Source organism: Nipponia nippon, unplaced genomic scaffold (assembly GCF_047370975.1).
Source record: "Nipponia nippon isolate SJK-2023a ecotype South Korea unplaced genomic scaffold, ASM4737097v1 scaffold_10, whole genome shotgun sequence".
Lineage (NCBI taxonomy): Eukaryota > Metazoa > Chordata > Aves > Pelecaniformes > Threskiornithidae > Nipponia > Nipponia nippon.
Window position 1 is genome coordinate 25,716,851 of NW_028262291.1, and position 142,693 is coordinate 25,859,543.

At 45.8% G+C, this 142,693-nt stretch overlaps 2 protein-coding genes and 1 long non-coding RNA gene across 5 annotated transcripts; 2 read left to right on the forward strand and 1 right to left on the reverse strand.

The window, feature by feature from the left end:
- The first annotated feature begins 1,930 nt into the window (after positions 1 to 1,930).
- On the forward strand, positions 1,931 to 81,572 carry EXT2 (exostosin glycosyltransferase 2). Of its 3 annotated transcripts, none has more exons than XM_087746014.1 (14): positions 1,931 to 1,947; positions 4,261 to 4,820; positions 4,996 to 5,085; positions 10,131 to 10,247; positions 13,773 to 13,968; positions 17,345 to 17,484; positions 18,365 to 18,458; positions 40,059 to 40,190; positions 51,882 to 52,071; positions 65,397 to 65,563; positions 72,728 to 72,871; positions 73,417 to 73,545; positions 74,749 to 74,831; positions 81,126 to 81,572. In XM_087746014.1, the coding sequence occupies exons 2-14, from the start codon at positions 4,285 to 4,287 to the stop codon at positions 81,262 to 81,264; spliced, it is 2,157 nt and encodes a 718-aa protein (XP_087602140.1). In that variant the 5' UTR covers positions 1,931 to 1,947; positions 4,261 to 4,284; the 3' UTR covers positions 81,265 to 81,572. The 3 variants fall into 3 exon arrangements, 2 of the variants coding, with proteins under 2 accessions (XP_087602140.1, XP_087602141.1); XM_087746015.1 differs by lacking the exon at positions 1,931 to 1,947 and adding an exon at positions 2,299 to 2,450; XR_015701900.1 differs by lacking the exons at positions 1,931 to 1,947; positions 73,417 to 73,545; positions 74,749 to 74,831; positions 81,126 to 81,572 and adding exons at positions 2,317 to 2,450; positions 68,660 to 68,908 and having other exon boundaries at positions 72,728 to 72,864.
- Positions 81,573 to 82,712: 1,140 nt separating this feature from the next.
- Positions 82,713 to 134,168, reverse strand: ALX4 (ALX homeobox 4). Its single transcript, XM_087746016.1, has 4 exons — positions 133,772 to 134,168; positions 104,950 to 105,260; positions 96,879 to 97,007; positions 82,713 to 94,805 (listed from the first exon to the last, which is right to left on the reverse strand). The coding sequence occupies exons 1-4, from the start codon at positions 134,166 to 134,168 to the stop codon at positions 94,482 to 94,484; spliced, it is 1,161 nt and encodes a 386-aa protein (XP_087602142.1). The 3' UTR covers positions 82,713 to 94,481.
- Positions 94,580 to 120,264, forward strand: LOC148057131 (uncharacterized). Its single transcript, XR_015701901.1, has 3 exons — positions 94,580 to 94,700; positions 97,659 to 101,530; positions 116,980 to 120,264. It is a non-coding gene; the product is annotated as an uncharacterized LOC148057131 (long non-coding RNA).
- Positions 134,169 to 142,693: the final 8,525 nt, after the last annotated feature.

Below are 142,693 nucleotides of genomic sequence, written 5' to 3' on the forward strand. Positions count from 1 at the left end.
CACCGCGTGGGCTGGCGCACGCTGTGCTCGGTGGCCCCCAGCCCCCCCGGCCGCACGTGGACCAGCCAGTGTCCCTGTCACGCGACAGGGCTGTGGACACCCCCTCCGGCTCAGTCACATCCAGGCACGGCTCACGCTGATGAGTCCCACAGCTGCAGAGATCCAGCGCTCGTCCCAGCAGCCCCAGCACATGACTGGTGCCCCTTCCAATTCACAAAATCGGACATAGTCCATTCACCTTCCAGAAGGAGAGTTCCTGCCTCTGGTTTACAAATGCGGCAGCTCGCAGCAATTTCAAGCTGATGGGTTAAAACCAGAAACATTATGTGCTCTAACCAATCCTCGTAACTTGCACTAGGGAGGAGGAAAAAGCCGGTACCAGCGCTCAGAAAGGATGCTTTAAGATCTGTGAGTCCTTTCTGTTGTTGGCTTTGAATGTCATGGACAGGATGAAGGAGGTAGCAGTGAGTCTGAGGAGAATGCTGCATCACCTGCTATTGCAACATGTGTGAGAAGAGGTTGAGAGAAAGATGAGAAAGCGCTGCAGTGGCAGCGTTCCTCCTTTTCTGCGGGAGTACCGAGCTGCCTCTCTGCGTGCATGTGGACGGCTTTGCATGAAAGTGGTTTTCCCAAGGGCAGGCGAAGTGAAAGAGAACTAACCCATTGCTGAGAGTCAAGACTGCTTAAGGACACTGTACTGAGAGAGAGGGGGAGGGAGGGAGAGAGACAGAGAGACTCAGTTTAGAGGTTTAGAACAGGGACAGGTACAACCCCCCATCCTTTCACAGACGCGCATTGTAGCATAGTACACCATCAGCTCACCATTGTACATAAGATACAAATATATAAAAATGGATACAAGAAGAACTGAAGAGGGGAATAATACATTTCAGGCCAGCAAAAGCTGACACTGTGAGATACACGTGCTAAGAGTCTTTTAAACAACCAAGGATTACAGGACAGGACCAGAGCTGGCCTGCCTTGTATCCCAGGCAGCAGAGAGCAGGTAGCAGACTGGAGATGCTTCTGGCCCAGAAATCAGGCGACTGAAGGGGCCGCAGCAGAAGTTAGCATGGCAGGACATTGCTGAGCTCCGGTAGCTCCCTGGAGACCTGTGGCTTTACAAAACAGAGGACTTGCTCCTCAAACAGCCCATACCTGTCCTCGGATTGGCAGGAGAGGAGAGCCAGTATACAGGTGAGAACCGTTTGCAGGCGGGAGATGTAACGTTACCCTTGCTTCCACTTCAGTGGCACTGAACGTAGCCAGGGTCTGCTGGTATCAGCCCGGAGAGCAAAGGTAAGGAACACGGGTGCCACGTGCAGGGACACTGCACGGCACTGCCGAAACGTCTCCGCTGCACCGTTGCAGTGCGTGTGGTTCAGCTGCACCATCTTACCTGCCTTTTTCTTTTTTTTTTTTTTTTTTTTTTGCAAAGGATCAGTTTGCCTCCAGACCAAGTCAGCTCCCGTTTTTGGGAATGAAACCAGTGTCTGTGATTCCCGCACAGCTGGGGTTTTGTGCAACAGATTTGTCCTGCTCTGTCTTCTGTCAGGAGAGGGGGTGGTTCAAGTTACTCCTGAGAAGGGTTTGGGAAAGGCGTGGGTTTGGTTTTTTCCCCACTTGAGCAGTGTGACACACGACCCAAGAGTGCTCGGTCAATAAGAACGCCCAAAATAGTTTTGGGAAAGCGCACAGACCTGGCAGAACGGGAGCCCGGAGCGCAAGCGCCCGGAGGGGCCGGGCAGCGGCGGCCCACCGGCGGGAGCCCCGCACCCCCAGGCGAGCGCCAGCGCCGCCCCGGCACCGCTTCTGGCCGGAGAGGGGTCCCTCCGGCGGGGACAGGCCCTCCCGAACCCTGCGGCGGGCTTCGGCCACCGGGATGGGGCGAAACCCGCCGCCGTGCTGGGAAGAAAGCCACCCGCTGTCAAGGAAACTCCCCACAACGTAAGGCGGCCTTCGGCGGGGCCGGGGCCGGGGCCGGGGCCGGCAGCCCGCCCGCCGGGGTGGGGCTGCGGCGGCTGTCGAGGCAGGGACGTGAGGCAGGGGAGGAGGAGCGGGCACGGCCTTCGCCTGCAAATGGCTGCGGTGTGACAGTGCCGCTTTCGTCCCCTCCGAGGCGGCTGCCCCGCAGCCCGGCTCGGCACGGTGCCAAACCCCCGCCCCCGCCGGCCGCGCAGCGCCGCAGCCCCCGCGGCCGTCACCGCCCCCGCCGCTCCGCCCTCCCGCCGCGGGGGGGCGCCCTGCGCGGCGGCGCGGCCGGATCGCGGCGCTCTTCGGCCGCGGCTTGTGCGGCGCGCGTGCGCACGCCGCCCCTGCCAGGCCGGGAGGCGGCGGGCACCGGGCACCGGCACCGGGCACCGGCGGCGGCCGCCGGGCGAGCCCCGCTCCGTGGGGCCGCCAGCGAGCTGGCGGCGCGGGCAGTGGGGCCCGAGCGACTGCGGGCGGAGGTGAGTCTGGGCGGCGGGGGGTGCGGCCCGCCCTGGCCCGGCGCCGCGCGGGGAGGCCGGGCCGGGTTGGGCTGTCGCGGGCGTCGCCGGCGGCCCCGGCCGTGCCGCCGCTCCGGCGGGCCGTGTCTGCTGCCCCTTGCCCGCGGCGGTTCCGCAAGGAAAGCAGGAGGCGGGGGAGCCGCGGCGGCGGGGGCCTGGCTGCTGCCGGCGGTGTGCCGGGCAGCGCGGCGGCCGGCCGGCCTGGGCCCTCCGGGCTGCGGCGTCCCTCGGAGGGCGGCTGCTGCCGCGTCTGATACGCCCCGTCGGTTTTTTGCCACCTCTTTGCTGCGGTGTCGTATTCCTGTTGCTAAACGATTCCATGGATGGAGAGTTACGTTTCATTGCGGTTTTTCCCCCCGAGGCTTAGGTCTGGACAGCTTGGCTGAGTGACTCAAATGCGTTCTGCAAATGGGTAATCTCTGTCATAACGCAACGGTTCTGGCCCTGTGTCAGGAAGGAGGAATAACATGGTTGACAGTCAGAAGCGTATGGGAAGGCTTGAGTTATAAAACTTAAGAGTAACGTAGCGTTCTGGCATCTGCCCTGATAACAGCGTCACGCGGGTATTGTACAGCAGGTTTTACAGGCTGTCTACAGACTCGGAATGTGAACATAAATCGATGAGAGCAACTGTTAAAAGTGGAATATTTATTAGCGTCTGACATCATGCTGTTGTGTGTCTGTGCAGTCACTTCGTGTGTTAGCCGCCCCGTCCTGACAGTCTTTTGTTAAGGACTGCCAAATAAACATAACCCAATTTATTATAAAGACCATTTAATGTCTTATTCATACTTATTTTATTCATATTTGTTGTCTACTGTACAGTTGACTGTCAGGCTTTCTTGTTCACAAAGCAAGAAAACATCTCATTTGTCCAAAGGGAAAACACATAATTATACCATCCACATTCTTCTTCAGGAAAAACATGCTTACTACATTTAAAAACCTCCCACTGTGGAGAGCTCAGGTTGGATTTATTTATTATGGAAGCTCCAGTTGAAAACCGAAACAGGTTTTTGTATGCAACAAGTAGCTGATTCTTCAGCTGATTCTCTTTGTGATACTTTATATTACATCATGTTTTTCACTACAAGTGTTATTCAGAATACAGTGAACAATTATTTAAATGCTTTTCTTAATGTGGCTGCAGCGGCAGCTCATAGACCACTTTTTTGCCCCAAAAGGCATATTGACAAAGATGACAAATTAATTTCTTTTTCTTGCCAGAAGTAGTTTAGCATCATTCTAGTCGGATATGGTGGGGCTCCTGTAAAATGCAGTTTGAAAGCACCTTTACATTAAAAGCAGTATCATGATGGCCCATTATAAGCCCTTTGCAGGGTATCCGGGTTGTTTCTCTTCACTTGTAGATGAGCATTTTATTTTTTTATTAGTATTCACTATGAATACACTTAGACGTAGATGGAGTGGCACCTGCAAGGACTCACTGCTTCTGTGGTGTCTGAGATTTTTTTCCCCCCCTTGCTGCCCAAGCTGTGTCCTTTTCTGACTTGTAGTTGTTAACTGGCTGACATCATGCCATTACAACCAGGCCCAGCAGATGAGCCTCACGTTGTCCTTGCCAAGTGGCAGTCTCAGTTGCCATCTTACGTTTTGGTGGGACATGTGAGCACCTGCAGAAATTTTACCGTAATTGGCCGAGGCAAAGACAGCCTATCTTGAAGGGGTTAGCTGAATGTTTGTCTGCGTTGTGGTAACTATGTGCCTTTTCCAGAGTTCATCCTAAAACCTCTCTCTTTCTACTTTATAGAGACAAGAGATAATTGATTCCATTATGTGTGCGTCGGCCAAATATAACACCCGGGGTCCAGCCCTCATCCCAAGGATGAAAACCAAGCATCGCATCTACTACATCACTCTCTTTTCCATAGTTCTGCTTGGCCTAATTGCTACAGGAATGTTCCAGTTCTGGCCTCACTCCATTGAGTCATCCAGCGACTGGACCGTTGAAAAACGCAGTGTCCATGATGTGCCTGTGGTCAAGCTTCCTGCTGATAGCCCCATTCCGGAGCGGGGAGACCTGAGCTGCAGGATGCACACTTGCTTCGATGTCTATCGATGTGGCTTCAATCCCAAAAACAAAATCAAGGTATACATCTACTCACTGAAAAAGTATGTGGATGAATATGGGACGTCAGTGAGCAACACCATTTCCAGGGAATATAATGAGCTGCTAACTGCCATCTCTGACAGTGAATTCTACACTGACGATGTCAACCGGGCCTGCATTTTTGTGCCATCCATAGATGTCCTCAATCAGAACGCGCTCCGTATCAAGGAGACAGCTCAGGCTTTGGCACAGTTATCCAGGTACTTACTGAAACTTCAGTGTGTGAATTTAAAGAACACAAAGTGGAAAAAACTAAGGTTAATGCAGGAGGGGAGGATGCAGTGAGTCAATGCCAGAGTTAGGCTCTGACAGAACTTCTCATCCCTATGTAGAGAACACCTTTCTAATTGTTGTCTGTTTCTTCTTTTGCCTTAGGTGGGATCGAGGCACAAATCACTTGCTCTTCAATATGCTGCCTGGAGGGCCACCAGATTATAACACTGCCCTAGATGTTCCTAGAGATAGGTATGTGTTTTGCTGTGTTTGAAAGCACAGATCTGGGTTTAAATGCCATTGAAGAAGCAACAAGCTCAGAAGTGCAGCTGATAGCAAAGGACATGCTCCTTAACCTTTACAAAGCTGGAATATGATTTCCTTTCTTCTCAAAAAAAGGAAGTAGAGAAGTCCCTGTCTTTTATAGGACAAGTGTTTGCTCCTGAAATCTGACAGTTTAGCCCCATCCTTAATTTTATACGGGATGTGGCTGACAGCATTTGCTCTTAACTGTACGTCTTGCTGTAAGGATGGAGAATCTTGAGGTTAGACCTGTATCTTGTGTGTTACTGAACCTGAATGCTTTACAGAATGTCCCTTGATGCAAATTAGAAGTTCAAAAATGATTGTAGCTGCAGCTTTCTGATAGAAGTCAGGTGCTTCAAGGGCATTTTAAAGCAGCTGCTCTACTTGACAAAACTATGGTGAATTTCAATAGTTTTTGTTATCTTAACAATTACACTGTATTAGTAATTGGTCAAATGCTCTTAGTTATTCTCTGTCAAGTGCGTTTTGAAAATATTTGCCAGAAACTTAAAAGGTGTGAATCCTGAGCTCAATTTTCACTTGCAGAATAGTTTACTTTTGGAAGAGGAAAGGAGGTTGTAAGGCAAAGAAAATTAGAATAAGAGTAAGACAAACCTATTTAGCTTAGATATTGTTATTGAATGTGTTTCTACTAGATTAGGCTGTATGAGCTTGGTTCTGCTGAGTTAGGTCCCATGTAAGCAATCCCTCTCTTGAAGGTCAGGGTTAACTTTCTTCTGCGGAATGTCAGCAAAATCTTGCCTGAGATGTGGGATCTTTGCTAAGATGATTGTGTATGGAATGTATCTTGATTTCTTTGCACCAAAGATGATTTAAAACACCCTTCAATGCCAGAACAGAACATGTTTTTTCTGGACATGTTCAAAGAGTAAGTTTACATCACGGATTGTGAAGTAAGGCTTTAGTTTTTTACTTCTCTGTATGAAATATGTTACACGCATGTGGGTTAGCCTGAAGAGGGCAGTCAAGCATCATTTTTACGTAACCAAGCCTGTTAATCTGTTAGTAAATACTTGTATTTGTTATCTTAAGATTTATACGTCTTAAGGGGAATTTACAGTTGAGAATGCTCTGTTTAATTGAATGGACTGTTCTGGGACTGTGTGTTTGTGGATGCGTGTGTATGTCAACGTAGATTTATTAATTGAATGCAGTAGATTTCTTACACTCTTACACTGCAGAACTACAACTTTTTCTTTTTTTTTACTTTTTTTGTGTCAAATGTACATTTATATTTGGCCTTATGTCTCTTGGCTGAGTATGCAGGAAATGTATTATTTTGGTAGGTGTTTGTTCTAAGTGTTTGTCACGCTAACATGGAAAGCCGAGTAATTTCAGTTAAAAAATCCTATCTTTTTTGGCATACAGCTGTTGTCATAGCTTGCCAAACTGACTCACCCTGCAGCTGTACGATCACTAGCTGTAATATATAAGAGAGGCAATAACAGCGCTTGGGACGGAGAAAAGGTGGAAACTCCTTTTTGTAGGCAGCCAACAATTAGACTGTATTCAGTGTAGTACAGAACCTGTACTACAGGTCACAGGTGTGAAGGCAAGGGATCTGTGAAAAAGTCAGTAGTGTGGACCTTGTCCTGGAAGGGCCCGAGTGGTGCAGTACGAGGTTACAGTATGATTTGGAGACCTGGAGATCTTAGTTAATGTCTTAACAGAACAAGCGACCTGGGTGTGTTTTCTTAATTTGAGAATGTCCACACGTGTTACAGAATGGGTAGTTAAAAAGTGTGAAGGACAGTTGTTGGTAGCATCACAGGGTGAGAGGCTGCAGGCCAAAATAAAGGTACGTTGGCAGAGTTCAATTGGTTTTGAATGACTGGTCTGAAGAAAGCATGGATTTATGGGATTTTGGGGATCGCTTGTGAAATACACAGGTAATATTTGTGAAGTTTGCACAGGGAGTGTGGCCTGCCTTCTCTATTCGGCACATATCGGAGATCATACGCTGTTGAACGGTAGTGGGTGATGAGGTTTGATAGAGTTGTGTTCTGTTGATTTGCTGCAGAATATTAATCCAAGTACAATAAGACCTTGTACACAAAGGGAAATTCAGTTATATGATATTTTTACATCTGGAAAAGTCTTTAGCTAAGTTACCTCACTAAGGGTTTGTTTGTTAAATCTTTAAATCCAATTTCCGAAGATAGTGTAAAAGCGCTTTATTCCATAATTTCAAAGGTGGAAGTCTGCCTTGTGGGCATGGAGGCTATGTTGCTGGTATTAGCTGCCATAACATATGTAATCTCCTGCCATAAAACTTAAAAAATAAGTTCTTTATTATTTGTTAATAAGTGCTATTGAATTTGGTACAGTAATGAGGATGAAAGGATTTCTTTTGCAAAGCTACTCTGTAGCTGTAGAATTGAACATATGAACCAAGATACTTTTTCATTCTGCTTCAGTTGACGAATTGGGTTTCAGTGACTTGTGAAGTTTGGCAGAAAGCTGATGATGATGGCAGCTGGGCAGAAGCATTTAGGGTACAGACCAGTTGGGGCATTTCCTGAAGAGAAAGAAGGATCAATATCTGAAAAGTGGTGAAGAGTTGCTCAGGAACCGGCTCATTCCTCACTGATCAGTGCAATTTAAAGATTCTTTGTCTTGAGTGCATTAAGAGTTAATATCTCTACTCCCTTACTGCACCCTACAATGAAAATCCGAGTGGAGTTATTTAACTGGTGTTGGTTCCCCGTGGGTTTATTTAGGTAAAAGTCTGCATGACACACACCTGCTTTCTCAAGGCTGATGAGGTGCTGTCATGTTTTCACCGGATCCAATTAAAACAATCTGGTTGTAGTTTCCCAATTAGGGGGGGTTAACAAAAGAGGAGCGGGATATGAAGTGCGAGAACAGCAACACCCAAGCCAATTTTTTCTCCCTGCTTGTAACTGAGTTAATATGGATAAGACACGGAACATGCAGCTTCAAGGGTGAGACCTAGTCATAGCAGCATTGTATGCGTCACCAAAGGCGGGGGGGGCATTGGAAAGGAATCCAAAATAATCACTTGATTTGGAACATAAATTCTCACTCAGCACATACTTGATTTATCATCCTGTTCTCTAGTTGATTTCTGCTCCTGCCATAGTTTGTGTTCTGAGTGAAGAGTAGTAAAGGGCAAGTTGTTTTGATTTTGTAATTGTCATCAAGCTGAAATGCGTCTCTAATCCAGAGCCTGGAATTTTTAAAGAGCTTCCTGAATGACACTTAGGACTGCTTGCTTGACTACTTGGGTGAAGTCACGTTTATGGCAAAGTGTGATCGTGGTGTTTGAACACTGAACAACTGTGCTGCAGGTCAGAGCAGGAGGTGAAGTATCCCGTGGGACGTCTGATGGGGGGTTAGACCAGGCAGAAAGTACAGACACATCTGGGGTGCCATGTTCTGATGGGAAAAAATGATAGTTCTTGGGTGATAATTAGGTATAATGATAATCTGTTGTATAACAGCTGTGGAAAAACTGCTTCTCCAAACGCTATACTAAGGATTTCATTCAGTGATATCTGAAAACAAGAATATCAGATAATGGACTGTCAGTGCCTCTTCCAGTCTCACCTCGACTTTTTGTTCTGATGTATCTGTTCTGATTATGGATGAGACATGTGCCTGCTCCCAGCTGAACTGTGGCAGTATGCAAGCTTGCGATAATGATTGGCTGTAATCATAGCTGCTACAATGGGTACAGATCCTCAAGATCCTTTCTGTAGTGCCTAGCATAGTGGTGTATTTGTGTTCTGCTTCTTTCCACAGAGAAAGAGAGAAGCTGGAATTGGAGAAATATTTTTCTCCAAACTGCTTTGTATGGTACCTTAAGCAGACCCAGTATCCCTGGGGCAATTTAAAGTATAGCACACCCTGCTGTTTGATGACAAAGGACTGAAAGTTTGATCAGCTGTTTGAGAAGTCTCAATAAAGAAGCTGAATCTGAGCTTCTTTTGGAAATAGGATGATGTGTTCATGGTGCCACCTGGTCACTGGAGATGAAATGGCAGCTGAAAAGGCGATGTACTCTACTAGCATATTTCAAAGAAGCCTGATTTGGGACAGGAGACAGTGACAAGCCTGGTTTTTTTGGCATTGTGAATGATGCATTGCCTTCTTCTGTGCACATTGTTCTTTTCTGTTTCTTAAAGCTCCTCTGTGTGGCAAAAGGTTGTCCCATCTAGGAAAAGCCACAGACAATCAGGGTCATCCTGTTGGGAAGTTGAATTACACCTTAATTTATCAATCTTTGATGATTCCCATGCTCTGTAGCACTTAGCGTCCCAAGCAGCCTCTACCATTGGAAGTTAGCTTCGGAACATACAGAATTCTTGTTGACATGTTTTCTGTTTATAACATTCTTTGTGTAATATAAAAATGAAATAAATTTCCCTAGTTTGTATGATCGCTTTGAAAATACAGTTGCAAATAACGCCATTTTATTTTCCAGCCTGAGAAGTCCAGAGTCACTGTAAGCTGCGAAAATACTATGTTATTGTACCTGGACTTGTATCTAAAATATAGCTTGTCTCTAATACCTCAAGAGCTGCGCTATACCCTATTTTAGTGCAGGCATCAAGGAATATGTTAACTAGTGTAAATAATTAAGAATGTATTTCTTTAAATTAAAATTGACTTAGGACATGTAAGCTTGCAAAAATGCAAAATTATCATAATGACTGCAATAGATTAAATTTCCCTATATTAATGCAAAAATGGTCCATTCCTCAGTGATCATACAGAATCATAAGCATTCTGTTGATGACTAGATCCAATCTGGCAGTAAGCCCAGTTCACGAAAATTAAAGTGAACCAAAAAGCTGCATAAAAAATGCCACTGACAAAATCTGAGGGAAAAACTTACCTCAGAGCATGCATCTTCTTGATGTTCTGGTAATGACAATCAGTAAATCGCACTCCGAGTGTGAATAGTATACATACTCTGTTTCAAGTTGCTTTCTTGTATTTTTCAGAGCTCTGCTGGCTGGTGGAGGCTTCTCCACATGGACTTACCGGCAAGGCTACGATGTCAGTATTCCTGTTTACAGCCCGTTGTCGGCAGAAGTGGATCTGCCAGAAAGAGGACCGGGGTAAAGCAATTCCCATGAATTGGTGAAAGTATATTCAATATCATCTTTAATATTGATGCTGATAAAATATAAATATAGCTACTAACTTGTTGGTGGGCTTGGGCTATTTTGTAAGAATTGCTTTTAATTACTCTTGCTCTTAAAATATGTGATGGTTCCAGTGCTAATGGCCTTTGCTCATCTGCCAATGTGTGGTTTAGCTATGAACTGAGGATTTTTTTTTTGGAGTGATTTTTTTTTTTTTCCACTGCAGAAACTGAACTGTGAAATATGACAGCATGACAGTGCTGATGATAGTAGAATGAGATTAAATACTTCCAGTGAGCTGGCAAGGTATTTTGGATATAAATAAAATAATTGTTAATATGTTTGGTTTCTTTAAAGTGTAAGTAAAGCAGGGCAGTACTTCAAAGCAATATAGATTCCCTAATAAATGATCACTTCAGACAATTGATTTTAGGATACTTAAAAGCAAAGTAATGGCAAAAGATCACTATTGCAGTGATAAAAGAAGCGTGCTATACCTCCATTGTGACTTTAAAGAGATAGAAGGGATCACGGGGATCAACACAAGTGCCTCAGGTAGTACCAGCCAGTGCAAACTTTGAATGAGTAACAGGAGAATAGGAGCGAGGATGTGATCTTTACCTCTATATGTCTTACAGATGATACATTCTTCACAAATCAGTTTAGATGTGTTTTTGGTTCTGAAGTCCTTTCAAAATGGCATTGAGAGTTTGGAACAGGAGAAGCCTGTAAATACAGCTCTGAAGGGAAGAAGTTCTTGCAGAATGAATCTTAAGGAGATTAGTGTGGTCAGCTCATGAAAAAGAAGAAGGAGAGCTTATTTGGTTACGGGAATAGTTAACATCCAGAGCTCAGAATACTGATTTAAATTTTTTCTTTTTTGAAGTAATGGAGTAAGACAAACACAAACAGCCCCCCTGACCTTGTAGTCAGAAGTAAAGCAAGACAAGTGGGAAATAAAGCACTAATTTTAACAGGGAATGTAATGAGCCATTAAAATGAGCTACCTTGGAAAGTGGTGGTTTCTCTAATCCATTCATGTCTTCAGAACAAGAGTAGCTAGAAGTCTGGAAGGCATGTTTTCATTGATTATGGAAGACCGCTCTTTTAATATTTCATAAGCCTCTTAATTATACAGCTGAAAATGTTTCACTGTGGCGAGGTCTTACCTCTGTTATGGTTTAAAAGATGGGCAGACTGAGGCAATGGGGGTAAATGACATGTCTACTGATTGTGAAGATCAAGTTTAGAAATGCAGAAGCTTTAGGTCCTTTTTTCTGACAGCATCCTGTAGAAAATATGAACTATTGAAGTTGAAAACTGTGATTGAAAGGGTGCTGCCACTATCAGACACAAAAAGTTACTGTACTTCAGCTTCTATTGTCTTCTCCTCCGGTAAGGGCAATGCTCTTGCTGTTGCTCTGGGCTGCTCCACGTAAGATACTGCAGTCAATTACAGGACAAACTTGTGCAGCAGTGGTTTGCTTTGCTCACACCCTTTATGTTCCTGCTTGCGATGCTCCTGGACCAGGCCAGCGTAGGGGATCTGGTTGCGTCCTAATTGATTCTTCGTAGATCTCAAGCATTATTATAGTCCGACACAGAGTGAAAGCATGCTTTGTATTTCTGTCTGGAAAGCATGAATGTGATGATAGGCTTCATCACGTATAGAACCAATTGTAAAGGGATGCAGTCATATTGTTCATGTCTATGTAGTCAGCTAAATGCTGCATCTGCTTTTAGGTCAGATAAGAGAAACTGTTATGTGGGAGCCGATGCAATGTATGAGTCCATGTTCAGGGAAGGGGTTGGAGCTTCCATGTTCTCAAAGATTTTTTTTTTTTTTTTTTTTTTTTTTTGGTGAGAAAGAGATTGTAGTCTCCGGAGTACCATCTAGTGGCCAGTTAGCATTGCTAATTGAAACGCATTCACAGGTTCGATTGCTTTATGCAGGAGTGTGAAAGGGAACGATGCTCAGAATTCAGGCTTGCTTGGGATAAATTATTACATTCCACTACACTAGCGTGTTATTTCCTGGGGGCTGGGACATACTTTCTTTTGTAGCAAGATTTGATAGCTAGATTTTGAGTGTCATAGGATGGTGACAGTTTCAAAGCAAAATTTGGTTTTAAACATATACACAAACAAACCTGCATAATTTTTAGCTGGTTATAGGCATTTATTATCACTCATTTGCAGTGGTATTTCCTTTTTGTAAGGCATATAATTTTTTATTCCTCTTGCAGAGATGAACTGAGGGGTTTTGATTTACTCTCCTTTTTAGCTGGATTGTTTAAAATATTTTAAATCCACCTCTGCCAGAAATATATATTCTGTAGAGCCGCTGGTAGCAAGTTGGTAGCAGCTGGAGTCTTGGGAAAAAGAATGTTTAGAAAAAAATCTATGTGAGTCTCATCTGTTAATTGGAGCAACTAGAGTGACCAGCATGAAAATGAGTAGAAGAGGTGAGAAGAGCAGCAGGAGAGGTCTGACTTTATAAAGTGTGTGTTTGTATGTGTTTTCAGAGCTGTAAATTAAAGATAGCATCACGTGGAGTAGAACTGGAATCTGAAGTGCAGGCCTCGTGTTTCCTGTGTTCTTTTGGCAGCGCGAGGGCAGACACTCGCTGTGTGTTCCTTTCAATGGGGAGTGGTGGAGCAGTCTGACTTAGCTGACCCGTTTAAAAGGCAAACCAAAGTAGATGAGAATGAGCATAACAATTATATGATGTGCTATTTTCCAACACTAACATAACTTTTTAAAGCAGTGAGCACCTAATCTGAGACTGTCTTCCTGTGTGTTTTACCTCCAGTGTTAATCAGCGTCTTGAAACACGTCAGTATTAAGGCATATTTTAAATATTCATGTTTTTGGAACATGGTAGGAGTTGAGAGTGAATGGGATAATGGGCCTTCAACTTTGTCCTGGAAATGTTGCCTTTATGTTGCCCAAAAGGGACAGAACGGAACCACAGTTAATGAGATGAGCGTGTCCTGTTGCTGTTGTCACCGTATCAAGACTAAGCATAGAAGTCAGTTCAGCATCTTCTTTTCGATTAAAAGTGATGAGAAAAATATATGGGAGGAGGAACTAGCAGCAGCATTCAGTGTCCTATCTACTTTGTTACAGTACACAAGCACCAAACAAAAGAACAAACAATCCTGGCATCAGTAGCAAGCTGTTTTAATATGTAGCTAAATAATGTTTATTTCAGTTTATAATAAAGGTTATAATGCAAGTGCCTATTCTAATGTAATAAGCACTCTTTCCAAGTACAAATTTATTCAAAGTTGTAAATAATGCTGAGCCACTTACTATCCAAGATTTAATTATATTGCATCATTACCCTTTCCAACCTTGTCTGAAAATAAGGTCTTGGCAACGTGTCCACAGTTAGTTAATCTTGCTCTGCTTTTTCAGGATGGAAGGAAATGTGTTCTAGAGCTACTTGGAAGTAAACTCACAGTGCTGTCAGGTAAACTTGCTGTGGTTTTTCAGTCCTCGCAGGTATTTCATTCTGTCATCTCAAATGGCTCTGCACCCAGAATACCGGTCTGAGTTGGAAGCTCTTCAAGCTGAGAATGGGGAATCAGTGTTGATCCTAGACAAATGTACAAATCTGTCAGATGGAGTCCCTGCTGTTCGCAAACGTTGTCACAAGAATCAAGTCTTTGATTATCCTCAAGTGCTTCAGGTAAGGCTGTCTCTCTTGCAAACTTCTCTTCCCCTTGGTGACTGTCTTAGCTGTGGAGCTGTTCCTGTTTAGCGCTGGTAGGGTACTTCCTTGTGTTTAGTTAACTTGCTGGCTATGTTTTGAAACTGCATAATTTGTTATGTTAGCTTGGATATTACCTCCTAACTTTATTCTTATTTTTAAGAGGGCCAAGAACTATGTACTCAAACTGATATGCAGACTGCTGCAATTTGAAAACACTGCTTATGTATAACAACTTCATGACATTGGTCATGGCGGTCTTCTAGTAACACATGACAATGTAATGTAAACTTAAAAAATGATACACAGATACTGCCAAATCCAGCAGCAATGGGAGGAGAAACTTTTGGAGGCCAGACAAAATTGCTCACTTGAGAACTGGGGAAGAACGTTGGAATCTACACCCTCTAGAATAACTGGCAAAAGGACCTTCAGCAGGCATGGATTTGGAATTGATTTCTCATATGTGACAGTCCAGGCCTTGCTAGATGAAGCTTGGAACAGAGGATGGCTTTGTCAATTGGAGGGAAGATTAAAATGAACTTTAAAGAGCTTATGCATGGATTTATTTGGGGGCAAAAAAGAGTGCTACATTTAAGGAGAGTTGGTCAGTTTATATTTTTTGTATGCAGCTTAGTAGTTAAACCCTACAAAATTATCTGCGTAGATACGACAGACTGAGCTAGAAGACTTGTCAGCATGCAGCTATGAAAACATCTAGGTGAAATGTGTTTCATGGCCTTGGCCCAACTTCCAGAGGCCTTTTGATGTGTCAGTGAAGATAAAACTAGATAGCGTTCTCAGACCCCTGTGTCTCTTGGCAGTTCACTAACAGAGAGGTGCTTTGGCATGCGGTGTGGTGAAGTGAGTTATGCCACAGGCCACTGTGCTCTGTCTGTGGCCACCAGCACATAATCTGTCTTTGAACTTCAGCAAATGATGATAAAATAACAAACAAGCTGAGGAAAAGCAAAGTTTCCACCCCTTCTGTTATGTTCTGTAGGAAATATGTTTGAAATTCCTTGTGGAGGAGGGGGAGAGGAAGGAGAGGGTCACCCTGGGTCCTAAACTTTCAGCCAAAAGGGAAAAAAAAATATTTGTTTGCTTTCTTTAAATACAGACTGGATTGCTGAAGGATAGCAAGTCAGGGAATCTATATCTATATCTTGCTATATATGATTTTATAACTCAAAGAGAGCTGGCACATGCAGAGATTGTTAAAATACTTTCCTTTGCAGAGCCCTGCGTCTCCCTTTGGAATGTCTGGCTGATAACAGTGGTGATGCGAGGAGATGTATTTATAGTAACCTTTGTCTAGACAGGAAAAATGGTTATCTGAGCAGATGAGCATGTGTGTCCACATCTGGGCTGCTTGTTTTTTCTCTCCCAGACCTTACTAGAGTCTCTTCCACCTGCTGCTGTGTGATCTAGTGAGTCAATGGTTAAAATGTGTGTTCATTCTCTCCACTCCTTCCATTCCCCGCACCCTTCTTTTCCCTCTCTTCCTGTCTGAGGGGGGGAAGGGGAACTGCCATCACAGTTCATCCTTTCCAGAGCTGCCTGTACAGACTTCCTACTAGACAGGCTCTTGAGCTGCTGGGTTGCTAATGCTTCCCGTTTGCAGTCTTCTCTTGGATGAGGCTTTCAAGGCTTTTAGTACTCTGTGGGTATGAACACAGGTCTTACGATTGCACTAGGAAACAAGTGAAGAGCCAGCAAACCCCCTTGTATTTCCTAGTTCCATTTTGATGTTTTGCTGCCCTGCTGAGCCTCCTGGCTTCTTTTCCTCAGGTCACAGAACGCAAGCGGGAAAGATGTTTTCATATCGGTGGGAGCCCCTGTATCAACTTTACAATTTTTCTTTCTTAGACTTAGAGATAATACTGACTTGGGCTTTTTCCTTGTTTGTGTAGCTGAACTCTGCAAGCATTTATTTTGCAGTTTTGAATCTGTAGCAAGATTCCTCAGTGGCAGTGAGAACTAAAGTCCCTATTTACAGGGTGAGTGCAGCATAGTCAAGAAGTCTTCTCTGCTGCAGTTTAAACTCATGGCTTTTTGTCTTGTGTGTTGTGGACGTGAATAGGTGGATTATATTCTTCCTTTTTTGCAACAACTTTTTATATCTTTGAAGCTCCCTTTAGCCATCTTCCTCCTGCCCTTACCCCTTCAGAATAAGTAGTATTGATACAGACAGTCTTTCCTTGTAGATCTTACTTTCAAGGTAAGTAATCAGCCTTTTTTTTTACCCCTGGAAGTGCATTGCCCAAGGCTGAACACGCTGCTCTGTCTGAGGTCTTTTATTACTGAGAAGAGTGAGTGATTCCTTCAGGTCTCTTAGATCATACTTTTTGCATTCTAATACAACCTGTGGGTGGAGTGGTTTGTTTTTTTCAATAGCACAACATTGCTGACACATGACTACCCTTTCTTTTCCTGTCCTTTTGTGGGAAATGTCCTCTTCTGTAAAGTGCGAAACCTAGCCAGTTACTTCATGCTTTATATTTGTGCAGTTGGTTATTTTTATCTAAGTGCTGGACCCTATATGTGTCCGTATTTTTTAATCAATTTATGCATATAATGTCAAACTCTAATTCCCTTATCCATTATGCTTGCTGATCCTACAAAATCATGGGTATTGTCTAGTAAGTATGGTCTTAATTCTGCTATTCGGTTAACTAAGGGACATATTGAATACTGTTGCACCTAGGAAAGATTATTTGGTCCATCACTGTTTTACCTGTGAGCCACTGCGAACTGCTTTATGCTTAGAGTTCTGTAACCATAATTTATGTAACTATAAAGCCTATGAGGGCTTTATCTAGCCCATGATTTCTTAATTTGCCTATGAAAATTATATCAAAGATGTCAAATGCCTTTTAAAGTTGAGATATGAAATGTATTACTTCTCTGCTATCCATAGAACTGAATTGCCCTATAATGCAAGAAAATAAGGTTGGCTTCATACAGTTTGTACTCAATAAGTTCAAGCTGATTGTTGCTCATCTTGTTATGCCAAACTTTCAAAATGTTTAACTTATTTTTTCCCTTGAATTTTCTCAATTAGAATTCTGAAGTTTGGCGATTAAAATAAAGCATAGAATAATCCCATTAGCTGACTTCTCATCTCTCCACTTACATTTTTGAGCCTCTGGAAAATCAAGTTGTGTAATTATTTTGAATTAGCTAATAATTCAGAATACATTGTGCACGGAGCAAGCCCATTTTCCTTGACTTGTTTACAAGGGGGAGGGCAGGAAAGCATAATGCATATATACATACATATACACACACATAATACAAATCTTAACATTTCTTTTTTGTCCTCATCTGTGTGTTGGATACCATTTGTTGACAGGAGTCTACGTTCTGTGTCGTTCTACGTGGAGCCCGTCTGGGACAGGCTGTGCTAAGTGATGTTCTTCAAGCTGGCTGTGTCCCAGTCATCATTGCTGACTCCTACATTTTACCTTTCTCTGAGGTTCTGGACTGGAAAAGGTCTGTACCCTCACTATTGTACATCGAACCACTGCATAAGAGACTTCATTACATTCAGTCATTTGAATGAAATCTGTGTGATAAGTCAAATGTACTGGGGGTTACAGGGAATAGAATACAGAGTAAGATACATGCAGTCTTTGCCCTTGATGTATTATGCATCAAAAATAGGAGAGGAAAGCGAATGAGGCCGATATGACGGAGCATTTGGTTGTCCTCTAGGCGATCATATTTTTTCTAAAACAGACTTGCTGTATTATCTTCTGCTTGAATTCAGTGAGGACTGGTGTGCATTCAGGCTCTTTTAAGGAAAGTATATGCTACAACTTGCATCATGTGAATGCTAAATCTCTATATTGTATTATGATTCCTAAGTTCATCTGAGACTAAAAGGTGTAATTATTTTGTAGCTGAGTACACTGTGTTAAGAGCTTAGATTATTTTTCCATACATGCACTATGCCCAGTTACGTGATCTTAGGATAATAGGTACAAAAATTACTAGTTTGTATACATAGCACTGTATATGCTCTTACTGTTTGGTCACTCCAAAAATCTCATCTGACAGCAAGTCAGTGGCAATCCAGAGATGAGAATTTAGGATTTCTGGGTCTCTGTCCCTTCTGTATTTATTAGATTGTCTGTACAGATCAGGCCACAGACTTGTGGCATTATCTGTGGGCAGACTGGCTGGTGTTGTGAAGGAACTGCTACAAAATAATTAATTACATTGAGAGAAGACTGCTTTTTTCTGCTAATATTTTCTGAATGTGTCTTATTAGAATAGGACAATATTCTGGGTTGGAAAAGCTGTCGGTGTCTTCTAACATAGAACTTCTTTCTTCTCGTCTTACTGTTTGTTTTCTGTTTTTTGCTTATAGAGCCTCTGTTGTCATCCCTGAAGAAAAGATGCCTGAAATGTACAGTATTCTGCAAAGTGTCCCCCAGCGACAGATAGAAGAGATGCAAAGACAGGTAAAATAATGCACTGTGTTTAAATTATTTTCCTTTATTTACGGTTGGAGTGTAGGTTCATACGCTTGCCTTACTATGAAATCTGTTGGAATGCAGAAGCATCCATTGTACTCTCATGTTAATATTTTGATTATTTGCCCCTCTTTCTTTATGCTAAACATATGCATTCACCATTACTTCTCAATATTGTGTCTCTATCCGTCACTGGTGCAGCCAAATGTGTTGAACAGCAGCTGTTGATCAGTACTACATTACCCATCAGGTCAGGAAGTTAAGAATATTGCATATAATTGCGATTGCAGAACACTTCAGTAGGCAGACTTCAGTTACTCAGAGTGGATTTTCTCCAACCTACTATGTTAATGCACATGCTGTTGTGAAATACATTATAGCATCTTTAGCATCCACAGTGATCAATGCCTCCCCATCCTGGATTGCAGCCAATTTCCTGAAATGTGAAATTGAGGTTTTGACTATCTGCTTTCTCACATAAAGATCATGTGGTATTTGCCATGAGTGGAGACTGCCGGTTCCTACCAATGTAGTCAAACTCCACTTTCATTAATTTCACTTTTTCTGTGTCCCCTCTGCTTTCTTAATGCACCCTGGGATGGAAGCTTTCCCTGAATGCAGGTGTACTGTCTTCTCTCATATATTCCCGTATATCTGATGAAATCACAGTGTATATTTGTTTCTTTTTTCTACATGGTATTTAAATTGTATTAAAGAAGTTGTTCGAGAGTCTGTCTTTATCTCAAGAGAAGCTTTGGTTTGTAGATAAATTTTAATTGCTCAAAATGTGAGGGAAGCATTAAGTCCAAAATGTTTTAAATATTTTAACTAAGTTGACAATTCCTCTGAGAGGGGAAGTTTTGCTTATTTGGTGACTGGAAGAGCTGAGATCATGAACTGTCCAAACTCATGAATGAAGTCTGTGTCGGCTGCGTATATAGTCAAAAAGAAATGTCTTCTAGTTTACTCCAGTTGATGCCGATTCCTGTTTATTAGCTTTGCTGTTACGTACACTGTCATCATCAGTTGCTTTAATTCTAGAGCTCACACATAAAATGCAAGCTCAAGAGATGAGGCCTGTTAGCTGTGTGAGGATTTTCACAGAGAGTGAAGAGTTTTGTTGTCAGATTAGGGGATTCAACCATGTTGTTCTTTTGGTGGTTGGAATATATAGGTTACATCTTTGGGCCAGTGAAGATGTAAGATGTTAACATATATTGTAAACTTGTATTTAGGATCTTTCATCCTTGTCACCTTATTGTACCTGAGCATATATTGTTGTAAGGTAGGGAGATACTGTTACCATTGTTTTTCCTGACGAGGAACTGAGGCATAGAGAAAGTGAGAGCCAGGTATGTAGGGAAAAAATAAACTATCTGATCTCAGGGGACTTTTAAAGACGCATGGGATTTCTGTAGTCAAATTTCTGCAAGAATTGTGAAGACATGTATCTGAAATTCCCTTGCCCAACCTTAGTGACAAAGTCAGCTTTTGTGTGGTCCCTTTAAAAAAGTGACCCAAGGCATGGTTTTTCAGGGTGTAGCCTACAACACTAGTTATTTCTACCTAGACAGTGCTAAAAGCTGCACAGCGTATATTAATTCTGAATATGTGTGGAGAAAATAAACTCTCAAATTTAGTGGTAAATATCTTTTCACACCTGAATTCTGTTGCCAGCTTCACTTCATTCTCTGTACAGAGAGTCTGCAAATATCACAGCAGCCATCAGGGGTCTCCTTTCTCTTTAGTCCCTTCACACAAATGAGCCGTTTTGGTGGGACCCACGAGCAGCACCAAGTTGTCACCAGGGATGGCAGGTGAAAAAGTAGCTTTGCTGTTATAGCTCCTGGAAACGTGATTCTGCTTTATTTTCTTTTTTTCCTCTTGACATGAACTTAGAGATGTTAACACTAGGGAGTTTTGCCTAATAAAGCTTTAAAACTGACATTAATATTCTGTTAAAGTGTACATTGATTTTCTTGTCCATTTTACTAATATCATAAAATAATCATTTCAGGATAGTGTTCTCCTGCTACAGAGGATGTACTTGACATTATGGACAGCTTAAACAGTAATTTTAAAGTATGAAATCAGGAAACAACACTAGTTTGCTAAAAAAAAAAAAAAAGAAAAACAAACAAACAAAACCTACCAACAAAAACCCCAAAACAAACAGAAAAACCCCAGCCCCCGAAACCAAACCAAAACCAACCAACCAAAAAAAAACCCAACAAACCCTAAACATTCACAACGAAACAAACCAACAAAACCCCCTTAATTCACATGATCTATGTTATCTGTAACTCCATAAAATTAAGTTAAAGTAGAAGATATTTTAATACCCAGAATGCAGTTCCAGTCTGTCTGGAGTGAATTTTGTTGGATTATAGGTGGTTTGCAGTAGTTATTGTCATTGGGTCCAAAGCATCGCTGAACATATTGGAAGCTGTGATTCTATTGACTGAAGGTGGGAAGTATGTTTTTCTAAAGCTTCCTCTTGCACCTTGATGCTTTTGTTGGGGATATAGCCGTGTGTTTTGGTAGTAAGAGTATCAGGATGAAATCACAAGGTCTGGTCTGTCTTGTCTTTGTGAATTTATTAATGCCTGCATATTGAGGATACTTAAACACATTATCCATACATTTCATGTCCTGTCAGCCTTATTTACGAGGTAAAGTCCCAGTATAAGCATCTGTGAAAGTCCCTTGCTGATACATGGTTCTGTGTTCTAGCTATCTGATAGGGTGAAAAAGTACTTAGTGACTGATATTGTGTGGACTACCAGTAACCTGATTGCTTTTCCTCATTGATAAATACGTGTGCTACAGATTTTTGTTTCCTTCCTCATCAGTCTCACAGTAGGGAGCAGTTGCACACTTTACTTGCTGTCATTCTATTTAAATCGTTTGGGAAAGTATCTTAGGACTTTCTGGCTAGACGAAATGTCTTTCCAGTTTTTTTCAGTGACAGTGACAATGTACAAGAATTAATGAGTGAAGATTCACAAAATAAGGCTAAAGTGACGATAAGAGAAGAGAGAATTTGAAGTTGGAATGAATCTTTTGAGGAGGCTGGTGCTAACGGTAGTCCAGAAGCAAAGTGAATTTGTCATAAGTGCTCTCTTGTTTCTCAGGCAAGGAATTACTAAAATGAAACTCAGCTAATACCCATGTATAGAATGAATCTGCAAATGAACTGGAATGATTTATACATGTTTTCAGATGTGATCTATAGCAGTTGTTTATTCTGCTTAGCCATGGAAGGGCAACAAAAGCTTCAAAATACTCTGGTTTTGCAAGTAGCTCATATTTCTCAATAATATTTAAACTGCCTTCTTTTGCTGCTTCAACTTCAAGGGCTAATAACAGTTGATATACAATATTTTGAAGCTTGTTTTTTATCAAGTGGAAGAGGACTGACTGAAGCTGGTCTTGCGGTATGTTTGGTTTTTTCCAGTCCGTTCTAGTTTTCACTGAGCATTGCTCTTATTGAGATGGAAACAAAGATAGTTAGATCACAATGATCATGTTCTTTCTTGGTTTTACATTGTGAAACACTTGGAGTCTGATATGACAGTTACAAAAAGATTGGTCCACAACTGATTTAAAATGAGGAAAAAGTGATCTTGCAAAGAGCTTTTATTGAAATCGGAATGAAAATTGTTTTACAACATCTCACTGTTTCCTTTGCAGTTAGGATGCGTTTAGGTTTTATTTCAAAAACTGGTTTTGTTGCGCATAAAATCCCACTAGGGGAGACAATAAGTTTTTGATAGATTTGTGAAACGTGCTTTGCCAGTACCTGCCAATTAATGTACTTTTTCAGTAAATTAAGAAAACAGTTGACATGTTCTGACATGAGTATGGTGGAGATCATCCTCTTTTTAGACAAACAGAACAAATCCTTGCTCTAAATTTCTCCTGGTTTTTAGTAGGATGAAGCATGTACTCATCATACCTATCAGACTTTCTGGGTCTGATAACCTTTGTGGGATTGGAGCCTTGCTGTGCAACTACTTTCGTTTCAGTGGTTGTCTTGATTATGATGTAATTGTTATCCTCAGTTGGAAAACCACATAATGAAAACAAATTTTATTGTAAATGTTAGCTTGCCAGTTTTTTTGTTGATTAGGCACTCTTTTTGCAGTATTTTATTGTAGTTGATTCTTTGAAGATCATACATCAAGTTTAAAATATACATATACACGCACATACATATGTATATGTAATTTTTTTTAAAAGTTGAAATAGATTGTCTACTTTTAATGAGTAAAATTTTCTCTGTGCTTAATTTTTGTTTTGTTTCTGGAAGTACTTCTAGCCGTACATCTGCTGGAGAAGAGAGGAAGGCTCTTAAAGAGAAGTCATTACATTTAAAACATATAAGAACCTGAATTTGAAAATATTTTCTTAGAATTTGTACACTGATCATGAGCATCACACAATGCTGTCACGAAGAGGATGAAATAGAGGTGCTTTAGCTTTGGAGTCATCATCTGCTAGGACCTATGGCTGGTATGACCTGGGCTGTGATTTCCTATAATAGAAGTTTATTTTGCTCAGTTGTTTTGTCAGATGGTACATGGTATAAACGAGGAAAGAGGGTTATTGGTTTGAGCAGAGCTGGAGTGTGGGAAATCAGAATTAATTTCTACTGCACTCCATTATACCTGATTGTGCTGAGATCTCTGGAGATTAGCCTTATTAACTTATGCTTTTATTGTTCAAACTTGCAGAACATTTTGCCCTCAACAATTCCTGGTTCAGTTTCCTGTCTTACCTCACAAAAGGGAATAGTTTCTGTGCTCATAGCCTAGTCTACACCTTTGTGAAAAATTGTTACATATTTTCAATACTACATGTACAGCCTATGTCCATGAGAACTGGAGACTAGCATATGATAGCTATTATAAACTCCAACATATTGACCATCAAAAAGAGCCTCTGCTAGTTGAGCTGCTAAAATTAATAGCGGTCTGGATGAAACTTATGCATCTCTGGGATTGCTGTCTTGTCTGTTTTCTACAGTAATGTTGTCATTCTCATTTTCTTTGAAGCTTCCTTGAACCATCCCCCTCTCACAAATAGTTCCATATGGAGTCTGAAACACTGGCAGAAGTGCCCAGAGGCAAGTCGATAAGCAGCTCAGCTGCGCAGCTACTGATCCAGCAGACTTGATGCTGCATCCTTATGCTTTCATTTTCTCTGCACCACAAACCAGCACCCAGGTAATAGCAAAGTTCTAGAAGTGGAGGGGCAAGAAAGAGAAGTAAATGTGATAGACCTACATGACAGAGAGTGAAATTTGAGATTTTGTCTTGCTCCTGAATAAGAGTGAAATAGGTAAAGGAAAAAAGCAAAACAAAACTTTTCTGGTATCTGCCTATCCCATGCTTTGTACAGTTTCCCCCTCAACAGAGTTTTTCTAATGTTTTGCTTTGAAAGCCTGTTAATCTCTAGAAACATATTTCACCACTGTGGTTGATACATAAATGTCTTTAACTTGTATGAAAGTTTTCCTCAACTTATATCTGAGCCTCTGTGCCTTTTTTTGTGAGATGAATGTGTCTATCTGTAAATTTTGTAATGTAAATGTTTTTCCCTACTAAATATCAACATACTTGGAAGTCTTTTAACACAGATAGGCTTATTAAGGCATAGGATCAGAATATGAAAGTACTGTGCAATGGGAATAGAAGAGTTATTCCTCTGTTTATTTAGGCATTCTTTCTCACTGAACGGATCTTAGGTAAGGAGTTTATTTTCAAAAGAAGGCTTTGTGTGCCTGTTCCTTTTGACTTTATAACGCTCCCCACGTCCCAAAAATAAAACTTTTGAATTAATATCTAGTCTGGAAGACTGGGTGACTTTGTATGCTCTAATGGTACAAGAATGAAGAGCTGGTGTTCCTGAGTGCAGGAATTCTTTTTGTCCTGGTTTCCTAGGGAAACAAGGGTATGATCACATACAATGTACATGCTGATTTCTCTTCTGATTCCTGCTACTGTCCAATTTCAACCAAACGTACAGAGTGGTGGAGATGTTGGAGATAAGAAATACCATAACATTAGGTAGCTGTGTAGAAGGTAAGCACCCCAGAACAGCACGGCTTTTTAAGGGAAAATTTGCAGGTCAAGCTAACAGTAATAGAAAAACCCCTTGCATTTACCCCTTTGGAATGATTCTGCTTTGGGAAAGATTTGAATTGCAACTGGCACATCTTAGGCCGAAGAAATTCAGGTACAGCATGACCAAATGATAAAGTGATATGAAATTCAGTATACAAAGAAAGGGGTATATGTAGAATTTAAAACAGCCTTCTCATAGGCAGTGATGGCGTCTCAGCTAGCTGCAGTCACTTGGAAAAGAGCTCTTAGAACTGTAGTAAGTAGTTATGTGAAAATATTAATTTTATGGTCAGTTATGGTCAAAAAAAGTAGTACAAACAATTTTTAGAGAAGAGGTAGAGAACAAAATACTGTGCCGCTGTGTAAATCTGTTGTATGTCTGCACCCTGAATACGGTCCATAGTTACGGTTCTGCCATCTTGAAAAGGGTATAATAGAACAAGGGTGATCAAAAGTTTCAAGAGAAGAGTGATTAAATAGCTTAGCACTCTTTGTCTTGAAAATCAATGATTGGGGATAAGATGAGAAGCAAGCATATAATACAAACTATAAAAGAAGGTGTTGTGGTTTAACCCCAGCCGGCAACTAAGCACCACACAGCCGCTTGCTCACTCCCCCCCGGTGGGATGGGGGAGAGAATCAGAAGAGTAAAAGTGAGAAAATTCATGGGTTGAGATAAAGACAGTTTAATAGCTAAAGCAAAAGCCGCGCGTGCAAGCAAAGCAAAACAAGGAATTCATTCACTACTTCCCATCGGCAGGCAGGTGTTCAGCCATCTCCAGGAAAGCAGGGCTCCATCACGTGTAACAGTTACTTGGGAAGACAAACGCCATCACGCCCAATGTCCCCCCTTTCCTTCTTCTTCCCCCAGCTTATATACTGAGCATGATGTCATATGGTATGGAATAGCCCTTTGGCCAGTCTGGGTCAGCTGTCCTGGCTGTGCTCCCTCCCAGCTTCTTGTGCCCCTGGCAGAGCATGGGAAGCTGAAAAGTCCTTGACTAGTGTAAATTCTACTCAGCAAGAACCAAAACATCAGTGTGTTATCAACATTATGCTCATCCTAAATCCAAAACACAGCGCTCTACCAGCTACTAAGAAGAAAATTAACTCTATCCCAGCTGAAACCAAGACAGAAGGTCAGGAAGAAAGTGAATGGATATGACTGTACGTTGTTTGATACAATTTCATTTGATGTTTCCTAGGACTTGTATTATTAGGAATCTGGTCTAAAGAAACAGAAAAGGAGATGATCTTTTCCCAGAACTAGTAGGTAGTCTGTGGGACTCACTGCTTCAGTGTTTTGTGTGAGTGAAGGGTTTTTATTGTCATAAAGGGTGAATAAAGAAATCCAGAGAAGGAAAATCTGTCAGAGATGAATGCAAAGATATACCCTCTGGCTTAGAAGTTCCTGAGTTGCAGACTTCTGGAAGCTGGAGAATACTTTGGGGAAGTGGTAGCTTATGTCTGCTGAGTTTGTGTGTGGGGGCTCCTCAGGTACCTGCTGTGGACCGTTGTCAGAGACGGAATACAGGAGCAGAAGGCCATTTGGTCAGACCCACTGCGGTTGTGGTGATGCAACTTCAGGACTCAGGTTTGCAGGAGACCTTGGTATTATAATGCCTTGTGGAATAACCTTGTCAGATCATTGGTGGTTTTTTAAATGCATCTGAACTTCACTGGCTGTCAAACACTTCAGTGAAACAATATTGACCATGATGTATAGTTCTCTCCTTTGTATGAATGGATAATTCCCTTTCCTGAATCCCCACAAGATACTCTTTCAAGTAGTGGCCATGCAGCATTCTTGATTTTTATTAATTAAAGTTTTAGATAATCACAATCTCTTGTCTTTTCAGCCCATGTGGACATTAAAAGCTAAAAAGGGATGTGAATTCGGTTTAAAAAAATGTGGGTAGAAAACATGTAGCTTGCAGTGTTTGTTCCCACAGTCGGAATACCTGGACGAGCTATTGCGGTTTTTCTAGTGCACGTCCCATGTGCCTCAGCCCTGACCTGAAGAAAAGTTCAGACTCTGGGTCAAACAGAGCTGAAGACACATGCATAAATCAATGACTTGTTTTAGTGCCACGTTAAAACAACATGAGTGGCTGGCTTTTCTGACCCCTCCTCCCTTTCATTTAATGTGCTGCTTTGGCTCTTCTTTAAAGAGGGCTCTGTAGAGTAATTTCAACTCTTATCAGCTTGCTGACAGCTATATGAGCCTTTCTGCTGGCTCCAGGCAATCACTGCTGGCGTGTGAAACATCCCATTCTTACAGGGAAACGGTCCTGGATAGAGTTAAAGCAAATGGGTGGTGGAGTTTTCCTGTGGGTGGTGCAGCTCACATAAAAGAGATGGGATTTAGTTCTTGTTAGCCAATTAAACAGAACTTCATTTCAATGTCTGGACACTGGAAGCTCTTGGAGCATAGTTAGATTTTTACAAGTCCTTTTAATGAGAATATTCAACTCCCAGCTGCAGTTCTTTCCCTGACAGGGGACAGCTTCTGTCTCGGGGTTCTTTAGACTCATCATTATCAAATTTAAACGAACTTTCATCTGTCTGCCATTTGTAGCATTTTAAGGAGTGTGACTGGAGAGGCTAACCGTGCTTTAATCCTCCCAGAGTGCTCCAGTGGAGCTCCAGGTCCTCCATAAATGTCAGGCCTGGACAATTTGCCATCTTATCAGATGCAGCGAAGTTAGTTCCAGCCCTCTCACCCCTCCCCCGGAGGAAAGATTTGTTGCTGCAAACAGCAAAGGAAAGAGAAAACTTTTTCCTGGCTTACTGCCAGGATCACCAGGGGAGTTGTAGAATCCTTGGCATTTATATATGAGACTTTCATTGCTCCCCCCTCCCCTCTTCATTTGTTGCAGGGTATCCTTGTCCTAGATTTTTTTTCCTGTTATCTGTCTTGCCCTGTTGCTTTCCAGAATGAAAACTGTTTTCATGCTTGTATTACAGAGCGGTCTTCGTGGCATCTCTGAGAAAGAGCTCAGAAATTTGAGAGCAATCGACAGCTTCAATGAATAATTTTTATAGGATGCAGTTGTGCCGCCTTTGTATCTAGGCTTGCAGCCTCTAAACAACAAAAGGTTAAACTTCAGCTGTAAGAGGGAAATTATGCTATTTTAAGACAATATTATTTTTTGTTTTTTAAGATTAGATTTTAAGAGACTGCATTTTAAGAGTCTGTATGTTGTTATGAAATGGACTTTTGGTACTTAGCCTTTTCAGATTGCTATGCACAGCTTGGATAGACTACAGATAAACCCAGATGATCCAAAAATTGAAAAAAGGCATGTACTTCTTTTGGAAAGAATATTTGAAAACATTCTGTGTCATGCACATAAAGCAGTTAGCTGCAGATAAATGGATGTTTAAGCATCTCTCCTGGTGTTCCACTCGTTCTTTGTTACTCCGTGCTCTCCCTCTGCTGCTGCTTAGTCTGTACCACATCACATTTCTTGATTAAATTCACTTGCTCCACTTACCCCTTCATTATTGAAAGTGTTACAACTTTAGCATTTACCTATATAGTATAAATACACTGCATTGCTGCAGTAATTTGCATGTGAGTATATTAAATAGTAGTAGTAAATACACCTTGTATCCATTTTACTGATGAGTGGATAGAGGCATAAATAACTTGTACAAGGTCAAATCATAATATTAGCAACGGAATTTAGAAGTCCTGGTCCTGTTTTAATGACTAAATCAAATGTATCTTACAACACAGTAGGAACGTTTGGCTTTTAAGTTACAAAGGTTTTACATGTTCTGTAGAAACAATCTGCTGCCAGATAATCTTTAGATGGCTTCTCATTTAATCTTTGTCTGTAAATTGTGCAGGTGTATCTAACAGTTTCTTAGATGCCTGTATATAGGAAAATTATGTATCTTTGTTACAAATGGAAGTGGGCTGTGCTTGGAATATACTGTAATGCCCTTTGGCTTGCAAATGGTGTAACATGTATCTGGGGGTTGGCTCCTTCCTTTCCCCTCTGCTCCTCTTTTTTTTTTTTTTTTTTTTTGTTGTCCTTTTCCATTAGCTGACAATTTTGAATGCTCTTTAGACATGAAATGGCATTAGTCGTCTCTGAATACATATTCTATCCCAGTGGCTTAAATCTGTACGGATCCTCTGGAGAGGAGGATTATAGAGGGCGTGCATATTCCAGGATACTAATAATGGAGTAGGGAATCATGGATAGAAGTTGTTAGATTACGGTTAAGAAATACAGTTTCCTGCAAACGGACTCAGCTGGTAATGGAATTCTGGTCCCAGGGGCTCCACAGAATACTTCACCTTGGCTCCCCTACACCGCACAGTCTACCGCAAAATGCTTCCCAACACTGTAGCGAACAAAAGCAAAAAACAACAGTGGTGCCTGTTGAGGCATTGGGAACAACTTTCCTGATCCTGAATCTGGTGATCAGGTTAAACCTGAGCACGAATGCAACACCCATTAACCAACCGCCTGAAATGCTTCAGGAAGCTACCAGTGCCAAGCCCAGGCTCTGCGCTCTTCTTCTCACCACTCCTTTTGTTTCTGATCTGTTGCTACCTGTGTTTAGTAGCCAGTGCTTCAGGGAATCTCCCGAGACGTGAGTCCCATCTATTGCCATGTTATGTATGTATTGAGGGGAGAGGGAAAACAACTCCTTCCTCACATTTTTAATTGTTCAGGTGAAGCAAAAGATTAATAGAGAATAAATATGCAAACGCTGGCCAGTGGTGTACTTTCCATCTTTTTTTGGGGTAGCAAGGACTTCTGTAATAAGCTTTAATGTTTATCTTTGAGATTACTTCTCTTTTTTACAAATTTGGCTTCATGCAGTAAGGAATATTCCTCTTTAGCATGCTATTTCAGATGTTTGCCAAGAAGAAATAAATAACTCTTGTTGATGTCTGTCAATTATTTTGTCCATGTAAAATTATTTTCCATCCTGTTCCGTTGCGGTGTGATCACCACATAGTATTATCACAACCAGCTATTATTAATCACCTTACCTATTTCATCTGATAGCCACACAGCCATGCACAGTTTAAGTCATGAAGGATGAGGTATTTTTACAAAGCTTGAGCTAAGATCAGTTATTTTTTAAGGTGTGGAGGAAAAATCAGCACCATGTCCTAAAATGAATTTTTCCTGCAGATACAGAAAAAACCCATGACTGCCAGTTCTTCAGCTTTTATCCTTATCGAAGTCAGTAAGATATATCTGTATTCAAGCAATGCTGGCAATAATGTCTGTGGTTAAAGTTGTCCAGTGTTGAGAACTGGGGGTGGTGGTGGTATGTGTATGTTTATGCTTATATAAAATAGAACTATATAGCTTACAGGAAACTGAGCAAAACATGTCTTCATCAAAAGGGCAAGCTCTTCCTGGTATAGAGCTTAAGCTCTGAAATTGAGGTATGTGCTGTTTTTTGACGGCTATAATATGGTGGTAACCCTACCTAGATTTTTTTTTTTTTCCTTGCTTCAAAAAGCTGTCCTTTCATGTGTGTGATTGGCACCGGGCTTGCTTTGTGTTTAGCTTCTCTAATCAAGGGAATTTAAGCTTGTATTCTCCCAGCATTAGTACAGCAGTCATGGGAAATCTCAAACAAGACAGATCTTGTTGCAGCAGTTGACACAAATAAAAGCAGTTGTGCTTTTATTTATTTATTTTTGATGCTGGATGCTGATTAAAAGTTTCCAAGCATCCTTTAGCCATGTTATAAAGCCAACCAGCAGAGAGCAGGGCAGCTGCTGAGGTGGGGAGATGCTGGTGGACATAGGACAAGATCACAGTGGGAAGCATCAGTGTGTGTAACTCAGAAAGCTGGGAAAGGTGTAAACAGATCCCCAATTTATCTGTAGAGTGGGCTCTCCAAACACTGTTTTATTGGCCAGTGGCTCCTGCTTTACTAACCTCTAACCTCTGCAGTGCTCAGAGGTGCTGCCCACCAGCCAGCCTTGTCTTTGAACCACCCTTGGCTCCTGCCACCTCAAAGGCTTGCAGTCAGATTCCTGTGTTTTGCTTGGGACCTCAGCTCTCAGCAGGATGCCTGCAGCAGGGAAAACTGATCTACCCTGAGAACATAGACATATTTGAAGGCAGTACCCCTGGGACCAGAAACCTATTGCTTTCAGTTTCAGGAGCTGTCCATCATTTGTCAAAAAATGTGGCTAAAACTTGTGCTCATATAGTAGTTGAATGTTCCCTGCAATTACATACACATATTTGTTTTCTATTATTTTCTGGACTGCTGTTGAATCAATGATAGCATAAGTCTAGGTAGGTCTGGTTTCATGTGGTGAACGAGGAGGGTGCAAAGGACAAATGTGTCATAAAAACGATGATACAGATCCAAGTAATTTTGACTGCTCTTCATGTTAGGTGTGCCTGCCCCTTCATAGTAACAGCCTGGTGAAATTGGAGTAATTAGGGAGCCCTACAAACTCCTGGAAACTGGAGGGAAAGAGAGCGGGCTATTTTTTTGTGTCTTTACATCATTATCAATGATGATTATGTAGATATGACTATCTGGAACCCAGAGTAGGATCTATATTACTCTCTTACAGCTGTGTTATTTCTGTGGTGTCAACATCTGTCATTTGCCTATAAATAGGAAGAAAGAACTGAAAGCTCTTTGGGAGCAAAGGGAATTCAGTAAATGGTAGCCATTTTTACATTACATGTTTTTAAAGCTCTAAGTGCTTTATGAAGCTTTGCTTTTTTCTCATCCTGCTCCTTTCTTTGCTGGCTCTGTCTCCGTGCTTTGCAACAGTATTCCCAGCCACAACTGAGAACGGGGTGGTTCCTTGCTGCTTGTAGTGCTGATACCTATTTGTTGGCTCCATAACTGAAATGTATTTTGGCAGTGGATTTGTAGGGTGCCAGGGCAGTAAGCCATGTTTCCTGGCTGGTGCAATGTTGCCTTCTGCAACAGAGTTGTGAAGCTGACATACTCATTAATCAAAGAAGCAAGTTTGAGGTGCAGAAATATATGGAGGGAGGGGAGAATGCCAGTGCTAAGTGGTATTTTTATCTGTTCAAGTCTTGTGTTCTTGTTATTTTTAAAACTAAGTTACTATCACTAGGACGAGAAATAGTGGAAATCTGTGTTTTAGGGGTCAAGCTAATGCAGGATTTCAAAACCATATAAAATGTTACCATTTCATGAGTGAGAATGAGAACTATTCTTTTAAAAATAGCTTCTTCTGTGTTATATATTTGAGCCAGATTTTAAGCAGAAAAAGGTTCTTAACCAAAGATAAAAACCTTAAAAAACAAACAAAAAAAACCCAAAACCCAACAAAACCCACCCCAAAACAAACAAAAAGCCAAAACCCCCACAGATTATCTGAAAGTATGGAAGCAAGACTCAAAATGTTAACTTTAACAGATACGTTTCAAAGAACTGTTCTCATACGTGCATAGAATGGGCTGTTGTAGGTATGGATTACTATAATTGATATCAGTGATTCCTTTCAAAGCACCGAAGAGGAGAGTCTGAGGAAGACTGTAGTGCAAGAGGTTTAAGATTAATATCTGAGCTTGCACTAACATTTTCCTTTATCCTTAGCTCTTATGAGTCAGCATTTGTCAAGTAGTTCACAGCAATAAAACTGAGAGCCAGTAGAAGTGAGCTACTCCCAAGCAGCTGGTATCTGAAGAGTAAGACTAGCATTTTGAACTCTGACCTCTGTCCCCTTATGAATCAGCAGCTTCAAAAAGAAAAAGAAAGAAAAAGAAATTTGGATAGTGGAAAGATTAATTTTCACTCTCCGTTGTATCTGAAGTAAGCAAATATGCTTGCTTCATGGTTGAGATTACTACAGTGGAGAATATTGAGCCAGGTGATTAAATCCACCTACTGCTTTACTTTTGAAGAGATATTTTTTGAGACTGAATTACAATAAAAACCAGCACTACAAAATGTGTATCTAGAATCTCTTTCTTAAAATGTAAGACTGTAATGATACAAATTATTGTTTTGCTTGCTCATCCTGCAGAGGTGTCTTGTAATTAAGGAATATTTCTCTATAGGCCACTCATACAAGTTGTGTAAGTTAAATACATTAATATTTTCAGGGCTTTACTTGGGAATCATGCATAGCTCAGAAACGAGTTGAAAGATGGAATGAAAATTCAGAAACAATATTAAAAGAACGTTGTTGTGTTCCATTAGAAGCAAACCTTAGCTAAACTGGAAACAACTGTATGTGCCCTGCATTGTTCTACTGCTCATTCCTCTTTTTCCCTCCTGGAGAAACTTCTGGTTTGAGCTTTGGGAAAACCCAATGTTGAATTATGGATTAGTCTTTGTCTGAAGTGATCAGACACCCCCAAAAGTGCAATACCTTGCTACCCCCATTTTTTAACCTTAAAAGTGGCATGCTGATGTTATGAACGCTCTTTATACATTGCCTACACTACTGCTTTTCTTGGATAGGTCCTTGTTGACAAACAGGCACAACACAACCAGCTTAAGTCAAATTTGAAAGGTGCTTTTAATCTGATCTTCTATAAAACATGAAAATAATTCAGAAAGCTTTTCTGTTTGAGGCAAATTAGCATGATTTTACCAGTATTGCATTGATTTAATGGATTAACTCTTAAAATTCCTACATAGTAGCCTGTGTATTGCGATTTCTAAAGAGGTTACCTCCTGTTTTGGGTAATTGTACTGGCACTCCAAAAGTGAGCCAACTTTCCAGAGCATGGCTTTTACATTTTTCCATAGCCTGAAACACATGAATTATTTTTGAAAAGTGTACCCTACATTCTTGTTTGTTCTCATTTCAAATCTTTGTGCCTCTCTGGGAAAATGAGAGGGCCCTGAGATAATTTTTGAAGATAGGGCTTTAAGGGAAAGAAGGATCATGGCCCACAGCTGATCACTTACTCTGTCCTCTCATGCTCCCTTAATAAGAGGAGAATGGATTGTTCAGGAGGTGTTTTAAGGTACCAGAGCTCTAAATTTCTCTCTGAATGGCCCTATTTCCCCCCCCCCCCCCCCGCCCCCGATTACAGAGAGAAGATGGAGCTAGCCAGCTTTAGGTGTATTGAACTTGATTGTGTGATATTGCTAAGGGTCCTAAACCAAATAAGCACTTTTTTTTTAAACCCAAATTCTTATCACTTTCTAGAAACAACAAATCACTGTCTAATTCTTAAGAGTATGAAGTCTTCTGAGGGTTTCTTGTAAGCCTGTCTAAAGAAACAAAGATAGTACTGGTTTTAACTGACCCAGCTAGTATCATCTTTGCTGAAGAATTATGTACTAAAAGTGATACATGTGGTCAGCAAGGAAGTTGTTGGAAGAGGGAACCAGCTGTAGAAACAGCTGGGTTTCTTTGTTATGATTACATGGTCCAGAAAGAGGAGGCAGATTACAATTCATAGGCAGAAAAATGTGGGAAATTGGGGTTATAGGGTCTTCAGTCTGAACCCAAAATTTGTCTTGGGAAACATTTTATAAAATGCTTATTCCTCCCAAAGAGGAACTTATGCTCTCTCTTCAGTTCCATTTTACCTTGAGTTGGGGGGGGAGTAGGGGGCTTGAGAGCTCAAGCTTACTATCTGATTATTATATATCATCAGCTATCCTCCTATGCATCTTTAGTATGTGGCAAATACATAATGATTCAGTTTATCTTGAACCTCAGTAGCCTATCTAATCCTGCTGCACAATGGAAAGAGGTTATGGGGGGGGGGGGTTGCCTGTGACCAATTATAGTAGCTTGCTTGATGGGCAATAACTTGTTAGTTCTCAGTAACTTAAAAACATTTGGTTATATTATGGTATCACATGTAATTTAAGAGCCTGAAGGTCTTAGTAGACAAACTTCCATGCCCAGAGCTGTTAGATGCACAGCAGAGCTGTAGGTATTACTTGTAATATCTTTTGTATCTCTGCTGAAGGTACCCATTTTAGCAAAGGGTTGCCACAGTGAGTTACTTTGGTGGCATCGGTTAGCTAAATATTAGTTTTATTAGTTTAAGGTTTCTTTTTACAAATAATAAGAGAGGATAAAGTTAATTTTTTTTCTGTTCTTCTACCCACCCCAAAATTTGAAAGGTCTAGAATGGTTGAGTCTCACAACATCTCTGTGAGGTGAATATTACACATACGGCTGAGAGGCTGAAGTAGAAGCAAGAAATCAAATGAATGTCCAGCATTTATCTGTAAATAAGTAACCGAACCAGGATTAAAAGTAAGATCACCAAGCTTCCAGGCCAGTGCTGCTGCAGCAGCTAGGCCACATGCTTTTCTTTGGCCAGACTTCCCTAACCCAGCTTGTCAGGGAGTAAAAACCAGGAGCACCAAGAGTCATTGAGAAGGGAAAGCATTTAAGTAGAGTCACCCCAGCCAGTGTGAAAATGGTTATATTTGAAGGCCTCGTAAACCTTTTCAAGGCATTTTGGAAACACTGAACTCCTGCAGTGGGGCAAAATCTTACAGCGTCATGGCGCCTGACCTAAAAGCTGAGAGAAGTGGTGGTTTATGGGCAGTTAACTTTTACTACTCTTTTGCGAATCTTGTTTTTTCCCTTTTTGCTAACTTTACCAACTCCCACCAAATCATGGGCTGTGAAAAGACAGGAGGCTAGAAAGTTCCTTTCATGGACTGTTTTCCCCTTGATCTAAATGTTACAGAAAGTGTTCTTTTCCTTGCCTCATGCTCAGTGTTTTTCTTTTCACAAACTAATCAAAAGATTTACATTGATCTGTCTTGCACTCTACACCAGAGCACCATTAGTGGCATTAACACTAGAACTTATAAACATGATATGAATGGGCTTTGTAACCTGATGCTATGCTGGCTTGTAAAGAGCTTATAAAGAGATGCTAGGCCCCCAAGTGTGTTTATTTCTAAGGAAAATAACACCTTACCTAAATAAATGTTACTTTCTGTGAGTAGGCTACCCTATTGCTGTGTGCTGCTGCATGTTGTTTCCTATGAAAATAACTGCAAATGCTTCCCTCCCAAGCTTTTGCCTGTACCAGTATGTGCTAAATATTGTCAGTTTAGTTTCTTCATAGTCCACCTGAACAAAATCCTGGAACTGAAAACAAGTAGAATTGAACTTTTGGTTTGGATGCTTGCTTACTTGGTTGAAGGAATGCAAAACTTTCCATATCATCTACAGTTTCAAGGAAGAAAACTACACAAAGTTTCTAAACTTTTTCTTCTGTCTTACAGATATTGCTAGTGTTCCTCAAAGTGTGCATGTGTATTTGTAGAGATAAATTAATACCTCTACATTATATTAAGCAATTTTAGCCTTTACAGAAAGTAGAAGGTTTTCATGGCTGATCTAATGCAGCAGTTGAAACTGTGGTGTGGAGGAAGAAAGAGAAACAACTTAGAGCTACCTACTGGTATGCCCATGTTTGTGACCTTGGTCTGCAGAGCTCACCTCTTGGAGAGAGGGAGGGTTTGATCTCGGATTCCTTCAGTCTTTGGCTTTCATGGTGAGGCTGTCTTGGGTTTGTAAGATTTTCTGCAGAAATTTAATTCAGGCAAATTAGTTTGATGGGGAATCTATTGTATTATAAGAGATTCCAGTCACTTCCAACCCACTGGGCAACCCAATAATATCATGTATTTCTCATTCTCAGTCACGTCACTCAGTACTCTACATTTGACTCTTCCACACATTGGTAAAACTGTTATAGAAAGTAATGCTTTTATGTCTTTCATCTTGGATCTATCCTAGATTTTCTACTTATCTAGAAATTTAGAGGGGGAAGAGAAGCTGTATTTCTTAAAAACCTGCTTGCAATTCCTGGTAAGCCATACACCCAGGACAAGATCTCATAGGTTAACATATGTTCATCTGTGTCATTTTGACAGTTGTACAATGTACACATCTGATCTCTATTTACAGTTTAGATTGCCCATGTCCTAAGCAATATTTAGGTGTATACAAAGTTAGCATTCTCTACAAGTCTGTGGTCCACATAGTGTGTTTGTTTAGAAAATTCTGAAACCTTGTCAAGCAGACTACTAGAGTACTAGAAGTTGATTTCAGTTCAAGTTGAAAGGAGTGGTACCTTGACCATATCATAGTTGTAGACTGTGTATAATCAATGCTTTGTGGAAGACAAGATCTGTAATTATGGATCATTCATTTAAAGATCCTGAAAGGCTTGCCAGTAGCTCTTAGTATGTTACAATTGCAATACCTTACAAACATTACCCAGTGTATTAAAGCTACTCTCGAGTATATAACCATTAGTCTTCTGAATTCATATGTATGGAAAAGAGAAAAGGACAGCTCAGAAAAACTATATAAGAATGCTAAGAAAGTTGGCATAGGAGTCAGGAACAGATCTCTCTCCTTTTTTTTTTTTTTTTTTTTTTTTTAAATTGTTGTTGTTTCTCACTCCTGTATCCCAAATGTGTTCATGGGATTTTTATCCCTCCTAGGTACTTGTTACATTCCAACATAATCTTTTCAACGACACCAAGTAGAGCAGAAAATACATTTCAAATGGAATCAACATACATCTTCCCAATAGAAAACTTTCCCAAAATGTTTAGTAACTAAGCATGCTGAGCAGCAGACACTAGCAAGCCATGTTAATCAGTTCTGCTTTATAAAAGCAAACAAGGTGGGGAGGAAGTAATGAGACCCTGAAACATCTGTTTGGAGACTTCCAATCCCCTTAGAAGGTTTTGAGTTCTGCCTTAAAGAAACACAACTCTGAAAAATTACAACCAACTGTGGGAACATTTTCTAGCTCTTTACAAAAAATTAATTACATAAATATTAGTCTATAAAAGGTAAATTCCCTCTGCCCTCTTCTCCAGTTTTGCTTCTGGTATAAAGGTGTAATCTTGCCTTACATTGCAAACATTCTTTTAGCAAAGACGAGCTAGATCAGATATCCATCCTAGTTTTGCCAAAGGAGGAAAAACAGCTTTGATTGTTACGAAGCTAGATAATCATAGATAATACAGTATTAATAAACAATCTTAGAGTTAGAACAGTATAGGAATGCTGCCATTTAGTAACAATGAAATACACAGTCCTCTGTCTATTTCACACAATTAATAGCTACTTAATTTCTTTATAAAGTTATATGTTAAAAGGCTACACAAAATAATTTCTCCTTCCTACTTGGTGCTGCTTGCAGCAGTGGTTCTAAACTGTTATCTAACATGAGAATAAAATTTGAAATCTGTGTTCTTACTCTTGTTTGTTTAGGATACTTTAATAGAGAGGTTGACTGTTCTGGTCAATTTTAATTCTTAATCTACTTCTGGTTTTCTTTTTAAATCAGTTGCTGCTGAGTTCTGGATAATACATTTTTCTTAAGAAATGGGGCATAGGGAAAGGAATACTTAAGTCTTTGCTTAGCGTGTGGTGTTTGCCTTTTTGGTATTTTAGGAAGGCAGACATTTATCCTTACCTGTTTATATAATTCTTCTGTTTTTACAGTTGGACATAATATTCATTTTTGTTCTATGTTATTGGTAATCGGCATGTTATCCAGCTGTTAAGTCCTACCAGGGAGATAAATAAGGAGAGGGAAGTGATTCCATTCTGGAGTGAAATTGCTTTGCACTCTCTCTGGATGACAAGCTCTAGAGAAGTGTAATTTTTGGACATACTCATCGATCTCCTTAATAAAACTTTGAAATGCTCTGAAGTAGTAAGGCTTGTGGTTGTTAATGTTTTCTTACAATAACAGTAGCGCTCCAGAGAGCACTTGTCTCTTTCCTCGTTTGCTTTTTTAATTGTAACATGGATTTTTTTTAATCTTAAATATGTAACAGAACTATTCTGAAGAACCTGTTTTACAAACTACCCACAGAGCAGTGTTTTAGGGCCAGCGTTTTGGCAACAGGACTTTAGTTCTGAATCCCATTGCTTACACTCAGAGTAAAGTACAGGGTAGCATATGCATGAATATGTGCAAGTTTGCTTGTGAATTTGCATGTTCCCTACTTGTCATCTTTCCTGTACGCTGTTACTTAGCCTAGGAATGCTCCAGCATAAAGTGTACATGCAATAATCACTCTTTCTCTTCTATTAAAAAGTAGTGACCTGCAGAGTGAGACACACTAGCAACTTGTTAACAACAGCTAAACGAGAGTTATTTTGGGTTCATCTTAAAGTCTGTACCTCCAAAAGCTTGGTATTCCTTCAGTAACTTAATAGTCTAAATGATAATATTCAATATTCTCACAGCACATGATTAAAACCAGCCTGTCTTGTAGGGCCTTTTTGTCATTTAAAGGAATCCATAGCAAGAGTAAAATAGCACTTGCCCAAATTTGTATGTTGTCTTCAGTTGTATTCTAGCTCTGAAAGCTTCTTAAGCTTCCAATTATCGAAAAAATGTTTTTTGTTTTAATTGTTCTACAACCTAGATGCAAACGCATACTCTTATAGTTGATACTGAACCATACATAGGGAGACTGCAAATTAAATTACCTTCTGGACACTTCAAGGTGCTGGAGTTCCCCGAAGAAAATTTAGGTTGAAAAAATTCACATCTCTTGGGCCAAAACGCTTGAACTACATTTCTTGGCAAAGCGCGTTTCCTTCTGCGTTGAATGGGGTCCTACAGGATCGTTTGATGGTTCTAGGCATTTAAAAAGTATATTTATGTCTCTAACAGAGAATCAGCTAAGCCAACATTTTCATTTCCAAACCCCTGCTTTTCTTCCAGCATTTCTGTCTTACATAGAAAATGAGACAAGATTAAAACTTGCCATCCAGGACCATCTTGAAAAGAACTCATCTGTGAAATTCAGTGCATCTGTGTATAAGAAAATCACATGCTTTGTTTCAGCAGTTTTACACTGCCTGTGTTATAAATTAGCCTAGATTAACGATTGTAACAAATTGGCATATGCATGTACTTTCATGTAAAAATATTAATATTTACTTGTATAAATAATATTTGGTTTTTGGAAGACTTGGGAAGGTATTAGTTTGGTAGGGTTCATGAGTATTGAGATTCTCTAGCTGATGAGCTGTCTCTAATATTGATGTTAAAAGGTGGCTTTTAAGTTCCACCTTTTAGGCTGTATGTTTTTATTTGGCTATTTAGCTGCACTGTGGATTATTCTGCCTTGGAAAAACTGAGTATAACAGCAATTTCTTCTGTTCGATGGTCAAACTGCTTTTGACATTTTTCAAGAGGAAACCTTTATGATAAAAGTGTGAAAGTAACTGATTCCTTCAAGCATTCTCATTCTATTTAATCACTTGCGAAGTAATGCTGCTGCTTCTTTTTATTGGCCTAAATCCTGTTTTTTTGGCGGGTGGGGTTGAGCCTTTAGGCTCTGTGGAAATTTCCTAGCTACAGAAAACATGCCTCCTAATTTAATTTCCACCTGACTTGTAGACTGCATGGAACAGATTGTGCATGGCAAGCCAAAATTGATTATTAAGCACTGGATCTGTGCAGTGTAAAAGTGAACTTTATTCTTTTTACAGGCAAGGTGGTTCTGGGAAGCATATTTTCAATCAATGAAAGCAATTGCTCTTGCTACTCTTCAGATTATCAATGATAGAATTTATCCATATGCTGCCATTTCTTATGAAGAATGGAATGATCCCCCAGCTGTGGTAAGTAAATTCGTTTGATTCACCCATAAAACAAATTGTGGGTTTGTTTTTTTTCTCGTATAAAAGGTATGTGCTATGAAACTTGGTAATAATTCTGTGTATGTGTGTTTGTGTGTGCATGTGTTGTGTTGGTAACTTGCACAGATGAAGCTAATATATTTTATGACAACTGACAAAATAACTAGCAGTTCGGTTTATGTCCTGACAGTGAAATGTGAACTTTTAACTTCTGCTGTTGCACACACTAAATTGCTTGCTTGTTTATATATTTATTTATTTTTCATGCATGCATACAAACTTCTTTATTTCTGTTGAATTTATTGTGAGTTTAGTGCTCTTTGAAGTGAATAACTGCAGTGGAAATAGTAGGTGGAAATATTGATGATCTTAAACAATCTGCAAGGCTTTTTCATGTAATTCTGATGAAATAGCTAATTATTCCTATGCCTACAATTTTCTCCATGTTATTTCTACATAATTTCTCTTATACAGAAACTGATGATCAAAGTTTTGCCATGGTATTTTTTTTCTTAAAAAAAAAAATAAAAAAAAAAGAACCCACCTCTGTTAAGAAGAAACACTGGAGTATTAATTAACCTTCTGCACCAAGCAGCTGGTTGTGATTTTTTACTATATAAAAGCCTGCGGATGATTTTCACTCATAATCAGTTAATTTTCTCTGTGTCAAAATATAAAAAAATAGTTTTGTTTTACTAATAAAATCAAAGTTGTTAACTGTCTCACTTTATGATGGTTTAGAGAGAGTTTCTCTGAAAGCTGGGTAGGAGTGCTCAGGAGCAGAGTGTGGTTTACTTTAAACTCTTCAGGCTGATAGAGTGTGAACAGTTGCTGACAGAGTTAGAAGCTCATTGCTGGGTTTCAGAAAATGATTTTCCATTGCCTAGCCAAAGGCATTAGTAATCTTCTGTGATCATTGCCTAGAGAGCAAACGTGACACTTGTCAATATTTAAGGAAGAAATCAAGCTGCACAAGAAGTACGTACGTACTCCGCAAGAAGGGGATCAGAATATCTTAACGCCTTCGGATTGTGCTAGCAGAACAAGCACCTTGAAACACCTAGTAAAATGAAGAAAATGACTTTATGATTGCTCAGTCTTTAAAGGGGACATGCAAACGTCTTCTCCTGGGTACTCTCCTATACTGGAAACCCATCCATTTCTGGGGAAGCTAATCTTGTTCTGAGTAACAAGCAGGCTCCTTTTTTTTTTCTTTTTTTTTTTTTTTTTAATATATGCTTGGAAAAAAATATTTATATTAGTCATTGAACCTAGAGGTTCTTAAGCAGAAGGTTTATGACCACAGACATGGCAACATACAGAACAGAACTCTGAAACTGTGGAAGAACACGTAACAGCAATGCTGTGCTAGGGCAGTACAAGGAGTAGGCAGGAATATTGTGTCAGTGTGCAGTTGCAAAGAAAAGTTAGAAGGCTGACTGCAATTAGACAGGCTGGAATTTGTCCAGGACGTTGGAGCTAACACCTCGTATCGCGCCGCTCTCATGCCACGAATGGTCAGTTCCTTGGTGGTTTTATGTCTCAGTTGAAAGAATTTGATGTTTATCCTAGTCTATGAAAATTGCTTAATATGTGCATGAATTCATTTCTTGCTTCAATATAAAACAGAAACATCATTAAAAGTTCCTTTATGGGCTGTGTAAGCTCCATATTAGCCAGCAACACAGAGCGCTTGTGACCCTTTCTTAGAGGGTCAGTTAAAGAAAACAGAATTCAGATCAGGAATTGTTCAAGAGCAGTTAAATTTGTAGAACAGCAGTACACAATCCTGTGATATCTTTAACTGGGGATTTTGATAGCTACTCTGAGCATGTATGAGAATTTCCTTCCATGGGGCTCTCTCTTCTTTTTTTTTTTCTTTTTTTAAGCCAGCTAATACTGTTTGGTTTTAACCCTTGCTCTTTCATTTGAAACAAATAACTGGAGCCTTCTCCAATTGATCTTTGATTTTTTGTTTTTTTTTTGTGAATATATTTTATCTCTTTGAGGTGAGAGCATATTACAGTTGCAGTCTATGGGGGAGCATATTTTTCAGGACTCAGCTAATTTCTAACTTCAGACAATTTAGAAGGTGATGATATATACAATATCTGCTAGTAAATTTAGTAAGTCAATAAATTTATTAATAATTATTTTAAAGTGTTTTGTTGGTTTGTTTTGTTGGTTTGTTTTGTTTTGTTTTTAAAATAATTGTGCTAGTCGGAATTCCACAGTTGGTGTCTGCTTGTCAGGGGAATAATGACCCACTTCAGCCTGAGTATGTTTCTCATCTAAGCTGGTGCCTCATGTCCGCTCATAGCACTGTTACTGTAAGCCTGGATGAAACATTATAGTTGGAAAGCAGGTACATATGTACATTTGAGGTAGCAGAAGATGGCAACTGTATCCTCTAACTCTGATACGAAGACAAAATAACTAAGGATGACTTGAATGTGTTCCTCATTTACAAGAAAATTGCCATATTCTTCTCTAAATAAACTCCAAGACCGAAGCATTTAAAGCAAATTATTTCAGGTTGGCCCCAGGGCCAGGATATAGGTAACTGTTAAAATGAAGCACCTGCAAGTTAACATTAATACCACAGTGAAATGTGCAAGTAACTGGGTGTCACAAATTCTGATGTTACTGGCCAGAGCTGTACCTCCAGAACTTGCCATGTGTATTCTGCCTTCAAACTCGGCTGGCTCAGCACCCAGTTCTTCTAGCTCTGCTTGTTGTTCCTTGTGATGATGTGGTCAGTAAGGATTAAATACAGTGCTCTTCTGTACGCTCTTGTTCCCGACACGTGGTTTAGATAGGACTGCGGAGTTGTGGAAAGAGTATGTAGAAGCTGTAGGCAGGTTAACAGAAGGTGCAGAGGTGCAATCACCATTTTAAGGCAAGGGGCTTAATGCAATTAGCCAGCAATTTCTTTAACCAGTACAAGGCTGTTAATAGAGCTCAGATCCCTGTGCTCTGAATAGTGAGATTTTGAAAATGAGAGCATGGATTTGCCTATGGTATATTTATACAGAAAAAGCCAGCTTTAATGGGTTTATGAGCTTGCTTGCTAGGACAAATACACCTTTCTAACAGAAAGAAGAGCTTGCTGTCTGTGCAAATCATCATGCAGAGGAGAATCCTTAGCTAGAGAGAATCCTTGGCCATGGTTGCTTACCTGCCTGTCTCTTTGGCTTAAGGTTTCTTTTTCTTTGTGTGCTTATAGGGGTTAATTTTGCTTAGTATGTCACTAGGAGCCTGAGAAGTAACAGAAAAATAGAGCTCGCTAAGGTGTCCTGGTTGTTAATTGTTTTGCTGCTCAACTCTTGCAACTGCTTCAAGTGTAAAATAAAGCAGTAACAACATTATTTCTACTTTGACAATTAGGGTAGCTCATAACTCTCCACAGTGCACGTTTTAATCTGCATTTTGTTGATCTATTGCAGCCTCATGAGTTTGCATCCAGTTCTAAGATTCATTGTCTAATTTCAGTCTATTTCCTATGATTTCATGTCGTACTGCCTTTTATTATTTTGATTATAGTACAGTAGAATTGAATCTATTCTGAGTTAGCAAACCTTTAACAGATTACAGCCTGTAAGTATGCTAGATAAAATATTTTTAGGAGCCTCAAATATTCAATTAAGTTGGTAACACCTATGAAGAGAAAGCTGCATCTTTCACAAAAGGCTGCCTTAAGTTTGATGTCACGTGCAAAGTAGGACCATCAGGGACTTATGGCTATTTTCTGAAGATGTTCGCTTTGCTTTATTTTGAACTCTGATACTTCAGATTAGGAATTAGGACATATCTGCAAACATAATAATGATTATTCTCTTTTCGGCAAAATTACATTGATGTTTCTATCTGAGGGGATGGCTATTATCTTGGACAGTCAGCATGAAAGTGATATTCACGCATTTAAAATCAGTGAGGCATGCTCATGGCTAGATCTGCATATAGATAAGCTTTATTCCTGTTCCCCAGATATGCCTCAAGTCTCAACACAAAGAAACACCTTGTGTTGAGTCTGTAGTTTCCCTGAACATTTTAAACCACTGTAAGCAGGTACTGTTGCCAAAAGAAGCAGTCCTGCGCTCTTCTGCAGTTGGATGACGATTTCTCTATGTGCTACCTTCTTTTTGAATTTTCTAATTCGCTTATGAATTAACTGAAATAATTTTCCTCATGTAAAACTTACCCAGCAAAAGGAAAAAAAAAAAAGGGGGGTGGGGGGGAGCAAGGGAAGGACAGGGTGGCTGGAAGGCTGCTTTTTTTGGCGTTAGTTTGGCTTATATTGGCTCAAAATATTAGTGAGACTGTTGCCTGAGTATCTTCCCTGCAGTGTGGATGCAGCAGCAGTGCAGGAGGGTGTTTTTTCCAGCAGGAGGGACTATAAGGTACACAGAAGATAAATGCATATGCAGTTAAATCCATTCTTAGTACATTACATTGAGGAAGTGATCCAAGAGTTTTATGTGTTTGTATGGGTTGACTGAAGACTGTTGGCCTTTTCTAAAGAAAAAAAATACATTATAAAGTGGATTATTTTCCTACTCGTCCACTATCCTGTTGAGGAAGTGGAAGACTAGTAGCATATAACATGATAATATGTTATGGAATAGTACTTTCAATAAAAATGCACTGCAAGACTCCTTTTAATGAAGAGGGGCAAATGATGTTTTCGGGGCCTGAGATTCATTCCTGGACCACTTGAGTCCTTTATGTCTCAGTCTTTTGCTGCAAGCATGGGAGTTTAATGCCTTTTGTATTTCTTGGCCCAGCCATTATCCATGAGGCAGGAGCAATCAGTTACGTTCAAGCAAGCCAGAAAATGACTGCTTCTACAGTGTGCATTCTGATGGTTACTGGTTTGGGCTGGATTAGCCCTAGTGACCTGGGTTTGAGATGTGATCTGTTATCTTCAATTGAGTACTTTGTTATGCTCTAATAGAGGTAAATTACTTTCTCACTTGTGCTTCTTTGTAGATGATTCAAATTCTCCTCTTTCTTTGCCTCATACCTTGCTAACATATATGGGTTTCTGAAAAATGAGTAAGATACGGTTTTTCCAGATTTATTTAGTTGCTTTTGTTGAAATTCCTTCAAGCCTGTTTATAATGTAGACCTATAAAACATTAGAGGTTGTTTTTTTTTTTCTGTCAGGGGCTGCTTTTGAGCTTTGACCTTGGATGATACAGACCATAGTTTAGTAATCACTTGAGAATATCACTATGCCGAACAATAAACATACCAGATTTCATTTCTCCCAGTGAGGCAGAAAACAGCACCATCATTTGGTTTAAACTAAAATAGCCAAATTAACTTAGTGCAAAAAAATCCATTCATTTAGCAAAGGCTAAGTAGGATGTTCATTTACAGAACACTTTGTGGGCTTCTGCCAATTACCAGGCAGTTGACGCTTGTTAAACAATGAAACTATTTCTAAGCTCTTTGACTAGTTACAGCCTTCAGCCACCAGGTAATGCCACTGTTATAACTGCACTTCCATCCTAGTACCCTTCCTCATCTTCAAAGCATTAAGCAAATATTAAAATTAGCTTTTTTTTTATTTACCTGTAAATGAGAACAAGCTAGCGCATTTCTAGGCAATGCACATCTGGTATTTTTTCCATTGAACAATATTAGTTTCTGTTCCTGCTGTATTTCCAGCTACCTTGTGTGATGGTTTCAATCAGCTGGGGGAAATCTTGCTTTATTTACCATGTTAGAAGATAGATATTCTTTCTTATACTAAATAGATTTCAATTTATTGATATGTTTTTCCAGTGTTGATATTATGGACAAGTTGAGTATACCACATGTATTCAGCTATAAATATTGATATTCTTCTGTGTGTGAAACATTATTTAACAGTTGGTTATTTAACTTACCTGCCCAGAGATTAGGATTCTTCTCTTACACAGTGACAGATAACATCCAGTTATCCTATGTTGTGTGGCTAGTATCGAGTGTGTAGGTTTATTTCCATGGTAAATCATATCCTTTGAGGCATGAACAACAAATTTTTATTTGGTTGATAGAATCAGAAACTGGATTTCATATATTTCACTTGAGTGACATTTTAGTTCTTAGGACTACACCTAACCATTTAATGCTGTTGGGTTTTATTTTCTCTAAGAGATTTTTGCTTTGTCTTTAGCTTAGAAGTAGACACCTAAACATAGAAGTGAGAGACATTTTTAATCTTAGCAAAGCTGGTTCTGAGATGCATCCAAAGAAACTGTACATTTTTGCAGGCCAAAGGAGAGGGTCTCATCGTTGTTGTTCTTATGTTGTTTGTTGCACTGCCCGGTGCCTCCTGTGGCTTCATAATGGTGCAGCTTTATTTTGTGTAATGAGAGTCATTAACTTTTTTAAAAAAAAAAAAAAAGGGGGACTTTGTTGCTTTGGATTCCACAAGTCATCTTTTCAGTAGTCCCTGTCTTTTCTGGCTTTGGGAGCATGAAAGGTATATTAAGCTCCATTTTCTCAATTCAGATTATGTCATACCCTGTTTTTTTGGGGTCAGGAACTGCTACATTGACTTACAATGGGGGGGGGGGAACCCACAGAGAAACATGAATCCTTTTCCTGTTTCTCTTTCCAATTGTTTGAATATTCTTATTAAGATTATAATGTTACAATATTCTTATTATTCTTATTTTAACAAAAGAACGGCAATAGAATTGATGGAAGGATTCCAAGAAGCATAAGTATTATGGCAACTGTAAATATTAACTCAGTTCTTGATAAATCTCCCCTTCTCACTGCAAATCTATTCCTCTGACACGTTATTGAAATTAAGGAGTTGAAGAGATGAGCCTGAAGCTGAGTTTTTGTATCAAAGAATGTGTTCAGCCAGTAGATTCTGTCAGAAGGGCTCAGACAGCTGATTAGATTTAAGCGGCTAAACAAAAAAAAGATGCCGAATAACTTAGTGTTATAGTTACGTGATGTATTTTGGCAATTAAAATTCATTATTCATGACAGTATCAGATTTCATCACTCAGGAAGGAATAGGTAGAAACTCCTGTGTGTCTTATGGCTAAAGTGTTTTTGAGGAGGGTTTATAATCTTCATCAAAATACGAGATGGCTGGCCACTGCAACTTGGCTTGTGATTCTGCAGAGTGTAAGCACTGTGGTTGTCTCTGGAGAAGCAGAGAGGGTTAATTCCTTTGGTTTTGCCCTATGACCACTTGAGGATGGGAAGCATGATGAAATACTTTCTCAAAGTATTCAATAGAAACTTATCATGAATAATTGGAGCAAAATAGAATAAATCAAGGCGCTTTTTTGGTCTGGTAATTCATAATTGAAACCACATTGAGGTTTGATATTCAGAATAGCCCAGCTGAAAAAGCCTTACGCACAGAGGCAGGGGATATATATCGCTGCTTTGCTTACATGTGTAGGAGAACTGCTTAGCTACTGTTTAAGTTCAACATGCTGTTGTCCTTACTCTGGGCTTATAAAAGTCAGTGAGCTGCTGCTGTTGTTCAAATTGTGTGGTTTCACTAATGTGTTGGTTAAAACAAGCACTGAGTCTAGTTGTTGAAAGTAAAATACGCAGGGAGGAAAGCCCACACTCTCGTTCATGGGAGCAGTGAAATTTTATTCTTCTAAAGTGCTGTTGCTGGGTTTTCCCACTAAATGATAGCTGGGAAGTTCTTGACTCTCTTCTATAATATGTGACATCTTACACAGCCTTGTTTTCCTAGAGACGATTCTGTGATGCAGTTTGTAATGTGTCTGCTGTGTCTTTCTTCAAGTCTCTTTCAATGGTACTCAGTGTACACCCAAAAAAGAAGTTTTGGGGTAGGACCCTGTCTTAGTTATGTCGGGTGTTTTGCCAATACCTTTGAGGCTCTGTAGCATTTATAATGATTGGCCATTTCTCAGTCCAGGTGTGTTCATTGATGTCCTGAAGCTCCCACCTATCTCACTTCTGTATCCTGCTAAGAACGGTCTGTTTAAAACTTCTCTGCTAACTTGAACCTGAAGAGTCCACATCGAGTCCAACCTTAAGCATCCCACATAATGAGAATTCAACTCCCTTGATACTTTTTCCTTAATGTATTAACTTTTCCTAAAATAGAAGTAAGCAGTTTATAATAACCAAAAGGGAGAACAATATTTGATGTATCTGTAGTAAAGGAAGGTGCCTTATTTCTAAGGCATTATTACACATGCACGCTTGTGGAAAGCATGCACAGGACAGCTGCAGCAGTCTGAGTCCTTCCCTGTATACGTACCCATTCCTGAATTCTCCTCTCTCCCCAGCTTCAGGCTAATCCCTAAGTTCTCACTGTCATTCAGGTCCCACTACTTTGGCTTTTCTTTTGAACTGCAAAGAGCTGTCAGACAACTGAGACTGCGAGACTTAAGTGACAAGAGATTACTCTTAGGAAACTGTCATTTGAACTTGATCCTTTTTGCCCATAAAAATGATTCACAGCAAAGAACCTATTAATCTTAGATTAATTATCCCGGCTCCTCAAATGATATTAGCTGGGATGGCAAGAGTGAAGGGTTGTCTTACCCATAGCTGAGTGTCAGCACTTTGTCAAAGAAAGGTGATGGTTGATCAATCCACTGTTGCTGTTTGCTCTTCTCTCTGAGAGTGAAAGTTCCTCTGAATTTCTGTCAAGAATGTTAATAAAGATGGGACTGGAGCAAATGTTCCTTCACCACTTGGTTTCTTGAGCAGTGACTGGAGAACCCATCCCTATGTCGTTATCCATTTCATGCTTTGCTGCCATAATGGAGATTTAATTAGGTTGCTGTTGAATTAATTGCCTGTATGGTTTGCTTTTCCCAAGCAGAAATCTGAAAGACTTCAGCTAATTATGGAGGCTTGAATTTGCCCGATTTCCTGCAGAAAGTGGGGTCAATAGGTCTCAGACTGTAGACACACTCTTCAGGCAGTCAGCAGGGGGTTGGCTTTTAATGGCACTTGGGAGATGCTTAATTGCCTTTTTGAAATGTTTTTCTCAAATGAGAGACTTGGTTCGTCCATCCATTAGTGAGTGTCTACAGGTTTTTCCCTCCCTCCATCATCCTTTAGTAGATGCATGAGCAAAAACACCTCAAAAGTTGCCTTATTTTTCCCAAGTTATAACCAGCAGAGGAGACTTTTCATGCCTTTCTGAAAGTAGTAAAAGTTGGAATTTAAGTCACGTACCTAAAACTTAGGTTTTTAAGAGAAGTCATGGTGATTTTTTAGTCACGTATGCATGTGCTCGCACACGTACATCTGTGGGTTTTTTTTTCTGTAAATACCTAAAATAGTCTTAGGTGACAGAAAAGGAATAATCCTTTTCCAAGGATATTATAGCAAGTAATTTGTTAGGAAGTGCTGTGGCCAGAGAGAAAAGGTTGCTAGATAAACTTCAAGTGGGAGCCATTAATTTAGGTGGCAATACTCACCCGTAAGTAATAAATACGGCATTGTCTGTAGATTACTACTTATTTCTTCTTGTAGGACAGAAATGTAAGATTTTCTTGGCCTCTACTGAGTATGATGTTAAACCTCTGCTTCAAGTATTAATGAAAAGAGGTTTCTGAAAGTTGTTTTAAGAAGCTGCTCAACATTACAAGGGTCATTTGGGTAATAGCAGTCTTGGGGTGGGGGTTGTGTGGAAACGAGTCTGTAAAGCTTTAATGAGATGGATTATGCTCTGGTAACATTTAGATTGTGATTTGCTGTAGGAATTATTGAAGCTGGAGCAAAATCAGAGGGCTGTCCCCATCTGCCACCAGTCGTCTTGTAAAATTAGCAAAAGTATGTATAAAGGCTTTAGTTTTAGAAAATGTAATAATCTGAAAGCAGATTTGTTCCTTCACTTATCAGTTGCTAAAGTTACGGATATATATTTTTCTGAATTACTGAGCATAGTCCTCTGCGATCACAGGTAGCCACAGCCCTTCCCTGAACCGAAGTTCCATATTATGCTGTTACTATTTCTGCATTATCCTATTACTCCTGTTGGGTAAAAACTAGAACTTCATTCTTTCCATTAGGAACCTCACAAACAGTTTATGTTGAATGCTACTTGTAACCAGACTTGATAAAGTATGTGTAGCTGAACACTAGTCCGTCTTTCCAACTATTTCAGGAAGTCTACTAATGGCTATTACTCCTATTGACAGATCCCTGCCTGGAACATACCCTTAGACCATCCTAGGTAAAACAGTGTGCCAGTGCTGTGCTTAACTTTAAGTGTCTCTCTCTCATCTCACATATTTATACCTCCTTCAGTGTTGATGTGTTCATAGAAGGAAATCATATTCACATCGTATTTTTTTTCTCCTTTGCCAAGATGGTCAAAATGTTATGATCTCTTTTAGTAAATAGGCTCTCTATTCTCCTTGTCCTTGAAGTTATTCTAATTAGAGGTGTCTAACCACTAAACGTGAGGAGGGTGATTGTTGGGTGTATAAAGTAATCCAAAGACTAAATAAGGAAACAGAAAATTGCGAAGTTTATTTCCTGCGAATATGAGCTGATAACTCTGAGTCTGTAAAACTTGCTTTCCTCCTGATACAAGCAGGCTTATGGTATGAGTTTAGGTGGAGATTCTCACAGTATTTCTAAACTGCTGGCAGTTACTAACCTCTTATGAGTGTTCATAGTTTTTACAGGCTAGGATTCAAGACTTCCCTGCAAAACAGCATAATTCGGTTTCTGCTTTCCCAACTCCCCTTTTCACCTCGTCCCAAAATGTCTTGTTTTTCCCTTTGCTTCTCTGTCCTACCCCTGCTTGGAACATCAGCTGGAATGGAGAAGTTGAGACTGAAATGCCAGCGCTTTCATTTCTGTCGAATGGTCCCTTCACTGTTTCCTCCCCCACGCTGTCAGCTCCAAAGGAGTTTGGCGCATTCAGTGAGAATTTAGTTGTCTGTCTTGTCTTCTGCCAGCTGAGCTGGCTTCCTTATGCTGGCAGTGTATTGAAGTAAGACCTTTAAAGTCTTAAAAGGGGTGCCCTCATTAAAATTCACGAGGAGTAGATAACTCTCTGAAATTCATGAGATGCAAAGATGAATTTCAGAGAGTTGGTTTTTTTTTTTAAAAATGCAACAGGTGTGTTTTACATGATTGAACAAACACAGTTTTGTGGAAGCTAGTACATTATTCCTCTTAGTGCCTGCTTCTGCCTTTTTTGCTTGGGTACACATTTTATGCCAGGTTTATGTTTTTGCTGCTTTGGTTTTGTTGTTATTAACTCTTTTTCGCTTCTGAAATTGTAGTGCTCATTAAGTTTCTCTTCGTTTATTGAGTCCTGACTATAAATATAAATGTCTTCAAATAGTGATTAGTAAATGAGAATTCAGTCATGCTAGATGGATTGAAAATTCACCTTGGTTTTCCTGCTCCACAAATCTATCTGCCTCTTCCACTTTTTTTACTTAAAAGCCCCTCTTGTTTGCAATGTTACAGCTAAGCAAAAATGAAAATTGAATTAAGAAAGAGATTGGAATAAAGGTTTTGAGAAATCACTGAAGTCCACTGTTGCCAGAACTGGAAAGTCAGCCTGCTGATCTGAGCAAATTCCAAATCTGACAGTTAGGTCCTGGCTGTGGGAATTACTCCCTACTGTAATAATTGCTCCCTACTGTGGTAAGTCACTTCAATCAATTTGTTTTCCTGTTTTCTTGTTTTCTTTCACAGAAATGGAGCAGTGTGAGCAACCCACTCTTCCTTCCACTGATCCCACCTCAGTCCCAAGGTTTCACAGCCATAGTTCTGACCTATGACCGGGTGGAGAGCCTTTTCCGAGTCATCACAGAGGTGTCTAAAGTGCCTAGTCTATCCAAATTGTTAGTTGTCTGGAACAACCAGAATAAGAATCCACCAGAAGGTAAGACCCCATGGTAGGTGTGGTGGAGGAGAGTGAAACTGAGGGTAGCATGCCTACTTGTGCCTGTTACAGAATGGCCTCTCCGCTGTGTCATTAATATGTCTTCGAAAAGTATTTCATGGTTACTTTCAAAATAATAAATTTGGATTCTTTTGTGGCAATATTTTTGAAAGTGACATGAGAAAAGCCAAAGTAGATTAAAAGAAAAAAGGATACCAGTGGTTGTGCTGCTAACTTCTGAATCACAGGTAACAGATGCAATAGTTACAGAAACATTTCTGTCCTTAACTCTTTTGGGGGGAGTGGTAAGGAGAGACCCATCTTTCATTTGTCAATGCTTGGTTTTATTTCTCTGTAGATACTCTCTAATTGCAGTGAATACTACTTCTGCTAGACTACTTTCTAGGGCAAATGTGGTTCAAAGCAGCAAAGTAGTTTGAATGCTTGGAGCTATAAAATAAGTTAATATTTTGACTGATGAAATGAAAATTTGGGATATTTTGGATGTCTAAAAAGAAGTTTCCACACCACCAGAATATCTTGTGAAAATGCTACAGCTTGCCCAGTAAGACAAGACATATGTGCCTTTTTTTAAATGTTTCTAATGCATATGATACTGTATTGCTCTTTATAGTCTTTATGAGTGAGTCTGGTGAAGTCTGCCTGATATTTTAATTTTTTTTTTAAATTCATGGTTATTGTAAAACGAGGGCACATTCACAGACCTTTTCCCAAATGATTTAAATGTGTAGAATTTTGGAAGAAGATTTGGTTTCAAAAGTATATTGACTCCAGTGTGAACTCAGTGCTGTAAATATCTGATTTAATTTGTTTAATTTTCAGTAGCTGAGGTGTGCTTTGCTGACATGGGTATCTGCTGGCCTGGCATGCTGCTGTACTGTATCCCCTTGTGCCAGGACCGCAGCCTCAGGCTGCCCAGTCCTCACAGCTTGCTGCCTACATTTTCAAACCCAAGATCCTAATCCCATGTTTCTCTGTCTCCTTCCATGTAACACCAGTGCACGGGCCGTGACTGCTCTGTTGCCCACCAGCTCCCTTTTTTCCCAGCCCTGGGCTGTCTGCTTCACAAGACCATGCTGCTCTTACTCTTCTTCCAGGTCCTCAGCTGGAAGCATAGGTCCTGACATTGGTGAATTCCTCTATGAAATCACCATGGAGTAAATGGGAGAGGCAGGAGGCATTGCCCCATGTAAAGGAAGGTAGCTAAGCTTAGCCTGCGGTAATCTTCTCCAGTGCCAGACAGCCATTCCAACGCTGCTCATTTTATTTCCATGCTTATTGTTTCCTGGGATGAGCTTCTTCCAAGTTCCAAACACTAATACTAAAATCCTGAGCATTGTTCTGGGCAATTAAAGCCTCCTCTTCTCATTCTTGATTAAATACTGTAGATATAGTAGCTGTAAATGAGTTTGTTTCCCATATGCTGTACATATGAATCTGTCATTCTCATCTGAAAATGTGGTGATTTTGTGGGAGAAAAAATGGTGCCTTCTAGGAATATGTGTTCAAAAAAATGCCAGATTTGATGGTACAGAACCTTGTGGATTCTTCTGTCTTCCGTAGTGAATGAAGCATGTCGTTAGGACTCCTTGCTTTATAATTCTTTTCAGAGGCTTCAGCTGCTGCTGTTTTCCACTCTTCAAAGTTAGCTATTCTGCATCATGGCAAAATACAATGTAAAAATTAATCCCTGACCACTTGTCTCAATTTACCATCTTCCAACAGCTTCTCAGAGCCCAGCTATTGCTACCATTCACTTGGCTCATTTACCATTTTGGCAGCTTGCTCCAGTTTAAAGCAGAATAGCTTTATTGTTTGCTTTAAAAAGTGTTCTGTAATAATACTGTACTAAACACCTCAAGTTTAGTGGTTTATTAAATGTTTTGCAGTCCTTTAGAGTGAGAAGTGTTGCATATAAATTGATGATAACTGGAATTTTTGCAGTAAGAAGCTTTTTTTCTAAAAGCAAAAATGCTTAGTGTTACCTTCAGTTATGTGCGCACTGAATGCAGGTGGATTTAACCCAAATGGATTGTTTCCACATTTCCCTTGAGTGAGTCTGAGATACAGGAGAGTCAAAGCAAATAAATCATTATAGTGATGTTTTTTGTTAAATCATTCTATTAATCTTGCATTTAGAAATTCTTGAAAATTAAAGTGTGTTTAATTTTTTTCTGCCTTGATTACCACTAAGTCATAAACTAGTTAAAAAAAAAATAAAAAAAAAGCCTTTGCCTGTAGAGCTTAAAATTGTGGATTTGAGAGCACAGTTGAAAGCGTAGGCAGTTTTGTCCTTACATTAGCCTAAGAATTGCATTGAAGCAAATAACTGTTTGTTTCTAGTGTCCCTTGTCCCTTTATTGCTCTTATAACCATTGTAATCTCTTGGCTTATGGCTAGAGAGAGGTCAGTTTGATTAAATTAACTTGTTTTATTCCAGATCCATGCAGGGCATTCCACTTGGCTCTTCAGCCAGTCTCTCGTTCAGTCTGTCTATTAGTGATCCTAATCCTTGGACTTCAAAGCTTCTGCTGTTTATAGCCTGTTAAAGCCAGGAATTTTCTGATGGATTAGAGCAAGGAATGAGTTTGAAGTTTGTAATGTGCACCACTGTCACTGATAAAGTCTGGTTTATTACCCCACGGTAGTATCTGCACTTTTATGGCTATTCGCTTTTAATTGGTTATAGTAAAGCTGAGGCACTTAACCTCCTAGAGCATCAAGTGCTGTATTTCCTGGCCCTTTCCATGTAAGGGACACATTTCAGTACAGAAGCAAATCTTGGCTTTTGTTGTTGCCACCCTTTGTGTGTTTGTTTTGTTTTGCATGTATAAGTGGGAGGGCTGGGTGAAGGACATCAAGTTGTCTTCCTTAGTGATTATGTGTGGTAAATTGAGAATTGGATTTAGGTCTCCTGAGATGTAGCTGGCATCGTGCCACACAAATACAACATGTGGCTGCTCCTTTCTTTCCTGTCAAGACCAGAAAAAAATGATAATTGAAAATGACATTGTTATTGAAGCAGTATGTATAGGAAATAGAGGGAATCTGTCCCTAGGATGGAACGTTTTGAAGTACATGCAAATTCTAAAATTAATGTTGGGTTTTGGGTTTTGGTTTTGTTTTTGTTTTGTTTTTTTTTAAATGAATGCTTATGTAGTTGTAATAATGCCTTTATGTAATGAAACCCAGCAAACTCAGGACTTAACAGGAAAACAGAATAAAAATGAAATATTCTATTCTAAATATTACATAAAATCTAAGATGCTGCACCTCTCAACAAATGCAACATTCCATAAGATAAAAATCCTCTTTTGCTTGTCCTCAGCATTTTGTAAAGTTTGAGTGAAAAGGTGTATTTGTTAGCATGACCTGAAAATGAACTAACGGTGATTTTTGCCAGACGAATGACGAGACTGAATTGTGATTGCTCTGCCATTAGTACTGCTGAGCATCCCTCAGTGCAGGTAAGAGGCTGGAGCTGATCTCAGCTGCTGTGCTGTGGAATGGTAACAGGTGTGGGGAGCGTGCAAGGTGTATGGAAAACAAGCTCGAGGCAGATCTAGCCCTGGCGAGGCAGGTGCAGCTCTGATATGACTGACAAATTTTTTGTCCCATTGGCTGGTAGTAAGTAAAGTAAACAGCTAAGAGGGCAACTGATTAAATGATCACCTGACTGGAAAGTTTTCACCCAAATAATGTACAAAAGTATAAAGTTGGAGAAAAAGTAGCTACATGTATATGGGCTAGAAATCTAGCAATTTAAAGACTTTTTTTCCCTTTGTCCTATGAGTTTGCAAGGACCACTCTTGTAACTTAAAATATTTGAGAGCTACTTGTGCAAGTCTGAGCTCATCATTCTGCATTTCCTTTAGAATCGGTGAAAAGAACCAAGCACCTCCATCTATCCTGCATTAAGTGTTTATTTCAGGGTGAATCATCCCTTCAGAAGTACCCTTTTTTCCTCCACTGAGTATGAAGGAAACACAAGGTGACTAATACAAGCGTAAATGACTGATCTTTAGTCATCTAACTGTCTGCTCTGAGTTCCTACTTGTTTTGCCATACTGGTACCTGAACACAGCGAAGGACGCATAGGCTATCTCACAGGGTTCTTGAGAAAACAAAAATTAATGAGCACTAAAAAAACCCAACGTTTCAATTATTTTTCTTGGGCAGGTAGTTCTTATAGCTGGGGCACTGACCAGACACAACTCCTGCCTGCTGAATGGGAGCAACTCATTTCTTACTGTGCTGCAGTTTCCTTGTCTATAAGATTAATACAACAATATTGTCTTAGATAAAATGCTTTGAGACCTATAGTTTAAAACTGCTATGTAAGTAGCATTATTCATAGCATTATTATTAGGTAGATGCCAAGATTTCTAATTAGAAAGTTAATGTCTACTTTGAAATCAAAGTAAAATATAAATATATTAAAATATAAATAATAAAGGAAACTGCTTTTTACAGGTTTAATTTAATCTGAGTACCCTCAAAACACTTACAAATATGTATGTATCCTGGCTATATAACCAGTAGATTAACTGGTTATTCCCATTTTACAGCTTTAGAAACCGGGGTGCATAGAGGTGAAGTCTTCATCATAGGAACACTGTGCTTTGGGTGAGACTGGAAACCAAGGGTCTAATCTTTTGGTTTTGAATTCAAAACATGAACAGTGTCTTAGGGGAAAAAAATACAACTATAACAGATGAATCTATGAGCAACACAGATGCCTTGTGCAAACATTTTGAAGTTTTCAGAGTGCTTATGATGATAAAAATGTCAGAAAAATGTAGAAAAGAGAAAATATCACATACGATGATGATTTTAATCTGGAACCTTAAAGCTTTATAGAATCATCTTGCTGATCTTAAGTGCTCTCTGGATTTAGGGGATGTGATCTCTGCTCTGTCTTTGGCTGAGTTTTGCATATATTCTCAACCATACAAGGTATACAGGAAGCCTGTCAACCCAGCAGTAGTGTCAGCAGGCCCACAACTGCATGTATAATATTAATGAAAAGATTAAAAGCTTTGAAATATTATAGAAAAAACTGATTCTTTTCCTCACTCACTCTACATCCATTAAAATTAACATCGTGGTCCAAGTGTCTGCTGCTGGGAATATTTGTGCAGACAGGATGTTTTTTTATTTTCTCCATCAACCAAATACTGTTCCCCTTTCATTTGTATTTGTCTAAACTGCTAGTTCTGAAATTAAAGAAAATAGTTTGTGATAGACATTTCCACTGACATTTCATCACATTTGTTTCAGACAATTGAAGAAAGCATTTTGTCTACCCCATAAATGGTATAAAAATGTATAAATGCATTACTGTTAGTAAATATGCACCAAGCTACAAATCGTGTGTGGTAGCTTGATTCCTTTTTAGGTTCAGTTTTATAGGAAGGAAAAGTGTATTTTAAAGAACGTGTACTTTCTTTGTAGTTGTATTGGTAGTGATTCCTGCAGCTAAGTTGCATCGTGGAATCGATACAGACGTAATGTAGAACGTAGAACATGCATCGTGGAATAAGACACAGACTATAAGGCTTATGGGTATTACTGCAAGAATCATCTTTGTATTTCAATTTGATGCTATTAATGGACAACATTGATATAAAACACTGGGGATAAGGAACCTGAGTATCCTATGGATAACTGTATCTCAAGAAAGTGTTAACTTTAAAAAAATAATAAAAAAATCTTCAGTAGCAGGTTTTTTTACATACTGTGGCTTTAATAGTCAGCACTGGTAGGAATGTTTTTTTGAACTTCTCTTTAGGTTTTGAATTAATTTAGCTTCTTGACGATGGACTTAATGCCATTTTCCTTGATTAGCTAGAGAACTAATTTATGATGGTTTTAGTCTTCCATGAATCATCTTATGAACATTTTGCAATGTTATTTCCCAAGGAAGTCTAGAAATTTAACTTAATAAACCCGTCTTAACAAAACCAGGCTCTAAATAATGTCCTAGAAACCAACATGCTATTTTGTTATATGTAAGAGGAATTCTGTGCATTACTGTAGACCAGTAGAAACATTTTAACGTAAGTAGAAAGCACCTGTTTTGAACAGATAATTCTAAGTTAAAGTAGTTGAAATGCCTGGACAGACTTTTTCAGTCAGCCATTATTGAAGGAATTCTGGTAATAAATAGATGTAACATGCTTGATGATGTTGTTTCTGACAGTTTTCTGAAACTTCAGATTCCAGCTAAGTTCTGCCATTCAGTCTTTGAGACTGAAAAAGTACTTGTTAGGCTTCCATCATCCATGTTCAATTAGTTGAATTCATACAGACTACTGTAGACCAATTACAATGACCATCAAATAAAGGATTTTGTAGAAGATCAGGTATGAGAGTTGAGTGCGGTGTATGGGATTCTGTGCAACTGCAGGTACGTAGAGAGGAGCATGTTTAGAGACGTTTTCTGTGAGTTTTTTATTGATCTTAGTCTACCTTGCACAACTTCTGGGAAGGTTTTTCCTTTTTACAGTTCCAAGTGGGCTCCACAGAAGTTGTGGGAAGTCTGAGCTTAATATGAATTAATACTCTGGAGCCAGGTTATCAGTAGTCATGAGATATTCCTAGCTGTTGTTACTGAGGAAGTAAAACAGGAAAAGCACGTTTGTATGAGCGTCTTTGTGTGAGTCATCAAAATGCCATTATTTTAGCCAATAAGTGGATCTTTTTTTAGTTTTAATTTGCCATATTGCTCTTAATACTGGCAAGCATTCAGTTCTTGCCATCAAGAGTCCACACTGTATTTCCAGCTCCTCCTCATTATCCTTACTTGCTGCTTCCAATTGCAAATGCAACAAACCATCTGCATTCAAGTATCACTTGCTATTTTTGAACTTGATACTACTTAGAATGGCTGTCCCAAGAATATTGGTTAGCTCTGTACAGCAGCTGTATTGATTCTCACTTTCTCTAGGTAGAATGTTGAAACTGGAAATGGATGATTAATAATTAGAGCAAGTAATTTCCTATGTAAATACACTTCTGTCTGCTGACTAGATAGATGATGATAATGCATCTGGTGCTAAAGGACCCCTTCAGATGCTATTAACTTCCCAGGCTCTCAGAAGCAAGGATACAGGGAATGATGCTATTTAACGATGTGATGGTGCCATTTCTCTTTGAAAAGGGATAATACACTCCATAGAAATATTACTCTCTATTTTTAATGGTACCTCTTTTATGTATGATGTAACAGTTCATTTAGAGCTGAGAAGCAGGGCTGGATTTCAGACTGAGAATTCTTTTTTATATATAAGCATTTTGCAAGCTTATGTTACTTACATTTTTGTTACGAACATCTGACAGCAAGCCTAGGGAGGTGTGGAAAGTGAAAGGGTTTTTTGGCCTGAGAGGGTATTCCTTTAGGTTATAATGAAGTTGCCTCTCATGATTGTCCTCCCTTCTCTTCCTTATATCTTTCATGTAATTCACTGGGAGTTGTGGCTGAGAAATGGATATTTGGAGGATGGTTTTTTTGCTGCTCTTCTGTATATGAGTCTTTTAAATCGGGATGTAATTATGCCACTTTTGATCCTGCAGTTTGTGGAAATCATGTTGAAATCATGCTTGAAAAATCTGCTGTGAGATGTGAACTTGCAGGACTTAATGGTGAGATTGTGGGCTGGCCAGAAATACAGCCATATATGTGGTTGTTAGGGGCTGTAAGCACATTAAAAGTGGAAGCTGCATTTGGAAGAGTTGGGAAACTGCTGGTTTTGTGTTTAGAAGACCACATGCTGTTTTCTGTGGGCAGCTCCTGCAATCAGTGCATCAGTAGTCCTAAACAGCACAAAGTGCCAAGAATGCCCTGAATCTTGTTGCCAAAGAGCAAGTGTGTTACTCAAAAACTCTTCTCTCGTAATCATTTCAGTACGATGTGCAATAGGAGGTGCCTGTCATTCTCTTCAGACTCCATATATACATAGATTTTTATACACTCCAGAGAGCTTTATTTTCATATTTTACCTCTGTTTGCTGCTGCATCACAGAAAGTCCTCACTGATTTTAAAAGATGTAAGAATAATTCCTAGTCCAAACATGCATTTTTACTTTTGTATGCTTCAAGGTTCTCATGCTGTCTTGTAAGACTTCATCTGCCTTCTTGTCATGGGCTTCTTTTATCTTTGTCATACTCCGTTAAATGATGCAGTGCCCTCTTACTATAAGATTAAAGCATGTGCTTTTACCTTGGTTCTAATAAAGTCTACTAAACTGAGAATTTCCCCTGTATGTGTTTTGCTAGTGCTGAAGTTTCTCATAATTTTCCAAGCAGTATCTGAAAATTTAGAGCATGGTATTACAGAAGTGGCAGACCCTGTCTCTGACTTCTCTTTAAGCCACATTCCTCCTATGTGTAAAAAAGAAAAGTACAAATACTCTTCTTCTGTGATCTTTTAAAATAGACAGTTTTAACCTTCCTGATGGATTCTAAAACTTTGACTTCTGAAGTAGCTGTTGTCTTTTTTTGTTGACTACGTATTTCTTTTGGAGTTCCTGCAGCAGGGCTAATTTTGAATACTTGGCTCTCTGAGTGGAGCCTGCTGTTCTTTGTGATAGTCATTTTTGCCCAGGCTGCCAAAGTGGCTACTCAGGTGTCGTTGTGTCGTGGCATCTCCCGTGCACTTCCATCTCTGTGGGTGCAGCAGCCTTCGGTGTCAGATCAGTCTCTAGACAGCAGGTAGTCTTACGTTTTCTTTCATTTTGCTTGCTGCAGAGTAACAGGTACCCTAATGTCTTATTCAAAGTTTCTCCAAAATGGTAATATTTTCCGTTCATTAATTAAAGTCCAAATTCAGAAACTTTGTATTATGTTTCTCAAAGCACAAATATTTCACAGTAGCTTACCTCTTTTTGAGAACTAGTCATTTTGAGAGACTTTCCAAGACCTTAGTAAATCATGTGGATTTAACAGGATTTACTGACATCTGAGATGCATGCTGGATATAATGAGATCACACCTTCATTTTTCATACACTTTTCATTATTTTTTCTTTTGTTACCATACTTTTATGCAACTGGCATGTCTGTTATTAAGCTATCAAACAGTTGATTTTCCAAAGAGGTCAAAGTTTAAAGTGTCTATGCTTGCTTGCTTTTCTGAATTATTATTTTTCAATCCTAGTGACTTTTCAGTTTCAGTTTTTGTTTCAGTGTATTCCTGCACTGAAATAAGATCTTTGTTGTAATTTGGTTGTCTTTTTCTTTTTTTTTTTTGTGTGTGTGTAGCAGATCTTAAAGGAAGAAAAGCCTGAATAAAAGAGTACTTAACATGTATAAAATGTAAACTCTGTTGATACAAATTTACAAATGCATATGTACCTATGGCAATTCTGATTGCTACTGAAGCACTTGTGACAGTGGAGTCTTTCGGGGATCTAGCAGGCTGCTTAAAATTATTTGATACAGATATGGGGATTATAATTGGATAATTACAGGCAATTAGCCGAAGGTCTTTAAGTAGCTTGCAAATGTTAAACAGTCTGCAATCTTTATGAGGCCATGATATGTGTTTTTGTGAGGTACCTGTAACTGTCTTATAAATATGGATGCTTGCATGTTGTATGGTAAACCAGTAAGAAAGCAGTGAGTTAAGAGTACTAATTTGCAATAAGCAGTTCCAGTCGTTCAGTGTTACTGCCTCCTGAGGTTAGGATGACTAGTAAGATGAAAATTTTGGAATTTCAGTCGTGTCCTACTGGAATCATTGTTTCAGATTATGGTTCAGGCAGGGGATTTCAAAGACCTTACAATGCTGAGACTAAAATGAGCTCATTGCACTGTAATTGGAATCCATGGCTCTTGAACATTTTTGTTGTGGCCCCAAGGCACTTGCTGTATCTCCCCAGCTGCTGGCAGGCTGTGACTTCCATTGAAGCCCATCAGTAGTGTGGTCGAATCCTTCCAACTGGCTGCTAATCAATATTACAAGCTACTGAAGTGTGCATTGGTGTTTGGGGTGGTGCCTCTTGCCTTCTACTAGAAGGAAAAGAGGTGAGTAAAACTGGACAAGAACCTGCATACATGTCAAATACAGACCAGGGTCTACAAGACCACCCAGATAAAGGTAGATTTTACAGTCACTTTTTCGATCTCACAGGAAAAACCTCAGGGTAGGAAACCAAATACAAATTTTGCCAGTAAATATCGCTCTATTTCTTCTCCTTTCTTTTGGCCACCCATGCATGCCAATCCTTCTTTCTAAAATATAGCTCCAAGACAAACTGACTTTTGAAGACTTGGTGTGGTTTGGAAAGACGGCTTTGTTTTCCCAGTGAAGTAGTGTTTGGACTCTCGTGTCTTTATGCAGTGTGCAGCTCTCTGTTTTACTTAAGAGTGTTGTGTGAGCTGTTAAATCTGAGAGGCCCAGTGGCAATGAGGATGTGGACGCTCGTTCCTGGGAGCAAGTTTTACTTGTAGGCGTTCACAGAGTTTGAGGCAGAAGGGATGGTAAGATCATGTGGGTTGACCCGTAAGTCATGAGTCACCACATCACCTTTCTTTTCAATTGAGTGACTTCTATCTAACTTGAACACATCTTCTATAATAATACCCAGTCGTGTTCAAAGACAAGATGTACAGAAACAGCTGTTGTCCTCGTTAACTTCCTCCAGAGGTTAACCACTGTTACTGTTAAAAATGTCTGCCTTATTTATACTTTGAATTTGCCTAGCTTCAGATTCCAGTCACTGTTTTTTGTTATGTCTTTCTCTAGTTGGTTGAAGATATGTGGCATTTTTCTTCCTGTGTAGATACTTGTACATGTTAATCAAATCTACTTTTTGTTCCTTCTAATAATCTAAGCAGATTGATCTCCAAGTTCCACTGTAAGGCATTTTCTCCTGCCCTCAAATAACTTATGTGGTTCTTTTCTTCACCATTTCCAGTGTTTTCAATGCTTTGAAAAATACATGAGAATCAAACAGTATTTTAGCATCTATCTGACTGTCTGCATACAGGGAAAATTGCCCTCCACTCCCCTTGCCCCATTTCTTACTATTTACCCACCTACATACAAAAGAATTACATTAATTCATTTTGCCCCAGCAGCATGCTGAGAACTAAGGTCCACTCTGACCCCTTAATCCTTTTCAGCAGCTGTTTTTAGGGGAAAGGTTGCCTTGGTCCTAGTGTTGAACTGTGTGTCAAGTTGTGTCAGTCTGTTTTTTGTTCAAATGCACCTAGTTTACTAAGCAGTCCAGAGTGCTCTGTATGACCTTATTGTCCTCACTGTTTTTCATGTCTCCAGGCTTTGTGTCACTTGCAAATTGCACTGGCCATTTATATGTATTTCAGATCCCTGATGAAAATTTCAGTTGGCTTCAGGCCCAGCATCAGTTCTTATAGACTCCGCTTACCACAGAATCACAGAATGGCTGAGCTTGGAAGAGACCTCTGGAGATCATCCTGTCCAACCCCCCCTGCTCAAGCAGGGTCACCTAAAGCAGGTTGCACAGGACCGTCTCCAGACAGCTTTTGAACATCTCCAAGGATGGAGACTCTGCCACCTCCCTGGGCAACCTGTGCCAGTGCTCCGTCACCCTCACAGTGAAAAAGTGTTTCCTCATGTTCAGAGGGAACCTCCTGTGTTTCAGTTTGTGCCCATTGCATCTGGTCATGCCACTGGCCACCAGTGAAAAGAGCCTGGCTCTGTCTTCTTTATACCTTCCCTTCAGGTATTGTACATGTTGATGAGACCCTCCCTGAGCCTTCTCTTCTCCAGGCTGAACAGTCCCACCTCTCCCTGCCTTTCCTTATAGGAGAGATGCTCCAGTCCCTTCATCATCTTCGTGGCTCTTTGCTGGACACTCTCCAGTATGTCCATGGCTCTCTTGTACTGCGGAGCCCAGAACTGGACACAGTACTCCAGGTGTGGCCGCACCAGTCCTGAGAAGAGTGGAAGGATCACCTCCCTCATGGTGTATCCTTATACACGTTTTCATTTGACACAGAGAACAACTTATAAATTCTCTGAGCAGTCACTCTGTAGTTGATTTAAAGTATTTTCACTTATTTTTCTTATCATATACTGTTGCCATCCCCTCCATCTCACCAGTGTAAGAAACTCAAGTGTTCATCTATCTACTGTTCACAAGGTTCTTAGACTAATCTTACAATGTTCTCTTTTCCCTCAAATTTTCATTAATATATATGTTTATTGTGAAAGTTGGAAGAAACCAACAAATCACATTTGTACTTGTTTAGCTATTAATTAAACTACTTTTTGATGAATTGGTGCTTTTGGGATGCATCATACTGTAATAATGACTATTGTTAAGCTTTGTGCTAGAAAATGTATATGGTTAAATATGTGAATTTAGAATGAATGTTTAATATTCGATCCTGAGTTGTGTTTCTTTTAGCATGGTGCTCTGTACTTATGCCTGCAGTTATACTTCTGTAGGAATAGAATAGGATTTTGAAAATTTTTGAATATACGCAAAAGCCTGCAGAAACTGTTAATGTGACACTTAAGGTGCTACGCTTTAAGCACATAGCAGGAAATGGGAATCTAATCTCATTGCAGAGTGAACTGGATCCAGTTTTGTATCTACAGGGGTTTTTGTTGCTAGTTAAAGCATCATTTGACTTGTGAATTTTCATGATTATGTACTCCAGTGCTCTGTTCTACTTGTAAGGATGCTGTAGTGTACAAGTAGAATCCTTTTGCATTTATCTAGCTTAATTTATCACTGTCACTTAAGACTTTGAAGATGAAAGAAACTATTCATACACAGAATCTACTCCTTAACTGTCAATAGTGATTAACATTTTAGATGTATCTAGATTTTTAATTGATATAATAAAATTTATTTTTCTCAACACTTGATAGAACTAACATTCTTTTTCAAATTCTATATGACCCTAGACTTGCAGTCAGTGATTGTATACTGCTGCTTCAAATTCTTTTAAATGGTTGCAGTGGAATAGAATATCTTTTCTTGCTGTGTGTCCTAAACCAATACACAGTACCGCTGACTCTTGTCATGTGGTTATTGCAGACTGCTGTTTAGGGCAAGCTATCCCCCATATAGCTGTCTGTGAAGCGCTCTGCAGAGAGCAAAAGAGGGAAATGTAGCTGAACTTCTGTCTCTTGCCTTCATATGCTTACATGTTTGCCTAACTGAAAGTTGGGTGTAAATTGGCCATTAAGAAGCTTTTGTTTAAGATGCGAAGAAAAAAAGAGTGAAGAGACGCTAAGACAGAAGTGCAGACTTGTTCAGAAGTAAAGTATAATATTGAATTCCATTTCTTTTAATTTTTCTCTCTAGATTCCCTCTGGCCAAAGATTCGTGTTCCCCTGAAAGTTGTTAGGACTGCAGAAAACAAACTTAGTAACCGCTTCTTCCCCTATGATGAGATTGAAACAGAAGCAGTGCTGGCTATTGATGATGATATCATTATGCTAACCTCAGATGAACTCCAGTTTGGCTATGAGGTAAGAGAATGGGTTTTTTCCTGTCTCTTAGGCTGCCCACTTCAACATTGCATGTGTATATAAAGCGGAGGAATCACTGCACAGTCTTCTGATTCAGATTGTTGTATCTCTCTTTACCGTAACAGTTCAATGCTGACTGAAATATTTTTACAGATAGTCATTACTTTATGGGAAAAACTGCCAGCTAACAGAAAATTTTCAGTAACTGGCACAGTAATGCCAAGAGACTCCAGAAAATGTTGTGTAATTGGTGTAATGGAAACAGTCTGGAGACTGTGAATTGCATTCTTCTTAACAGTTTCAAACAGTTTTCAGACAAATCGGAAGTGCTATCCAAGTTAATGTGTTTTGATGGACAAGACAAGTTTCAGAGATTAAGTACTGGGAACAGAGGAAGCCTCTTGAGGACATGCCAAAGTGAGGTGGAGTGCAATGAAAAGAGGAACTGAAGAATGTGAAGGAGGGGACGCATGTACCATATGCTTGAAATGGCAAAGCTTCAACAGCTGCTGTTGTAATGAGGGTATCAACAAAAAGACAGTTTGTCAAAATCAGTTACCCATGGCAGTACAAAGAGGTGAAAGTCTCTATAGGCATTTGAGTTGTTTGTTAGAAAGGGCGTTTACTTAAAGCAACACTGTTGTCTTGCTTCCAAAACTTTGGATTGAATGAGTTAATTTTTGTCTTCCATTTGTATTTGAGTATATGACACAGTCCATAATCTGACATGGCTGTTATATGTGTGTATTTAAGACAAACATGTTATATTTGTAAATGAATCAGAAACATTAGAAAATACAATATATTTTAAGAAAGGTTTGAATCATTTAGTCACACGTGTACCTGCAATATCAAGAGCAAACCAACACCGGGCTTCATACATGAGACCTAGAACATGAAACTACTACCTAAATTGAGAGAAATAATCAAAACCACTTTTCTAAAGGGCAGAAAGCAAACTAAATGTCATAGTTGTCTCATTTTTAACAATCTTAAGTGTAACTGTTAGCACAAGAAGATATTTTTTAGGAGATGTTGGAAGTATTTCTTTAATGTGAATACGTATGTGGTAAAATATGGCTCGTTCTCCCTCTCAAGTGAAAGAGACTGTTAGCAAGTAATGAGCTTTTGGATTCAAGAAATGACTTGTGGTAATGTAGGTATGCTGATGTAATAACAAAGATGTTAAGTAGTGGAGACAGAGGTTTAATCTATCATGTGTGTCTCCAGAAAGGAAATACTTCCATTGCCAGGTTAAGAGTAACGGGTTAGTACATGAAGTGTGAAAGATGGAATGAAGAGAAGACAACTGGAGGAAGGGGGGGTTTTGGCCACATATGCCTTCTCTATACTCTGTTGTCTACACTGGATGTTTTAAGCACTGCACTGCAACAGCAGAGCAATCAAGTGTTGGCAGTTCTGCAAGTTGACTTATTTTTGTCTCTGTTGGTGCTATAGCTACTAGTTTTGAGGGTGAACTGATGGGATGAAAGACAGCAAACCCATAACGTGCATGCTGTGTAAATCCTGGCTCCATTTGCAGTTTGATTTTCATTTTCATCGAGCTGTCTCAAAGTAAATAAAAATAAGTTTTATAAAAACCCAAGTGACTGTGTAAGTAGTTCCAAATGAATCTCTGCTACTGGCAAAGCTGGCTTGGAGGGCTTTGAAGCAGAGTTTCAAACTGCATCTGAGTTTCAGCTGCATCAGCCAGAAGTCGTGAGAAGTAGAGCTGTGGCGCTCGTGTGTCTGCAGCATTAATTCAAACATCCTCAACGGAGAATATCTGTAACTTCACATACATTGAGTCTGGTCTCTTAGGCAGGAAAGGGTTATCCTCATGAGAAAAAAAAAAAAGGCAAAGAAGAGCTGATGTGAATTCCCTTGTAGTCAGTGTGATTAGGTGGCAATTGGGACTTAGAACTCTTCCTCCCCAGGTCTAGCTGTTGGACTGTGCTGGCTAATTTATTGGCCTTCTGTGGGCCATATGCATTGGTTGCAGGGACTATCTGAGTAACAGTCCTCATATTCAGTGTGCGAATGTAACTGTTCGGGCACGAGATTGTTTAGTCTGGCAGACTAAAAACCATTGCTTTTGCAGTTTTTTACATTTTATTATAAATCCTGTTCCTTTTTGATTCTAGGAATTCAGCTTACTGCACAGCCACATTGACGGAAAATTAAAATATCTTATTGAGCAGATAGTTGAGACAAACCCATTGGTAGTTTGAATCCTTATATTTTGAGATTGCTATTTTTTTTTCCCCTGTAACATAAATGAATAGAAATGTCTTTGAATACAGAAGCACAGCAGATTATTTTATAAATACACAATTTTCCTCATATAGAGGTTGGGTGATATAGTTTCTACTCTCTGGCACTGAAATCAGGGGCTGAAGATTGATCTTTCCTGTCCCTGAGTGTCTGTGACTTGCTTGACAGGCCTGAGCTGGCTCCCAGATGTTTAAATTATTCTCAGCCTGTGATAATTTATTTATCTGTTTATGTGTGTTACCAGAAAAGTATCTCTCAAGCTCTTGACTCGTTTGTAGGGGAATCCAGAGGGAACAGTAGCCGTGTATAATGTTACTAGAAGGTTTTCTTTTAAAAGTATGTCTGCTTCTGCTTTGGTCATAAGAAGGGCTGGAAACGTGACATTCAGTAATTTTCTATTTTCCTCCTGACATCCTTGAGACTTTACGTTTAAACATGTGGCAAACCCCCCCTGTCACAGACTTGTCTGAATGTATAGAGCAAGCCTAAAAAAAAACAGAAAACTTTGATCTCTGTACACTTTCAGTGATAAAAAATTATAGTAACACTCAAAGTGTCAGACACTTTTTACTTGTTAAAAGTGAACTATTATGGTACAGTGATTTATGACATTGCGTAAATCTATTGGAGCAAGCAGAAAAATAGTCCCTGTGTGCTGCTGTATTAAGGTAGCAGAAGAATACTCATGACAATCTGACTTTGAAAAAAGTATTTCTGTTAAGTTACATGATGAAATCACAGGCATGACTTGGGGCACTGGAAGAAAAAAACTGTTAGGGCTAGACAACTTTTTCCCTGCTTACCGATCTTTGTTGTTCACAGAGGGAGTATCGGAGAGACCCAAGAAAAAGGAGCAAGCATTTAGATTATCATAATCTTAAAAAATTAAAGCAGAACCATTGGCTGCTCCTGAAGTGTTTGGTGTTTGAATGCGGGATTGAAAGCACACGTTGTAGTGTTCCCACCTCTGCGTCTCAGCTGGCCTCGGGACAGATGGCTTAGCATTTCTATCACCCTGAAAAGTGGGGATAACAGTTTCCAAGTATGAAGTTCATGAAGATTTCTTATTAGGTACTTATGCAGCACTTTGTCCTTACAAAGATAAAGTATTTTTATTACAGCAGTAATAGAAATAATCTAAATTGGGATTATTGCTCCAAGAGCATGGGTTTTGTTCATAGAAAATATTGTTTGTTGCATTGATAAGTTTGTGGTTTTTCTGTTGGAAGCTTTTTGCCTACTGCTAGTAGATAATCTTATTCTGTCTCAGAGCTGTTTTTCAGTGCTTCATGTCTCTGGCATTCTTTAAAAAAAAAAATCAACTCTGATGAATTGCATATTTCACTAGGCTAAAATCATCATAAAGTTTGAACGCCTTCTTTAGAAGAATTCTTCCATATCCATTTTCACTGTTAAAAATGTATTTTTCAGCATTCCTTTATAGAAGGAAGAATATAAAACTCTACTTACCGAAAGACTTCTCCATGGTAACTGCTGGCCACATTCAAAGCTCTTCTTCAAATTAAGTTATTTTACAAATTGTGTGTGTGTGAAGCACCGCTTATCTTTTAACGGACTTTGTGTTTACATTTTGCTTTGTTTTTTCTATAACAGCACAAGCTATCTCTTTGAGGACCAGGGGAGAAGTAAGAGTGGATGAGGCTCTGGGAGGAGAGGGGAATAGTGATTGATTGGGTTTTCTTTTATTTGTAGAGGATAGTCAGTGTTTCATTCTTACCACATTGCCACGGTAGCTTTGGAAATGCTAATTATTTTTCTGTTTATTAAATTTAAAATTTTTCCATTTGTCACTAGCCAGTTCCTGAAGTTGCATGTGACTTAATGTAGTCTAATAAATTTAATGCATAAATGTTGGAGTGTATTCTGGAGAAGGAAGTGCTTCTCTGTCCTCTGGCTACATGGCGAATGAGCCGTGGCAGCTGTTCTGATGGCACAGCAGAACAGCACGGAAGAGTTGAGGCTAGGAGGCCGAGAGAGCTGTGGAGAGGTGGGACTGGAGGGTGTTTTAGCTAGGCTGTTCATGTCACTTGGGAAACTCGACTTGGAAACAAGATTATTATCATTTTCTCTTGGTGTCTTTTACAAGATTTTTATTAAAACTACCAAGTCAGAACTTCTGTTTGACTTTTCAGCTGGGAGATGCTTCGTCCAAAAATGTTTATCTTCAGGGTTGTCTAGCAGAGTCGTTGGAATAGCGTTGTCCGCAAAGAAGCATACCTCCTCTTCACTTGGCAATATGTTTTTCCTTGGATGTGTCCCTTACCAGTATTAAATCAGGTTATCCTCCTTTAGTCTGAGAAAGCTAATGAGATCACTGGCTAAAATGGAATGTATTCCTAACAGACTAATAAATTATAGGCAACCATCAAACAAGAAAATGGACGGTAGTACAAAATAGAGTAGTATAAGAATCATTACCACTATTTTTATTCTGAAAGCTTCCTTATAAGCAGTAACTGTATATATTAGTTTTGGCACAAAACATATGTATGGATTTGGGCAATGAGCTGGATGCAGCTATTTGGAGCCTTTCCAGGAATTACCATTGAATGACCTAGTGACGAACATTACAAAAAAGCCAAGCTTTTCCACTGACTTTGATAGCATTACTTTTAAAAGGAATCTTTGTTTAAAGCAAGCAAGTTATTTTTTAGATGCATCAGACTGACAATTTTCAGGGGCCAGAGTCAGGGTAGGGTTGAGCTTTACAGGGATACAAAGAAATCTGTATAAGTAACATCCATTAGTGTTGGCTTTTATTTTATGTCGTTTGGGCTCTTGAAGATGACACCGAGCGCAAAAACTGGAAGGGATATGAATCTACAGTTCTGTGGTGTGAAGGCATTGAAGTCCCTTGGGAAGCAGTAGCTGAGTTTAATCTTTCTTTCAGCTGCCTTTAATGCACATGCTGTTCCCTCTACAAGAATTCTTAGCCCAGTATGTTGCAGATATGTAGTGTTCTGTCAAATCCTTTGCTGAGCCTCAGTAGCTTATGTGGTCGTGCCTTCCAGCAGCTGGGAGATGGGCATTTTAATAGTCAGGTTTTAAAAAAATATTAAAATTAAATCATTAATTTTTTGAGTTCTGGAGAGTGAGGAATAAAATTTTGGAAGAGGGAGTGGCCATACCTTTGTGCTTTTTGTTCTTTATTAATGTTTTTGACATCATGTCAAAATAGGTATCTCAAGCCCTCACTGGCTTGCCTGCTGAAAATCTGTATTTTTTTAATTACCTGATGGCACCGACTTGTAACAACATCCTATGAATTGTCTTCCTTGAGTTCCAAATCATCTCTGCTTTCAAGACCCCTCTGTTAGAGTGTTGTCCTGTCTAAATACTATCCCAGTACTTGTGCCCTAGAACTGTCTAGAAAGATTGATTTCTGGATAAAGTACAAGTCGGGGAGTCAGAAGATCTGGTTCCCATTCTTGTTTTCTGTATGATTTTTGGCAGGTTTCCTCATCTGTACGTTTGAAATAATAACTGCTCTCATCATGGGATTCTGAGGTTATATTAACTGACAGCAGTAAAATGTGGTGAGATGTATAGATGAAAAGGCATATAGTAATGCAGAATCACAGAAATGTAGATACAGAAGCAGTAACTTAAAGCTGATTGTTTTATCATATTTACTTTGACAAAATACTTGCATAGAGTCCTTATAGTCCAGGCCTCCCGACTGAAACATACTGGCACATAAAAAGTGCCTACAGTGAACTGCTGACGAGGTGAGGTTTGCAGGATGGTGGAATTCCAGATAGCGCTTTCTTTACTCTGCAGGGTTCCTCCTGCAACTGTAGGCTTCCCTTGCCTTTTGTACAGAGAAAAGAGGTTTGCTAGTGAAGTGACCACTGGGGATTTATGAGGTATTTTGTTGTTGTTTTTGATCTTGCATACACAACAAAATTTGGATATGCGTGTGTTTGTTTATACGCTACCAACCTGAAACAAAAATTCTTGTGACCTAACGTTGTGTGTCAGAGAGTCAAGACTCATATTCTTCCAACAAACCTAGCAGTTATTTGGATTAAAGGACAAATTTCGAGTTAATTTGTCTGCAAATAATGCAGATAAATACTAACTTCATTATTGATCAGCAAAAAGACAAACTGTGTATTTAGCAAGCAAATAGCATTCAGACCCTTCTAAATAATTATAATCCTCCCTTTCTTCCTAATGCAAAAATTGTCCGTTATTTAATGTGGCCAGCAGTGTGGAGAACTGAGGTTGTGTTAATGATGCCCTTCTTGTTCTTGTCTACTGTGTTTGATCCTGTAGTCAGCTACAAAATAATGTATGGAGTGACAAGGATGGTATCTTGATTGTATCCAGCTGTCTGGAACAAGTCAAGGGCAAAGAGGCCTTCCATGTAGCAGTAGATCCATCCAAGCACCCACTAAAGAATATCAGAAATATTAAAATATAAGCCTGTTTTAAGCCTGTTCCTATCAAAGGAAGCAGGTTGGTTAGATCCAAAGCCTGCTGTGAAAGTAGTTAGGTTATAGCCCTATCTACTGAAGTTAACATCAAAAGTTCCATTTTAATCATGCTTGGTTTTAGTTAGTGTAAAAATCTTTTTGAATAGTCAGTTGTATTTCTCTACAACGAGGAAGTTAGTATTGCTTTAGCGGCCTTTTGCTCTGGGGGCATGGCTTCCCTGAGTTGTAGGGTCCTTCCAAAGCAAGCTTGGGCTTCTTCATACTTCTTCCAGGCAGCTTCCTATTCCAAGAACTGGGACTTAGAAGAATTGAAGTGGTCTTTGCACCACTGTAACTCTACCCTCCCAAAGCAGATACGTTGCATCTGCACATTTGCGTTTGCTTGCTGTGCAGGCCTGGTTAGCGGTGTGTCATGTCTTTTTCTCTTCAGGTTTGGCGTGAGTTCCCTGACAGGTTGGTGGGATATCCAGGCCGCCTGCATCTTTGGGACCATGAGATGAACAAATGGAAATATGAATCAGAATGGACCAATGAAGTCTCAATGGTGCTTACTGGGGCAGCGTTTTATCACAAGGTAATGAACAGCTTGTAGTACACTAATGTTCAACATGAACTTTTTTTGAAGAGCTGTATGTGTTTCTGTCGTTGTTCTGTAAATGTTTTGTCGTGCCATGGTTATGTTTTCTACAACAATCAGAGAACCAATTGCAAACTTTCCCTCTTTCAGTTGCTGTGAAAACAACTGGTTTGTCTCTGCCTGTAAATAAAACCATTACCTTCATGAACTTACAGAGGAACTCTTGCCTGTTCGCATGACCTGTAACTACATAGCAAATTTTGCAGTGAATGTAGCTTTGTAGCTAGCAGTTTAAGAAAAGAAAACTCATTGTAAAGAAACTTGTGTGCTGGTCAGGAAAGGAGTAATTATGCAATTAAGCATCCAAAAATTATTTTCTATCTGCTAAAGTAGTCCTTGGCTGAAGGCAGTATCACAGTTTGCCCATAATCCATCCTTAGCTGCCTGCTGTGCAGTGACTGAAATATTTAGATTCTTATAGTTACTGCATCTGTATTTAAAATTATCTTCTCTCTCTCTCTCTCTCTCCCTCTATCCTGCAGTATTTCAACTATCTTTACACCTACAAAATGCCTGGAGACATCAAGAACTGGGTGGATGCTCATATGAATTGTGAAGATATTGCCATGAATTTTCTAGTGGCAAATGTCACCGGCAAATCAGTCATTAAGGTGGGACTTTTCTGCAGTTTAGCTTTACAAAGTTTAAAAACATGATGTGTACATACTCATATAAATTTATTTAGTAGGCTTCCATGTATTACTTAATCTTCCTTTTTCTCTCATTTATCCCTGGTATGGTGTCTTGTTCTCCTTCCATGGTAGAAAAGCCCTTTTAGTAAAACTTTTATGCCAACTGGGAACAGAGAATTGTTTTTTACCAGTTGTTTCTGGTGGTTATTTTAGCCATCTAGATGAGGTATGAAAAAGGTAATTTGAATGATAGCTATATATATGTATGTGTGTGTATATATATACATGCCCACATACATATATTTTAACTATTTGAGATCACTAGAGGAAAGAAATTGCCAACTGTCCACAGCTCGCTCTGTCATGGCCTGGCAACAGCTGATTTATAGGAATGTTAATTGCAAGAATGTTAATTGCAAGATCAGCTTTAAATGAACTTTTTATCCCTGAATTAATTTCCTGACATGTTTCGACACGTTTTCAGGTCTGGACATTCGCTCTGTACATTCATTTCAAAGTGTGTCAACTTGGAATGAGATTTAGAGGCCACCAGGCGTTACTTCAATTAGCAGGGTCCGTTTTCCCATCTGTCCATCATCATTTACTGGGACTGGTGGCTGCATTTCCTAGAAAAGTCTTTAGAAGATAAAGCGTGTGCTTTTGCTGAAAAAGTTTTTGAGCTGTATGAGGGCACAGCAGAGTAATTTGGCACCTCTGTGCGATTCGCAGAGTCTTGCAGAGTTTGCCAGTCAGCTGGAGTGAGCAAAAGAGCGTCTGTTGGATTAACGTTACGGTGAAGTATGGGAAGCTATATTTCATCGCTGTTATGGCTGCAAGAACAAATGGTGTTTATACAGGGACCTTGGCAGTGAGAAAACAGTCATTAAACAGGAATTAAGGAGCTTGTCATCGCCACTTCTTTTCAGTTACAGAAGGAAAAACCCCTCCAAGCCGTTTTTATTGGGCCCCTGTGAATTTTGCAGTCAGCCGGGCCAGATGGAGCTGAATGTAGGAATGGAGTGGCTTTTTTTTTTTTTTTTTAAACCCCCCCCCCCCCCCCCCCTTTTGAGACAGCTCAGCTTACACTGCAGGCATGTTCAGAGGTATTGCGCTGCTCTCTGTGCAAGGAGATTAATGTCCCTTCTGTTGATATTTGATGATATCTGGCGTGCCTTTCTGCAGGTGACCCCACGAAAGAAGTTCAAATGTCCAGAATGCACGGCAATTGATGGGTTATCACTGGACCAGACACACATGGTAGAAAGGTGAGTGCCCACCCTTTATTCCTCTGATTGCCTTGTTCTGATCGCAAGAATCTTTTCCTGTGTCTCATTAAATTAGGATCAAAAATGCTCACTGATTGTATTTCTGTAAATTACTAATTTTGAAAGAATGTCACATGGATTTGATCAGCATAAGTCATTCCTACAATGGATGATGTGACACTGAAAAGTGGACTACTACAAGAAAGGACTTCAGAAGGGCACAATTTTTAGCAGCTTTGCTGTAAAGCATATAGGACACATGAAATTCAGGTTGTTGGAAGTACTTTCAGTAATACTACATTTCTGTTTTACCATGGAACATCAACTGTAATTAGTATGAGATTTTTTTTTTTTAAACCAGACAGTTGCTAGCTTACCAAAGAGTAACAAGGATATAAATTATTAATAATGTTATTTGAATTGATGTTTGTACATTATCTTTCCTCCAAAGATTATGAAGCACACTGCTTCCACTAATGAAGGGCATTTGCCTGCACAATTGCATGTCACATTCTTTAACAGTGGCAGCATTATTATATTTTTGTGAAAATTTAATTTTGAAATGAAGTATGTATTTGGAAAGGCAGTGAATGTTTAGAGTGAAATACTGAAAGTTGGTAAGTCTGAGTTGCATTCCCTGCTTTACAGTAAAATGGCTTCCCGACCTTGACCAAGACACTGAACTTTCCTCTGCCTTGGCTTCTGAATGTGTAAAATAAGGGAAAGTTTCTTCACTTTTACAAAGCTTTTCAACACCCATGTTTGAAAAGGGCTATCTGACAACAAACATCCATACTAGTTATTAGGTGCAATTACCCTGAGATCTAGGACTGACAAAGGCATTTCACCTTAGGCTTTTTGGGTTGTTGCATCTCTCCTGCAAAGTTTGGGAAAAATAATTGGCAGCCATAGAATTGATGGGGTAGGTAAGCAGGGGTAGCCATAGCGCTGGAAGAGGCCACCAGAAGAGGTGAGAAAATCTGACCTGCATTTAAAACAGGCCATTTCAGTTTTGGACTGAGACACATAACATGGTTTTCATCTTAACAGCGAGCTTTTTTCCTGTCCTTCTCTGCAGTACTTAGCAAATTTAAAGTGTTGTATCCATTTACTGGCCTTTAGCAATGTAAATTGTATTTATGTATTGTAATATACGTAGTGAACCAATGCAAAACTGGTTAGTAGGTTGGCGGCTTCTTTACAGGAAGAGTGCATACATATGTGTGTCTGATGTGTAAACACACATTACACAACGCAGACAAACACACGTATAGTTTGGCTGATTGATTATTAACCAAGCATCATGCCAGGCATTGAAGAGCATAACCACCAAGGTTAGTGACAAAGTATTTCTACTGGGTGTATAATAAGGCTGGATTAAAAAAAGGAGTATGCAAGTCAGAAGTAAAACGTACCCCATGAAGATGGTAAAAATTACTCTGCAGAAAACTTCTTAAGGAAGGGGCTGGAAGCTTTGTAGATCTTAAATGTTAGCTGAAGGGGAAGCACAAGAGGTTGTTCTGTGTCTATCAGTTCTGCACTGGCTTACAGGATGGACTACCTGAAGCCAGTTGAGCTTTCCTGTGATCACACTAGTAGCATTACAACAGCACATAGGAATTTTGGTCATGAACTAAGTTTTCATTAAGGTAAACACTATAAAACCAGAAGATGAAAAAGTGCTTTTTGCTCCAAAGTGCATTATGATGCAGGGTAAAGGTCATGTTTCCATGTCTATAGCAATTCTTGTATCCTCAGAGTAAAGTATCATTGGCAGTTTGTTGAGAACATGTTTAAACTGTTGCTTTGCTTCTCTGTAGTTTCCAACAGTGGAGATAACTGGGTTGTGGGAAACGTTAGATTAACTGCAAATCCACATACTTTTATTTGCCCAGCGAAAGCAGTACGTGCTGAGATAGAGTCTGGGTGCAGGAGAAAATCTGGGGGGATATAAAATTTGGGTGTATTCAGGCTTCATTTTGAAGATCGTTAATATCACACTGAAACTGCATACTACACCTAATACTTTCTCACCCTGTGTTGTTGTTATCTACCTTCAACATAAGGGAGTTATTTGAAAATCTGAAAGGGTTTCTTTTTTTGAATCTTCTAAGCTAGCTATTCATTTTAAGTGGATAATAAATGATAGCAACTCCTAGAGCAAATTTTCCTAACTTAGCAGTGAGTAAGGCTCTTATAGCTCATATATATATACACACACATATATATACACACACACACAAGCTATTTTCAGGGTCAGGAGAGAAGCTGAATGGAAAAAGTTCATGCATCAGGGAATCCTTGTCATATTATAAAAGAATAACTTTGTACAGACAACTTTACAGTGTTGGGTACCGAGAACAATACCTGGGGTATCAGGCAAAGAGCCATTATCAGCTTCACTTGCAGCTTCCCAAGGTGCCTGACTCCTTGGTTTTCAGCATTCAGAAATAGGGAGCGGGTAGTCCGAGCTAATTACTTGCCTGGATATCCAGGGATCAACCTACTGTTTGTGAAACAAACGGTTTATCAGGGTTGTCATGGGCATGCACAACATTTAGTGTTAGGTTTCTGGTTCAGAAATAGCAGAGAGATGCCCAGCAACTGCCTGATGATTGTTTTGTGAGTGTAAAAGGTTTGAGAAGTCAGTTGTGGAGATCTGTCCAGGAGAGACGTGTAACTAACCAGTTCTGTTGGGCCTTGTGACACTCAGCAGAGACAAAGGAAAAGATGGTACAGTTGAACTCTTGTCCCTTATTAAGAAATTTTTTTGACCAATACTGAAGGATATTTACAGCGAACCATGGGAAAGCCAAGACTGCTATTCTTCCTACTGTGTAATTTCTCTGAGATAAATAAAATACTTCAGTCCCCAGGGTTATCAAGCTCCATCATTAAAATACATTAACTAAAGAAAGCTTTGAACTAAGAATCCCTTTCTTGCCCTAGGTTAGCCTTTACATCAGGTCACAGAAGAAGCTGTAGGAAGATCTAATAATCCCCATATTTACAGGTGCTGTTTAAGTAGCAACAAGTTTTCTGCCTTTAGCATCTTTGCATCTGGCTCCCAAAAATGGAGGACTCTCTAAAACGCAGCCTAGAGGGCAACTGCCCGTACAGTAAAATATAACAAAGGGCTGAGCTGCTTCTGCAGCAACATTAACAGCAGTGTCTTATTTAGGACATGTAAGTGTTTGTTAGACGCAAAATAGGAAGCCATTCCATTAAGAGGCAGACTGACCAGGTAATAGTTAGCCAAAGGGTGCAGGTGCAGAGTTAACCTGCCAAAAAATATGTGGGTTATAAGGGAGAAGGAACTGATTAAGAGAGAGCTTAACAGACATGAAGTTCACCCAGTCTGCCAGGGGCAACAGGGCTCCCAGTTTCTGAGTTCACACAATCTTAATTCGTTGTTGAGCACAATTGCATGTTGTCGGCAGAGCAAGGAAAAAAAAAAAAAAAAAGAGAATAAATCTTGGAAGCAAGCATGCCTCTGTTAGTACAAATTTGCAAAACTATTGACACAGCCAAGAAAAACACCTTCCCTAGATATTAAGATGACATTCTACATTCTCTTGGCTACCTAGCTTTGAATGTTTAATGTTCTAGATATCCTTTCTGGTTTATATTGTCCAAAAGTGGCAACGGCTTTGGAATTCAAGTGGTTTAGTTCAGTGCAGGAGATTAAATTTTTGGAAAGAGGCAACTTTCCTTCGAACACATTTTGTGGCTTGCGTGTGACATTTCTTTCATCTGAAAAGCCTGTTTCTGATCTTTGAATTTGATTAACTTCTTTGATTCAGCCAGAATGACTAGAACATACTGATTTTTCCATTTTTCATTTTTTCATTTCTTTAACAATGAAGTGGTTTCTCGGTGGTTAAAGATATTTTACTGGTATGCTTGAATGGTCTTGCCACCAGAATAAGTTTGGCTGTAGAAGGATGCCATCTTGGTATTTTCTCGTAAGACCTCATCTTTGATTTGGGAGTATAACCTCTGGAGGGAAGAGGTCAATTTTGTCTCCACTATCCATTTAGTTTTGTCTTTTGCTCTGAGGGTGCCGCTTCGTTCAGTTGTCACAATGGCTGGTCTGATGTGGACACCTGCCTACCAGGCAGCAGGCTGAGATAACTAATTCATTTCACACCAGCCACCAAGCAGCTGTTACATTACAATGTCTTTCAGTCATTACTGGCAGAGGCAGGATTTGAACCAGTAGATGAGAAGTATTCTTGTATTGCAGAAACCAGCAGCTGTGCAAACTTCTCACATGCACATCTCCCAGTGCATCTACCTCCTCACCTGTGAAGTTTGTGCTTTCCCTGCCATGAGACTTCTCCAATACACACAACGTGGATTACAGTTAGCCACATTTCTCAGAAGTAGCAGATGATTTGGAAGTTTGACCTTATCTGAAAATCAGATGTCTTTAAAGTATCTCATGTTGGGCATCTTGTGGAGGCAACAGAAACTGCTTAGTGTTCCTGGAGAAAACACTCGGTTCCCGTTCTCCGTGTTACTGTAACCTTTCCGTGCCCAGGGCCCAAAGCTCACCCTCCCAATGGTTCACCTTGTTATTGTAGACGTTGAACAGCCACTTGGGTCTCTTTGCTTCAGTCCTGACTGATGGCTCCTTTGCTGTTTCAGATCTGTGCTGCCCTGGAGCAAATTGTGCTTGTGCCCGGTCTAGAGGTTGCTTCCCACTGCACACAGTTTCCTCTTACACTCTGAATTCCTTTTCATTTGTTTCCTAGTCCAAAGATTTGAATCTGGAGGTAGGAAGAAGTATGAGGGGATGAGAAAGTAGCAGAAAGTGAAATATCTGCATTTACCTGTATAAATATTTTATTCAAGTATCACCCATATGAAGTAGTTTTCTGATGCTTTTCTCAGGCCGGAAAACAGCCTGAAATATGACCATTATAGCTTGAAACAGCTGTATAGAGATGTAGCACTTTAACAACCTGGGCTTTGTGTTTTCCAGTCATTTACTCTAGTTAAGGAGGGAGCCATGAGATGGCTCAGAGGCTGAGGAATTAATTTTGAAAACCAGCCTCGCTGTCCCATCTACTTCAAAAGAGTGTTTGGGGCAGTGTTGAGTAGTCCCCATCACAAAACTGTCACACTTAGTTGGTGTGATTGACCGGGTCTGTTGAGGAAAATTATCCTGGAGCCATAGTGACCCCCTAATGCTTCGAAGGGGTCAGGAGAGGGTGCGGTGGTTGGAGAGCGAGAGACCTGCTCTGGGACCGCCTGCAGCACGTCAGCCTCTGTAGCTGAGTCAAAGTACTCATTTCTTTTTTGTTTTCCCTTTTGAATGGCAAAAGAAATGTGACCTGTTTTCTTGTCTCTGTTACGTGTTGGGGACTGCTGTCACAGTTCTTGGTGTCTGAAGTTCTTAAAAGCTGTTTTATAAAGTACGCAGCTAATGCTAGCTGAGCACTGGCTGAGGTGAGATGAGCCAAGGTTACCTTGCGTTGCTTCCACAGGTACTGTGCCTTTCAGTGAAAGAGTTAAAGGAGCAATGTAAGGTTAAACATCTGTTTGCTTGTTTTCTGAAGCACATGGCTGTTCCCTTCTGCAGCATTACTGACACCTGAGATTATTAAAACTGAAAGAGTCATCAATGGTCCGATCTTTTTTGTGCTAATGTGATGCCTTACTGCTTGATCTCTGTTTAGACAAGGAAAATAAACTAGTTGGTTTCATTTTATAGGTGTTTTTCAGCTTCACTTTTAAGTTACAGTACAATCAGCACTGCCTATACACTGAGGCATGTTTATTTTTGTGGGAAAAGAGAGAGCTTCTGAAGAAGCCTGAAAAAAACCATATATATATATATATATATATATTTTATTATTTTTTTAGAACTCCGCTTTCACAAAGGCTTGGTTTTTGCAGAACCTTCATTATGAGCCAAATTGACCCAACAGTGGCCCTTTAAGAGACATGTTGGCAGTTAATCTGTTCTGGTTTACAGCATGTACATTGCTTTAAGAATGACTGGAATTCTAGGGGGAGGGAGAAGGGAAGCTTTGACCTCCATGTGCACGTGTGCTGCTGCCAGCATCCCCTTGCTCTCGTCTCTCTGATTAAATGGATAAATCAAAGAACACCGACTTTTTTTCAGTTCTTTCTGCAGTGAGGCTCTCTTTTTATTTACTAGTAGCCAGCATGGCTGAAGTACTTCCAAGCACAAGAGGGACGGTTTCTACCAGTTATGTTGGTGTGGGAACTGGTAGCCAGACCAGTTGTTGGAGTTCTTAATGACACTGCTTTCCCTTTCACCAGATCTGAATGCATCAATAAGTTTGCCTCTGTCTTTGGGACGATGCCTCTGAAAGTGGTGGAGCACCGTGCTGACCCTGTCCTGTACAAAGATGACTTTCCTGAGAAACTGAAGAGCTTTCCCAATATCGGCAGCTTGTAAAGGCAGGTGTGAGACAAACCTGAGTGATGAAAACGACAGCCGAAAAGGTGCTATGAGGAATACAGGGCCCTGAAGAAAAAAATCGTTAGAGAGTGGGTTACATCTGAGGGAGGTGGGAATTAATATTGTATTCTAGTATGTTGTCTTCCCTTTACATTGCACAAAGATGTAATGGAAAGCCGAACAACTGCTTCTCTGTTGCTCAGAGAGGATTGAATCTATTCACGGGGCCTCCCAGAAATGTCAAACACACACTTTTCTCCAAAGGAGGCTATGCACCTGGAAGAATAAAACAGAATCTTGCTCTCTGTGGTCTGACTGGCATGACTGACAACTTCTATCAAATGTGCTGCACTTCTCTGGTTTGTAAGCATCCATCCATTCAAAGCAATTGTCTGCAATGTAGAACTGCTCTCTTTTGGGAGGAGCTTATTGCCTGTGTGGTTGGTGGGCCTCTGTCTTTTGAGCTTAGTTGTTGGCCTAACTAACTGCGTAACAAACATTTTTTTTTTTCTGCCTAGTAAGACAATTGTTCATTTTTTTTACATCATCAGCAACAAAAATCTGTGTGTTGTCACATGGTTTAAAGGGCAAAGCATTTTGTTTTACTTAAATTATTTTGATGTGAATTGAGACACACAGCAGCTGGGAGGATGGTCTCCTTCAAAGCAGAGACCTGCAAGACAGAACTCTGATTGCTGCACTTCTTCCTGCATAAATCTCAGGTTTTCTGCTCTGTCTGTGCAAGAGACTGTGACTCTGTGTCAAAATTAGTTCTATTGTACAAAAAAAGATGTACCTTTCAGTCTTACTTTATTTTTGCTTGTCATTATCGAAATAGAGCAGTCAGGTTACAGTTTTACATTGTAGCCATACGTTGGAACAACAGCTATGAAGTCAGGTTTTCACATCTGAATCCTCTTCAGCAAGCAGCATGTTGTAGTACTGTTTTGTAAAACACTTCAGTTTACAGAAATTCCCAGTTACAGCTCAATGTGCAGGGATATGTGTACATGCAAGACTCTGTTAACGCACACTTACAAACTCCTATAAATTACCATTGTTGGAAAAACTGCTGGGTCTTTGCTTGTAATTCAACTAAGGAACCCATTGCTGCAGGCTGTCACTGAAACATACAGCTTAGGAAGGCCTTTGGAGAAGCTTTACGCTTCTCACAAGTGTTGGAATTGTTTCCCAATACTAAAATTAAACTGAATTAGAAAATTAAATGCAGCAAAATTAGAAATAAAATTGCTTGGACTGTTACCTCTTGCCCTTTGATATTAAAGATGATCCCTAGTTAGGCTGAGAAAGGAATCTCTGTTCCAGCTCCACTGATAAAATGTTTGCTACCAGATTTGGTAATTGACTGGTATCACTGTGGGTGATTTGACTGTCTTTTGAAACCTCCATTGCTGCCAGTTACAGAGACATCCTACTCGATGGGCTGTTTTTCTGTTACACTGTGAGCAACCTTATTCCTCAGATTTTGCCAAACCCCAAACAATAGGACAAGTGTTAGGCATCACGGTTCACCCCCTCTCCTAAGCTGGATAGGCAGCAGTGACAGAAACCAAATGAAAGTCAGGCTAGAAACAGGAAACATCTGCTCCTATTTGTCTCACCCCCACTAAGACTTATCTTATTGCCCAACGCAGTGGATGTGCTGTGAATGAAAATCATATTGGAACAATAGCTCTGAGGGGATGCTTAACTTCATAACTCCCGTGGGATGTGCCTGTAAACTGTATCATCCGATTCTCTGGGAACGTTTAATTACTAGTAAATGTTTTTTGCTGCAGTCTTTGTTTCATTCCTAAGTTGCTGTGGGAGAGGGGTATTGGGGAGCTAGAAGGATAGCTGTTGCAGTGACAACTGCTGTCTGCACAGTGGGTATCACAGTATAGAGGAGGGTTTGTTGCTCACTGTTTTTCTCCTTTGCAACCTCTCAGGTTCATTCACATGAATCTTCCTATTCTGAATCTGAATCTTCCTATTGATAATCTTCTGAATCTTCCTATTGATTTATGTCCTGGTGCTTGAGCATCAGGAAATACCAGCATATTTCCCTTGAACAGTTCGCTTTAGAAGGGTAGCTGTGACAATGTAGTAGTCGCTTCGGTTTTGGCGGTTCTTTTGGGGCTGATCTCAGCTTGGCAGGTCTTAGCAGTATAACTGAGTTTGTAACATCTTCCTTGCATGAGTTGTGAAGCTGCTGTGATTTCTTGGTTCTTTCTCAGTGAGCCAGGATTTTTGCACAGAGTCTTAAAAGACATGGAAGATTTCAAATAGTTGGTGGAATATTTTTAGGTGAAGGCAGCCTAACCAGCCCTCCTAAACCGATCTATAGTCTCAGGTCAGTAAAAGGCAACAGGTCCTTGTGCCTGCATCCCAAAGTATCTGAGTGGATTCCCCTTCCACAAAATGCCCAGTGACCCATCTCAGTTGTGTTTTGTCCTGTGGCGTTCTACAGTTGCTTTTATAGAGCCGTCTCATTTAGATGGTAATTTGTCTCTGTTTTGTGCCATGGAGAAAATTGGGCAATTGACTGTAAAAAAAAATTTGTAAAATGGCCTACTTCCCCTCTGCATTTATAATTGTGATGTTCTTGATGCAAAATCTGTAAAGGTAAGATGTACCTGTATGTCTGATTTGGAATGGGTTTGTTGTCAATCTTTAAATTAAGGTAATTGTTAACTTTTCATTGTATATATGTTATCAAAAAAAGATTAATATTCATATATTAAAAAGCAAATCCAAGGAGTGTTTGTTGTATTTCACTTCTGGAGCAGCAGAAGGAAACATGGATGCATTTAGAAGGGAGAATTGCAGTGACAGGCTGTTTTGCTACATAAATCTGTGTTAAACTTGAATCTCCACAGTGTACTTTAGAAAGATCTGTCAGTATTTTGTCTTTCCCATAACTGGAGTTGGATGGTTGTCTTTGAAGTAGAAGTTTGCTCTGCACGAATTCATCCCAGTCACCTTTTTGGAGAGAGTAGTTGTTACTCTAATTTTCTGCCAAGATTTGACAGTAGCATTTGTCTTGGAGAAATAGGGAACAGATCCTTTCTCTTTTTGTGCAGAGAGACAGCAAATGTTGAAGAATTGTGCTTTTGAGAAAACAGCTTTGGCTGAGTCACTGAGGTGGTGGAATTCAGTGTAGTGGCAGCTCTTTGATTCCAGAAGCGCTGCAGCAGGGTGGCGCACCTTGCTGCCCGTGCATAGCAAGGGGCGTGATGTGCCACAGTCCTTGCCCTGCCGGTCATCCTGAGTCTTAAGGATACATTTTTAGCATCACCAGCTCTTCCTACAATGTGTTGACTCTTTCTTTCCTCACAGCTCCACTGTCTCATTCCAGGACATGCCAATTCAAGCCCTAATGTTCCGAATTATTCTCTCCTGCCATCTCCAGCTCCTGCTCTTGAACCTCCTGCCACCATTGTTCTTCTGCTGGTGTGGTTCAAATATGCTTTACTGCAGCAACTAGTTTATCCCTGTCAATTATCAGTTCACAGGCCTTTTAAACTCAAGGGCCTTGGAGATACAGATATCAAAATAATTGTGAGGTGGGATTTAAGAGATGCACAGCACTTCTGACTCAGTTTGGCTTTAGGTTGTATTGGTGAGTGTTGAGCACTCTGGAAAAACGCTATACTGAGAGACATGAAAATGGATTTAGGTGGGCAATTTTCATGTTAAAAATACCTTAAAGATTTGGCAAGAATGCCCTCCGTAATCGATGTCTGGTACCCTGGGTACATCTCACAGGTAGAGCACCTTTTGATCAGGAAAGATCTCAAAATGCGTAATTAGTACTACATAAATCTTCTGTCCAGCCCTTTTACATGGAAGCTGCTGTTGTAACAGGACTGCAGCACAACACAGGAAAGAAAAACTAAAATTGATGGTGCTGATGAGAAATGTATTTTAAATGCCCTAGCCAGAGATCAGACAGAGTGAGTATGAATTTTTTTCATCATTCTTCTTAAAGACTTGCATGTTTAAATTTTACTAGGACTGCTCCAAAGCATGTTCTCTTGTAGTTTACATTTTAGTTTACAGGTAGTTCTTGCAATCATGGATAGTCTCCTCCATGTATTTAAAGCAAGAAAAAAAACTATTCTGCAAAGTTGTGTTAGATGAAGTATATGCTAGAAAGTGAGCTGGTCCAATTGCTATTTTCGGTCTGGTCCTGAAGAGTTGGGAAGAGCAGAGCAAATACTAGGCAATTGTTCCACCTATATTGTATTTTCTTTTTAATTTTTAGGCTGAAAGAAATAATTTCTGTCAAAAATTGCCAGAAAACTGTGAACACAGTATTCTTTGAATCTTTCTGTAGGATCTGAGAGTTATCCCGTAAGCAGGTAATCACTTCAGGCCTCTTGCTAACATTGATATGTAGAGAGATGGCATTTGCTTAGCAGAGAAATCGGCTAGAACACTTTTGCTTTACTGTGGAGTCATGGATCCTTCACTTGTATCTCATGCTGTTGGGAGTGCATGTAGGACTCTGTAAGATCTTTCTATGAGGTTTGCCGCTGCTGTATCCAAGTGCAATAAATTGAGCTTCACAGTCCTCCTGCTTTAGTAAGATCAGCCTCTTACCTGTTACTGTAGAGAAACAAATGGAGAGAAGCTGTGATATACCCAAGGCCTTAGGAGTTGTGTGAGTAAAACTGGGATTGAACACCAGTATACCAAGCCTGTGTTTTAGCAAAAACAGCCACACTTTGTCTGAACTGTTGTTTGTTTGGAGTTTTGGGTAGCTCAATACCAAGGTAGAGGACCGTTAGCCTTGACTTTCAGTGTCAGCATGCTTCAGCCTGCCCTGGCTTGAAGCCATTTAGAGACATTCCTGGTGCGTTCTGTGTAATTTCAGCCTGATGGAAATGGCTGTAAGGCAGTCCCACCTCTGCTGATCTTCAGGATTCCCCTGTCTGCAGCTTCTTGTGGTCGCTTTGAAAGCGAGTTATGTTTCCCATTAAAGGATAACAGCAACAATTGAGGCAATTAAGTGGAGTGCCATGGAGCTAGCAGCACGCAGGGAGTTTTCCGACTGAAAACAGCGCAGCTCAAAGGTTCTCCCTGCAAGGTTGCCTGTTTGCTGTCTTCATTTGTCTGGAAAAGGATCGAGTAATTCTTTGTCAAATTTCCTTTACTTATTCTAAATGCCTGTTTACTTCCATAAATAGGAAGTGCTCCCACTCCCGCCAAGCCTGACGACTCTGCAGCAACTGCGGACTGAGATCAATGCAACTTGGTCACGGTTTCATTAGGCCTAGGAACTTGAATCAGTGCTCAGTACCAGACTGTATGCAGGGGGGAAGACAACAGATAAGATGGGCAAGGGGAGAACCAACCATCTATAAACAGAAATAATCCATGTTGTGACTGTTTCTACAGAGTCATAAGAAAAAGAAAATACCAGTTTAATTACTAAGTCAAATCTGTTGGATTTTTCCTAAATTTTAGTTGGCAGGGGACTGGAAAAAGGTGAAAGCTGGACCATTTGACCAACAAAGGTGTGAAGAACTTGGGATATACAGACCCGCGTGAGGTTTTCCAGGTGTGATTATAAGATGTGATTGCTGTTGCACCCTGCATTTTTAAGGATGAAGCTTAGCTCTTCTGCCCCACACCCCCATTCCGTGCAGGACTGGGAACCTGTAAAACTAAAAGCCAAAGCTTGGGACCGACTGAAAAGCACCACTTACAAATATCCACCTTCTCAGCGTGAACATCTTATGCTCGTCCAATAGATAAGCCCATATTCCCTTGGAAAGGTAGCTGAGGTTTCCAGACCAAAGGCTCTACATTCCCTTCTGCATGTCTGTATACTGAAGAAGAACAGTTTCTCACCTGCTGGTCTGGCCATTTAAAACCTTACAGGCCCTTCTTTTGTGAAACCTTTCTTTCAAAGGCAGGGCCAGGTCTCAGCTGCGTGCTTGGCGCAGTTAGCGCTGGGTGCCTTCAGCCAAAGACTGATGGGAACAATAGCCCCTTTGCCACACTTCATACAGACAGGCAGGGGAGAAGGTTCGAAGCAGAACGGACCGTAAAATGAGATCCAGGAATCCAGCAAGGCTGCAGTGAAGGAGCAGATTGCTAACACGGAGCATCTGTCTTTGCCCTGCGAGTAAGTTACGAACTGAAAAGCAAGAGAAAGTGGAAGATCCTTTCACAAATAATAAACACTTGTTTGTCTTAGATTAAATGCAACACCTTTACATGTGGGCTCCAGCTGGCCCTAAGTAGACGCACCTTGCATGGCTGTTACCTTCCTTGCCAATGAGAAGATTATTGTACATCCATCTGCTTAAAGGTTAATAACCTGCTTTTAAGAAGAGGAAGAAAAAAGGCAAATCTGTTTAGTTTACAGGAAGAAAAAATTGTTTTTCATTAAAATTGCCCGAACTTTGCCCTGCCTCAGAGTTGTATTCTCCAGCGGAGAAGGAACGCGTTAACCTAGGTACTGTAGCCACATCTCCTAGAGCGAAATTTTTCCATGTGTTTTAAACAACTCCTGTAATGCCAGTAGGGAAGTGCAGCTTCAAGAAAAGAATGTGCATTTCTGATCTGGGTCCTGCCACTATCTAGAGTTTATAGAGAGACTTTTTAGCTCTTTGGCAACGTGCAGGCCAGGAGCAATTTCTGATTTAAACCCATACAACTAGGATGTTACTGAAAGTGGCTTTAGGCTCTCAACAGCCTGAGCTTTGCCAACATCTGGAGAATCTGGCTTTGAGTGCTTGGGGAGGGAAGGAATTTTTCTCCTACAAGTGAGAGGAATGGATAAGCTTGCAACAGCACCTGCGTTATCCGTTTCTTTGCGAGATGAAAAACAGCCATGCTCCATCTGAACTGGGCTGATGCTCCCAGCCAACTGATGGAAAGGCCAGAGGGGCTCTGTGGGTTTCAGTGGGTTGTTGACAGCTGCTGGGCACCTCCTCAGCTCTGCCTGAATACAAAGGGCACTTTCTGGTTCACCCAGCGTCTAGGTGCAGGGGCTTGGGCTCTTACTGGTGCCGGTGGTTCTGTGGAGGGAAAGGCAGTCTCATGGAGCAAAAGCAGCAGAAAGGGCCCTCCCAGAACCCGCTTTTCCCCACGGTGGGGTGGGGCGAGAGCCATGCCCTGGGAACCTCTGGGACTGAGGCCAGCCCTCCCCTCGGTGCGGGGAGAAGCGAAGCCCAGAGGGCTCGGTCTGTCCCACGGCCCAGTGAGCAGCGTCTGGCTGCGGGCAGGCACCTCTGGGGAACCTGGCGGAGCCACGGCGGAGGAGAGGGTGGGTGAGGCTTGGAGGCCTCTGCCAAAGAGGAGCACAGGGGAGGGAGTGTGACTGGGCCAGTGGGAACGTGGGAGAAGGGAGCGCCTTCAGGGGGGAAGGTCCCCCCCGCTGCCAGCCCTGGGTGTCTTCTTTTTGGACTTCAGGAGAGCTCGCGCCGCCATGCCTCGAGCGTGGCTGTGCTGTGTAAAAGCGGTGGTGCCGTGGCACAGGGAGCTGGGCAGCTGAGGCTCCCCAGCTCCTCGGCATCTTGTTGCCAAGTCGCTTCTCCCTGCGTCAGCCATGATGGGTTACCTGCTGCCTTGTAACGGCCTGCTTGGGAAGGGCTGGGGGACCCGCAGGAGCCCTGCAAGGCTTAAGCTCTGCCAGAAGCAGCAGCTCCTGAGCAGTAAGCAAGGGAGACCATCCTCCTCTCTTCCCTGTGGCCACGGTGCCCTCTGGCCTGGCTAGTGGTGATGCTCTCGGAGAGGCCCTGGTTAGCCAGGAGCTGGCAGGCAGGATGTTCCCGCGCCTGGCTGCTGGCTGTTAACCATTCCTTTGTACGGGGAGAGGCAGTGGGCCCGTGAGCTGCCACCTGTTGTTAATCTACCCCCGGCTAATCCATTCTGCACTGTGTCAGCAGTTCAAAAGGGCACTGTTAGTATTTTTTGCCAACTTCAATTAATGTGAGATTTTGGAGGCCCCTCTGATCACATTTCATCTGTCATGAGTCAGGAACAAACCAGGCAGATTGCAGTTGAGAGGAGAGAAGAGAAAGAGTTTATTGCAAACCAAAACAACAACAGTGCTTGTGCCTCCTCGGCCGGGGTGGCTGGGAAGCAGGGTGCTTCCCAGCGATGCCACTCCTTTCAAAAACTGGAAAAATAAAAGCTGGTGCCTAGAAATGCCAGTCTCTACCACCTCCCCCCCAAAAAAAAAAAGAAAAAGAAAACAAAAAAGCTGCAAGTGCAATAACTTACTTTAAAAAAAAAAAAAGGTAAAAAGAAGCAAGCTGCAAGACTGTTTGTTCTTTTTTAATATTCCACTGTAATGAACTGGTAATACATGGCTGCATAGGCAATAACATTGCATGGCACAAACCTCACATGGCAACATTTTTAATGATTTTTTTTTTCCTGAACTTTTTAAAAACTTTTTTATTTTTTTTAATATGTTCTACCCCAGGCCGTTAAGCTAAAGAGAAAAAAAAAAAGTTTGCGTTTATACAAGGTTACAATATTTTACAACAAAAAACCAATAATATTGATTGAGGTTTGTTTTCTTTCTTTCTCCCAGTCTCTCTTTCAAACACTGCACACCTAAACCGATATATTATTATACATTGAAAACTGTCCTTCAAAATCAGTAGTATAAAAGTCCTAGCTCTACCTACCTACCTAGCTATGCGGGGGGAGTGGGGAACCGTGTTACCAGCAAAGAGTTAAGGGGGTGCAAGGCCGCTCCGTCGCCTCCTCCCAGCTCCCTTTGGGAAGCTGTAAAGGGCTGAATGACTTTCCATCCGATTCTGCCCCCCTTCCCGTTTGGGTTTAATTTCTCCTTCAGTCTGTTTGCTTTCTGCTGTGTCAGTCAGAGCAGCAAAATAAACATGGGGCTCTGCCTCTGCTTGATTATTTTTCAAACCTTTTCCAGGAAACTACCTTTTTGCCTTTGTTTGGAGAGTGTTTTACAACGTGCTGCCTGGTCTAGGTGTCCTCTGGGAAACAGAGAAATGTGCCTCCCTGCCCCAAAACACCTCCACCGCCAGAGAAACCCAGCCAGCGGCCCTACTCGGGCGGCACGCCCGGTACACCCGGCCTGGCTTGGCGCCGCGTCCCCATGGCTGATGGGGCAGGCAAAGCTACGCGTGCTGCAGCTCCGCGACCTGACGACATGTGACGTGCTGTCCCTCTGCGTGGCCTTCCCCTAACACCCTGCCCGTGCTCACGGCTTGGGCCAGGCGTGCTCCGGCAGGGCTGTATGCCTCGGCAGGAATGCGCGCTTGCTCACACGCTGCCGTGGGCTCTAGACGAGAGGGAAGCTGGTTCTCCTTCACCTTGCTGTCTTGGTCATCTTTCCTGTGCTCTCTACCCAGGTAGGCACTAGGGCAGTGAGACCTGAACTGAGTAGCGTGGTCAAGAGGAGGCGCCCAGAGCCCGGCCGCTGGCTGGAGAGCCTGCTAGGAGCACGGGCAGGCGGCAGTGCTGGCGGAGGGCGATGAGCCGGGGGGCTGACCTGGCCCCCGTCTCGCTCCTCTCCTCGTGAGCTTGTTCAGGCACAGCAACCCTTAGAGCTTGGACACTGCAGGGTCCAGCAAACCCCGAGCCTGGTTCACCACTGGTTTGCAGTTGCTACCGAAGCGCTAACTACTGCTCGTAGGCAAGAAGTGCCTGCGAGTACTTGGCAGCAAGTGGCACCCGACTGCCTGTAAGCCAGTGCCAGGAACCCGTGCTGCTCTCACCATTTGCCTCCTCCTAGTCTCAGAGCTCTGGGACATCTCTCAGTGTTTCTAACCATGGGCAACGTAAGGCAGCCCCCTTGTAGGGTACCTGCTGCATGGCCAGGGCCAGGACTGCTCGGGAGGAACGTTTTGCTACCTCCGGGAGGCCGGAGCGGGCAGCTGAGAGAGCCCAGCTAGCAGGGTGCTGCCTCCACGGAGGATGCCACCACAGGCACTAGCATGGTGGGTGTTGGGGCAGCCAGGGCTTGTGAGACATTTTGGTGGTGGCTGGGGACGAAGCTTGCAGCTTCGAAGGCAAGTGCAAGCCAGGGAATCGCAACTCAATGTATGGACAGGAGTAAAATACTAAATAAGAAATAAATAGAGAAGAAAGTCATAAATAGAGTTGAAAGGTATTAAAATAATAATAATTAAAAAAGGCATCATCGTGGTAACTTGAAATTGCAAGAACATCACTGACCCTGTGACCCTTAAGAAATGCAGTAGCTGCAGGTTGGCTAGATTAAGATACATATATATATATATATAAGTATATATATATTTATACAGTTTTTCTTGTTAATTTAACAGCTAGTTTAAAAAAAAAATTAAATTAATTAAAAAAGGTGTGTAAATACGGATGCACGTAACTTAAAAACTGCCTGAATAGCTGCACCCGGAGGCTTTTGCGGGGAGCAGCTCCCAGCGTGACCCACGGCGTGAGGGGCAGTGCTGGTGTGGCGGCAGTGCCCGGAGAAGCGAGGCAGAGCCTGGCGAGCGGCGGGGCCGCCCGCGGCAAGCAGCGGGGAGGAAGCCCTGCGGCAGGGGACTCCGGGGAGCAACATCCCCCCTTGCCTAGCGATGCTTTCAGGCAGGCTCAGGGCTGGGCATGCACGGTGGCCTTTAAAATAGTTTGAGTGACTCCGACATGTGCTTTGCACGTGGATTTTAAGGTGAGAGAAAGCGGGGGCCAAGCCTCTGTAAATGCCAAGTCTGCTGCCAGGAGACTCTTCTCTCTCTAATAAGACAAGGGATGCAGCACTTAATCTTCTGGGCTGTTAAACAGCTCTGGTGAAATCCTGGCCCCATGGAAGTCTGTGAGGAAAAACTACCCTTTAACTTCAGTAGGGAATGCAGCTAAGCCCTTGAATGGCTATGGCCCTCCTGCCTTTGGTGCCTGCAGGCCCCGTCCCCATGCGCCCGCCCGCCCCACCACCCACTCCTCAGCGCTGCCTGGTGCTAATTTGCCTTGTCAGTAACGTTACTGGGCTGTTCGGGCAGTAGCCCTCCGCAGGATTGCCTGCCGACCATGGCAAGCATCACGCTCCCCGCTGTACCTGGGGAAATGCTCTCGGCACTGTGCTCAGCTGCCTGCACAAAATCGGCTGGAGAAACTGTCACCGGTCCATGGGTGGCCCAGGACCCTCAGTGGCTGCTGGGGCACCCGGTGGGGGTGAGGTACCCCTCCAACTGGCCAGCGTGATCCTGTCTGGTTCAGTGATCAGCATCACTTTTGGCACCGCAGCCACCATGCCTGATGGCTTAGCTGAATGTTTAGGCTGGGACATAAGTCCTGGCTGCTTGTGATGGGAGAGGCCCTGGTCGTACACATGGTGTGGTTAAATGCGTGCTGGTTCCCTGTGAGTGCCAAGGAAGGCGTCTCTTAGCATTTCTGAGGAGAGAAAAGAGATAGTACTACTGGTCTTTTCTTATTCCAATAAATATATATTACATTTGACCTAGCAATGGTGTATCATTTATGTAATGTATGGCTGCCTAGGCACTATAGAAATACTTGTATACCTTGTTAACCTGAAACCTGACATTTGGGTTTAGCTTATTTGGAGCCTTTTCCAAGACCACTAAATATTTCTGGACCTTGAACTACAAGATCCCCTAATACTGAGCATGAGGAGGGAGGGCAGGGTGACACACAAATTTTTATGGGAGTAAAATCCTGTAGTTCCCTTGTGAATCTCGGAGACGGCTGCCCCAGCTCTTGCTGAGCCTACATAGTCATGCTGTGTGGGTGATAGTGCTCAGATGACCTTCAGCTTCTCCTTGGTGATGATTCAGTGGGGTAAAAGGATGTTCCAAAATTATTCCTAGCACTACGAGGTCGTTGAAAAGCTTGGAAAAGATTTAGCCTTGTGAAGGAGATCTTACTTAACAGCACAGTGCAGGTAAGAGCGCTGGGAGGGAAAAACAGAGGACGCATATTGGTTCGGACAAACCAGGCAAGTTCTGATGTCTCCTGCTTCCTCTGCAAGGTGAAGAGGATCTGAGGTGGCTGGAGATGAGGCAGCATCACCTCATCCAGCCTTGGGTCCCTTCCCACCCTGCTCCCTGCTCCGTCCCCCATGCGGAGATGCCTGCAGCAGGTGTGTGCAGGGGGCCCTGGTCAAGGGCTGCACGGAGGGGCTGTCATTGCATGTATCTGACCCCAGGACAAGGTGTATGAGGAATTTGAGGGCCTCACGCAACCATGGCTGTGTGCTAGCACTTGAGCTGTTTCTCAGAGCAGTCTCTTTGGGGACCTGTGGATTGACACAGCAACTGTATTCCCCTCCCATAGCTGCTGTCTCTAAATTGAGGATAGCAATTCCCGACCCAGTGAAAGCCAGAGGAAACATTTTGCTGCCCCACCATGCACATGAGCCTCAACATTGACTACGACCGTGGGAAAGCAAACCGCAGGCGCTCCCTGGGGCAGCCAGCCGTGCTGGGAAGCTATCGTCTGCTGGGGTGCACCTCCAGCCAGGTGACCACAGAGCTGGCAAAGACTCCCAGCGTGGTGGCACCGTGCCATGTTGGGGAGAGACTCATCCCCTTCACAGGCCTCTATGGCTCTGTGCTTCACCTCAGACTGCGAGATGGAGAGGAAGCAGGGTAGAAGGAGACGGGATAATGTTGCTTTCTTCCTGTCCTCAGGTGTCTTCTCAGCCCTGTTCCCCATTCAGCTGTGGGAAGATGTGGCTCCTGCTAAGAGGACGGGAGCAGCCCGAGAGGCGTCTCTTTGCTGGTGCCAGAGTCCCCATCCAGTCCCCTGCCCAGGGCAGAACAGATCTGATCAACACTGTCAACAAATTAGGAGGGGGAGTTGTGTGTGTGTATGGGGGGGTGACAAGAGAGGGGAAGCTGCTGAAATGCCAGCAGGCTCTTGCTCTTTGGAAAGGCAGATCTGGTGTCAGGAAAAGGAGCAGGGAGAAAAAATGCCCAGGTTATCAGGGAGGTGGCAGTGAGAGGGGACGCATCCCAACCCAGATCTCACTGGAAGAGGTGCTGCTCCACAGCCTCCCTCGCCCTGCCTGATCCCAGGAAGCCGGGAGCTGCCGCGTTCATGCTGGAAACACTCCACTTACGTTAACATGTGTACTTTATATACCTAGGGTAACTAAAAGTGCTGCATTCAGATCCCCGAGGAGGCAACTGCTGTCTGGAGTCCAAGCGGATGGATTTATTCGGCTGTCCCCATGTGCTCTCTCCGTGTCTCGCAGGCACTGGGCTGCAGCCCTGTCATGTCGCCCAGGAGATAGCGGCGCTGTGCTCCTTCGCTTTCATCCTCAGGGCAGCGATGCTGGAGGTCTTGCGGTCCGGCTCGCTGTTCAGCTCGTAGCCGTTGAGGCCAGGGCTCATTCCGGCTGTGCCGAAGAGGCCACCCATGTGAGTCTGTCCCACGTGGCTGCCGGGGCCGGAGACGCCAAGGAACTCGGAGACGCCGCCAGCCGCATGGGGGTGAGCATGGGGGGACATGCAGGAGGGCACTGTCTCGCAGGGGACGACGCAGGCGGGCACGGGGGAGGCGGCGCCATTGTTGCCGATCCAGGAAGGGTTCTGGATCTGGGGGTGGGAAAAGAAGCGTCAGGGCTGCTCCGTGTGGGACGCGGCCAGTGGCAGGCCTGAGGGGAGAGAGAGTGTCCGGCCCTCGCCAGCAGTGGCATCAGTAGCCTGCCCACAGAGCCAATGGGTCCCGTCCAAAATCCACATGCCAGCCCTGGCAGGGGCAGGGAGTGCTGGAGACAAACTCACAGGGGAGCAGGACTGTGCCCCTGCTCTGCTGTGATGTATCTCTATTTGTCCATTCCGTCCCTGCCAGCTATTTCTCTGGTATTTTGCACCATGAGCACTTTCTGGAGCTCTTGGCACAGGAAACCTGGTGTCATCCACAGTGTTTCTGTGGGCCTACCCACTATAGTGGGAACAGGCAGAAAGGAATGCTGCAAGACCACCAGTCCACCCTCCCGCCCCAGCTCAGGGCAGCTTTACCTAGGCAGGAGATTTTTTGCACCAGACGGACTTGCCTGTCGGAGCTGAGCTGCCCGCAGCCCCCAGCACAGGCAGTTTCCCTGCCCCTCTCCCCAGCGGTGCTTGTTGCCCATCGAGGAAGCATTGCCTGCCCTGCCGCAGAGCAGAGCCCTGTGGGGCTGCCTTGCGTGGCCATCTGGGCTCCTGCAGGGTTACTCATTAAATGATATTGCAGAAGAAGAGAGGGGGGCTTAGTATTTGCCAGCGGGATCAGGTCTGCTGTGGCGGGAGGGACGGGCACGCAGGATGAAATCAGGGAGGAGGTGAGCAGCTGGCTGGAGCAAGAGAGCAAAGGGCCCTTCATCCCCCCGCCCCGCTGCACCACTCGCCTTTGGGCCCTCTCTGATCTCTTACCTCCTGCAAATTGCTTTTCATTTTTTTGATCTCTAGGGCTGGGAGAGGAGGGCAGTACAAAGGGAGGGAGCAGTATAAGTTACAAAGAAGAGAGTGCTGAAAAGGCTGCTGAGAGCGTCCTCTGCTTGAAAAGCTGCTTTGGCAGCTCTCAGCTGTTTCATAAGGGCTTCTTGTTCAGTTTGGGGGAGAAGCCAAGCAAGAGAGAGGTCAAACGCTCCTGGCTTGGCTGCAGGGGAGCTTTGGTGCAGCGCTGGCTGGGGAGGTAGCTGACAGCCAGGGCATCGGGGGGAAGGACTCCCAGCAGATCTGTGAGGACAAGTCGGGTTCAGACCATCACGCCTGCAAAACTGCGCCCTGAAGCAAATTCTGGGTGGCGGGAAGAGGAGTCGGCAGGATGGAGGGAGTGCTTTGCGGGGGCACAGCCTAGCCCTCGAGCTTACGAACGCCTGTCTACCCTGGCAGCGTCTGAAGACAGCGCTGTGAAATGGGGGCTGGCCCACTGCTTAGGAGGCTACTGAGGTGACAGGTCTCCCAGGATGGGAGGTTAAGGAGGGAGGGAGCTGTGTCTCCTTCCTCCTGGGCTAGGGCAGGAACGGTCTTGACAGTCCCCAGGAGCAGCCTCAGATACCCCAGCAAGGCTGCTCCCACCCTTCCTTTGGAGCACAAACCCACAAGACCCTTGGGAAGCATCCCCAGACGTCACCAAGCGTGCTGCGGCTACCACAGCCCATCGCTGGGAGATGGCTGTGGGAATTTGCCAGGGGAAAAATGCTTTTGTCCAACCTCCTAAAGAAGGGGCATGGAAACCTAGGCATGGCAACAGGAAGCCTTCCTGGGAACTGCTGGTTTTAAGGCCTGAAATAGCCTTCAGGACCTTTTCCAAGTCAGTGGGAAGTTAGTGGGCAGCAGCACATGTGATGGGAGAAGGACAGTGTAATAGAATGTGCTTAGCAGGGTGACCTGTGCCCAAAGGGTGGCTGCACTACAGGCCACACAGGACTGGGCTTGGTGCCTGCTTTAGAGATGGCTGCACCGGGCCAGGGCATGAGGGAGCTGGGCAGGCCACCCAGCTAAATAATTCCTGGCCCTTCAGTGCTTGGTAATAGAACCCCAGCCCCAGCGCTCTTGCAGCCTTGCCTGAGGGCAGGTGGATGAACCCGAGAAGCAAAGCATCACCTGGGGGGGACTGGGAGCAGAGGCGGTGTGTCCAGCAGGCATGGGGATGGACGGACCGGGGTGCAGGGGTGTGCTCACCTGGGCGTAGTTCTCAGCACGGGTGAGCAGGGGCAGCTCGTAGGCGGTGGAGAAGTGGGTCCGGACCTGCTGCATCTGGCCGAACCGCTCCCGCTTGCGCCATTTCGCTCGCCGGTTCTGAAACCACACCTGGGGAAGAGGGTGACGGGGGCTGTGAACAGGGGGGCCAGTGGTGGTTGGGAGCCCCGCAGCCCTGGGGAGCCCACTGGCATGCAGGGCTCTGCCGGGCGGGCGGGTGTGCGTGGTGTGAGGACAGAGCGCTGCTCTGCGCGCAAGCCCCTGCGGGAGCGGCAGTCCTGCCCTGCATCCCCAGGGAGGCCAGGGCCAGCCTGCACTCCCAGACTGAGAGCACCCTGGGCAAAAGGCAATGCCCAGCTTTTGGTGTCCTGCCTGTCTGGGGACATTCACAGCTCTTGCCTCCCGCAGCCTGGTTTGCCCTGGAATAACCTGTCTTCCTCACACCCCTAAATCAGTGTTACCCAGGCACTGCCCACAGCTCTCATGCTGTCAGCCAGTCTCAGATGAGAAGAGCCAACACATCCGAGTATGCTGCTACCAGGCTGAAAACAGCAGTGCTGGGGCTTTCCCCAGGCCTAGTCCTGGCTGTGGTGGTGCCATGGGCTGAGAGCTTGCATTTCTCACTGAACTCTCAGTCTTATTTTTCTTAACTGTTAAAAAAAAAATAAAATGCATAACACCCCTTCTCTTAGCCTCAGGAAAGGACAAGTGCGCTCTACAGAGTTACACGTCCTTTGCTTTCACACCAACTTTTCTTTGCAGGGTTTGCAGCTCTCTGCTTCACAGTGCTGCTCAGATCCCTTCAAGGCAGAGGAAAGACCAAAACACTGTTTCTGCTCTTATTTTTACTGGCTTGACATCAGTGTGGATTATTGCACTATTGTCAGCACCATTGCTCCTGATTTGCATCAGCATAAGAGAGATCAGAGCCTGGCCCAGTGTCTTCAAAGCCTCTTGAGGCTTGTGAGTCAGGGAAACACATCAATCAAGAGCCGCTTTGAAGGCACTGAGAGATGCAGGCGATCACCAGGGGCTGGGTTGCGCAGGTCACGCCAGTGCATGAAAGGAGCAGTCCAAGAGCCGCTCGGTTCTGCTTCGAGTTTTACACGGTGACGTGCAGAGGGGGGGCACCGCTAACGAACAGCTCGGCCCTGCCTGCACCCGGCTGCAGGGCACCTCCACCGCTTCACAGCCAGCTGGGGAAACCAGACGCCGGTTTCGGTTTCGCCAGCTCATGTCTTCGGAGGATAGCGGGGCGAGCTGGGCGCTCGGCACAAGGGAGGGCGGCAGGCCGGCTTTCAGGGGGCAGGAGAGTGGGGGCATTTGCAGCCTGCGTCAGCGCAGATAGAAGCTGCTACAGGGAGAGACAGGCCTGAGGGTCTGTAGTTTTTGGTCTGAGCTGACCTTCTTACTTGTGCTGGAAGAGTCGTTTCAGGCTCTCCTGCTTCAGTTTCCCCCTCCCCACCATGTAGGCAGCCTCGCGCTGGTCTCTTGCAGCTCCCCGCCGTGGCCAGCCCCACAGTACGCGTGGCCAGCTGAGGGTCTGGCCATGCGCTCTGATCTGCTTGGTGCGGGGAGCCGATGGCACAGCGCCCGGCCATTTCCTCCCCACGTGGGCTGCCGATGGTGTAGGAAATAGTACCCTGCACTGCTGTCATGGCAATGTCACTGCTATGGGCCATCCACAAGTCAGCCAGACTAACCATACCCAAAGCAGCAACCTGATATTAACACCCCACCCCGATTCAAAAACCCTATCAGGATTTTCAGCGGGTGCGAAAAGCACCAGCAAGAAAGGTCCTAACGTTATCCCAGCTGAGCACACACTTCACATGAAGAGCGTCCTACTGGAGAAGGTCTGATGCCCGAGGCATCTGTCTGCTTTTCTTCTACCTCTTCTTGGCACAGCCGCTCCAGCCCAGCTGCAGGCCAGTCCCAGGGCTGGCCCAGATCATGCCGCTTTGATCTGCAGATTCAAAGTTAGCAGTGGTGACCCGGTTCCTCCTTGGGCCGGGGAGGCCCCGCTGTGCACAGAGGGGTGGAGAGCAGGTAGGGAGCAGAGCGCTGGCTGTGCGCGAGGCTGGGGTGAACATATGCCAGGCATATGCGGCTATTCCCCTGCCTGGCGAAGGCACCGGCTGGCCTGCCCGCCAGCCCGGCCACACACCTGCACTGCCGTGCAGGGGAGCCCACCTGAGCATCCAGCCCGGGGCACCCGCCCGGGAGCGCAGCAGCTGAGCGCAGGCTCCTGCGGTGGCGCCCGGCTCTGCAGCGTGACCTCTGAAGCTGTCACCATGGGGTTTGTGTGCTCACCTTCCCCAGGCCTGCCGGAGCCACAGGGCAGTTCCCCGGGGCCAGCTGAGGCGGAGCAGGGTCTCTGTCACAGGCTTTTCCTCTGCTGCTCCTCATTTACACACTGAATTGAACTGGTACTGGCAGAGCAAAATGGTTTAAACTGGCAGTTCCCAAATTGCAGCCCCACGTGGCTGGTGGGCTGGGAAGCTGTGGCAAACCATCGCACTAGGCTGAAAGGAAGAGTGTCTCCAGTCCAAGCACTGGTGCCCAGGGCAGTGGAGATGCTCCAAGGGCTGGCAGTGAGCCACTGCTCCAAAATGCTTGCAACAAGGTTTGGACCACTTTTTAAAGTTCTCCCTTCTCCTCCGGTCCAAGTCCTTTTAGGCTGCTTGGTATCTTGCAGTCGGGTTTCCCCAGGCCTCTGCAGTGCTCCACGGAAAACAGGGCAGGCAGGGCAACGTATAATGTGAAAAACAACTAATCCTATGTATTTCTTGGCTTCCTCAATCTTAGAAGACACCTGCTTTTAAACAGCAAATCTAAAAACCAACAAAAGTCCATTTTCCTTTCATTGCCTGTCACCTTTAGTCACGAGAGGCTGCTATGGGACAGGGATGTGACAGTGGAGGTCGCAGCAGTCGGTGCAGCCTGTCCCCTGGGGTCAGGATGGGGTATTTCGTGCAGGGATAAGCAGTTGTTGCAGGCTGCATCTCAGTGTTAACAACTGGAGTGGGAGTGTAGGGTAATGTCATGTATCTGACTCCTGCAGACAATGCTTTGATAAGCCCTGATGTACCAAATCAGCCCTATAAAAATCTACAGAACAGAAAATGTTTCATGTCTCCATAAACATTCAGCCATATGCTGGTACCTAAATCCATATGCATACACAGCTGACATGCTGTGGGGGGTGAAGAGGCCAGGAACGGCCTGAGACAAAGAAAGCAGGAGGCTCCTGCTCACTGTCTCACTGCCGCGACCCTGGCACCCAGCGGGCGCTGCCGGTCTGCCCCTGCCACCAAGCCCCACGTGCCCCACACAGGGTGCAGGTGAATGGGCTGAGCCGGGACCTCACCCAGGCCCCTCTGGCCATGCCTGGATGGTTGGGGACTGCATCGCTGCGTTCATCCTTCCTCCAAGTTAAAGAAAAAGGTGATTTCCCCTCTCTCCTACCTGCCCCAGCGCAGTGATGAAGGGGGAAGCTGGCCTCTGCTCATGTGACGGTGGGCTGGTGGCAGGCACGGGGCCGGATCCAGCCCAGCGCCCCACGCCCTGTGCTCCAGCCCCCCTTGCTGCATCGCTGCCCAGCAGCGGGTGAGAGCTGCCTGCCACGTTCAAGTCATGTGCTCCCGCTCTGCCCTGGCAGCCTCGCAGCATCCGTTCTGCCTGTCCCTGTCCCCACCAGCCCCGCTGCCCTCCTCCCTCTGCTCAGCCTCCATCTGTCTGTCCGTCTGTCTTCAGGACCCCATCCCTCTGCTACAGGCCAGGCCTTCTCCCCTCTTTCCAGAGATGGCCACCAGCCCTTTGCTTTCCAGCCTGCAAGAACAGAGCCAGAATTCATCCTTCAGCGCTGAAACTGGACACCATTTTATCAGTGGCCTGGAATGGGAAATTGGAGCCTGGGATGAGAGAATTGAATAACTTGAGCTTGTTTTCATTTCATGTTTAATTTCCTGAAGGCTTAGCTCAGTCTTTCCGCTCCTTCCACCAGCCTCCCAGGGTTTTATGGGGGAAAAGGGATCAAGATATATTACTTCTTGCTTTGCTTTGCTTTGCTTTTTTTCTTTTCTTTTTTTTCCAAGGCGGTGATTTTGCTACAGCGGAGTTTGACATTTCCCTCTCACTTTCATGCCCCTGCCGCATCACAGGGTCACTGCTGAAAACATTTCATTAACGGTCCCAGCAATCATAAGGCTGGCTCTGAGGGGGGCTGGCTGAGGGGTTATATTCCCTGGCTGCAAAGCCTCCTTCCAGCCGCACCTCTTTCTCCTCTGCCACAGGGCAGGCCAGGAGGCAGAAATATTCACAGCCCAAGAGAGATGACCAGCCAGGGCCGGGCTGGCGTGGGCTTGAGGATGTGTATATGTGTCTCTGCATGCAAGGGGAAGGAGCCGTGTGTGAATACACATGTGTGTCTACCATGTATCTCTAGTGCTACTGCCTCAGACATCTGCTGCAGCCCTGGATGGGCTGGAGGATGCTCAGGCAGTTGCTGGTACCAAGCAGGAGCTCTCCGTGGGGCTCTGCAGCTCCAGACATGGAAGAGGACGAAAAAGGAATGGGATATGCACACTGCGTAGGACCTACATGAGAACAACACCCGCCGCACACCCCTACAGGTTTGTTTCTGAGCCCTGGCAGCCTCTTCCTGACTGGGTGGCTCTGCCTCTGTGCAGGGCTTATGCACAGCTCCCACTTTGGAAAATAGGGACATGCAGTAGCTTAATAGTACTTGGCAACAAGGGGCCAGGTTGTGAGGGGCAGGGAGGGAAACCATTGCATTGCATTGTGGGGGAATTAGGTTAGACGTTGTCAGACACCAGCAGTGATGGCTGGAAACCAAGGCAGGCAGAGAAATGGAGCAGGAGAGGGGGCAGGCTGCAGGATGCCACCGCTCCGCAGACAGTATGGCCCACCCTGTGCCTGCCACTGGTATGAGCTGTTCTCCAGGCGCTGAGATCTCCAGCAGCTATTTCACTAATGAAGCATGAGTTTGGGAAAGGGATGGAAAAAAAACAGAGCTGCCACTTGCCTGTCTGGGCTCCGCATCGGCTCCTGCCTGCAGCAGGGAGGCTGGGTGCGCTCCCCAGGGAACCGAGCCTGGCCAGAGGGGACAACCTCCAGCCAAAAGCTGGCTCAGCTGTGGGAGGGAGCATCACACCTCAAACCTGCCAGGCGCCTCACCTTCCTGCTGCTGTGCTTTGCTTAGTTCAGCCTTGCAGGCAGCTGAAGCTGGCCTCCATGAAATTATCCCAGGACACTCGCCATCCCTTAGAAGACTGTACCTTCCTTGGGAGAGGGACTGTTAGGCTCCCCTCAAAGTCCGTGGAGCTGCAATATGTGTGTGCCCAGACACCCCACAGCAGCCAGAGCCCCTGCCAGCTTGGCGGAGGGCAACTGAGTACAGAGTGGTTATTTGGCTTGCAGGAGGAAAGAAGTAAGGGGCTCATGGCTTATTTGTGATTTCCGCCCTCTGCCTTGGCCCTGGTTGGGCCCTTGGTCCCTGCAGCAGGCGTTTGCTTCGCCATCAGTCTCCTGGGCTGCTGCCCCATGCCCGCTCTTCAGCTGTGAGCTGATGGCCCTTAGAGCTGCAGTGCTGGCATGGGGAGGCCCCACAGAGCAGAGCTGCCCAGAGGGGTGGGAGGCCAAAGCCAAGCCTAAACAAGCTATAACACAACCCAGAGCTGGAGACAGGCACTAGGGTGATTCACTAAGGTCCCAGCCCCGAAAGCCTCCCTCATGGGAAGCGCAGCCCTGTGCCATCAGCAGAAGATCCCTGTGCCACCCCAGGCTGCATCTCCATGCTTCCTGGGGGCTGCCACCACCGTGCCAAGGCTAAGCAGCTCGCTAGCTGGCCGCCCCAGTCCCCTGAGAACTCGTGTGAAATACCCAGCAGCCGGGGTGCCCCTGAGCCTGCCCAGCCAGCACCCACAGCGCTCGGCACGAGCCTGCTGGTTCTCACTCTCCAGTGATAGGGAGTCTGCATTTCTACTGACGGCACGGCAGCCCTTCATCACGAGGTGGTGCCTGCCTGGGTGCCAGCCTGCAGCCCAAGGGACGGAGTCCTTCCCGGCGGGGCTGGGGGAATGAGTGAAATGCAAGTGCTTCCCCCTTTCACCCCGGGGTAAGTGCTCGAGCAGCCAGGCCACTTAGACAAGTCCTTCAGCCGCTCCGTTACACAAGCCCTGTCATCACCATCCCAAGTGAGAGGTGTGAGCTGGCGGTTGCAAGAGGCAGCCCTCGGCTGCCCATGGCGGCAGGCTGCTGGGGCGCTTATCTCAGGGCAGGGTGAAACCCCCAGGCTGCGCTGTCCCTCTGCCAAATTTTCTGCTGGTTGCCTGGGGAGTCAATTCTGCCCTCGGCCTCAGCGTTATCCAGTGGTAAAGTGAGGAAAAAACCCTGAGATCGCGGGTCATACGTAATGAACTTGTGGGTTGCATCTGCCTCGCCTGACCCGGCTCTGTTAGCCAGCCCTGCACGCTCGCCGGGACGTGCTAGCTTCACGCCATGGCTCAGAGGTGAGCAGGAGGAGCTCACCACCCTCCAGCACCTCATTCTTATTCCTGAGTGCAAGGAATTTCATGCACTGTGCAGCTGGTAACCTGATGCTGCGTCTGGCCTCCCAGGAGACCCCATCAGCACCTGTGATGTGTCCCTGGGAAATCAAGGGCTGCATCCAGCGGCAGAAGAACTGACGTTTGTAGCGCTGCCTTCCTCTGCCCATCCCGCAGCGCTCAGCACGCTACGGGCAGGACCAACAGGAATTGTGCTGCTTTCTCCTGAAATGCAGCTGTGTCCGGCCTGAAGAGAAACAGCTGTGGGGAAGAAGAGCACACCAGCCCTGCAAACCAATTTAGGCAAGCAGAGAAGAAAAATCCTGCAGCTAGTTGAAACTGGAAGTAAATGTACAGAGAAAAATGGACTTATGCAAGGATCCTGGCCTGACTGTTTTGACTGTTTGCAACAACCGCTTGTGAAGGTTAAAGCAGAGGGCAAGCCAGGCTGCCTGGGACCTGGGAGTCTTCCTGGTATAAGAGGATAATCAGATGCCTCCACACGCCAGCTATTCTTGATGCTAATGCAGGTTCTAGGGGTGGTGAGCTGATAAATGCCTGCGGACGGAAGTCACAGGATTAGCTAGACTGGAGAATGAGAACCTAAGCTTCAGCGGGACCTTTGATGGCCATCAAGGCGTGAGCTGCGGATGTCCGCTCCAAGTGACGGTGCTCCTTTTTTGCAAATGCTTCTGAGCTCTGCCAGGTCTTGGGTTTAACCGACTCAGAGGAAAGAGCAGCATTCAGAGAATCATTCACTCCTTCAATGTGGAGTTTGGCTCTGCCGGACCACCAAGTTAGTTCAGGGGAGCTAGTTCATGGGAGCTGGCACCTGTGTGGGTGAAGGCAGTGAGACTGCAGCACAGCTGTTTTGACTCTCCTGCTCCTCTCAAGACGGTGGGAGCACCTTTTTGCTCCAGATCACCAGGCTTTGTGCAGTCTCAGTGCCTGCTTAGCCAAGCAGGCAGCAAGAGCTGCCTCTCCTGTATAACCTCATGCTCTCTGGTACCAAATGTCCTGATCACCTCTGCATCCCCAAAAGAGTCCATACTGTGAGAAAGCTTGCTGCCACTCAGACTAATGAACCTGTGTCCCCTGCCGAGTCTCATGAAGAAAACAGTTTTTGTAATAGCTTTGTTTAGGGTGATGGTGAGGCTTACCTGCCTGCTGTTCTGCTAGCTCAAGGACACGAGGCCTCTCTGTGAACACTGCAGCTCAGGACACCAGCTCAAATAAAGGAGCTGACACTCGTATCAGACATGGACGTACCTCCCTGCCCTGTCCCTGTGCCTCAGCATACTGGAGAGGTGTGCCAGCCTGCGGCATGGGCTCTGGGTAGGGCTTGGCTGCCTGCAGGCTGTGGTGGGGCTGCAGGTGACCCCAGGCACAGCAAGTGACAACAAACTTGCAGGGCTCATGTTTTCATTCCCCAGAGAGGAAGGGCTTGTTTTCAGCTCGCCCACCCCTAGGGCATCCCCTGTTACCTGTACGCGAGCCTCGGTGAGGTCTGTCCTCATGGCTAGCTGCTCCCTGGCATAGACGTCTGGGTAGTGGGTCTTCTGGAAGACCTTCTCCAGCTCCTCCAGCTGGTAACTAGTGAAGGTGGTGCGGTTCCTCCGCTTTTTGCCCTTGTTGCTCTCCGAGTCAGCCTTGTCCATGGGGCTGGGGAGGTCTGTGCTGGCCCTGTCCTGGGGCACTTTCACCCCGGCCTCCTTCACGCTGAGGTAGCTGCTATCCATTCCCGAAGGATCGGAGCTCGGCTGCAAGTCGGCCTCTCCCAAACTGCTCTCCTTACCTATTTGGGTGGGAGGGCATGGAGGGGAGAGGAGGGCAGGGTGGGGAGAGAGGGAGAGAGAAGGAGACATGTAAATCTTTCGACCAATTAATTGGTTCAACCAACTAAAACTAGCCATGTCAGTTGGGCAGCAGTCTCTAAACGCAGGCAGAGAGGCTGACGCCACCCCCGGGAGAGGCAGAAGGTGAGGCAGAAGGCTGCCCTGGGTGGGCACAGAAAAGCTGCCAGCCTCGGCCTCAGAGGGTGCTGGAGCGCAGCTCGGGGGTGGCATGGGTGCCTGGCCAGGCTGTATTGAAGGGAGGAGGTGGCTGTTATGCCAGGGGGGCTGAATGCAGCCCATGGATGCCAGCACAGCCGGGGAAGGGGAGGTTGGGGTGAGCTCTGATAGCTCCTCCTGGTCCCCTTCCACAAGCCCAGCCTGCTCACGTGCATGCACCCCAGTGAGACCCTCCTTCACCCTCCCACTGCCCACAGTGGGACTGAACCCCACAGATCACTACATTCCTTGGTCCTGGCCACAGGAGAGATCTCTGAGGACAGAGGGACCCAAACCCAGGCCTCAGATGATGGTCCCAAGTCACTAGCCCATCCATGCTCCCCTACCAAATAACACATGGTAGAAAACCAGGGGCACACAGCACCCATGCATGGTGCCCAGTGGGACCTGCTTTCTGCTCGTGCATCCCCAGGCAACGGTGGTGTGTCAGCAGAGGTGCTCCTGACTGACGCCCCACAGCCACCCCCACAGCCTTCAGCGAGGACTTGCACTGCTTTTGGCAAAGAGGCTATGAATGGCACTTAGTGCCACAGAAAAGGCTGGTGTGAGACACCTACGGAAACACCCCAGCCTGTGTGCAGGGCAGCGAGAAATGAGAGGAGTCTGACAGCAGCCTGGGAGGCTGTTCCTGCCTGACTGTCCTGAGCAATTAATAATTAACAGACCGTGATATATGAGAGTAGTATGGTGAAGCAGGAGGTGGCCGTTTCAACCACTGCAGTGAGCTGGTTCCTCTCTAAGGCTTAGCAGCTACAAGTGAAACCAGGTGTACATGCCCTCAGGCACAGGCAAAGGGTGCTGAGATGGGGCATCCTCTCCTGCCCATCTCCTGCCTCCAGCAACCGTGGTGTCCCCATCGTTAGCAAGACCAGTGCCATGCCAGCAGGATCCTGGTGGGGACCCAGTGACATGTAGCACCTCTGATGACAAGTGGCCGTGGCTCTCCCTTGCCTGCTGCCACTGCTCTGTGCAGCGGGCTGTCCCCAGACCAGAAAAAGAGGGATTCGTGTAAATGGCTGGCCTGCCCGGCATGTGCTGCACAGCCCAGTGTCACTCCTGCCCGTGTTTCTGGCTGGGATCTTTGGACAAAAAACATGGTAGCCCTACGGCAGGGTTTAACCTTGAGCCGCTGCAGTCAGCTCCTAAAGGTCCAGGAAGGAAAGGGTGCAGCGGTACTTCCCATCCATGCTCTCCTTACCAAGCCAAGATCATGCCAACTGGCTAATCTTCTTTTTAAATTTCACATTAGCCTATTTTCAAATGTTCTCAGTCATGGATCAGTCTTTCTGGGAAACAGCTTCACCATCTAGTCATGTCCCCACCAGGAGATTTCCCTCAGCAGTGTCATATCCAGGGTCATTAATGCCAGCTCAGGCATCTTAGCCCACGTCTTTGGAAATCCCCATTTTTTTCCAGCATTCATCCCTCATTACAACATCCTACCACCACTGTATATTTACAGTTTAGCCCTTCTGTGAACAGCTCTTTCATGGCGTCACAGCCAAAAGCCCACGAGTGGGCTTGTGAGAAGGTATACATATCCTCGCCTTTTTCTTACTCTCACAGCTGAAAGACTGCCTTGAGGCGACTGGGATGAAAACAGGAGGATGAAATGTAGCTGTCACCCTCTGGCACGAGGGCAAAGAAGGCCCAGGTGTAAGCTTGGGGAGACGAGATATGAAAGGGATTTGAGGAAAGAATTGCCCAGTTAGTACAGACAAGTCGAGGGCAGGACTGGGATGAAGGCACTGGAGACACAGGAGCTACCTGTCACTACCACCCTACTGTATTTTCAGATTTATTGCTTTCTCGAACACTGTTCCCTCAGGCTTTTGAGGAGCTCCATGTAAAGCTCAGCAAAGCTGAATGTTGTCGATCTCAACTCTTCGCTTCGATCCTTAGGAACATTTTGTCAAGATTTATACTCCCTGGGTGCCAGGGCCGACTGCCACCCTGCCTCCTCTTTGCACCTGCACTCTCCAATGGGCTGAGCTGCTCTGCCGCTCCTCGGGAATGCAGGTGGACAGGCCCGTCCAAAATGTGCTTGGACAGTGCCCTGCCCCACAGCCTGGGTAAATGGTATGCTATGGCCATGATATTTATTCTTTTCAAAACTAATGATAATAAAACAGTTGCAGAAAGTCTGCAGCAACTGACTACCACCTATGAGTAGAGATGGAGTAATAAATAAATAGGAGTATTCCAGGAAATTTTTCCTCCTTTTTTTCTTTTTTTTATTATTTATGATGTCAGGAATCTCAGTCTATTTTCGCCTGTGCCTTCGTGATGGCAGCCTCCCTAACTCCCAGGTGCCCTGCAACTCCAGCAGCAGCAAACGCAAGGCCTGAGGCTTTTCGTTGGGAACTCTTCTACTGTTTCTTATCTGCATGAGCAGCTCAGCTGGCTGGGGAAGGGTCTGCACAAACACACGCACATGGACACAGACACACACGCACATAGACACACACACACAGAGAAAAGCTCTGAGTCTGATGATGTAATTTCATTGACTACATGGCTCAAACTGGAGCTGGGAGCTGGGCCCAGGGCTTTCAGCAGTGATAGTTATCTCTGCCGCAAGCCATCAGCCCTGAGGAGCAAGCAACCGTCCCTGCTGCGCACGCGGCGGGTGTCCCCATGCCTGCCCACCACCAGCCCAGAGCCCTCCTTGCCAGGTTGGCCTCGCTGCTCTCGTGCTCTGGCACTGCAGCAGACACGGGCTCCTTTACCTCCAGCCCCTGCGGGCACTGGCAGGGATGAGCTGTCTCCATGAGAGGGGCAACGCGAGTGGGATGGAGGGCAGGAGGCAGGGAGCACAGACAGCAGCATAGGGAGGGGATGGCATGCATCCACCCTCAGCTGAGCATCCAGAAGAGTAACTCTACTTCCTAGGAATGGGCTCCCTGACCTCAGAACAGTCATGCAAACTGCTGAAGTGAAACAAATTGCATACATCTGCATATGGATATGCCCAGACTTCCTGTAACTGGAGATGGCCTCAAAGTTTCAGTGCAAAGTTTGGGGTGTCTGTTTCTAATCAAACCTAGAGAGACCTTGAGTTACATATTGTGACGATCTCTGTGACAAGGAGGTAATGTATCATTGCACCCTTACAAGCCCAACAGGACCGCTTGGTGCCTCCTTCACTGGTTACAACTCTGTCCTTGCCCTCCTAGCAGTAGGAGGAGGATATTCTCTGGCTTTCCATGCTGATACCCTGCTCTCCCAGTGCCTTGGCTGCCTGCTAGACCATCAGCACTTCCAAGACCTTCCCTGAGTCACCCTGTATCAGTTGCCAATGGGCAGGGACAGCCCAGGACAGCTGAGTGTGTGGGCCCCCATCATCACGCTGCTCTTTTTCGGGCAGGAGAGGTGCCTGCATCCCCGGTTCACCTGATGAAATACCTTTCTGATCTCACCGTGTCTGTCCTGGGAACCCCACAGAGGAGGAATGGGGTGCTGGAAACACAGACCACGCTCTATGTGTGGCCATGCGGTGAGGCCCCAAGATGTCCAGGCAGCACAATATTCTGCCAACACCCATGCTAGAGGGAATGGGTACTTTAACCACGCCATTACAACATTCGGATTCACAACTCCTATCTGTTTTTTTTCCTGAAGTGTGCTATTTTGAGAGGGTGATGAAGGAAAATCTTCTCTGTGTACAGTCTTAACCATAAATTTTAATCTAGTGCAATGTCATCTTGGTGCATCCACATGGCAAGGGAGAGTGGGATGTTTCAAATAATACACAATTTTGGGCTCAGCTTGAAATGATAGGTCTCCTTTGCACTGCACATACATGACAAGCTGTGACTCCTTTGTGATAGACTCCTTCACATAGATCCTGTGACTGCAGCCCCACAGCCTGAGAGGCTGGAAGACAGCTACACAGCCAGCAAAACCCATGGTTGCAGGCAGCACAGGGCTGTTTCCCCCAGGTTCCAGGCAAAGAAGCCTGTAGGGTCTTGGCATTGCTAAAATACTGCTCTGGCAGCGTCTCGTCCGAGCCGTTACAGTCTCACTGAGGAGCCCCATGCTATCCCAGCCCCAGGGGTGCTCCGAGATTAGCCCGGGACACCTGGACACCTACAGGCACACAGCAGCTCACGGAGGCTGCCTGCCAGCAGCCAACCCATGTCCGAAGTGCGTGGCATGGGCAGCATGTGGCTGCACCAGGCGGCCTCTCTGCTCCCACACTAAGTGGCATAGGGGCCTTCTGCCTCCCCACCCAGGCGTGGGCACAGGGATTTTCTCCCCTGCCTATCCCCAGATCCCTATGGCCTCCTACGCTGGCCATTTCATGGTGCCTCTCCCTGCCTGCATAGCCGTGGTCTGACTTTTCATAGCAACAATGCTTTTTTGAAAAAAAACCAAAAACCTCTAGTGCAGATGTTTAAGAAAGCTTTTTAAATCCAATTCTGGCTCTTAATGTCATTCTCTCAACTCTTGCTTAAATACCAGTGCAAAAATTTTGCCTAGACAGGGTTTGGGCAGTGTAGTCTACGCTCCTTACCAAGGAAGATTTGCACCACAGCCCAGCCAGCACACCTCCAGGACTTGGCCGGCCGTAGTAACCTTATCCAGTCCTTGTGATCTTGCCTTAACACATGCTGAAGCCATTATACTTGTTCCCAAGTTGTCTGTTGCAGCCTTCTGCCTCCTGTCTGTCATTGCAGCCTAGAAGTCAGCACAGGGCTATCATTTAAAAAATATCCACATTTTGGGTTATATAGGATAAAACGTAGCGGCTGGATTTTAGATATGCAAAGGCCCAACTCTTCAGGTTTATTCCCAGTCAGGGAGTGAGTTCTCTTGCAGCCTGCAGATGCAGAGAAGAGTTTAAAGATGGAGAGAAGACCCAGAATTTTGTGACTGAATCTGGCACCACTGATTTTATTAGCAATGATCAGTTACTTAATCATGCCTTCATTCCTGGTCCCAACTGAAGTGTAAAACTGGGCAGCATTCATCTCAATTGCAAGTGGTAGAAGTCTACATAAGACACAAGCCATTGGCATCATTCTAGAAGCTGCAGTTACCCTTGCTGCTAAGCAAAAACTGGTTTGAGCATCTCCATTTCAACTGTGGATGAGGATGAACACATGTCCTTATGTCCAGCCTACCAGCTGTTCGCTTGAGTTTGCATAAAGCAGAGCTGGTTCCTGTATGAAAGCACGTCTGTCCATTTATCCCAGCCAGGGAGCTCATTTTGTTCATCCTGGAGAACCTGAAGGAAAGCTGGAATATGCTCCAGGCAGCTCCTCTGCTCACAGCGTGGCACGCACCGACTTCCCACTGTGCTGAGACCACTGCATGAATGTGCTCACCTGCATGGACACCATCCATCTCTGCTGAGCCCGACCAAAGCTGCTGGCGCTGCTGCTCTGCTGCCTGCAGCCTCCTGAGGCTCTGCAGCAAAGGAGGGACATAGTGAAACCCGCAGCTGTGAAATACCTGGCCACGTTGGGGAGCTAATTACAGACAGCAAATTCCTACAGAAAAGCCTATTCATAGAAGGATGAAAGGGGGAGAGGAGTGTTTCTTTCTACTGTGCTCCTCCTGACCACACCCAGGGCCCCTCTCTTCAAGAAGAAACTTATTTTTCTGAGCAGAGCATATAGCAGGAGCAACACTAAGGCCTGGAGCAGAAAAATCTCAAAGACGCCTTCTGTTCCTGAAAGGCAGTCTGGGGACAATGCCAAAGGTGCCACACAGCACCGGTGGGTCCACAGGCTTTTGGTGGCCCTGCAGCCAGTGTATAATAGAAGTCACTGGCTCTGTCTCTGCTCTGCATGCCTCGGAGATCCTTCCCTGGGAGTCAAAACCACTTCAGCCCTGGCTGCACTTAGATCCTCTTGTGCCTGGCTGGTTACGTTCCCCTCGAGTAAATCACTGTGTGGGTTTGGGGACAGCCGGCTTGATAAACATAAACTCCGGTGCTGCTGAGAAGCTAACGTCACAGCAAGCCTGGAGAACCCATGTGTGTGTACGCGTGTGTGTTATTTGTTTGTGGAAGTTGCTGTTCCTCTTGCTTTTTTTTCTGCACTAGCTTTTTTTTCCCCATACAAACACATCTGCTTTTGAGGGCACATATTGCTTTATTGTCTGATTAGCTGAATTCACACACCCCGTGGCTACTTGGGGAGAGAGCAGCACCATCTGTACAAATGCAACATGCGCTGCTTGCTCCTCTTTCAAGTTATTTAAAGGACACTAACAAAACTGGCTTTTATATAAACAAATCAATTCTGAAAACTCCACATAGAAGCTGTGGCTAGAGCAAAAAGGCACAGTTTATGCCCCAAGTCCTTCTTCATGTGGCACGTTCACTTGAACAGCAGGAAAGAGCTGACTAGCAAATTTTGAAGGCACAAAAATGCTTCTAGCAACCTACTGTAATAGCAGCTCACTTTCTGGCTCCCAGAATGTGATATAGGAGAAGAGAAAGAGCAAGAAAATGTACTGCCATTGCCTCCACGGGGAGAAAATAAAACTGCTCTGTTGGCTGCCTCACTACTGAATGTGAAAGATGATTGTTTATGCCACGTATTCTAAGGCTGGAGATCTTGGCTCTCTCTGAGGAACCCATTAATTTCTTAGTGACCTGGCTTTCTCCTCTCTGACACCTGAAGGTCTTCAGTGCCTTGGGGATGGGCTCTGTCGTGCCAGGATCAGCCACAAGATGGCTTTTTGAGTGACAGTGGAGGGAGGTGACAGTGAGCAGTGTGCAGCTCAGTGGCAGCCAGACCCTCATTAGATCCCACATAGGCAGCCCCAGGCTTAGGGCTGAGGGTTGTCAGCTACGGGTTTTCAGCACGCCAGGCTACGTGCAAAGTCCTGCTTCAAAAAGTATGACAGTGAAGATGGGTCAGCTACTGCAGTTTAAAATGTCTCTTTTATTTCCCACTGTAGGCATGTCACAAACAGCTGGGAATTGTGGGTTTCTGCTATGTCCTACTTGTGTCTCCACCTAAAACAGTGCATGTGAACCAAAAGCCACCTAGTACCTCTGAACTGATATATCACCAGTGCTTTTCTGCCAGGGAAGATGGACGAGACAGGCAAAGATCAGAAGGGGGCTTAAAAGGGCTTTCAGTTTCCCGTCAGCTCTGAATTTGATACCTTTTGGATAAGTTGTCTACTCCTTCCAAAGCAATCCTGCATTGCCTTGCCAGGGCCATGGTCACCTGAGGGTCTTGGCTTTTCTCAAGTCCCTCAGAGCCAGATGTGACCACCTAACTGCTCTGAAAACCTGGCTCAATGCTGCATAAGACAAAATATGGAAGCTTATAAAGAAAAAAAATCAGCATCACTAATATAGGACAAAGTATTGAATGGGATCATCTCAGTCACGGACTCATACCTACACATAGGCCAGTAGCTGTTTATTGGGCGTTAAGTGCAAAAGGGTCCACAGACCCTTGGGTAAATGAAAGGCAGAATAGGCAGCTGTTTGCTGAAGTCTTTCATTCTCCACAGACAGGCACTATAGGCAGCTTGGGGTTCTGCATGCCCTGATGCACTGACCCCACGTGGTGCTTCTGTCCCGCTCCCATCTGAGCTGCGTGTCACTCACTGGCCGTCAGCATCTGGGGCAGCATCTGCCCCATCTGCCTGTCTGCCTTATTTTAGGATCATCCAGTTCTCTCAGGCTTGTGTTTCCTTTAGAAAATCTAGATATAGCAAGGTTGCTCCTCCCCTGTTTGGAAATTATGTCCAGCAGAGTTACATGAGGATAGTGTTTAAGATAGCCAGGATTCAACCCCCTACCTGCTCCGAGGCCTTATAAAGTCAGACCCTGTACCTGCAGCAGGGAAAGGTAAGCGCTGGGGAGCTCTGGGGCTGATGGCAGGCAGTGCCAGTGGAAACACTGAGGGTTGTTCAGATGTGAGTGACAGATGAGAGTGATGCAGGGCTTAGGACTAAGCTCCCACTCTGAAAGGAAGAGCATAAGCCTTCCCATTGGATGCACATTTATGTATTCATCTTAACCTCACCCATGGCCTTTGGCCACCGCAAGGATCTGAAAAGATCCCTTGCCTGAACACTGCAAGACAAAAGCGGGCTCTTCACTGCAAGTTGTCATCTCCTCCAGGGCTTTCCCCTGCAACCAGTCAGCGCCTCCCTCTTCGCCACAACATGCCCCGGACGTTTCCCCTACAATTTCCATCCAAGGCTGGGTGCTGGGTGAGCAGGGCATCTGCTCCGTCGGGGCGAGAGGGAGGCGCAAGGCACAGGTGCGACCTTCCACAGTCTCAACATGTGTTGCCTTCCACATTAACTGCACAGCAAGCAAGGCACCACCAGCCATCGCGTATGACAGTAGATATAAATCAGCCATTGAGTTAGAGGAGAGCAGGGGACACTCCTTCCAGCTGGTGGGGAGGGCTGGTGAGGCAAAACCACCTGAAGGGAGTTGAGCCTTGCTCTAATGTCTGGCTATGGCACAGTTTAATTCCCTGCTGCCAGCTTGAAGAGTGATTCACCCCATCCTATAAGTCTGTGCCTGCCCGGACAGTGTTCACACCGTTGGTCGGTTAGTCTGTCCGTCAGTCTGTCTCTCTCTGCATTCTTCTGTCTGTCTGCTTTGCAAAAGCAACCTCTTCACAGCAGAAGCAGCAATGCATTGCTGAAGTTCAGCTGCCTCCCAGAGGTGACTTCCAGTTGCCTGTTTTGTGCTGCTGGTAACAGGGCTGGAGCTGCAACCTGAAATAACCAGCAGAGCGGAGGGGCAGGAGGAGGGAGATTAGAGCCATTTTGTCATGAGCTGAGCAAGAGCTCAGCTGCCTCTGCATTATGGAGTCCTGTTTCAAATTAGTGACAGACGAACTTCAAAAGGCTTGCAGGCACCGGCCAGGGAGGCGTCTGAGCGGGCTCTGCCTAGCTGAAGCAGCCAGCCTGCAGCCCTAATCCAGCAAAGCGCTGCAGCATATGCGTGTCCCCGGACTACCCTTATGCTTAAAGTCAAGCGCTGTGTACTTCAGACGGACAGTCAGACAAGCCCCAACAAATCCGCCCAGCACAGCTCCTGTGCTGCTTCGCGTGCTTCCTGATTTGAGCCCCCAGGTGCCCCCGTGGAGAAGAGCTGGGGACTCCGAGTCTGGATGAGGTGCTGCGGCGGCCCCATTGCTACCCAAGTACAGCGCATCTCAGGGGGATTTGGGTGCTACCATTTTCGCTTGGAAATCGGAAAGCAGTAGTGGTGGGAAAGCTGAAGTAAAAACAGGAAACACCCAAAGTTGGCTGAACCTCACTGAACCACAGAAAGCGTTGAGTTTAAATGTTGGGCCAAAGTTTGGGCCAGGTTCTTTAAGAAAATAGTTCTGCTGTTCTTCAATTTTATACAGCTGATTAGTAAAGAAAGGCACGAATGAGGGAAGAAAAACAGTCAGCCTTCCCCAAACCTGCCTGTTCTTGGAAGCACAGCTAAAACTTATTTCCATTCTGACAGCACATTGCAAAACTCAAGGCCAGCCAGGTCTGGGAATTGCTAATGTTCCTATGAGTACTAGGCTTTTAGAAGTATTCCAGAAAGAAATTAGGTTTCTGGCTACCAAACCCACCAATTCACAGTCACTGGGGCTAGGCGACAGGCTGGCATCAGCTTTTGCTGGCAGAGAGAAAGAGGGCAGCAAAATCACAAACTGAAGCAAGAAGCAGCAGCACAACCAAACTGGGAGCTTGGTAACCAAGAGCAAAGACAAAATAACTAACTAACAGCAAACCTGACAGGGGCAGGTTGTTTCCCCCAACCTCTACACCCCTCCTCACTCCATTACTCAGGTCACCCCCTGCAAAATCTGCCTGCCATGGGGTCAGGAGATGGGGACAGTGCTGCACTCCTGCAGGGTTTTCCTGCTGAGGAGATGCTGGTGCCCAGGGAGAGGGGGAAGCCTGGTGTCCCGACAGGGTCTGAGGGCCCCGGCCACCCCTGCTAGCCAGGGGCTGCTACCCTTGGTCCCCATGAGCCCCCCATGCAGTACAGGGGGTGCATGGTGGCCTCAAGGTCTCACTGACCAGGAGAGCTGTTTCAAGGTGTTGGGGGAGCATAGCTGTGCTGCATGGCCTGGCCATGAACTGCAGCATGTCTACGCTATAGCTGGGGAGAAAGGGCAAAAAAAGAAAAATCTGTCTAAGACTGACCTGCCTGGGAACTCCAATTGCCCCTTACACAGCCTAAACAAATATTTATTTAAATTACTCAGAATGCCCCAGTCTTCTTATATGTATCCCCAAAGAGTGTCATAAAATGTCTACCAAAAGGACTCCGTTAACCTCTGCTGCCCTGTGTTAGAAGAACATATTTCAGCTCCAGTTAACTGAAGTTTAATAAACTCTTGGCCTCTGTAGGATCCCTCCAGCCTCTGCAGCAGCCAGTCCGCCTTGCCCTAGCCTGGCTCCGGGTTTACATCCGCTGCTGGCATTTGCCATGAAGAGCAGCTGCCAAGGTGGGGAACTGTCCACATCGCTCCAGCCTCTGATGGGACCCCACCATCAAATTGCAGGTGCTATGCTCTCACGCCTTGCATTTCTTTCTGTTGGGGCATGGGGAGGAAGGAAAGATGTTTGAAACTCTCCCCCATTTCTCCTCGGCCCTGAAATCTGACCCCCAGCTTAGTGCACTTTTATCTCTGGAGGGTTAGCTCCACATCCTTCGTATCACGGCAGAGAGAAGGTGCACATTCCCCATGGGAGCCAGAGTGATATAAGTCTTTTGAATTATACAAACTGCTCATGCAAGCTGCTGTGCCTGGGAAAATACTTGGAAGCACTGCTTGCTTCATGGTTTAAGTCCAGTGCTTTCTTCCAAAAAAATATATATGTGCAGTTCAATAATCTCCTCTTAATGAAGTTTTGCCAGCTTATCAAGGAGTAAAAATGATACTATATGACTTGGCCCATTACTCTCATGAGACATTTGTGCAAGAGCCCAAGCACATGGTTTGCAAAGGAAAGGGATGAAAATGATTTACAGAAGCAGTGAGGCAAAGGTTTATTGATAATGAGGCACCAAGAGGAAATGGGATGAATGTGCCTAAGATTCCTCTGGTAAATGAATAATGGATAGTATTCACAGCCAGCAACTTACGTTTTTCATTTTGAGTTGAGCATAGCAAGAGGCAGGGCAAATGACAGTTATTAAGAAAAAAAAAATCCATTAGGTAGTACTGAACAAGGAAAACATCCACAGAAGTGTGCTCTTACTTGTGAAAGGCGAGTCGTGAATTGCTCAAAGGGTAAACTGTGCTTGTCAAGTAATTCAGAGCGCTACACACTCCGAGGCCTGAGAAGGGGGATTTAATTTCACTTGAGGACTACTTCACCTTGCAACATGTTTAATTGTCACCAGGGGGAAAAAGAAAGAAGTGGGTTTGCATGAGTCAGAAGAATTTGACCTTTACTTTCTTCTCCACCTCTGTGGTTCCCTTCTCCCCCCAGACTGCCCGTGCCCGCTGAGCCGCACTCCCCCAGCGTCCGCCCATGCTGCCTGTGCTCTCCAGCCACTCGACTCTGACCACTGAAGTTACGGGGGTCTGGCCACTGCATTTGGTGGTGACCAAACCAGGCCAAGATGCAGATCTCTCACCATCACCTGCAGCACTGAATCCCTTTATAAAGCCACTCTGGGACCAAATGTTTCTGGGGACAGACTGGACCGGAGAGGACATTTGCCCCTCATGCTGTTGCAGCTGCGGATGGTGCTCGGAGCAGCGTGGGTCACCAGCACTGATGGACTGCAGCCGCCTCTGCCAGCTGGGGGTGGCCCCTGGCTGCTCAGCACCACGATTACACCCAACGCAGACACCAAACACATCTATGGGACACAGGAGGATGAGCAGTGAGAGCACTGCGCAGATGGCTTTTGTGCCTTTCCTCTTATTTCTTTTCTAAAATATTTCTTGCTTCCTGGGTCTTCGGGTCACATATGCTGCATCCTTACCGCCGCTGAACAGTTCTCTGTTTTCTTCTCATCATCCTGCATGTGAAGGCAATCCTTACTTACTGCACAGCATCCACACCCTGTTCAGTGTCCTCTGGGTTTCCCGCAGCGTTCACCAAGCTGTATCGGAGGGTCGCACAGAGATGCCTGAGCCACAACGAGCCCGCTGAGACAAAGCACCGCTATTGCTCATGTTGTACGGATGGCAAACCAGGACGCAGAGCCACCAAGCACAGAACAACTGCTCTGAGATACTAAGCCAGAGCTTTGAAAAGTTCTCAACATTGTCTAATATTTTTGCACCTTGGAGATGAAGGTCCTGTTGGCCTCAGTGTGCTACTCAGATGCCCTGAATAATGCAATACCTTCGTATCTTTGCCACCCAGTCCTAAGCCCCTGTTCAGTCCGACACACGACACACTCCCCAGGCTTCAGACCACGCTGTCACATCCAGATTTCTTATCCCAGCCTTCTGCTGTTTCCCCAGATAGTTTTTCTTGTGTCTGTAGTTACATCAAACAATGTGCTCCCCTGCTTTGCCTGGGTCCAAGGAAGGCTGGACCATCTACTGGGGTAAATGGCCACTGCAAGAAGAGAGAGTTCAGACCTGGCTGGAAACATGCCCAGAGCATGGGAAATCTGCAGTGTGTTTAGGTGTGAAAGTGAAAGCTGTCGCTACTGAGTGAGTGAGAACCACAACTCCTTAAGGCTTGTTCTTGGACAGTTTTTCAGAAGAAAGGCATGAAGCACATTTCCTACCCAAGCCCAGCTCCACTGCGAGTCTGACGTTCTTGCTCCACAGCACAGTGCACCAGAACTTTTGAAAAAAGACATTGTCAGTTTTTTCTGACATGGAGAAAACAAAAATGTGCTTAGTTTTAGCTACGTTCTTGGAAACAGCTTAATTGATTCAGATGAACTTTAAAAAAAATAGTATTATAAAAACAGCCAGAGGCAAACAACTGCTGTGGGAGCTTTTAGGCCAAATTGTTAAGTCTTGATTAAGTCAGAAGCAACTGGAGGCAGGATTTTGGTAGGAAGTGTCAGACAGTAGACACAAACAACAGTGACTCTGGTAACATATTTCCTAACAGAGAACAAAAAAGTCATGAATCTTGGAAACAGTGAAGCTCCTGGAGCACCACTAATGTTCAGCAGAACTGGATGATTACGTGAAAGATGATGACCATGAAAATCAGCCTGAATTAAAAACTGTATCCACATCAGCTGAGCTCATGCCCACTTTTGTGTTTATTTCCAGTTAACATTCCAGGATGGGATCATGTTGGCATGAGCGACTGCAAATGTCAAGTAAACATTAGCAAATATTTACAGAAATCATCTTTAGGAACTCGTGAAAAGGAGTATTTGCCCCAGAAACCTACTTCTGCCAGTGATGCTCATCCAACCAGGGAACAGAAAAGACTTATCTCATGCGTCCACCGTGTATCTACTTTCCACTCACCAGCACAGATCACCTTTCTGCTGCCTACTTCTTGCAGTGGTTGACACACATGTGCAATCCGCTGACCAAAGATTACTCGCAAACGTCATCCCAGCAACAATCCTGGGTCCCAGACAGACCTCAAAAAATCATACCTTGCTCACAGACGATTTGCAGACATAACGCAAGGGGCGTTTGTTCCTCCTGGCCCATCTCCCAAAATACTCCTTTAGGGGAGCCCTTGTTCTGGGGTATTTCTCATCTACACATGAGTGTCCATGTGCTGACACAGCCCTCAGCTCAGAAGGGCTCTGCCTAAAGAAGACGCCATGCCCACGCCAGTGCCACAACCAGAGCTTTGGTGTTTAAAAGTTGCCTTTTCTAGCAAAACGGGAAGCAATGCGAGGCCTTAACAGCACATGGAAAGAGCAACTGCAGGCAGGATGGCCTAGAGAGGAGAATAAAATACACAATCATAAAACACGGGCTGGAACCAATGCATGTCGAAAGCACCGGTCTGAAAGGTACGTACTGTTTCAGAGTTTCCTAGCCGAGAGTAAGCAAGACGCCTTTTCACCTGCTCCATCTTCCTCCACACTTTAGAAACAAGCCTATCTGCAAGGGTCTGGAAAGAATGAAATTTGGGAAGAACGGATAAACACTTCAGTTTCCAATGTCTGAGGACTCCCGGCATTAGTGGTGCCACTAGGCACTGGCTGGCCTCCGCTTCCCAAAGCATCCCCAGCCCTTGGGCTCAGAGCGTCTGCAAAGAAAGCTGCTGGGAGCTGCAGCGGCTTGCTTTCTCCTTCCTTCTCATCTCAGACTAGGCTTCCCGCACACTGTCTTCTTGGATTTACTATCGCACCGTACATTTGGGTCACAATTTTGCAGACTTCATGAGAGGCAAACAAGCCTGTATGGGAATGTGTGATTTCTGCTGCAATTCATTTTATTCATAAGGCTCTCAGGAGAAGATATACAGTCGAACATAAATAATGGGGGTCCAAACTACAAAACTCCTTTAGCGAACACAGTTACAAGGCTGTAGCTTCCAACAAGCCAGGGTTTTAGAGCCAAGGTTTTAGTGCTAGAGGAAACTGTGGAAGCTCTCCCTCCCAAAGAAGGGGTCAGAGAGCCCCTGTGCTGCGCCTGCCGGTACCAAGAGGCTTGCCTGGAATTAGGGACTCTCTGACTATTTACAGCTCATGTCCCCTCTTTTCCAAAGCAAAGATGCAGCTTCCCAAATGGGCTTAAATCACACCGTTCTTCCCCATTGATGACTACAGCCGATGAAGCTGAGGCTTATAAACAGGGATAGCACAACTGCTATACAGTCCAATTTGCTTCAAACTGTAGTGCATACTGGACTAAATAACCTTCCCATGTAAGTAACTCCTTTGTAAAATAACTCCCAGCTGAGAGGGATGGGGGGTGGGTGCACGTAATTTTGTCAAGAACATGATCTGACATAAACAGAAAAGAAAACTTTGGTGCTCCATCACCTGTCAGTAGATGGACTGTGATGTTCAGATGCTACAATAAAAAGCTGTATAGATTATTACCAGCTGGAGACAGTCTGGAAGCCAGTGTGTCATCTCTTTTTTTACCAGGTCTTTCCCCCAGGAGACAGCTCTGCCAGGAGAGCTGAGGGCTGTGGAGCAGAGCTGCCTGCCTGGGGAAGGGGTGGCCTTTGTGCAGGGCACAACGGGGCGAGGAGCGGGCAGGGACAGCCCTGCTGGGCTCAACCACAGTGCTACACTGCTATCACCACCACACCGCCGGGTCCTCTGCTTACCCCTGCCCGCCGCTCCGGGCCTACCTAGCCTGCTCTGGGGTATGCTTCGAGCAGTCTTTGGTGCCTTCATCCGCTGGTTTCATCGGCTGGCCCATGCTTACACCGCTGTGTCAGTACTTCTGGCACTTCTGGGAACAGCTTCACTCACCAACACCAGGCACCCCTGCAAAACCACACCCTGCTCAGCCTCCTGCCAGCAGAACCCAGACCCATAGACCTGCTTCACCTCAGACATATGGGGAGGAAGAGTGTCAGAGCAACCAATTTAGCTATTTACATACTTGTATCGTGTTTTCCCGTCAGGCCATTTTCATAGAGCCAGCTCAGGCTGACTCTGCTCCCACTGGGATGCCACTGCAAGCCTTCAGCTGCTGTTCCCTTTCCTTTTGAGCCCCTGAGAAGGAGTTCTCAGCAAAGTTTTTGGTTTTAATGAAATCTGTGGGCTAAACCAGGTCATTCCCTATTTTTCCCTTTTAGGGAACTAATTTCTGTCAGACTCGACATCCACAACTGTATTCCTGGCTTTTGGGACCCACTCAGTTCCCCTCATAACTCGTCCTGGGCCAGGACTTGATTTTTGCAGAGTCTGGATAGGCCAGACCAGTGCATACCAAATGGCCCAAATTTACGAACTTCTTGCAAGGAGTGTGCTGTGTTTCCTGGCTAATGTCTGAAAAGGAGAACTGGGGTCAGACTGCACTTTCCCTTTCTACTTCTCTGAAAGTCATTAAAATGAACAGAATAGACAAAGGGCTGACTTAGTCCTGGTCCTTTTGTCATTCTCTTGTAAAGTATCTGGGGGGCGATTCAGTTGCCCACTTATAGGTTTCTGGTGCAGTGCAAGACACACTAAGGTCTCTAGATGCCAACATGGGGCAGGCAGATACCAAGGCCTTGAGAGCAGTACTGGAAGACCAGGCAGTGTAAATGGGGGCATCTAGGCCAAACATCATGCAGTTGGCTCAATGCCTCCTCCCAGCACCAGCCAAGCTTCCCCTCTCCACTATCCATAGGATGCTGTCTACCTCCTATTGCATTTACTAGTATCTGACAAACCTGCTGAAATACTTTGGCCTCAAAGCCTCTGCCTTGTTGCATGCTCTTCATGTCTAGGTCCCCAAATATGGTGAAAAATTCATCCCTTAGAAACTTGGTTGCAAGCACAGCCTCTTGGTTCCTTTTTGGGTAAGCTTCAGGTCATTTTCTAAAGAAATCCATAGCTACCAACAAATATTTTCTGGCAGATTCCATCTCAGGCAAAGGCTCAACTGCAATGAATCGCGGTAAGGTCCCCAGGAGACACGGCTCCGTAGGGTTTCTCCCCATCTTTGGGGACCCACTTTTGAAATACAACCCCTGCAAGAAATGCATCACATTTCCTGTAGTAATTTTCCATCATCTGTCTGCATTTTCCTCAAAACCAGTTCTCTCTTGGCTTGACTAAGGATTTTGCAACCTCAAGATGTCCAATGGTTTTGACATCATAACAAAACCTCAGAACCTCCTTTTTGAGTGTTTCGGGTATAATGAGCTCGCATGAATACTCATCACCCATTGTTTTATTTCCCCATCTCCTGTACAACATTTCATCTTTAAATTCCAAGCTTTCTCACTATGACCAGAGAGTTTTTGCCCTGCTACTCTGAAGAGAGTTTCTGCTCCAAAGCAGACACAGTTGCCAAATGAGGGTTTTTTTTCAATCACACCTTGTTTTGATACCAGGAGCCTTTTTGAGGGATGCTTCTAGCTCCTTGAACTCTGCTCTTGCAAACCTGCATCTTCTGGATGAAGCAGGAGCGTTTTCATTCCTGCAGATTGTGAAAGAAAGGAGAAGAAAAAGGATGCAGTTTCAACCTTTTCTTGCTGTCCTGCTGAGGGAGGTGTCTGCCCCAAAACAGGCATTTGAACAAGGTGTTGGCAGAACTAGCCTTTGGTGGCTTCGGTCTCGTGTCAGTGCTGTCCCCACCCCAGAGGCAACCCCAGCTGTGTTCAGCAGAAACTGCTTCAGCTCTGAAAATGCCCAGCTGACTCCTCTGGCCACCAAGGTAGCTTTCCCTTCTCACAAGGAGCATGTGGAGGTTTTGTAATCCTGGCAAGTCCGCAGCTGAACCTCCAGCAGCAGGATCAGTGCGCCGCAAGGCCAGGCAGGCTGACAGTGCCCTGCTCCCTTCCCTCGCATTGGGGAAGCGCTGCCCCATCGCCCCTGGCTGAGCGTCTGCCCAGGGTGTGTTACACTTCTTTTCAACAGGTCACCTCACTCTGGGTTCAGTTTCAGATTGGCAGCCTTGAGCTCCTGGCAGTCTGCTTATAAAACATTATCAGTTCCTATTAAAGGTTTACCATATGCCAGGATATCCTCAGCTATAACGGAGGGATTGGATGGCTGGCCATACAGCCATACAGTACCTGCACTGTTGGTCTCTCGAGTGAGGGCTGCCTTACACAGGTGGTGGGAGACCCACGCTACAGTTTGCTGTGGACTTGCCCTAACACAAAAGCCATTTTCACCACCAGATATCCACAGTGATATCCAAAATCAGATAAAACAGATATCCAAAATGAACCTAGTAAGGCACATGCCAGATATTATCCATTAATGGTAAAGCAGAAGCACCCTTTGATTAACACATTACACAGCAAAGCTCTTGCTGGCCTTTTTTTCTAACCGGGACAACAGATGAGGTCCAGGAGCTGGCTACAAGCTCAAAGAGACAGCTCAGGGGCCTGCCCGCGGAGGCAGACGCTGCAAACAGATTGCCCAAACCTCTTTGTTTCACATGAGCCATGTCTTTAAAGGAAAACACCACTGGTTGAAAGCCCTGGTGCTCACTGACCAGGTACCAACCACAATGATGTACACGCTGAGTGTTCATCTCCCACCTTGGCTATGCCGAGCATTTTCCTGGACCCCGGCGGTCCAGTGTCCTGCAGGCATTTCTCCCCAGCAAGGACACTTGCCCTAGTCCCTGCCTTCCCTCGTACCCATGGGGTGGCTCTGTTTTGGACTGTCCCATCATCTCCCTCTCTGTCTAGTTTCAATTAGCAACTGCAGTACCTGAACGAGCATCTGCGATGCCTATAAATTACACATGCGATAACCCCTCTCTTGCTGCTTGGCTTCCCCCGTAACCCTTCCTCTGAAGTGGACCACTGCCAAATGGAGGCAAATAGGTTGTTCAACCAAGAACTCTATTTTTTGCCACCGAGGCCAAGGAAAAGGGGATTTTCAGTACAACCAGCCACAAAAGTACCCTTCCCAAAAGCAAACTAATTAAAGGCTGCAAGACAAGAGCGGGGTTCTCTGAACACCAACTTAATATCCAGCCCTGGGCACCACAAAGCCTTGCTGCAGCCTCAACTCTAACTTAAAACCAGTATCACACAGCTTTACATGTGCAGCTTCAGGTCCCTCTGTTTCCTGAGTTGAGTTTGGGCCTTTCGGTAGATTTTTATGAGGCTCTGTCCTGACTAGCCATATATTTATAACAACTGTTTCTGTGGATATTTCCCCTCCCCATCAGAGCCACACTTAAGTGAGCCGCTGCACTCATGTTTGATGTTGCAGCCAATCCCCCATTGCTTTCTATCCTGCATAAGTCCCTTTTTCTAATAGCTTGAAGTGGTATGAACTGGATGGAAATACTCTTCTCTCTAGCACAGGACCTCATACCTATATAAAGTAACCAGCTTCCCTCTCTTCCAGTACCAGCTTTCCGTCTTCTGTTCAAGGGCTGAAATGCAATATTTAAGCTCTGCCATAAATCCCACAGCTTCATAGAGCGTTTCTGGCCTCCTGCACAATCTGCCTAAGTGTCTAGCAATTGGTCCATCGGCTATTTATCTTGGAAGTCCTCATTGGCATCTGGAGATGTGAGGAACACAAAATGTCTGCAGGTCCTCTGCCAATTTAGGTGGGTCTCTTCTTCCTCTTGCCTTCTAGCATTTGGCTGTGTCCTGTCTAGCTCAGACTGATATCTGGCTCCAATCTGCTTACGAAGGTTCAGACCAAATCTTGATAAGCCAGGTTATGTCTATAACACAGTGCTTGCCACAGCTGTGCTCCTGACTCTGCTCCAGGACGAGGTCTGGGCATGCACTATCCCAGGGAAGGCTGGAAAAGATCCACACAGTGCTCCAGAAGGTCTCTCAGGCTCCCAAACCGGAGACCAGCGCCACAGTCCAGGCTGCAGAGCATACCCCTGCCCCAGTGTTTGACCTCAGGCTCTTCTTTGTGACCAAGGGCTGCAGAGCAAGGCTCCATCTGGCTCCTCTCTCCAGCCAGCCTTGTGGTGGGAACGGACATGCGTCAGCCCCCCATGGGGTGCTTTCTTGAGTGGCATTGCTGGGGCTGGGAAAAACCTGATGCTGTGGGCCTCCCTGTGCTTGCCTTACAGAGCACGCACACTGGAAATGGCCAGACCCAACAGCCTGGGACCAACTCTGCGTCTAGCAGGCTGGTACCCTGGTGAGCCTTTGGTTTCCTTTTTAAGATGGTTTTCTATTCTTTCAGAAACCTTGCAGTGGCTCTGGCCTCCTGTTAAGTTTCAGACTGAATAGCATTTTTCCGTTTCCCCTGTTTTGTGAAACACCTTCTGTCCTGTGTCACACACATTCCCCAACACCTCACGGAGCTGGGGTCTTGCAGCTGGGCCTTCAGATCTCTCTGGGCACTGTCCCAGCACAGAGTCATTCTCTGATTGTTTTCGACCCTTTCTGGGAAAATTCCCGATATTGCCCTCTCTCCCTGTGCACAGTTTACAACTTTGTTTTGTTTTGATTTGATTCTGGTGTGAATGCCTTTCACTTTCCACTGCGCCTGAAAAGGTTAGATGTCTGCAGGCACCTTTGTTATCTGAGCCCTCTTGCATCAAAAGAATTAACACAGTTCCCCATTTCCCTCTTTGGAAACTGCATCCTACCCCAACACCAGAGTTACCGCTCCGGACTGAAGCGGTCACCCAATATCCCAAGTCCTGAGGAGGCAATTTCCACTACAGGGAGGAACTGATGAGACCCAGGGTATTTGTTTTATGCAGCGGTGTTTGCACACAAAGCACTATTTCCCTAAACATAGTAGCAATCAGATAGGAGTCATTTCAAAACATTATACATTTCTTTTATTTCCCCCAGACAGAAGCCTGCCCAAAATGTTTGTTCTGTCTCTTCCTCAGGTTCCTTATTTCCCATTGATAGCACTTCTCTGATGGGCCTTGACTTTCTGCTGACTCCCCGTCTCTGGTTTCGTAGTGTTTGCAGGCTTTTACTGAATAAAGATGGTTGCTACCTTCATAAGCCCCACAGAGTTTTCACCCAGCCTCAGCGTACAGCATGTCTACCAGTGACTAAACCAGCTTACCTTTCAGGCTCCATCACTGACTAAAAACCCACTTGCCTGACAGCTAATGAACACAGTTCTTGCTGATAAAGAATATATTTAGAAATAATACTGATTCAACCATCTGTCTCCAGCAAGCAGATTAACTGCATTGGGATAAACCCTTAAACGACATCTTCAAAAAAAAAAAAAAAAAAAATCAGATTTGAACTGGCATTTAACTGCTGAGTTAGGCGATGCAATGGTCTTCAATCAGTGCAGATAAGGAGAGACTATAGCTCACAACATACCAGCTTGTCATGGCTAAATCCTGCTGGGACCTGAAGACAGCAGCTACTAAATGTTGAATCACAGCTATTCTCAATGGAGAGATAAAGAATCTGATGCTTGTGGATTCATACTTGTATAGTCCATAAAATCAGTTACGGACCACCTTCCATAATAGTGGTGAGTCTGCCACTGCTCAACAGCCCTCCAAGATACCTCCACTGCTTCTTCCCCTGCTGCTTCTCATTCATCTCTGTTCCCTCCTCCCTCCATCCTTCTCCCGTATTCTTCATTGACCCGTCTCTCTTTGATCAAAAAATGACCCTAGAAGTATCGTGGTGATGACAATTGCTCTTGCACATCATGCTTACTTATGTGACAGTCAAAATAGGAAGGTGATGTGCAAGTACGAATGAAAACACGACCAAGCAGGATCACCAGTACGTATAATAGCATTGATTCATTTGAACTTACACAGAAAATAAAGTGGAGGTCATTTATTTAATATATGTAAGCAGCTTTCCTCCTTTACTTATGAACGTTCATTTACAAGTTGAGGCAGCTGAGAGGCATGTAACTATGGTAAATTACTCTAACGCTTTATTCATATGAAACGTTCCCATACATCTCTTAGTCAATGATTCTCACGTCACAGGGGTCCCATACTAGCTGCCATACTGCTCAGGCTTCTCCTAATGCAGAACTGTTTCTCTTTTCCTTTTGAAAATGTATTTACATGAAGATATTAGACGCATGCTTTCCAAGCTGATTAACGATTGAGATGGGATTTTTTTTTTTCCAAATGTGTAGGAGTAATACCTCAGAAACACATGACTTTTGAGGCAGGGATTTCTCAGCATTTTCTGAAAAGCAGTGACCAACCCATATCTTGTTTTGGCCCATATAGGTTGCCCACGCTGATGAGTTACTTTTTAAAGATGAGACCGTTCCTGCGGATTGACAGGTTGAGCTTATTTTACGTACTGAGAGACCTGAGCATATGAGAACACACCAGCTTCTTGCACCGAATAAGGACCTGGCCGTCAGGAAACCTAAGTTCATTCCCTTCCAAAATCAAGCACAGGACCTCTACTCCATGAGTTTTTGGACTCCGGCAGTGAGCTCTTTCTCCAGCCCGCTGAGAGCCTCCTTCTGCCGGAGCCACGGCCCCGGGAGGATCCCACTGATGCCACTGAGTGGCGACAGCTTGACCTTGCACAAGCCACTCGCAGGTTCCGAGTCTCAGTTTTTCCGACTGCAAAATGGGAAGAAAAGTCTCTTACTGCCACAGGATGCGTCACACTTTTTACCTGAGAATTGCTACAGCTACCCAAACGCCCTGAACAAGACTTAAGGACTCCAGGGAGCGAAGCTGGCTAAAGAGCCGGGAACTAGGGCGAGCGAATGGACAGGGATGTGGCTGGAGATGTCCTTTAGCAGCAGACCTTGGCTCCGAGCCTCCCAGACACCACCTCCCTCTTGCAAGGGAAACTCATCATGCCTTTGAACGAAGGGCTTGGAAAAGGAATAAATCTTCAAGATCTGAGGGATTGAAGTCTGCACATTAGCTCCCCTTAAACCCTGAGTGCATTTAACTTGGGAGGTTAGAAACCACAGCCAAAGAAATCTCTTTTGATTCACAACTTGTTTTGAGCAGTCACCCATAAAGCAGCCAGTGAATCACTCCAGCCAGTTAGTCATGCAACCACACTGAACGTACACTCAAAAGGCAGCACAAAATAAACAGCCTGCAGCTCCAGATAACACACACACAGCTCATTTGCGCTATCTGGCATCAGCATATATTGTTAATGGGACTCCTACACCAAACCCTTAGGAAAAGACGCACTCAGTAAGCATCTCCAAATCTCTCTCCCCATCAGTATTTTTCTCGTCTGCTTCGCACTGTGTTGCTTTCAAAACAATTAAGACTAGTAAAAGTTTTAAGACTCTTTCTCTCTCTTTCCGCACCCTTCTCGTCGCTGGTAACGTCCTGCTGGGGTTACAAGCGTGCGCTGCAGCAGCGTAGGGCTAAAGCGGAGTTAATCCCAATCAGCAGCGGACAAGTCGAAAATAAACAGCTCTAGTGCGAAAAGAAATCTTCCTGCAAGGAGGGAGCGGCGGGAATACAGGGAGAGGGAGGCTCCCGGTCCTTTGACACATGAGTGTTATAAACAGCTCGGGTCAGGAATCCTATAAAAGTCTCCAGCCAGATCTACCGTCCAAGTCAAGAGAAGCGCAAAACGTCTTTGGAAAGAGCCGCGAATAAATCTTCCTGCGCAGCCGGGGTAAGGAGCGTGAGCCCTACCTTCGCGTCCTGCTCCCTGAGGAAATCCCGCAGGTTTCCGCGGAGGAGATCCCGCACCTCCGAGTGTCTGTTCAAACAGAGCCTTAGCCAAACTCCTGGCGAGAGCTCCCTCCCCTCCCTGGGAGGGTGCCGGAGCCCTTGAATGGCAGATCTGGTGGCCCTATTGTGGAAAAGAGAGGGCGATTGCCAGGGCGGCGTCAGCAGCACGCCGGGAGCCGCCGGCCGAGCCTGGCCGGGCAGCCGGCCCTGCAGCGCCCGGGAAGGGGCGGCCCTGCCGCCCGCCTCCCCGCCGGCTCCCCTCCCCGCCGGCGCTGCCTCCGCTCGCTGCCGCTTCTCCCCGATGCCCGTCCCCCGCTTCCCCACTCGCGCCTCCCTCCCGCGTACTTCTCCCCTTTATACGCCCCTGTTGCCCCCCGCGGGGATCAGGGCAGCAGCATCTCCCCACCCCCGGCCCCACGCACCTCTCCCCGCCGGGGTGCGGGGGGAGCCCCCGCACTCCCCGCCTGCCTCCCCGCCGGCGCTTTTATCCGTGGGAAGGAGCCCGGGCGGGAGCCGAGGGCCCAAATCAAAGCTGAGGGGGGAGGGAAGGGGGGACAGGACCGGGGCGGCCGCCGCAGCCCGGGATCGCCCCCCCCCAAGCCCTCTGCACCCCGCGGCCGGGCGAGGGGCGACGGCCGCCCGCCCGGGCCGGCGGCGGAGCGGTTCCCGCGGAGATGCGCACCGGGGCGGGCGGAGGGCCGGGGGGGGCCGTAACAGCCCCAGACCCCGGGGGAGAGGCACGGCATCGCCCGGTGTGCAGGAGCCCCGCAACAGTCCCGGGGAGAGCCCACGGCCCCGGGTGCCCCCTCTCGCCCCGGGCTCGGGGCTGCGGCTGGAGGCGGGGGAAGGGGGCCGATGCCGCCGGTCCTCCCCGGCGCACGGCGGGCTCCGCCAAGCCCCTGGACACCGGCGGGGGCTCTGCGCGGCGCCGCGGGGAGCCCCGAGCGGTATCCCACGGGGGGCGGAGGGGGGACCGCCTGCGAGCCCGTTCCTGCCGTGCCTGCAGTTCACGTTATATTAGGGGGAGGAGGAAGAGGAGAAATGCATTAAAAGTGTCAATTTAAAAAGGCACGCAGCGAGCCTCTGATTCCTACGGCAGTTGCTTTCTGCACCTCTATTAATAACATACTTTAGGCTGCACTTCTTATTTGCTCGCTAAATAAAATAAATGGTCGTTATTTGCATAACCCGGCACTTAAAGAGTTTCTTCTGTTAGAGAAAGTCCGTTTCCTTTCTCCTGTCTCCTTTGAGCAAACTTCCCCATCACATTCGCCTTCACTCCCCAAAGGATTTTTTTTCCAGACCGTATTTCTAGACAGCAATATACGTATATATTTGTGTGTGTGTATGGGTATATGCATACATATGTTTCGAGACATATAACTTACTTCAGCTCCACGCAGTAGAAATAGCAAGTCAGATTACTACAGCACATAAATCATTCGAAAGCCTTTTCCCCTCCTAAGCCAAGATATATAACCTGTTCTGGGGGCTTTTATTTAAGATTTCGGCTTTAATTGCCGGTGCCGGTCTGCGGGATAACCCGTGCCCCTGTTTACGGCAGGGAAAGCGGAGGAAGCCGTGCGAGGCCGCCGGGCCGTCGGCAGTGCCCAGGCAGGGGGGCGAGAGGCGGGGGAGGCGGGGAGCCCCGCCGGGCCCCCCCCGGGCCAGGCCGGCAGCCGCCGCTCCGAGGGGGCCGCGGGGAGCCCGGTCGGAGGCAGGGCCGCCCGGTGCCACCGGCCCTGCCAGCAGCCGGGCTGGAAGCGCTTCGGCGGAGGCCGCTCGTGTCCTCCGTGTATTTACAGCCGCATCTCTCCCTGGCCTATATTTATCCGTACAATGCGGTGGAAGGGCTTAGATCTAGAAATAGAAGCCGAGAGCAATAGATGGCAGGCACGGGCTTTTTATAACTCGAAACGACGTGTTTATTAAAGAATTAAAATAAAATTAAACAAAAAAAAAAAAAAGGGGGGGACACCCTCTCCCGCCGGCTCGCCGGGTGCCCGCCGCCGGCCCGGGCCCCGCCGCGCTGCCCGCCCGCTCCGCGCTGGGCTCGCCCGGGGCTCTGCAAGCGAGGCGGGGAAAAGCGGGGGCGGGAGCCGGCTGCGGGGCCGCCGTGCGGGGAGCGGCGTCCCCCGGGCAGTGCAGAGAGCGGCCCGGGCGATGGCCCCGCTGCAGCTCCGGGCGCGGGGAAAAGCCGGCCGCCGGCGCGCTGCCTGGCCGGAGAGCCTGCCGTTTTGTCGGCCTTCCTTATTTATTTATTTTTTTTAATCTTTTTTTGGGGGGTGTTGTTGTTTTTTAAATTGAGGGACTTAGCGGCACGGCGTCCCACCACCCCAGCATCCTCCTCAGCCCCGGGCAACCGGGAACGCGGGCAGCCACCGGTCGCCGCCGCGCTCCTTCCCCTTCTGCAGGACGCGCACGGCTGTACCGGCACCGGAGCGGCCGCGGGGGCTCGGCGGGCGGCGGGAGGCAGCGGGGCAGCCGCCTGCTCCCCGAGCAAAACCCTCCCGTAGCTCTCTCCTGCACCCCGCCTGCGCGGCAGCCGGCCGCGCTTCTGCCCGCTGCCGAGAAAGGGGACGGCGCTCTCTTACCCCGCTCTCACCCCCGCCGAGGGTGTTTACCCGGGCTCGGTGATTTCCCGGTCCCGGTCCCTTCAGGCGGGCGCCGGGGCTCCCGGGACACAACGCCTGCGCCCGGCGCGGCGGGCTGAGCCGTTTGGGAGAAGGCGGAAAGGCGCCTACGGGTGCTGCAGTCGCTCTGCGAAACCCCGATCTGGCTATAATTAGCGAGTCTCTCTGTTCAGTCAGTAACCATTATTATTATTATTATTGCTATTAATTATCCTCGAGGATCCATGTGTCTCTTATTACAGCCCATCGTCCCCAGCCACATCACACGGGGCTCGCAACGAGCGCGGGGCCGGGCCGGGCCACCCGCCGCCGACGCGGGGCTCCCACTGAAGCCAAGCCCGGAGCCCCGCTTGAAAATAAATCGGGGGCACCCCGGCGGTGTTAAGGAGGGCGATAAAGTCGTGTGGCTCTACCGGGGGTTGTGATGTGTCATCACAGGCTAAGCCGGTGCTCTGGGCTTTGCAACCTACAAAAACAAGAGAGCCGGTTAGCAGGGGGAGGATGGCGGGGCAAGGCCGGGCAGGGCGGCCGGGAGGGCACCGGGGGCTCTCCTGGGCTCCCGCTTCGCCCGGCGGCAGCGGAGAGCGGCTCCCTCCCGGCCGGGGGCTCCCCGGCCTCGCCGTGCTCTTCCCCGTGGGCCCCGGCCAGGCCCCAGAAGGCCTCCGCGGGTGCGGGGCGGGCCTGGGCGCCGGCGTGGGGTTGTCTGCCCACGGGGAAGGGGCAGGGGAAGAGAGGGAGCGAGGCAGAGGGAGAAACCCCCAGCCTGAGCCCCGGCCAGAACAAGCGCGAAAGCAGCCTCCGGCCGGAGCCCTCCTGCCACTCCGCGGCCGGCGGGGAGATACCCGCGGGAGGGGGTTGTGCCACCCGGGTGCGGGCCGGGGCCGTGCGGGCCGGGGCAAGGGGGACGGGATCGAGCCGAGCCCGGCCCGGCCCGGCGGCGAGCGGGCAGCGCGGCCGAGCGCAGGGCAGCCGGGCTCGGCCTGCCGTTCCTGGGCACGGCTGGTCGGCGAGGGCTTAATGCCCTTTCCCCGGGAAGGGAGTCACCTGTGGCGGGGGAACCGGGTCTGGGGACCTGGATCCGGGGACTGGGAGGGGTGCGGGGACACCTTGGCTGCACGCAGCGGGTGATGGACGGCGCCTGACCGCGGCCCGGCACGCCGGGGTTCGGGCGATGGGCAGAGGGAAGGCGCCTCTGCCTCCTTTTAAGTCTAGAGATGGGGGAAAGGGAAAGTAAAGAGGGCAAAAAGCACCCAGAATGACGGCGAGAGCCTGGAGGTGGGATCGCCGGCCTGACCCGGGCCGCTCCCGCCTTCCCCGCGCCCCCACTCCGCAGCCACCGCCGCCTTAGGGGCTCTGGGGAGACCCCGGCACGGCCCTGCCGGTGGCCCTGCCCGGCGGGGGCACGGTGGCCCGGGGCAGCGGGGACAGGGACCCGGCCGCCCCCCGTCAGCGGCGACGCGCTGAACCCAGGCCGGGGCAGCGCCTCTTTGCCCGCACAGAGATCACCGGCAGGGAGAGGAAGAGATTTCATTTCCACTTTTTCTTCTTCGGAAAAAATAACCGTGGGGGTTTTATTTGTTTGGTTGTTGGCTTTTTGGTGCTTTTGGTTTGGGTTGGTTCTTTTTTTTGGGGGGGGGAGGGTTGTTTGTTGTTTTTTTTTTTTTTTTCTTTTCCCTAATCGCCTCGACACAGCGGAAACCTCCCGAAGAAGCCTTTTAAACCCACGCTGGGAACCGACGTGAGCAGCGACCCCGTTCCCGGCTGTCCTGCCGAGCGCCAGCGCAAGGGAGTGTCTTAATTGCCGCTAATGACCCGCGGAGAGGATGCGAGTGGGTTATCTGCAGCCGGGCAGAAATCAATTAGGGGAGTGGCAATTAGGGGAGAAAGTGAGAGACAGGGAAGTGGGAGAGACCCTTACAGCGGCAAGTGAAGATTTCGGTGAAATTTTCCAGAAATTCTCCCTCTGGAAGAGGGTACCCGTGGAGAATATTTTGCGCAGCCCGGCGGTCCGCTCTTTCTTTCTGTTTCTCTCCCCGTTTACTGCGGATTTCCCTGCATTGCCCCAGAGCTAACGCTTTCCGGGAGCGCACCGGTCCCGCTCAGAAATGACGATTAAAATCACCGCAAAGCGGGACGGGCGAAACGCGGCTTCCCGCCGGCATCGGGGGCTCCAGACCCGGCTGGGAATACAGATATTCGGGGGGCCCAGCGGCCCCCGCCCCGCACCGCGGCCGCCCCCGCTGCGGCGGGACGGGGCTGCCCGCGGGCGCGCTGCGCTCCGCGGCCGGCAGCGCTGCTCGGCGCGGCGGAGCCGGGCAAGGTCTCCTTGACCCCGGGAGGACTCGTCCTGCCGGGCAGCCGCCCCCCCCCCACCCCCCCTCCCCCGCCCCTGGGGGGCCCTTTCCAGCCGCGGGCGTCTCTCTCCGGTTTCGCCCGCGGTGCTTCCCCCGCCGCACGCCAAGGACTCACCGTAACAGGAGACCTGCAGAGCTCCGTTGTGGCCGCTGCTCTCTTGCAGCTTGAGGTTGCTCTCCGGGGGGGTTTTGCAGGGGCCTCGCTGCATGTAGAGGTGCGGCGGCTGCTGCTGCGGAGGGTATTTGTTAAAGGAGGCCGGAGCCCCGGCGGAGCCGGGAGCCTGCACGCTGCCATCCAGGGACTGACATTCCTGCTGGCTGTAGCGGCTCCGGCACTTAGTGCTGCTGTCACCAAAGCCTTGTCCTTTGCTGGCCAGGAAAGTAGGGCTGAACTTGTCACTTGCTTGAAATGCCCTAAAAGGCGAGGAGCCTTCTGTGCCCTGGGAGGCTGCGTTGTAGTAGGAATCCATGGCAGCCGGATCACAATAAGAAACACAAGTATCAGCATTCATTCCTAAAATTAAAAGGCCCGAGTGTCCTTAATGCGCTTGGAGGGGCACCAGGAACCTCTCTTTCTCTCTCCCTCTCGCATACACACACACTCACAGCTGGGCCAGGGAGCTCTAAGAGGATTCAGATGTTCTTGAAAGCTGACCAGATCTCCAAACCCCCTTAAGATCTCGCACAGTAAAAGGGGTCTTTTTCTTTCCCTCCCTCTCCCTCTCTCTCACACACACACACTTGCCCTCCGTCTCTCCCTCCAAACTATCTACACTCTAAAGAGGCTCTTCTCCGCACTTTCCCCCCCACACATGGGGGGGGGGGGGGGAAGAGAGACCTCTCCCCCAATTAATATGTAGATGATGACAGTGGAGGGGAGGGGGCCCAGGAAGGGGGGAGTGTGTATGTGTACGGGGGTGTGTGGAAGCAGAGGGGGGTGGAGGTCATATCTTTTGTGTTAAAAAACTAACAACCCCAAAAGTTTCGACGATTAAAAAAATAGAAAATCAAGCAGATGACACGGAGGGCAGGAAGGGATGGATGTGGGATCCGCGCAGGCGGAAGCACCGGGGACGACCGAATGGTCGTGACACGCTCGGTGCGCCCCGGCCCTCCCCGCTGCCGCCTGCCCCCGGCCGCGGGGACCCCCGCCTCCGCGGCCCCCTCCTCGGTACTGAAGGCCATACGGATTTCCCCCCGCAGCTATATGCCTTTAAGCCTCCCCCCCCCCCCCCCCCCCGTTAACCCCTTCAGGGCCGGCAGCTCTCCCAACGCTGCCGTGAGCCGTTTGCCCTCCCCGGCACGGCGGTGCCGCGGTCGCCCAGCACATCGCCAGGCAAGCTCTCGGCGGCGTCTCGCCGCACGTTTATGGTCGTCGTTATTTATTTACCTCTAAAAACGTGCTCTCTCCAGGTGTGAAACAACTGGATCAAAAGCGGGAGGGCAGCAGGGAGGGATTTTAACGGGGTCGCCAAGCACACGAAACTGGCCCCGGCTTCGGGGACTGCCGGAGGTGAACTTGCAAAGGGACAGAGGCTGGCAGGAGCCCTTTTTGGTTTGAGGGGTCAACTGAAACCCAAAAAGGGCTTAAAAATAAATCAATGCTCACCTTCTGTCGTCCCCCCCTCCCGCCATTCAACCTGATTCCCCTCCTCCCCCAGTTAACTCCTGCTACCTCTTACACTTACTCTTACCCTGCCTTCCTCCCATCCCCACATCTGGTTTCCATTGCTCGCTTACCTTGAAGTTTTCAGTAATAAAGATATTACGCAAACTACATCCACAGTTCTTCAGTTTAAAAAAAAAAAAAAAAAAGAAAGAAAGAAAGAAAGAAAAGGAAAAAAAGAGAAAAAGAAAGGAACGGGAAGAAAAGAAGGCCCTTAACCCCTTCGGGAGCGCGGGCCGCGGCGGAGCCGGCTACGGGTGGGGAGCGGGGGCAATCGGCGGCGGCTCTGGGCTCCCAGCGGGCTCCCCCCGGGGCCCGGCCCATGCGTCCTCCCTTCTCCCCCCGGCTTCCTCCCCCCCGTGCAGAGAAGAGGGAGACTCGTGGCTTTCATCCGGGTGTCTGTACCGGGGGGAGCGGGATGCGGCTCGGGGGGGCGCGGGGCGGCGGGGCGGGGGTGCGGCCCCCGGGGAGACGGCTCGGGGGGGGCCCTGGCCGCCGCCGCCCCCCTCCAGGGCTTTGCTCCAGGAGCAAGACCGGCACCGCCGTGTTCATGAGCTCGGATCTGACAAGAGCAGCCCCCCTCGCCCCTCGCCCCCCAGATGCAGAAGGGATTTCTAGCAAGGTCGTCGTTAAAAACAGCCAGAGACGGATTCATTTACTAGATTTCAAACCATTTTGCGAGTCTCCCTCAGAGCAGCGCTGGGCTCGCTCAGCTTTCTGGTCCAAGAAAGCTTTCAGCGGATTTGCCTTCCTTGCTCTCTTTATTACCTTGCTTAATTCTTTCCTCGTCGTTTCTCTCTCCCCTCCCAAACTCCCCCACCCCACCACAGCCCCCTCTCTCTCCCTTGTACACGACTTAATAAAAAGCAAACTAACTCAATGCATAAAAGTCTGTCTAAAAAGAACTTCGGATCGGTCGGGGAACCGGGGAGCTGCCGGTACCCGCAGCTTGCGAGCGGGTACTGGCAGCGCTGCGGTTCCCGCATCCGCGGCACCGGACCGCTCATGGTGAAGGGCATTCGGGTGTGTGAGCGCGTTAAATACCTGCTTTCCAGCCAGTTACTTCCTCAGCGATTATTTTGGCGAAGGAAGAAGCAGGCTGAAAGAAATGATGTGAGGGCAGCCCTCGATGCTGCGGCGTTTATACTCGGCCTCGGCATTTCTGTTCGGCAAAGTTAAATAACAGCAACAAAAACAACAACAACAAAAAATAAAGGGAGAGATTCCGAGATCGGGCAGGAGATGATTTTTTTTTTTCTTTTCCAGAAGCGCTGCGGTGCAGGGGCTCGCAGGGGCACTCCGGCTTGGCCGAGCCGAAGGAGGGCTGCCCGGGGTCTGCCTCGGCCGGAGCGCTCCGCCAGCCCCTCCGCGCATTAAACTGTAACGAAAAGTCCATTAGTTCTCAATCAGAGCTAATCCGCAGCCCCGCGGAAAGGACCGCAATAAAACCCTCTCTCTAATGGCCAATTTGTGTCCCTGGAAGCGGGAGGTTAATTCGGGAATCGTTACCGAGGGAAAGTGTGCTCGCAAATACCTAGCGATCTGGGGGGGGGTGAGGGGCAACAAGAGGGGAACCGTTTTTCTTGACGGTTTTCGTTTGCCTGGGTTGGGTTTTGCCTGAAGTCCTCTCAGCAAGTTTGACGGGGGACTCCCCCGGCCCCCGTTAGCTGGGAGCGAAGCCTTGTGAACATACAAGCAAAGAGGGAGCCTGCAGCCGCCCTCCCGGTTAAAGGAGGCGACGGGGCTGCGTGTCGCGGCGCTGCCGGGGCGGCCGTGCCCGGCCGGCGGGGCTCTGTCCTCCCGCTCCCGCCGCACCGCCGCCGGGAGGGCTGCCGGCTCCGGGGCCAGGGGGCACCCCCGCCCGCGGGAGCGAGGGTGGCCACAGCAGGGGCAGACAGGGACAGGCACCCCTTGAAACCCGATCTCTCACCTTTTTTCCTCCGAGTGACCCCAAACCTGCTCTGTCTCTACACCAAACGCGGCCAAAAGGGAAGGGCGAAAGAGCGGCAGAAAGGTCTGCGCTCCGCGGCAACCCGTTGCCAATTCCGTATGTGTATGTGCTTTACAGGGAGACCGTTTTCAGGCACAGTCGCTGTTGGTTTTGGAAGGGGTCAGTCCCGAGGGTCCCCTCCCACAGAGGGCTGCGGGGCTGGGGAGCCCAGGTGAGAGCCGGCTGCCCCGCGTTTAGGGACGGCAGCTCCCATCGGGCAAGTGTCTGCTGGGGGAATCCCCTCCGGGCGACACCCCCGGGAGAAGGGAGCAGCCCAGGGCAGCCCTGCCTGGCTTCTTTTGGAGGAGCCGTTTCCTTTCCACCGGGGCAGGAGCGGGCATCGCTCCCGGGGGAGCACCCGGTGAGAGGGGCAGGCGATAGCCGTCGGATCCTACATCTCGATCTCTGCAAGAAAAAAATCTATATTGCCCTGCGATTTAGACACTCAGGCTTGTGTCACGCCCAGGGAAAAGGCAGAGGTGCCCGCCGGTCCCTGCACGCCGGGCGCGGCGGCGCGGGGCTGCGGGCGGTGGGGAGGCGGCGGGGCCGAGCCCGGCTCTCGCAGGGGGCCCGGAGGCGGAGGCAGGAATGCGCTTCTCCGCTTTCCCAGCCACCGCCGGGAGAAGCCCGCCGTGTCCCCCCGCAAGCCTCCACCGTCCTCCCGGGGCTCCGGCCGCTCGGGGCCGGTCCGGGGCTGGTGCCGGTGGCTGCAGCCGGCGCGGCGGAGGGGCGGCTGGGGCGAGGCACGGCGGGGCTCCGGGGTGCCGGGTCCAGCACCCCGGGCCCTCCCCGCTCCATCCGGGGGGTGGGAGAGTAAATACCCCGGTTGAATGAGTGGGCTCATTTCACTGGGGACGGGGAATGGAGAGAGAGGGGGATCTTTCACACCGTTCCCTCCCGGTTCTTTGGCAGAGCCCTGCTCTTGGAAACTCCCTCCAATTTGTTTCCCCATTGGGGTGGTTTGTGTGGTCACTTCAGAGCTGCGGGCTCCTTTTGTACCGGACAGAGATCTGAAGGCGATCTATTTATAACACCATGGCCGGGGGGGAGAGAGGGGAAAAAAGTACTCGTGCTAATCTCCCAAACATTGTTTTTCTTTTTCCTTTCCAGCGGGATGAAGCTTGCATCTTTATTTCGGGAGCGGAGCTTGCCTGGCGGCAGTCCCGCCGGTACCTGCGGCCCTGCGCTCCGGCTCCTGCCGCCCGCCGGGCACCGCGCTGGGGCCTGGGCTGCGCCGCGGCGGGGGCTTTGCTCCCCTGCCCTCGGCGCCTTCCTGGGCCATAAACGCAGATATAGGCTATGCCGATTGTTATTAAAACACGTTCTTCGTGTCGCGAAGGAGCTTACAGAGAGATGGAGCTGACCCGCTCCTCTCCTTCCCGGGGAAAGCGAAGGAGGAGGCTCTGAGTCGGGCCAGCCTGGCCCCTGCCCCTCCGGGCTTGTGCGGGCGAAGCTCTTCTCCCCGCGTCCTCCGAGGTCCCCCCGCTGCCTCGTACCGCCGCTGCAGCAAGGCAGCGAGGTCTGCTCCCGGGCCCCGCTTCCCCCAGGCTCCCGCCCCGCAGCCCCGCGGCCTCTCCGCTGCGGCCCCCGGCCCCGCTCCGCCGCCCGGCCCGCCCTGCTGCTGCGGGGACGGTTCGCTCCGTGCGCATCCGTACGCGTGCAGAGCCATCTGTGCGCCTGTGCCTATACATCTATACGTTTTCACCCAAACCGGGCACCTGCTTGGTCCCTCGGGCGCCGGGTGCGGGCCAAGCCGAACCCGGGCTGCCCTCCGCGGCCGGTGCCCGGGCTGCACGGCTCGGGCGGAGGGCTGCGGGCTCGGCGGAGAGCGAGGCCCCCGGTGCCCGCTCGGAGAGGAGGAGCCGAGGCGGGGTCCCTCGGCCCGCTCCGCGCGGGGCACAGGGGCGGCGGCAGGAGGGGCCGGAGCCGCCGGGGCCTGCTCCGCTCGCACGGCCCGGGGGCAGCCCCGGCGACCCAGAGCCGGTGGGGCTCGGCGGGCCGCTACGGGCCGCAGGGGCTCAGTGCAGGCTTTCTAGTAAGGCTTTTTTTTTTTTTTTAATTTTTGCTTTATTTTTTTCTTTTAATTTTGTTTTCTTTTCCAGGAAGTGCCGCGCTCGCGTCGAGCCGCAGGCGGCGGAGGGCACGTATTGCCCCGCTTCTGCACGCAGCCTCCGCGGCCGGAGCAGGGCGGCGGGGCCCGCTCCGGTGAGGCGCGGCCGGGCGGCGGCGGAGCATCCCGAACCCCCCGGTCCCGTCCTCCCAGAAAAAACACGGAACCGAAAATCGCTGCGGGGCGCCCGATGACGCCACTACGCGAGAGCCAATGGGAGGCGGGGCAGGGGCAGCCCCGGCGCCCCCCGCGCCCCGCTCCGCGCCCCGCGCCCCGCCTCGGGTCCCGCCGGGCGCGGCGGAGCGGGCCCGCCCGCCACGGGTGCCCGGCCCGGGCTCAGCCGGGCGGGGAGGCTCAGGCCGGCGGCCTCCCTCCGACCCTGGGCCCGGCTTAGGCGGTCGCGCCCGGCTGCGTTAAAGCCCTGCCGCGCACTTCGTCCCGCTTCCAAGTACCCCGAACACGACCTCGGGCGGGTGTCTGTGTTTAATATGCCATCCCAGGACTGACATTTTCAGTGCCCATCTGTAAATTCCTTCCTGCGGGGAAAAATCCACTTGCTATTCATTTCCTCGGTACTCTCCGTTTGTGTGTGACCTTGCCAGACCTCCCTCTGAACTCGGGGGCTATTTTTTGTCTTGAATCAGAAGCCCCGGCGCAGGGAAGGCAGGGCGACTCGCAGGCTCTACGGGCGGCACGGCGGGCTAGCGGCCGGGGTTGCCCCGCGGCTCCTGCCGGGGGCTCGCCGGGAGGGTGCACGGGAGAACCCGGGGGAGCCGAGGGAGGCGGCGGGCCGGGCGGCTCGGCGGCAGCGGAGCCCGAGGGATGCGGCGCCGCGCTGCGGGTACCACCCCGGCTGTCCCGAGGGCTGTGCTACCGGACCGGCAGGACCCACCGCCCCAAGCGCCCAGCGCCGGGTTCTGCTCCCGGGGACAGGGCAAGGGCAGCCCCCGGCGCCGGTGACCTTTCGGGGCCGGGGCCGCGATGCGCCGCGGGGGAGGCATTTCCCCGTGGGGTGCGCCGGCCTGGGAATGTCCTCTTTGCCCTGCGCACGAAACAAAGAGGCCGGGGAGGAGGGGGCTCCGAGCCGAAGGCATCCAGTGGCATTTGGTGCACCTGTCAGCGCGGCGAGAGCGGCTCCCCCTGACCTTTACGAGCAGGGCAGAGCCGGGACAGCCCGCGGCGGCGGGGGGGACAGGCTGTGGCAGGCGGGGAGGCCGAGCGAGGGGGGCTGCAAGGGAGCTCGCCCCCGGGCCAGGCGCGCCTGGTGCTGAGAGCCGGCCCCGCCGCCCGGGGCCCGGGGCCTCCTGTGCCCCAGCCCGGCGACCCACCGCCAGCATCCCTCGGTGAAGAGCAGCTGGTGCCTGCTGCCGAGAGCGGATGAAAAGCGCTCCCAGGGAAGCGTGGATATTTTTAATTACAGATATGAGGCACTGGGGGCAAGGCGAGCCCGCGGGCCGCCGCGATGGAGAGGCCGGCTCAGCCCCGTCCCCGTTACCGCCCGGCCGCTGAATTTCGTTTATTCTTCTCCTTGCCTTACGCTCTGACAGATATTTTCACCCCGGGTCGTTTGTAAAGAACCCACCTTTCTCGTTGTAAGCAGCTGCCCAAAACCATCCCTAAACCAAAGAACAGGTCTACTCAAATAAAGCAACTCCTGATCCACTGCTAAGAATAATAACCGTTATGATTTTTTTTTTTTCCGATTAGAATCACGTCCCAATTACAGAAATCACAGCAACATATTCGGCGGTCGGTGCACCATGGGCAAACTTATTTTCCGTGTGATTTGCGCCGGTATCTACTGACCCACCACGGCTAAGGCGCTCACGGCAAGGGCTGCAGCCTTCCTCGGAGCGCCTGGCCCGGGCGGGGAGCGCCCGGGCCGCGGCCCCACGCGTGCCTCGGCGCCACGGCAGTGGCTTTGCCCACATCCCGCTGCTCGGAGCGCCCGTCTCCAGGGCAGTGGCACCGGAGGAAAACCCCCTTTCTTCATCAGGTTCATTCGGGGAGGAGTACAGGAAGGGGAACATGGATTTTTTTGGGGGGGAGAGAGTTCGGGCAAGCCGTGGAAAAGTCCCTTCCAGAAATGTCCCGAAAAGGGAGAGGAGCAGGACAAGGGGGATTTGCAAATAACGTGCTGGGCTTCTTCGCACGGCTTCTTCTCTGGGGACACCGCGTAGCCTGACGGCCGCCCCCCCCCGCCGCGCCACCGGCGGCCGCGGGCACCCAGCGCCCCGCCGCTCGGGCCGCCGGCCCCGCCGCGCTCGGCCGTCCGGCACCGTCGGGGCTCGCAGCCGCCGCGGCGGGATCTCCGAGCAGATGTGATCGCTAGCAGGGGCTCAGTGCCGCTCTTCGACGCTCCTGGACCATAGCTGCGACATTTTCTTTTCTGTTACTCGTTTGCTTGTTTATTTTTTAAAGTCTTCCAGGAACGCTCCTTTTCCTTATTTTTTGGGGTTTTTTTTTTGAGCTCCCACAAAAAATCTGATCAAGGCTGATTGTGCAGAGCCATGCCTAATTAAGGGGGAACCGGTTCACAGGGTTCACAGATTCCCTCCACAGGATGGCCCAGGGTTGCTCTTTCTTACAGAAAGCATCTAAGAAATTTTGCAAGCAGTGGAGCAGGCTGAGGGGTTGCCGGGATGTACATCCCATGAGGATGCCACTTATTTATTGTAAAGTCTCACACCGAGGGGAGCACCCTTGTTTTAAGGCAGAGAAGCTGAGTCTCAAACAAGTGATTGCCCAAACTCATACGAAGCCACAAAATCTGCTGTCTGCTGGGAGCTGGGAAAGAGCCCAGGAGTCCTGCGGGTCTCTGCCCCTCTCTCCAGTGAGCAGCTCAGCCGCACCAGCCATCCTCCCAGGTGAGCAGCTCAGCCAGCCCCCGAGTTTCAGGCAGAAGTACCTTATCTACTGACAGACACAGGGACACAAGCGGCTGGGATTTCCCTAGGTCCTGAGCTTCTTCAGCTTCCCCTGGAGCCAGTGAAAGCTGCAGCAGCTCAGACAGATATAAGGGCACTGTGGTTTAGACTACCGAGTCAGAAACCCTCGTGATGTGCACCCAGTCTCCAAATTGCATGGCCAACAATCTTGCTCAGCCACAGCGAGAGACCTCTGCCCAGCAGCCATCCTCAGCTTTTAGGGGTCATCCACCCATGAAACCTACTCATCAGGACACAACTGCAGGCAAGACACGAGAGAAAGTCACTGAGAAAGTTCAAAATGGAGAAGTGTCTGAACGACATCATTAGGAAACTCACTATCA

Excerpts from the sequence above, each read along its gene's own strand:
- ALX4 (XM_087746016.1), bottom strand. The coding sequence starts at position 134,168 with ATGAATGCTGATACTTGTGTTTCTTATTGTGATCCGGCTGCCATGGAT. Across the intron at positions 97,008-104,949 it reads TCACCGAGGCTCGCGTACAG|GTGTGGTTTCAGAACCGGCG; the intron begins GTAACAGGGGAT and ends CCTCTTCCCCAG. Across the intron at positions 94,806-96,878 it reads GTGCTGAGAACTACGCCCAG|ATCCAGAACCCTTCCTGGAT; the intron begins GTGAGCACACCC and ends TCCCACCCCCAG.
- EXT2 (XM_087746014.1), top strand. The coding sequence starts at position 4,285 with ATGTGTGCGTCGGCCAAATATAACACCCGGGGTCCAGCCCTCATCCCA. Across the intron at positions 4,821-4,995 it reads GCTTTGGCACAGTTATCCAG|GTGGGATCGAGGCACAAATC; the intron begins GTACTTACTGAA and ends CTTTTGCCTTAG. Across the intron at positions 17,485-18,364 it reads GAGGTTCTGGACTGGAAAAG|AGCCTCTGTTGTCATCCCTG; the intron begins GTCTGTACCCTC and ends TTTTGCTTATAG.